The following is a 144,179-nucleotide window of genomic DNA, read 5'->3' as shown; positions in this document are numbered from 1 at the left end:
CACAAACACACTCACACTCAGATACACACGCACACACACACTCATAAACACGCACACACACACTCAGATACACAGACACACACGCACACTCAGATACACAGAGGCACACACACTTAGATACACAGATACACATGCACACTCACACATTCACTCACACTCAGATACACAGACCACACATACTCAGATACGCACACACACACTCAGATACACAGACACACACGTACGCTAAGATACACAGACACATACTCAGATACACAGACACACACGCACACTCAAACACTCACTCACACTCACACACTCACTCACACTCAGATATACAGACACACACACTTAGATACGACACTCACTCACTCACTCAGATACACAGACACACACACACTCAAATACACACACACACTCAGATACATAGACACACGCTCACACACTCACACACACTCAGATACACACGCACACTCAGATACACAGACACACACACACTCACACGCACACTCACACTCAGATACACAGACACACACACACTCAGATACACACTCACATACTCACTCACACTCAGATACACAGACACACACACACTCAGATACACAGACCACACACACTAAGATACACACGCACACACACACACTCAGATACACAGACACACACACGTACACTAAGATACACAGACACACACACTCAGATACACAGACATACACACGCACACTCACGCACACTCAGATACACAGACACACACACTCAAATACACACACTCACGCATACTCAGATACACAGACACACTCACACTCAGATACACAGGCACAAAACACACTGACATCACGGCTCTGAATTCACGGTCGGTATGACTGCGCACTCTGAAATTGACCGGTGGTTTGGGATTTCCCCGTGCATGTCCCCCTGCGCTGAGTCTTGAACTTGTCATCTGTCCACTTTAGGAATTCTGTATTGGCTTGGCCGCCCATTTCACCCCCGCCCCCCCATTGAAATCCACGTGCTGGCGGGAGGCCTGTACATTGTCACGGCTGGTGCATGGCATCGGGGGAGCGGGAATGGGAACATTCTACTCGTTTTGAGCCAAGCTTATGATACAACCCATAAAAAGCATCCTGCGAGTTTTTGCTTCTTATCCAGAGGCCCGAACTATCTGCTGAAGTGCGATAAAGTATTCATCATTTCTTTAATATCTGTGCACTTGGGTTAAACTGTGTAAATCAAAATAACCTCCGTTTACTGAACTAGGTAAAACTTCAGGTTCATCTGATCCGTCTTTTATGTTCAAAATCAGTTGTTTTTTTTCCAAAGGTCAGCAATTTTAAAGTAGAACCCTGACCTCAAATCGTTGATGGAAACGAGTGCGAACCGAATGAAATACTAAAGCAATAGTCTGCGCAGTGCAGCGGGAGCAGTACAACCACAACACGGTCAGACACTGCCAGGGACTTCTGCAAGCCTAAAGCTGCCCCATCGGAGATTTCTGCATTTCCTGATTGGCTAACAGTCAGGATAGTGAAAGGAGCAACACGGGTGATCGCAGGTCCGCTCACACAACACGGTGCCCTCCGGGGCCCCGACACTGGGCACGGTGCCCCCCCGGGCCCCTACACTGGGCCGCTACACTAGGCAGAAATCTGCAGCGTCTCAAAGCAACTTTTGAAAGGGGACTTTGCGGGAGGTGAATGTGGGTTGTGCTCGGATGTCAGTGGTGAACCCGTTAGTTGTGCCGTTGACCACGGATTCAGGGCCTGGTGCATTTACTGCGCCCCGATATCAGGTGTCTCAGCATAGGATGTGGTTTGCAGGTTCTCAGTCCTGCCAGCCCAAACCTTGGAAGCTGCCGGTACATTCCGTAACCTCAGGCTGATAATGATTCCAATGTTTCCTTTACGTGAAGAATCATCTGACAAGTTCACAGAAGGAGCTGATTGATGAGAAGACTCGAGTCTCCACACGCACAGCGCCGTCAATCCACATCGCGGCACGATGCGTTGGTACAGGCACTCATTCCGCGGGCGCTATGGGAGGATTGTGGTCCCGCTATACAATATGTCAAGAGAATGGACTCTCCAGACATGGTTAATGTTGCAACAGAAACAGATTAATGACAGTACGGCAATAATGCAGAGAGCAACCTAACTCAAACTCCTTCACCACCACACTTAAAATAAAAGGCATAAAATTAAATCTTAACCATATAATTAAATCGGGAGAGTTTGATGATCTCATTTGAAAGGAGGAGAGCATGTCAAGGGATCTCAGAGTCTCAGAGAATCGTGACCATATTCAAGAAAGGTGACAAGTCCGATTGCGGTAACTACAGAGGAATCTCCCTGCTGTCTGCCACAGGGAAAGTCATCGCAAGAATCCTCCTCAACCGCCTTCTCCCTGTGGCTGAAGAGCTCCTCCCAGAGTCGCAATGTGGATTCCGCCCACTATGGGGCATAATGGACATGATCTTCACCATGTGGCAAATCCAAGAGAAATGCAGGGAACAACACCAACCCCTGTACATGGCCTTCTTTGACCTCACAAAAGCCTTCGACACTGTCAACTGCGATGGATTATGGAGCGTCCTCCTCCGTTTTGGATGCCCTCAAAAGTTTATCACCATCCTCCGTCTGCTCTATGATGACATGCAAACTGTGATCCTGACCCAAGAGATCCACCACAGACCCAATCCAAGTCCGGACCGGGATCAAGCAAGGCTGTGTCAACGCACCAATGCTCTTCGCGATCTTCCTCGCTGCAATGCCCCATCTCACCCTCAGCAAGCTCCCCACTGGAGTGGAACTAAACTACAGAACAAACGGGAAACTGTTCAACCTCCGCCGCCTTCAGACCAGATCCAAGGTCGTCCCATCCTCCGTCATTGAATTACAGTAGACAGATGATGCCTGCGTCTGCGCACACTCGGAGGCCGAACTCCAAGCCATAGTCAACACCTTCACCGAAGCGTACGAGAACATGGGCCTTACCCTAAATATTCGTAAGACAAAGGTCCTCTACCAACCTTCCCCCGCCACATAGCACTGCCCCCCGGTTACCAAAATCCATGACAAGGCCTTGGACAACGTGGACCATTTTCCATACCTTGGGAGCCTACTGTCAACAAAGGCAGACATCGACGATGAGGTCCAACACTGCCTCCAGTGTGCCAGTGCAGCCTTCAGTCGCCTGAGGAATTGAGTGTTTGAAGACCAGGACCTCAAACCTCGCACCAAGCTCATGGTCTACAGAGACATGGACTATGTACAGCAGGCACCTTAAAGCACTGGAGAAGTACCACCAACGCTGCCTCCGCAAGCTCCTATAAATCCATTGGCAGGATAGCTGCACCAATGTCAATGTTCTCGATCAAACCAACATCCCCAGCATCAAAGCACTGACCACGCTCAATCAGCTCCGATGGACGGACCACATCATCCATATGCCCGACACGAGACTCCCAAAACAAGCACTCTACTCCGAGCTCTGACACAGCAAGCGAGCCCCAGGTGGGCAGAGGAAAGGTTTCAAGGACACCCTCAAAGCAGCTTTGAAAAAATGTAACATCCCCACTGGCACCTGGGAATCCCTGGCCTAAGACCGCACAAAGTGGAGGAAAAGCATCCGGGAAGGCGTTGAACACCTTGGGTCACATCGCCGAGAGCGTGCGAAAGCCAAGCGTCGACAGCGCAAGGAGCGCACAGCAAAACAAGCACCTCACCCACCCGTTCCTTCAACCAGCGACTGCCACACCTGTGACAGAGACTGCGGTCCTGCAGTGGACTCTTCAGTCACCTGAGAACTCATTTTGAGTGTGGAAGCAAGTCATCCTCGACTCCGAGGGACTGAATAAGAAGAACCCATGCTGTATCTGCCCTGGGAGTGTTTGATGGGACAGTGTAGAGGGAGCTTTACTCTGTATCTAACCCGTGCTGTACCTGCCCTGCGAGTGTTTGATGGGACAGTGTAGAGGGAGCTTTACTCTGTATCTAACCTGTGCTGTACCTACCCTGGGAGTGTTTGATGGGGCAGTGTACAGGGAGCTTTACTCTGTATCTAACCCGTGCTGTACCTGCCCTGGGAGTGTATGATGTGGCAGTGTAGAGGGAGCTTTACTCTGTATCTAACCCCGTGCTGTACCTGCCCTGGGAGTGTTTGATGGGACAGTGTAGAGGGAGCTTTACTCTATGTCTAATCCCGATGTTGTACCTGCCCTGGGAGTGTTTGATGGGACAGTGTAGACGGAGCTATACTCTGTATCTAACCCCGTGCTGTACCTGCCCTGGGAGTGTTTGATGGGGCAGTGTAGAGGGAGCTTTAGTCTGTATCTAACCCATGCTGTATCTGCCCTGGGAGTGTATGGTTGGACAGTGTAGCGGGAGCTTTACTCTGTATCTAACCCCATGCTGTACTTACCCTGGGAATGTTTGAAAGTTACTATTAAATCTGCTTCCACCATCCTTTCAAGCAGCGCATTTCAATGCATCGGAGGGGCAGTACTGGGGGAGTGCTGCACTGTCGGAGGGGCAGTGCTGAGGGTATGCTGTACTGTTGGAAGGGCAGTACTGAGGGATCGCCGCTCTGTCGGAGGGGCAGTACTGAGGGAACGCCGCAATGTCAGAGGGGCAGTAGTGAGGGAGTGCTGCAGTGTCGGACTAGCAGTACTGAGGGAGCACCGCACTGTCGGAGGGGCAGTACTGAGGGAGTGCTGCAATGTCGGAGGAGCGGTACTGAGGGTGTGCTGCACTGTCAGAGTGCCAGTAGTGGGGGATCGCCGTACTGTCAGATGGGCGGTACTGAGGGAGCGTTGCACTGTCAGAAGGGCAGTACAGAGGGAGCACTGCACTGGCGGAGGGGCAGTACTGAGGGTGTGCTGCACTGTTGGCAGGGCAGTACTGAGGGAGAGCCGCTCTGTCGGAGGGACATTACTGAGGGAGTGCTGCACTGTCGGAGGGGCAGTACTGAGGGAGCGCCGCACTGTCGGAGGAGCAGTACTGAGGGAGTGCTGCACTGTCGGAGGTGCCGTCATTCTGATAAGGCTTTAAACTGAGGCTGAAGGGGCTGGAACATGAAGGGAAGGAAGTTATGCTACAATTATCTGAAACTTTGATTTGACCCCAGTTGGATGCTGTGTTTAGTTCTGGACAGTGCATACAGTTCATTCAGAGACTCGGGTCCTGAACTTAAGGAAAGGTAACTTCGATGGTATGAGACGTGAATTGGCTAGAATAGACTGGCGAATGATACTTAAAGAGATTGGCAATGGCAAACATTTAAAGATTACATGGATGAACATCAACAATTGTACATCCCTGTCTGGAGAAAAAATAAAACGGGGAAGGTGGCTCAACCGTGGCTAACAAGGGAAATCAAGGATAGTGTTAAATCCAAGGAAGAGGCATATAAATTAGCCAGAAAGAGCAGCAAATCTGAGGACTTGGATAATTTTATAATACAGCAGAGGAGGACAAAGGGTTTAATTAGGAGGGGTGAAATAGAGTAGGAGGGGGAAAATAGAGTATGAGAGGAAGCTTGCTGGGAACATAAAAACTGACTGCAAAAGCTTCTATAGTGAAGAGAAAAAGATTAGTGAAGGTCCCTTGCAGTCAGATTCAGGTGAATTTATAATGGGGAACAAAGAAATGGCGGACTAGTTGAACAAATACTTTGGTTCTGTCTTCACGAAGGAAGACACAAATAACCTTCCGGAAATACTAGGGGACCGAGGGTCTAGTGAAAAGGAGGAACTGAAGGATATCCTTATTAGGAGAGAAATTGTGTTAGGGACATTGATGGGATTGAAGGCCAATAAATCTCCGGGGCCTGATAGTCTGCATCCCAGGGTACTTAAGGAAGTAGCCCTAGAAATAGTGGATGCATTGGTGATCATTTTCCAACAGTCCATCGACTCTGGGTCGGTTCCTATGGACTGGAGGGTAGCTAATGTAACACCACTTTTTAAGAAAGGAGGGAGAGAAAAAATGGGTAATTATAGACCAGTTAGCCTGACATCAGTCGTGGGGAAAATGTTGGAATCAATTATTAAAGATGAAATAGCAGCATATTTGGAAAGCAGTGACAGGATTGGTCCAAGTCAGCATGGATTTATGAAGGGGAAATCCTGCTTGACAAATCTTCTAGAATTTTTTGAGGATGTAACTGGTAGCGTGGACAAGGGAGAACCAGTGGATGTGATGTATTTGGACTTTCAAAAGGCTTTTGACAAGGTCGCACACAAGAGATTAGTGTGCAAAATTAAAGCTCATGATATTGGGGGTAATGTATTGACGTAGATAGAGAACTGGTTGACAGACAGGAAGCAGAGAGTCAGGATAAATGGATCTTTTTCAGAATGTCAGGCAGTGACTAGTGGGGTACCACAGGGCTCACTGCTGGGAACCCAGCAATTTACAATGTACATTAATGATTTGGATGAGGGAATTGAGTGTAATATCTCCAAGTTTGCAGATGCCACTAAGCTGGGTGGTAGTGTGAGCTGTGAGGAGGATGCTAAAAGGCTGCAGGGTGACTTGGATAGGTTAGGTGAGTGGGCAAATGCGTGGCAGATGCAGTATAATGTGGATAAGTGTGAGGTTATCCACTTTGGTGGCAAAAACACGAAGACAGAATACTATCTGAATGGCAGCAGATTAGGAAAAGGGGAGGTGCAACGAGACCTGGGTGTCTTACTGCAGTTGTACAGGGCCTTCGTGAGGCTTCACCTGGAATATTGTGTTCAATTTTGGTCTCCTAATCTGAGGAAGGACGTTCTTGCTATTGAGGGAGTGCAGCGAAGGTTCACCAGACTGATTCCCAGGATGGCAGGACATATGAGGAGAGGCTGGATCAACTGGGCCTTTATATACTTGAGTTTAGAAGGATAAGAGGGGATCTCATAGAAACGTATAAAATTCTGACGGGACTGGACAGGTTACTTGCAGGAAGAATGTTCCTGATGTTGGGGAAGTCCAGAACCAGGGAATACAGTCTAAGGATAAGAGTTGCCATTTAGGACTGAGACGAGGAGAAACTTCCTCACTCAGAGAGTTGTTAACCTGTGGAATTCCCTAGCATAGAGAGTTGTTGATGCCAGTTCATTGGATCTATTCAAGAGGAAGTTAGATATGGCCCTTATGGCTAAAGGGATCAAGGGATATGGAGAGAAAGCAGGAAAGGGGTACTGAGGGAATGATCAGCCATGATCTTATTGAATGGTGGTGCAGGCTCGAAGGGCCGAATGGCCTACTCCAGCACCTATTTTCTATGTTTCTATGTTTCTAATACACTGCCCTCGCTGGGATTTTTTAAAGCTTATTCATTCATGGGATGTGGGCATTGCTGGCAACGCACTTGAGAAGGTGGTGGTGAGCCACCTTCTTGAACTGTTGCAGTCCGTATGGTGAAGGTGACTTTGTTGCAGCAGTTTGGTACAACGGAGTGTCTCGCTGGGCTATTTCAGAGCAGATGAGAGTCACCGACATTGCTGTGGATCCGGAGTCACATATAGGCCAGGCCGGGTAAGTGCGGCAGATTTCCTTCCCGACAGGACATTAGTGAACTAGATGGGTTTTTACGACAGTCTGGTAGTTTCATGCTCTCCATTACTGGCTGTAGCTTTTATATTGTGAATATAAATGATCCCACAGCAATATTCATCAAATCCACGGCACACCTCCCTCCAGTCCGCGAACCCGCCGTTCACCACTACTTCCTGTTCCCTATCCATTAGCCAATGTTGTATCCTTGCTGCTGCTGCCCCTTTTATCCCATGGACTTCAGTTTTGCTAACTCGCTGAATATCTGGTACTTTATCAAATGCCTTTTGGAAGTTCATATACACAGCATCGACTGCCTGATCCACCCTCTCTGTTACCTCATCAAAAAACTCAATTACGTTAGTAAAATTCAAGGGCTGAAGCAGAGCAGTGGAGTTCTCCCCGATTTCCTGGTGCCAATATTTATCCCTCAACCAACATCACTAAAACAGATTATTGGGTCATTATCGCATTGCTGTTTGTGGGAGCTTGCTGTGCACAAATTGGCTGCTGCGTTTCTGCCATCACAACAATGACTGCAGTTCACAGAGTGCTTTATTGGTTGTAAACCACGTTAGGACATCCTGAGGTGGTGAAAGGCGCTATATAAATGCAAGTTGATTGATTCCCTATCCTTTAGCCCCTATTATCTTCTTTCAACTTTTAATGGTGATCGATATTGGTACACTCTGAGATTGAGTACTGTGTACAATGAGCAATTGTGACCTTAGCTCCTTTAATAAGACTCCAGAGTGCAGGTACCTCGTGGGTGGCCTGCTTCTCTACCATGCTCCCAAAGGATGCTGGGATCTCTTTGGAATTCAAAATGTGGGCCTTCTGGTGGTCAGGTGTCATACAGGTTACAAGGGGTTAAATACATAATATCACTCCCTCGTAAAGTTAACAGTACACTTATTTACAGGGTGAGATGATCTGGGGCTTTTCGCTCCCTTGTCGATCGTCTCGGTACAAATGCAGGTGTGGGTGAGTTGGTCAGTTCTTCACTGGGCTGCTGGGCAGCCGGCCTTGCCGAGCTGCTGGGGATGGTGAGTTCGGCTTCATGGTCAATCGTGATGTCAGTTACCACGTGTGTATGGAGGGTCGAAGTTGGTGGTGTCTTCTTCGGGTTGTTCGTAGCTGTTGGTGAACCGCAATTTGATTTGGTCCCAATGTTTTCTGTACGTTTGTCCATTGGCTAATTTGACCTGAAACACCCTACTTTGGCTATGACCGTGCCAGTGAGCCATTTGGGACCATGTCCATAATTGAGTGCAAACACAGGATCATTGACCTCAATATCGCATGGCAAATTTGCGCGGTCATGGTATATACTTTGTTGATGCCGCCTGCTCTCCACGTGATCATGGAGATCAGGGTGGACAAGAGAGAGCCTTGTTTTTAGTGCCCTTTTCATGAGCAGCTCGGCTGGGGAACCCCGGTGAGTGAATGGGGTCTGGTGCAGTAGCTGAGCAGCACTCGGGACAGCCAGGTCTGCAGGGAGCCTTCCGACACGCGTTTCAAGCTTTGCTTGATGGTCTGAAATGCCCGTTCTGCCTGGCCGTTGGATGCGGGCTTGAACGGGGCAGATGGGATGTGTTTGATCCCGTTGCTGGTCATGAATTCCTTGAATTTAGCACTTGGGAAGCACGGCCCATTGTCGCTGACTAGGACATCAGGCAAGCCGTGCGTGGCAAACATGGCTCGTAGGCTTTCAATGGTGGCCATGGACGTGCTTGCAGACATTATCGCACATTCAATCCATTTTGAGTAAGCGCCTACGACAACCAAAAACATTTTGTCTAGAAATGAGCCCGCATAGTCCACGTGGATCCTCGCCCACGGTTTGGAGGGCCATGACCACAAACGTAGCGGTGCCTCTCTGGGTGTATTGCTCAGCTGAAAGCAAGTGTTGCACTGGTGCCCGCATGACTCTAAATCTGAGCCGATGCCAAGCCACGACACATGGGATCTGGCTATGGCTTTCATCATTACAATGCCTGGGTGGGTACTGTGCAGTTCACATATGAATGTGTCTCTGCTTTCCGTGGGCAAGACCACGTGATTGCCCCACAATAGACAGTCTGCCTGCAGGGACAACTCGTCTTTGCGTCTGTGGAACGGCTTAATCGCCTCCTGCATCTCCGCTGGGACACCGGACCAGCTCCTATGGAGGACACAGTTTTTTTACCAAGTAAAGGATCCTGGCTGGTCCAGTTCCTGATTTGGTGGGGCGTAACGATGGATTTCTCGTTCTCGAATGCCTCCATGACTATGAGCAAGTCCGCTGGCTGTGCCATTTCCACCTCGGTGGTGGGCAGTGGCAGCCAACTGAGAGCATCTGTGCAGTTCTCTGTGCCCGATCTGCGGTGGATTACAGAGTTGTATGATGACAGCGTGAGCGCCCATCTTTGGATGCAGGCAGAGGCATTGGTGTTTGTAAAGTCCTGTCCCTGCAGTACAAACGCACACGAGGCACATGCTGAAGTCAAGGTCACTCAGGACCTGCACCTTTATTACACAGCTCTCAAATGCCACACTTGCCTGAGACCTGTCCTTATATACCTGTCTGGGACCGGTATCCAGTGTCTCCTGCAATGCACCCCTGGTGGTAAGGTAAGCTTGTGGTTACAGGTCATCTCTAATTACAGTCATGTATAGCATGGTAAGATACAGTTATGTACAGTAGTGTGAGATACATGACATCACCCTCCCCCAAGGTCTTATTGTCTTTATAGGTTCAGTCTCTCGGGTGGTCTACGCTCTCGTGTGGAGCGTCTTAGTTGTGGTTCAGTTGTTTGCCTTGGTGCCTGTTTTTCTTTCGGTGTGATTGCTGGTATCTTGCCTGGGCTGTCTGTTTTGTTCAGTATGATTGTTGTTGACTTGCCTGGGCTGTCTGTTGGGATTGCCCTTTCCTCAGGTTGTTCCCTCTGTCTGTCCACCAGGTGTGGTGTGAGTTCCACATCGTAGTCTGCTTCTGGTTCAGCAGTGTTGTTGATAAATCTACTTTTGACTTGGTCTACATGCCTCTGGTAGGTTTGGCTATTGTCCATTTATATCACCAGTAGCCTGTTTACTTCCTTGCCTGTTACTGTCCCTGCAAGCCATTTGGGACCCCTGCCATAGTTTAGCACAAACACTTTGTCCCCTATCTCATTCCACCTCCCCCTCGAATTTCGGTCATGGTACTCAGTTAGCTTATGGCGCTTTGCCTCAATGATTTCATGCATGTCTGGGAGGATTAATGAGATCCTTGTCTTTAAACTCCGTTTCATCAATAGTTGTGCGGGGGGAACTCCAGTCAATGAATGCGGACGAGATCTTTATGCCAGCAGCAGTCGCGACAGGCAGCCCTGCAGCGTGGGACCTTGGATTTTGAGCATGCCTTGTTTAATGATCTGCACTGCTCGCTCCGCCTGGCCGTTGGAGGCCGGCTTGAACGGTGCTGTCTTAATGTGATTTATGCTGTGGTCACTCATAAAATCTTGGAATTCTGCGCTGGTGAAGCATGGACCATTATCACTGACCAATATGTCAGGAATGCCGTGCGTTGTGAACATGGTTCCAAGGCTCTCCACAGTGGTGGAGGTGGTGCTCGAGTTTAAAATGGTGCATTCGATCCACTTTGAAAATGCATCTACAACTATGAGGAACATTTTGCCCATGAATGGGCCCGCATCGTCTACGTGCACCCGCGACCACGGTTTGGTGGGCCAGGGGCTCAGGGGGGCCTCCCTGGGGGCATTACTGAGTTGGGCACAAATGGTGCACCATCGGACGCAGAGCTCCAAGTCTGCGTCAATGCCAGGCCACCAGACGTGGGATCTGTCTATGGCCTTCATAAGAACGATCCCCGGGTGCTCGCGGTGGAGCTCCCGGACAAATGCCTTTCTGGCTCGCAGAGGCATAACTACTCGGCTGCCCCACATCAGGCAGTCTGCTTGTAGTGACAGCTCATGCATGCGCCTATGGAAAGGTTTGATCTCCTCGGGGCAGGCATCGCGAGCCTCTGCCCAGTCACCAGTTAAGACACATCTTTTTACTAGGGATAACATGGGGTCGCTGGTCGTCCAGGCTCTGATTTGACAAGCTGTCATGGGCGAATCTGTCGACTCAAAGGCATTGATTGCCATGACTATCTCACAGTCCTGTTCGTCAGACCCTTCCATGGTCGCCAGGGGTAGCTTGCTAAGCGCGTCTGTGCCTGGTCTGTGCCTTATGGTGTAATCGTAAGAGGCCAGCATGAGTGCCCATCGTTGAATGCGCGCTGAGGCGTTGGTGTTTATTGCCTTGCTCTCAGATAGTAGGGACGTGAGGGGCTTGTGGTCGGTTTTTAACGCAAACTTGGCCCCAAAAAGGTATTGGTGCATCTTTTTGACACCGTACACGCACGGGAGCGCCTCCTTCTCCACCATTCCGTACCCGCGCTCCGCCCGCGAAAGTGACCTGGAGGCATAAGCTATGCATTGTAATTTACCCGCACTATTGACATGTTGTAAAACGCACCCGACCCCGTATGCTGATGCATCACATGTAAGAACTAGCTTTTTACCTGGATCAAAGAAAGCCAAAACACTGTTGGAACATAGAATGTTGCGTGCCTTATTGAAGGCGCGTTCCTGGGCGTCCCCCCAAAACCAATCGCACCCCTTTCTGAGTAGCACGTGGAGAGGCTCCAGCAGCATGCTTAAGTTCTGCATAAAGTTCCCAAAGTAATTGAGTAGCCTGAGAAAGGCGCGCAGTTCTGAGACATTCCGGAGCCTGGGTGCCAGGCGAATTGCTTCGATTTTGGACTCTGTTAGGCGGATTCCATCAGCAGCAATCCTTCTGCCATCCTCGTCACCACTGTAAAGTCCTGTCCCTGCAGTACAAACTCATACGAGGCACATGCTGAAGTCAAGGTCACTCAGGACCTGCACCTTTATTACACAGCTCTCAAATGCCACACTTGCCTGAGACCTGTCCTTATATACCTGTCTGGGACCCGTATCCAGTGTCTCCTGCAAGTGCACCCCTGGTGGGAAGGTAAGCTAGTGGTTACAGGTCATCTCTAGTTACAGTCATGTATAGCATGGTAAGATACAGTTATGTGCAGTAGTGTGAGATACATGACAGTGTTAATCCCTTTGCTCTCAGAGAACAGCTATATGAGCGGCTTGTGGTCAGTTTCAAGCACAAACTTGAAGCCAAACAAGTATTTGTGCATGTATCATAAACGCATGCCAGAGCCTCTTTTTCAATCATGCTGTAGGCCCTTTCGGCCTTGGACAAACTCCTGGGCCCATAAGCGACCGGTTGCAAAATCCCCGATTTGTTAGCCTGTTGTAACACACACCCAACCCAGTATGACGACGCAACGCAAGCTAGCACTAATCGTTTACAAGGGTTAAACAGAACAAGCAGTTTGTTTCAACACAACAGATTTCTGGCTTTCTTAAAGGCAGCCTCTTGTGAATTCCCCCATACCCAATCGTCTCCCTTGCGCAGTAGCGCATGTAGGGGTTCTAGCAGGGTGCTTAACCCAGGTAGGAAATTACCAACATAGTTGAGGAGTCCCAGGAACGACTGCAGCTCCATCACGTTCTGTGGTCTCGGCGAGTTCTTGATGGCCTCCGTCTTGACGTCGATGGGTCTGATGCCGTCTTACGCAATTCTTCTTCGACGTCCTGCACCAGGAAAACACACTTCGGGCATTTCAACCTGAGTACCTCGCGATCCAACCAACTAAGAACCTCTTCCAGATTTTTCAAGTGCTCAATGGTGTCCCGACCTGTAACCAGTATGTTGTCCTGGAAAACCACGGTGCAAGGAACCGACTTTAGCAGGCTCTCCATGTTCCACTGGAAGATAGCTGCGGCGACTGAATCTCGAATAGGCATCTGTTATAGATGAACAGATCTTTGTGCATTTTGATGCAGGTGAGGCCTTTCGAAGACTCCTCCAGCTCCTGCATCATGTAGGCCGAGGTCAGGACCAGCCAGGGTCGCAAATAGGTTGTCTGCCTTGGGTAGCGGTACTGGTCCTGCAGCGAAAAACGGTTAATCGTGACTTTATAGTCCCCCACAAATTCCAACCATGCCGTCCTCTTTAAGTATCGGGACAATCGGACTAGCCCAGTCGTTGAATTCCACTGACACGATGATGCCTTCTCACTGCAGCCTGTCCAGCTCAATTTCAACTTTTTCACACATTATGTACGGTACCGCCCGAGCCTTGTGGTGGATGAGTCGCGTACCGGGAACCAAATGGATCTGCACTTCCACCACCGAGGAGCTCCAATGCCTGGCTCAAACAACGATGGGAACTTGCTCAGAACCTGGGCACATGAGGCGTCGTTGACGGACGAAAGCGCTCGGCTGTCATCCCAGTTCCAGTGAATTTTCCCAGCCAGCTTCTGCCAAACAACGTGGGGCCATCCCCTGGCACAATCCACAGTGGGAGTTTGTGAACTGCTCTGTCATAGGAGACTTTGACTTCTGCACTGCCAATTACAGGGATTAGTTTCTTGGTGTAAGTCCTTAGTTTGGTGTGAATGGGGCTGAGCTTGGGCCTGTGTGCCTTTTTGCCCCACAGCCTGTCGAAGGCCTTTTTACTCATTAGGACTGACTTGCACCCGTGTCCAGTTCCATAGATACTGGAATACCGTTCAGTTCAACTTTCAACATTATTGTTGGACATTTCGTAATGAATGTGTGTACCCCGTATACTTCTGCCTCCTCGGTACGAGTCTCCAATTCAGCCTGGTCCACAGTGGATCGATCGTCCTCTGCAATGTGGTGGTTTGCAGGGTTTGCAGCTCGCCTGCACATTCGCTGGAGGTGTCCCATTGTTCTGCAACCGTTGCACGCATAGTGCTTGAAGCGGCATTGATGGGGCCGATGATCACCTCCACAACACCAACAAGGTGTTAACTGCCTCACATTAACAACTGATGGCGGACTCTGGGTCAACTGAGGTCGGGCGGCAGCAGCAACCGGCGTGTACGTTCTGCCATGTACATTTCTGCTCGAGACCAATGTTACTTTATGCACAGTACTGGCCGAAACTTTTTTATTCTGCGAAATCTATTTGGTGTTGTCGCTGGTGGACATAAATGCCTGGGCTATCGTTATGGCTTTACTTAGATTTGGAGTTTCTACAGTCAACAGTTTGCGAAGGATCGTCTCATGTCCAATGCCCAGTACAAAAAAGTCTCTGAGCATTTGTTCCAGGAATCCCTCAAGCTCACAATGTCCTGTGAGGCGCCTTAGTTCGGCAACATAGCCGGCCACTTCCTGGCCCTCCAATCGTTGATACATGTAGAACCGATATCTCACCATCAAAATGCTTTCCTTAGGATTTAGGTGCTCCCGGACCAGCGTACACAATTCTTCGTAGGATTTCTCTGTTGATTTTGCCGGAGCCAGGAGATTCTTCATGAGGCCATAGGTTGTTGCCCCACAGACAGTTGGGAGGATCGCCCTTCGTTTGGTAGCATTCTCGTCCCCTTCCAGCTCGTTGGCCATGAAGCATTGGTCGAATCTCTCTATGAAGGCCTCCCAATCGTCCCCTTCTGAGAACTTCTCCATGATACCGACTGTTCTTTGCATTTTTGCGCGGTTGTTCATTACCTCGTCGCCAATTGGTACGCTCATAATAAAGGATGAAACTGAGTACTGTGTACAATGAGCAAGTGTGACCTTAGCTCCTTTAATAAGACTACAGAGTGCAGGTACCTCGTTGGTGGCCTGCTTTTATACCGTACTCCTAAGGGATGCTGGAATCCCTTGGGACTCCAACAGGTGAGCCCTCTCGTGGTCAGGTGTCATACAGGTTACAAGGAATTAAATACGTAACAGATATTATCCCTACAGCCTTCGTAAATTAAACTTTTCTACCTGTCACAGTTATAAGAAATAGGAGCAGGAGTCGGCCATTCGGCCCCTTGAGCCTGCTCCACCATTCAATGAGATCATGGCTGATCTTCGACCTCAACTCCACTTTCCCGCACTATCCCCATATCCCTTAGTTTCCTCAGTTCCCAAAAATCTATCGATCTCTGTCTTGAATATACTCAATGACTGAGCATCCACAGCCCTCTGTGGCAGAGAATTCCAAAGATTCATCTCCCTCTGAGTGAAGAAATTTCTCTTCATCTCAGTCCTAAATGGCCGACCCCTTATCCTGAGACTGTGACCCCTGGTTCTAGACTCCCCAGCCAGGGAAAACATTTCTTAGCATTAACCCTGTCAAACCCTTTTAAGAATTTTATATGTTTCCATTAGATCTCACCTCATTCTTCTAAACTCTAGGGAATATAGGCCTAGTCTACTCAATCTCTCCTCATAAGGCAATCCCCCCATCCCAGGAACCAGCCCAGTGAACCTTCGTTGCACTCCCTCCAAGGCAAGTGGGTCTTTCCTTAGGTAAGGAGACCAGAACTGTACACAGTACTCCAGGTGTGGTCTCACCAACGCCCTGTATAATTGTAGTAAGACTTCTTTGCTCTTGTACTCTAATCCCTTTGTAACAAAAGCTAACATACCATTTGCATTCGTAATTGCTTGCTGTACCTGCATGCTAACTTTCTGTGATTGTACAAGGACATCCAGGTCCCTCTGAATGCAAACATTTCCCAATCTCTCACCATTCAAAAAATATTCTGCTTATTTTTATTTCCTACCTCACACTTCCCCACATTATACTCCATCTGCCATGTTCTTGCCCACTCAGTCAACCTGTCTATATCTCTCTGCAGCCTCTTTGCGTCCTCCTCACAGCTTACTTTCCCACCTAACTTTGTATCATCAGAAAACTTGGATATGTTACACTCAGTCCCATCATCTAAGTCACTAGTATAGATTGTAAATAGCTGGGGCTCCAGCACTGATCCCTGCAGTACACCCTGTCAACCTGAAAAAGTCATGTTTATTAAAAAGGGAGATAGAACATGTCCAGATAGACCAATCAGTTAACATCGGTGATAGGAAAAATAATGGAACACCTTCTAAAGGAGAAAATAGAAGAACATCTAGAAACCAAAAATATAATAATGAATAGTTAGCATGGATTTCAAAAGGGAAAGTCCTCCTTGAGCAACCTCATTGAGTTTTTTGAAGAGGTAACAGAGAGAGTAGACAAGGGTAATGCAGTAGATGTAATATATCTAGATTTTCAAAAGGCCTTCGATAAGGTACCCCATAATAGACTGATGAACAAGGTCAGAGAATGCAGAGTCAGGGGACAAGATGCAGAATGGATCGTTAGCTGGCTTCAAGACAGAAAGCAGGGAGTAGGGGTAAAGGGTAGCTATTCACAATGGCAGAAGGTGGGCAGTGGTGTTCCACAAGGATCAGTGTTGGGACCACCGTTAGTCACAATTTATATTAACGATTTAGACTTTGGAATCAAAAACACAATTTCTAAATTTGCGGATGACACCAAATTGGGGAGATAGTCAATACTGAGGAGGACTGCAACAAATTACAGGGGTACATGAATAAACTTGCAGAATGGGCATATAATTGGCAAATGATGTTCAACACAGATAAATGTGAGGTATTACATTTAGGAAGGAAGAATAGGGAGGTCACTCATTACTTGGAGGGTGCGAGTCTGGGTGGGTTAGAGGAACAAAGGGATCTAGGAGACAAATACACAAATCCCTAAAGGTGGCGACACAGGTTAGCAAGGCCACAAAAAGCAAACCAAGCACTAGGGTTTATTTCTAGAGGGATAGAATTAAAAAGTAGGGAAGTTATGTTACCTAGTTAGATCAACCTTACAGTACTGCGTACATTCTGGTCGCCATGTTATAAAAAGAGTATAGAGGCACTGGAGAGGATGCAGAGAAGATTTACAAGGATGATACCAGAAATGCGAGGGTATACATATCAGGAAAGGATGAACAAGTTGGGTCTCTTCCCTCTTGAAAAGAGAAGGCTGAGGGGTGACCTAATAGAGGTCTTTAAAATTATGAAAGGTTTTGATAGAGTGGATACAGAGAGAATGTGTCCACTTGTGGGGAAGAGCATAACTAGAGGCCTTCAATATAAGATCATCACCAAGGAATCCAATGGGGAATTCAGGAGAAACTTCTTTACCCAGAGAATGGCGAGAATGTGGAACTCGCTGCCACAGGGAGTGGTTGAGGTGAATAGTATCAATGCATTTAAGGGGAGGTTAGACAAGCATATGAGGGAGAAGGGAATAGAGGGTTATACTGATAGATTTAGATGAGGAAAGACGGGAGGAGGCTCGAGTGGAGCATAAACGCCAGCATGGACTGGTTAGGCCGAATGGCCTGTTTCTGTGTCGTATATCCGGTGTAATCCTGTGTATTCCTACTCTCTGTTTTCTGTCCATTAACCAATCTCAATCCATGCTAATAAATTGCCCCCAATTCCATGAGCCCTAATTTTGTGTAATTACCTCTTGCGTTGCACCTTATTGAATGCTTTTTGAAAATCCAAATCCAAATTGTAAACTTATAAAAACTGGTAAAGCGGTTTGATGGGTAACTACTGATAGGTGTGGTGCTGGGCAACAAAGATTGGGAAGGTTCAAAGTTTAATTCGCTGCGCTGCACATTGCTGGGGATCTGTAATCGGAGTCTTGTCAGCGAGAAGTGCAACCAGACAGAGAGTGCTGAGCCGGTCTATCCTCAGTACCCTTCGGCTGTAAAGAGGGAACAGGAATGAGCTAGGATTTCCCCCCTGAGCACTGTCCAGTGACCCCTCCGGCCAAGTGTCTGTAGGCTGACAACAGGATCTGCCTCCCTGGTTGAATAGCCCCCTGCCCAGAGTGACACACAGCGACTGGTGTCAGTCACAATCGGCGCTTCCCGGGAGAGAATTATGCAACAAAACATTCGACCAAGCTGAGTAATTCCTTGAAACTATAACACAACCTCGGTGCTCAGGTAATCTAAACCACAATCACTGCTGATGATGTCATTGCGTTACACCCTTACAATGCTCTGCTGATCCGCAGTTATTGTACGTTCTATATAAATGTATAATCAGCACCAGTGCTCCCGCAGTAAGGCGAGCCCCATGGAAGGATGTCTGTCGCAGGGTGGATTTAACAACAGAACGTTCCCCGGGGTAACTCGCGGGGTCTCAGCAGAACAGGCGGCTTACAACCCTGCTCAACAGATTGCCGGCTCCATCCGATGGGAAACTCCAGCCCTGTGGATGCAGAATGTGTCAGTCAGTCTGTCTCTCTGCAAACGATTCATGACCAATATGTTGTAAAACTCCAGTGTTGGGCCATTTTAACTGCAGTCGAACACAGACCCCAGCAGAGACGCTCAAATAAATGGTTCACGTGTCCTCATTCTCCCTAAACCTCCAGACCCACCGACCCACCTTCTCCCCAAACCCCACCAATGACCTTCTCTCCAAACCCCCAGACCCACCGACCCACCTTCTCCCAAACCCCAAGCCCCACCAACCCACCTTCGCCCCAAACCCCCAACCCCACCTACTCCCCCAACCCCCAATCCCACCTACCCACCTTCACCCAAAACCCCCAACACCACCTACCCACTTTCTCCCAAACCCCCAGCCTCACCTTCTCCCCAAACCCCCAACCCCACCTACTCCCCAAACCCCCAGCCCCACCCACCCACCTTCTCCCCAAACCCCCAATCCCACCTTCTCCCCAAACACCCAGCCCCACCTACCCACCTTCACCCCAAACCCCCAACCCCACCTACTCCCCAAACCCCCCAACCCCACCTATCCACCTTCTTCCCAAACCCCTAGCCCCACCCACCCACCCACCTTCTCCCCATATCCCCAACCCCACCTACCCACCTTCTTCCCATATCCCCCAACCCCACTCACCCACCTTCTCCCCATATTCCCAACCCCACCTTCTCCTCAAACCCCCAATCCCACCTACCCACTTTCCCCCTAAAGCCCCAACCCCACCTACCCACCTTCTCCTCAAACCCCTAGCCCCACCCACCCACCTTCTCCCCATATCCCCCAACCCCATCTACCCACTGTAACGAGATACTGTACAGCACCCTCTAGCTAGGAGGTATAGGGAGCTATATTGAGAGAGAAGGTCTGTGAAGGAATGAAGGAACGCCATTTTAAAGCTCCACATAGCTATCTGAGATCTCCCAAATAAAGAGAGTTAAGTTGAACTAAGAGTGTTCAAGAGACTATAAAATACATGGAGCTAGACTTTCCATTATTTTTGCATGCATACTACCCACTTTACGACCATTTTAACGCTGAAATGAGGTATAACGCCCAGATATCGTCCATTTAGCCACAAATTGGAAACTAACACCCATTTCTCGGTCATCTATCGGCAAGCGTTACTTTCGGCATGTACTTTACACCGATAAAAAATTATACCGCCCGCTCACCTTTTTTAGGCGGAAAGAGCAGAATGGGTGAACCCAACGCGCATAATATCACCCATTGAGATTCAATAATACCGACTGCCCACTTTTTTTTGTCGTAAAGATCACATTTGCCGAAACTAACGCCCAAAATATCGCCTATCGTTACTTTCGACACCTCGCACACATCTCGGCCACAATATTGCTCGCCGAAAAAAATGTTGTGAAAAAGTTGAACTGACCGGAACTAATCACAGCGGTGTGGACACCATTTTGAAAAATCGCAGGTTGCTTCATTTAAAAGGCTGCCTCAACTTCGGGGGAGTTTGGATATACTCTGGAGTTCTTTTAAGGTGATGTGACCATCTGAACAAATATCTTATCTGTGGACGATTGGAATTTACTTTAGGTGTCTTATTGGGGATATTTATTGCTTGTGAACAATCGGTGTAATACTGATAGTTATTGGAATGGGGCCAGCCATTGTCTTGATGACAACGCAGATGCTGCAGAGTAGAGATGGCAGAAGATATATTCAACAGCATTATGTGCCCAATCTAAGACGTGCCAGACTGATGAGGAGGACGAGACCATACACCCCCTGCACTTACAGAGAGAAGTGGTCTTACCTCAACTTATCCGAGCACACCTGCCTTCAGAGACTGCGCTTCCACAAAGAGGTTATCAGTGAGATGTGCCAGCTCATCAGGGGAGATCTGCAGCCTGCCAGCACCATCAGGACTGCACTGTCCGCCGAGGTCAGGGTAACCGCGGCACTTTCGGCCTTTCAGGCTTCCACTGGCGACATTTGTGCTATATTTCAGCATACCACACAATGCTGCATTTGACAGATCACTGAAGCCCTGTACGCACGTAAGATGGACTTTATCAGCTTCCCTATGACCACGGAGGCTCAGACTGAGAGGGCTCTAGGATTCTACCGAATTGCTAATTTCCCCAAGGTGCAGGGAGCAATAGACGGTACGCACATCGCCATGCGGGCATCTTTCCAGGATGCAGAGATTTTTTGGATTCAAAAAGGATTTCACTCCCTGAAGGTGCAACTCTTTGTCGACCGCAGCCAGATAATTATGGCAGTGAATGTCAAATTTCCAGGCAGCATCCATGATGCTCACATCCTGCATGAGAGCACTGTATCTGACATATTTATCAGTCAGCCACAAGGTCAATGCTGGATGATTGGTGATAAAGGATATGGCCGAGCCACCTGGCTGATGACTCCCTGCGTGACACCCATACTGAGGCCGAGAGGGGATACAATGAGAGCCGCAGAGCCACACGCAATGTGGTCCAGAAAACCATTGGTGTGCTTAAGCAGCGCTTTAAATGCCTGGAGCACTCAGGAGGGGAGCTACAATACAACCCTAATCATGTAGCTCAATTCCTGGTTGTGTGCTCCATGCTGCACAACTTGGCTATCGGGGGGGGACAAGAATTGCCAGAAGGGACTAATGGTCCACCTCATGAGAGAGAGAGAGAGGAAGAGGACGCTAACCTCGGCCCAGACAATCAGGCTGATGCTGAAACCATGCCCCCGCCCCCCCCTCCAGACCGCAGGAAAGGACCCATGGTAGCTACATAGCTGCAAGACTCTTACATCAGCAGCTCATAAATGAGCACTTTGCCTGAAAGAACGTTGCTGTTATTGACAAAGCTGACACATTCCTGTGTGTGCAGCTCAGACATCAATGGTGGGCATCACCTTGGTGCCAGTTAAAGTTTAAGTTGATTCAAGTTAAGTTTAATTATACCCTTTCATGTTAAGGAATCACCAGTGTGTAACGGTGCAGTTATCTGAGCCAATGCGCAACAAGGTTATGTTAAATAAAAAACATTTAATCCAACCATGTGTGTGTAATCATAAGTATAACTGTCAAAAACACCCCACCCCACCCAACACATTTATAACATTGACATCAATCAAATGGTCAACATTTCCAGCAACACAGAACACAATGCAAACCAACAAGGTGGCCCCCCACCCCGTATCCCAGACCTTACAACAAATTTGATACACCCAGATGGAAATATTACAAAGCCATCACCTGCGGACATGCACCTCACTTTCCCCCCTTCTTCTCCCCACCTCTATCCCTTCCCCTCCTGACTCCACACTGCCTGGCTGAGGCGCTCCTCAGGTGGTGCCTCATTGGGGGGGATGAAGGCAGAGCCGGTGGTTGCACGGATACGGGAGAGGACAGTCCCGAGATGGGAACCTTCTCTGAGCCAGAAGCAAGATGTTCCTCCTGGCTCGCATGTGTCGTTGGCATTGGGGATGCGGCACCTTGGGGTGCAGTGCCGCGCTCTGGGACCACTGGGAGGCCTCTGGCATCAGTGTTCCTGGCTATCGCCTCCAGGGCCTCCGCCATCCGCGGAACGTACTCAATCATGGTGTCGGATATGCTGGCCAGCTGTCAGGATATGCTCCCCAATGTCTGGAGGATCTGCTGACCTATATTAGACTTATCACCGAGACATCCCAATCTTTGCAATTATGTTAGAAACTGAAGAGCGAAATCGGATGTATGAAGAGACAGAATGGGAAGACTGGAGGACAGAGAGTGGGTCCAAGGGGTAAACAAACCTGGCAATTGGACAATAGCACAACAAGGAGGCACCATGCTAGAATCGTAGAATCATAGAACAGTACAGCATAGGAGGCCATTCGGCCCATCGAGTCTGTGCCCTCTCTTTTGAAGAGCAACCCAGTTATTCCCACTCCCCTCTCTTTCCCCATTATCCTGCAAATTTGTCTCCTTCAGGAACTTATCCAACTCCCTTTTGAAGGCTACTATTGAATGTAAATCCACTGCTCTCTCAGGCCGTGTGTTCCAGATCCTAACACTGCGTTGTGTAAAAGTTTTCCCTCATCTCGCCTCTGGTTCTTTTGCCAATCACCTTAAATCTGTGTCCTCTGGTTCTCAACCCTTCCACCACTGGAAAAGGTTTCTCTTTATTCACTCTATCTGAACCCTTTATTTATTCAATCGAAACTCTTCATGATTTTGGACACCGCTATCGAATCTCCTCTTAGCCTTCTCTGCTCTGAGGAGATAGTATGGAGTGCGCACATAAAGAATATCTCTGCGTGTCGCCGATCACTCAGGAACATTTGCAGCAACCCGCACAGCAGCCCATGCCTTTGGACCTCGGCTAATTTAGCCGCGGGACAGCAGAGCGCAGAACTGCAATTCCGCACCGAGAACGATTCGATTGGTGAGACGGCGGGGTGGTGCTGTTACTGAGCCTTGAAGGTACGCCGCACGCTGCTCCCTCTAATGGCCCCGGCCTGCTGATGGTCTTGCAGGGAGCACGGCAGAGAGCAGCGCGTGCTGCCGAGGGAGGGCGACAGCTGACTGCAGTGCGGGCATGTACAGCAGGAGCGGCGAGGTCGGGGCGAAGGAGCAGCAAGAGTTCGTAGAGGGATGTGATCGGGGCCCAGGAGATGCGTGAGTTCGGAGCCCAGGAGAGGCGAAGGCCCAGGGGCAGCACAGGCCAGCCCACACTGCGGTATGTGTGGGCACTAGGTCCGTGCAGCAGAGCGGGTCTCCAGTCGTCTTGGTTAACCCTTGCCACTGGACCAAGACGTGGCTCTGTCAAGCCCGTGTGGTGGCTGGTGTGCAGCGGCCACCACACGTTAAAAAAATCCACGCACAGGCATCTTCCACCCTTCAACATGCAGTTCGGGATCCGGAATATCTGCAACACCTGTGAACTCGTCCGTTCTCGGCGTGGAAGCAAGTCATCCTCGTTTCGAGGGACTGCCTCTGGTGCTGACGATGAAGGTACAATGCGGATACAACCAGCGGGGAGTGGGAAGGATTCCTGAATTTCCCAGCTTCCTACAGCGGAGAATTGGTGGTCTTCGGCAGGGCCCTGGGATCCTCACACAGCTGTGCACATGCTGAGAGCATTTCCACAGACACATGCTTCACATTCCACAGGAGGAGCCTCCCACGCCAGTTGGCAGTGGGAGTTATCCCAGGAATGTGCTGTGCCAGACTGCGCACCGACAGTCGGGGCCGACACTGCTGGGGCAACCCAGTCTAAGTCTGACTCGCTCACGAGGAAACACCTTAGTGTGTGCAAATCAACAGTGACCTCGGTCTTACTCATGTCGCAGCGTTTCTATTCAGGTGCCGGTAAAATAACTGCGGGGGCATTACACAGCCTGCGGCCCAGAGATTCGGGCATGCAACAGACGGAGAAAAGAAAGCGACCGACAGGCAAGACAGAGGATGAGAGGGAGCACAGGATGGACTTATGTTGTCTGGAAAGCTCAGCCCCAACATGTGTCCCGTGCTGACAACTCGCACTGGGGGGGGGGGGGGGGGTTGCAGGACCTGTTACAGCCCCGCCCTGCCTGCACCGTCCAATGGGAGCCCAACCGCACTTCCCAAACTCCGACAGCACGGAAGGCCATTCAGCCCATCGCGTCTGCACCGACCGACCAAGAGCTACCCAGCATAATCCCACTTTCCAGCTCTCGGTCCGTGGCCCTGTAGGTTACAGCACTTCAAATGCGCATCCAGATACTTCCTAAATGCTATGAGAGTTCCTGCCTCTGCCTCTGCCACCCTCTCAGGCAGTGAGTCCCAGGCCCCCAGCCTCTGGGTCACTGCCCCCAATCGGGGCGCGGGGGAATTTCACCCACTCGGTTTTGTCTTTTTTTCTCACGCTCAGGCAGTTGTCGGGCTCGGAAACTTTGCTAAAAGAAAAACAGGTTCAATTTGAAAATAAAAATTCCCCACAGTGGGTTTTAAAAATGTGAGTCAGAGAAACCGAGAAACAACAGAGAAGAGAAAACAAAACCTTCGCAGTGAAGTTTCTGCATTGGACCAGGGACCCACCACTGCCGGTAATGTGAGCTCAAACCTCTAAACGCTGCAAACAGGCGCCGCACCAGCAACAACTCCTCTATAGGGGGCAGTCCCGATCAACGGGGTAACATCTTAACATGCAGCGGTATCAGAAGCACTGCTTCACACAGGGCAGTATAAACCTGAGCAGATACATATCTGGATTAAATCTGGCACTTTTGGTGTCTATCTGTTTCAGTACCACGCTCGGGAGTGAATGTACTCACTGAGGCCACGGGCACAGACCCATGTGGTACTCAGAAGGTCGTGGGTTCAAGTCCCACTCCAGAGATTGAGCACAAAAATCCAGGCTAACACTCCAGTGCAGTACTGAGGGAGTGCCGCACTGTCGGAGGGACAGTACTGAGAGAGTGCCGCACTGTCAGAGGGGCAGTACTGAGGGAGTGCCGCACTGTCGGAGGGGCACTGCTGAGGGAGTGCTGCACTGTTGGAGTGTCAGTACTGAGGGAGCGCTGCACTGTCGAAGGGTCAGTGCTGAGGGAGCGCGCACTGTCGGAGAGGCGGTACTGAGGGAGTGCTGTACTGTCAAAGGGGTGATACTGAGGGAGCGCCGCACTGTCGGAGGGGCAGTACTGAGGGAGCCTGCACTGTCGGAGGGGCAGTACTGAGGGAGTACCGCACTGTCGGAGGTGCCGTCATTCAGATGAGACGTTAAACCGAGGCCCCGTCTGCCCTCTCAGGTGGATGTAAAAGATCCCACAGAACTATTACGAAGAAGAGCAGGAGGAGTTATCCCCGGTGTCCTGGGGCCAATTTGTATCCCTCAAGCAACATAACAGAAACAGATTATCTGGGTAATTATCACATTGCTGTTTGTGGGAGCTTGCTGTGCGCAAATTGGCTGCCATATTTCCCACATTACAACAGTGACTACACTCCAAAAAAGTATTTACTGGCTGTAAAGTGCTTTGGGACGTCTGGTGGTCGTGAAAGGCGCTATATAAATGCAAGTCTTTCTTTTTTGAAACGTTCACCCCCAAAAAGCTGTTGAGGCTCGGGGGGGGGAGGCAATTGAACATTTCAAAACTAAGATTGATCGATGTTTGTGGGATATGGTTGTTAAGGGTTACAGAACCCAGGTGGGTAGATGGCGTTAAGATACAGATCAGCCTTGATCTGATTGGATGCTGGAACAGGTTCGAGGGGCCGAATGGCCTCCTCCTGTCCCTCTGAAGGGCCAACTTAAGAAACGTTAGGTGGTTGTTTCCCGAACATATCTTCACAGCCGTGTTAACACTTATTCTTGTTATTTATAGATTTGTACACCCATAGCGTCATCACTTTGAGGCTCAGAAGGCCGGACTTTCCTTCTCAGGGTCATCCTGCTTGACCCTTGCCCATCCAGCGCCCTTCCCCCAACACGCCTGCATGTGACAGTAAGCAGGAGTAAGGCTTGATCCGACACTGTCCTCCCCCTCCACCCAATCTCTCCAAACCTCTGAGCATCTGTGGGCCACATCCTGCCACACACACAGCTTCCCCGCCACCAGCAGATTCTGCCCCGACTCTGTGTCCTCTGTCTCTGGTTCTCTCTCCCACCTACTCCCCTCTCCTGCCTTGGGAACGGGGCTGGGAGTTTGGAGAGTGGGACACAGCATCAGGCCCTAGGGGAAAACAGAGCTGAGCACCACAGAGAGAGGTGGGGAGAGGGGGAGTGAGAGTGGGAGAGAGAGAGGGAGGGGGGAGAGAGAGAGAGAGAGAGGGGGAGAGAGAGAGGGAGGGGGGGCGAGAGAGGGAGGGGGGCGAGAGAGGGAGGGGGGCGAGAGAGGGAGAGGGGGAGAGAGAGGGAGGGGGGAGAGAGAGAGAGAGTGGGAGGGAGAGGGGGAGAGAGGGAGAGAGGGGAGAGGGGAGGGAGAGAGAGAGGGGGAGAGAGAGATAGAGGGAGGGGGAGGGAGAGAGAGGGGGAGAGAGAAGGAAGGGGGAAAGGTAGAGAGAGAGGAGGAGATAGGGGAGAGGGGGAGGGAGAGAGAGGGGGAGAGAGAGGGAGAGAGGGGGAGAGAGAGGGAGAGAGAAGGAGGGGGGACAGGTAGAGAGAGAGGAGGGGAGAGGGGGAGAGAGAGAGAGAGGGAGAGAGAGGGGGAGAGAGAGGGAAAGGGGGAGAGAGGAGAGAGGAAGAGAGAGGGAGGGGGAAAGGGAGGAGGAGGGAGAGAGAGAGGGAGGGAGTGTGGGAGAGAGAGGGAGGGAGAGAGAGTGGGAGAGAGGGGTGAGAGAGAGCGGGAGAGAGGGAGAGGAGGAGAGAGAGGGAGAGGGTGAGAGAGAGGGGGGACAGAGAGGGAGGGGCGAGAGAGAGGGAGGAGAGGGAGGGGGAGAGAGAGAGAGAGGGAGAGAGGGGAGAGAGAGAGGGGGAAGAGAGAGTGGGAGAGAGAGGGAGAGGGCAAGGGAGAGAGAGTGGATGAGAGGGGGGAGAGAGAGGAAAGAGAAAGAGGGAGAGAGAGGGGGGAGAGAGGGCGAGAGGGGGAGAAGGAGAGAGGGAGTAGGCGAGAGGGAGGGGGAGAGGGGTAGAGAGAGGGGAGAGGGTGAAAGGGGGAGAGGGAGAGAGAGGGGGAGAGGGGAAGAGGGAGGGAGAGAGGGGGAGGAGGAGAGAGGGAGGAAGGCAGAGAGAGGGAGAGAGAGTGGGAGAGAGGGGGAGAGGGAGAGGGAGAGGGAGAGAGAGAGGGAGAGAGTGGGTGAGAGGGGGAGAGAAGGGGAGAGAGAGGGGGAGAGGGGGGAGAGAAGGAGAGAGGGGGAGGGGAGAGAGGGGGAGAGGGAGAGAGCGGGAGAAGGGGAGAAAGAGAGTGAGAGAGAGGAGGAGGGGGAGAGGGCGAGAGAGGGAGAGAGAGAGTGGGAGAGAGCGGGAGAAAGAGGGGGAGAGAGTGGAAGAGAGAAGGGGAGAGAGAGGGGGGGAGAGAGGGTGGAGAGGGAGAGAGGGGGGAGAGGGACAGAGAGGGAAGAGGGGGAGAGAATGGGGGAGAGGGGTAGAGAGAGCTGGAGAGAGGGAGAGGGAGAGATCGAGGGGGAAAGAGAGGGGAGAGGGAGGGAGGGCGAAAGGAGGAGAGGGAGAGAGAGTGAGGGTGGAGAGAGGGAGAGAGGGGGTGGGGGCAGGGGGAGAGAGAGAGAGGGGAATTGTGGAATGCCCGCTCTTTTCTATCGCTCCACCTTTCACAGCACCTTTAAACCCTGCTCGAAGCCCCCCTCTATGGCCAAACATTCAGTCCCTCCCCCTCCCCCTCCCCCCGCCCCACTGACTCTCAGCCCCTGCTCCCGTTCTGTGTGGGTCATCACGCAGTATTACACAGTATTTACAACAAAGGAACAGGTCATTTGACCCATCAGATCCGTGCTCAACTATCTGCCCTTCACCGCTCCCGGTGGTGGCGAGTTCCACGTTCTCACCACTCCCAAGTATCTCCTGAATCCCCGTTTGCATTTATTAGCGACTATCTGACATTTATGGCACCGAGTTCTGGCCTCGCCCACAAGTGCAAATGTTGTGTTTCCTTTACAAGTGTCAGCTGTCAGCCATGGCACAGTGGGTAGCACTCCTGCCTCTGAGTCAGAGGTTGTGGTTCAAGTCCCATTCCAGGAACTTGAGCACAAAAATCTAGGCTGACACTCCAGTTCAGTGCTGAATGAGTGCTGCACTGTTGGAGAGGCAGTACTGAGGGAGTGCTGCGCTGTCGGAGGGGCAGTACTGAGGGAGCACTGCACTATCGGAGGGGCAGTGCTGAGGGAGAGCTTCACTGTTAGAGGGGCAGGACTGAGGGAGCGCTGCACTGTCAGAGGGGCAGCATTGAGGGAGTGCTGCACTATCGGAGGGGCAGTACTGAGGGAGCACTGCACTATCGGAGGGGCAGTACTGAGGGAGCACTGCACTATCGGAGGGGCAGTACTGAGGGAGCACTGCACTATCGGAGGAGCAGTACTGAGGGAGCGCTGCACTGTTAGAGGGGCAGGACTGAGGGAGCGCTGCACTGTCAGAGGGGCAAGACTGAGGGAGTGCTGCACTGTAAGAGGGGCAGGACTGAAGGAGCGCCGTACTGTCGGAGGGGCAGGACTGAGGGAGCGCCGCACTATCGGAGGGGCAGTACTGAGGGAGCGCCGCACTGTCGGATGGGCAGGACTGAGGGAGTGCCGCACTGTCGGAGGGGCAGTACTGAGGAAGCGCCGCACTGTCGGAGGGGCAGTACTGAGGGAGCACTGCACTGTCGGAAGGGCAGTACTGAGGGAGCATCTGCGCTCCATTTCATTGCCGGGCGGTGGGCCAGTGGAAGCCCACCATGAGCCTTCACAGCGACGCTCCCCTTTAATGGAAGGGAAGGGCCTGTGGAACGCGTCAGCGCCACGTGGATAGGCCGCGTAGCGTTCCGGGGTGAGCGCACTTCGCGCCTTGGAGCCCGCCCTGAGAGGAAATAGAGCGTGCAACTTTATGCTTTACTTCCTGTGAGCAGCGCTGAGCACAGTTTTGCTTCCGGGGTGGGACCCCTGCTCCGGGCGCCGAATGTCCGGCTCGGAAAGGTTACCGCCTCCAGCCATTCTCCACTTCACAGTCAACAAGCTACCCTCTGGAGTAGAACTAAACTACAGAACCAGTGGGAAGCTGTTCAACCTTCGCCATCTCCAGGCCAGGTCCAAGACCACCCCAACCTCTGTCATCGAGCTACAGTACGCGGACGACGCCTGCGTCTGCGCACATACAGAGGCTGCACTCCAAAACATAATTGACGTGTTTACTGAGGCGTACGAAAGCATGGGCCTTACGCTAAGCTGTCCTCGCCGCATAGCACTGCCCCCCCCCCCCAGTCATCAAGATCCATGGCACGGCCCTGGACAACGTGGACCATTTCCCATACCTCGGGAGTCTCCTACCAACAAGAGCAGACATTGATGACAAGGTCCAACACCGTCTCCAGTGCGCCAGTGCAGCCTTCGGCCGCCTGAGGAAGTTCGAAGACCAGGCCCTTAAATTTGCCACCAAGCTCATGGTAGTAATACCCGCCCTCCTGTATGGCTCAGAGACATGGACCATGTACAGTAAACACCTCAAGTCGCTGGAGAAATACCACCAACGCTGTCTCCGCAAGATCCTGCAAATCCCCTGGGACGACATACGCACCAACGTCAGTGTTCTCGATCAGACCAACATCTCCAGCATCGAAACACTGACACATATCTACACACACACCCACACACACACACATCTACACACACATCCACACACACACCCACCGACACACACACCCACACACTCATCCACACACGCACCCACACACACATCTAAACACACATCCACACACATACACCCACGCACACACCCTCACACACATCCACACACATCCACACATGCTCCCACACACACCCACACAACAGCAAGAGTGCAATCTACATCCACTAAATAAACACTAAACATTAACAAAAGTTAGGCACTTTCCCTCTGCTTGTCCTGGTGTTTCCTATCTCTGTAACCTCCTCCCCCCTACACCCCTCCCTATCTCTGTACCCTCCTCCCCCTACACACCTCCCTACCTCTGTAACCCCCTCCAGCCCCTACACCCCTCTCTATCTCTGTAACCCCCTCCATCCCTCTCTCCACCCCTCCCTCCCCTCCCCCTCCAGCCGCTCCCTCTGACGCGGTGCTTGGGTTGCGGTCTAACCTGAAACCAGTTTCGGTTTCACTCGAGCTCGGAGATACAGGATGAACAAACACCAACACTCTGGCCTTGATTGGTGGAGCGACGGTTAGTTTCATGTTTCAGCTTCAGTCCCTGCTGAAGGAATGCGGCACCCGAGAGTGGGACCCTAGGGGGAGTGGGGCCCTGGGGGGGAGTGGTGGGCCCTGGAGGGAGTGGGACCCTGGGGGGGAGTGGGACCCTGGGGGGGGGAGTGGGGCCCTGGGGGGGGAGTGGGGCCCTGGGGGGAGTGGGGGGCCATGGGGGGAGTGGGGCCCTGGAGGGAGTGGGACCCTGGGGGGGAGTGGGGCCCTGGGGGGGGGAGTGGGGCCCTGGGGGGGGAGTGGGGCCGTGGGGGGACATGGGGGGAGTGGGGCCCTGGGGGGAATGGGGGGGCCCTGGGGGGAGTAGGGGGCCCTGGGAAGGGGAGTGGGACCCTGGAGGGAGTGGGACCCTGGGGGGAGTGGGACCCTGGGGTGGAGTGGCGCCCTGGGGGGGAGTGGTGCCCTGGGGGGAGTGGGGCCTGGGGGGAGTGGGACCCTGGGGTGGAGTGGCGCCCTGGGGGGGAGTGGTGCCCTGGGGGGAGTTGGGAGCACTGGGAGGAGTATGACCCTGGGGGGAATGGGACCCCCGATGAGGGGCTTTGTGCCCACCCGCTCAGGCAGCGCATTCCAGATCCTAACCACTCGCTACGTAAACAAGTTTTTCCTCATGTCGCCTTTGGTTCTTCTGCCAATCGCCTTAAATCTGTGTCCTCTGGTTCTCGACCCTTCCACCAATGGGAACAGTTTCTCTCTATCTACTCTGTCCAGACCCCTCATGATTTTGAACACCTCGATCAAATCTCCTCTCAACCTTCTCTGCTCCAAGGAGAACAACTCCAGCTTTTCCAGTCTATCCATGTAACTGAAGTCCCTCATCCCTGGAACCATTCTCGTAAATCTTTTCTGCACCGTCTCCAAGGCCATCACATCCTTCCTAAAGTGCGGTGCCCAGAATTGGACACAATACTCCAGTTGAGGCTGAACCAGTATTTTATAAAGGTTCATCATAACTCCCTTGCTTTTGTACTCTGTGCCTCTATTTACAAAGCCCAGGATCCCGGATGCTTTAACCGCTTTCTCAACCTGCCCTGCCACCTTCAGCGATTTGTGCACACATACCCCCAGGTCTCTCTGTTCATGCATCCCCTTTAGGATTGTACCCTTTACTTTATATTGCCTCTCCTCGTTCTTCTGACCAAAATGTATCACTTCACACTTTTCTGCATTAAATTACATCTGCCACGTGTCCGCCCATTCCATCAGCCTGTCTATGTCCTCTTGAAGTTTATCACTATTCTCCTCGCTGATCAATACTTCCAAGTTTTGTGTCATCTGCAAATTTTGAAATTGTGCCCTGTACACTCAAGTCCAGGTCATTAATATATATCAAGAAAAGCCGTGGTCCCAGTACCGAGCCCTGGAGGCACCACTGTGTGGCTGTTAATTTTGTCCCGGATTATTGATTCTAAATGCTTCCCCAGTACCGAGGTTAAACTGACTGGCCTGTAGTTGTTGGGTTTATCTGGACACCATTTTTTGAACCATGGTGTAACATTTGCAATTCTCCAGCCCTCTGGCACCAATCCCGTATCGAAGGAGGATTGGAAGATTTGGGCCAGTACCTCTGCAATTTCCACCTTTACTTCCCTCAGCATCCTGGGATGCATCCCACCCGGTCCTGTGACTTATCTACTTTAAGTACAGTCAGCCTTTCTAGTATCTCGTCTTTATCAATTCTTATCCCATCCAGTATCTCTTCTACCTGCTCTTTCACTATGTCTATGGCAGCATCTTCTTCCTTGGTGAAGACAGATGCAACGTACTCATTTAGTACCTCAGCCGTACCCCCTGCCTCTCAGCCGTGCCCCCTGCCTCTCAGCCATACCCCCTGCCTCTCAGCCATATCCCCTGCCTCTAAGCCGTACCCCCTGCCTCTCAGCCATACCCCTGCCTCTCAGCCGTACCCCCTGCCTCTCAGCCGTGCCCCCTGCCTCTCAGCCATACCCCCTGCCTCTCAGCCATACCCCTGCCTCTCAGCCGTACCCCCTGCCTCTCAGCCGTGCCCCCTGCCTCTCAGCCGTACCCCCTGCCTCTCAGCCGTACCCCCTGCCTCTCAGCTGTACCCCCTGCCTCTCAGCTGTACCCCCTGCCTCTCAGCCGTACCCCCTGCCTCTCAGCTGTACCCCCTGCCTCTCAGCCATACCCCCTGCCTCTCAGCCATATCCCCTGCCTCTAAGCCGTACCCCCTGCCTCTCAGCCATACCCCTGCCTCTCAGCCGTACCCCCTGCCTCTCAGCCGTACCCCCTGCCTCTCAGCCGTACCCCCTGCCTCTCAGCCGTACCCCCTGCCTCTCAGCTGTACCCCCTGCCTCTCAGCTGTACCCCCTGCCTCTCAGCCGTACCCCCTGCCTCTCAGCCGTACCCCCTGCCTCTCAGCTGTACCCCCTGCCTCTCAGCTGTACCCCCTGCCGCTCAGCCTCTCCGTCGGTTATGTCAGATCACACACGAAGTGAGTTTTCAGGGCTGGTGGTTAATTAGCAGCGGTCTGATACCGCAAGCTTGCAGTCAGTAAAGGTTATCATGATTCTGGCTTTCACTAGCGGAGAGATGGGTCGGTGTGTACCCAGCAGCTAGGTAATTTACAGGAAGACAAGCGGGTGTGTGCTGCTGTGGTCAGATCAGAACACTGTGAACGTTGTGGTATTATCTGAGACACAATGTTCACACTGCACTTCTGAAGACCCTTCATTTGCTTTGCAAAAGGAGCTGGGTCTTGAGGTTTGACTCGGTCTCATGAGATATTGTTAAATTGGTGCCTCCCTGCCCCCCAGAGGGAGCAACACTAACTGTGCATCCTTCCATGAATGTGCATTCTTCCCCAGCAAGGCCACCGCTCCGCTGTGCAGCAATGCTCTCCCCACCACTCCTGAACGCATTGACCGTGTTCGGTTTCCACGGCTGGTCACTCCCTCCAATCCTCCACCTAACAGCAGCTTGCATTTACACAGTCCCCAGAGATTCACAGAGGTGTAATCGGGCAAGAAACAACATTCAGACTGTCATGTATTCAACCAGCATTGTAACCCATGTATAATCTGACCTAAGTTGTATACTGTGAGAACAATGACCACTAGGTGGGAGACACTCCTAACCTGGACCTTCAGGTACAAAAGGGGAAGCTCCACCCACCTTCATCACTTGAGTGCTAAGGAATAAAGGACAGGTCACAGACTGACCTTCTCTCAAGCATGGGCCTCGTGTGCATTTATACTGTATAGTAAGGACATATCACAGACAGAGAAGGTGAGATTAGCAAGGGCCGACCAAACGCTCGGTCAAAGAGAAAGAAGAAAAAAGACTTTAATGACCACCGGTGTCTCAAAGCACTTTACAGCCAATGACGTACTGTTATAATGTGGGGAACGTGGCAGCCAATTTGCGCACAGCAAGCACCCACAAACAGCAATGTGATAATGACCAGATACAGCCATCACAGCCTCAAACGACACGAGTTTTTGGCTCCATTCCTGCTCCTGAAATCCATTGCAGATATTACTGTGTAGTGAGCGAGGTGCTGCTCGTGATCTTCCCCCTGTACTGCCCTTCTGACAGTGCGATGCTCCCTCAGTACTGCCCCTCTGACAGTGCGATGCTCCCTCAGTACTGCCCCTCCGACAGCGCAGCGCTCCCTCAGTACTGCCCCTCTGACAGTGCGGCGCTCCCTCAGTACTGCCCCTCCGACAGCGCAGCGCTCCCTCAGTACTGTGCCTCCGACAGTGCAGCACTCCCTCAGTACTGCCCCTCCGACAGTGCAGCGCTCCCTCAGTACTGCCCCTCCGACAGTGCAGCACTCCCTCAGTACTGCCCCTCCGACAGTGCAGCGCTCCCTCGGTACTGCCCCTCCAACAGTGCAGCGCTTCCTCAGTACTGCCCCTCCGACAGTGCAGCGCTTCCTCAGTATTACACTGGAGGTGGGTTTTAAAGGAGGTGAGAGAGACAGAAGGTCCCCATCTTGTTCACCTTCCATGGAGACCGAGCAACCCCCATCACAGCCTTAAATGACACGAGTTTTTGGCTCCATTCCTGCTCCCGAAATCCATTGCGGATATTACTGTGTAGTGAGCGAGGTGCTGCTCGTGATCTTCCCCCAGTCTGTGGCCCCCTGCCCTGCAATTCAGGGGGAAATGTTTAATATTCCACTGGGTACTTTAAATATTCTATCTTCACAATCTTAATAAATCATCGAAGCAACAGAGGAAGGAAGCGGGTCACTTGCCGCTGGCTTTCTAACCGGGATAACCTGAGGATGGAGCAGGCACGGGCGGCTCAACACTCCCCCACCCTCCGCCCCGGGCATTGCCCACTGGCAGGCAGCGCAAGCATCTGCACCGCAGTGATAGGAATACAGGGCGGGGGGCACAGCACAGGGGTAGGGTCAGGGGCAGGGGGCAGGTGTGGGGGCAGGGGGCAGGCACAGGGAGCAGTGGCGGGGCAGGGGGCAGCGGTGGGGGCAGGGGCAGGGGCAGGGGGCAGGGACAGGAGGCAGGGTGCACACAGCACAGGGGCAGGGGGCAGAGGGCAGGGGGCACAGCACGGGGGCAGGGGGCAGGCACAGGGTCAGACACAGGGGGCAGGGGCAGGCACAGGGCACAGACGTCAGGCACACGGTGCAGGAGGCAGGGTGCAAGGTGCAGGGGACAGGAGTCAGACACAGGGTCAGACACACGGTGCAAGGGGCAGAGGGCAGGGGTCAGACACAGGGGTCAGGGTGCAAGGGGCATGGGGTAGGGTGCAGGGGGCAGGGTGCAAGGGGCAGGGTGCAAGGGGAAGGGGGCATGGTGCAAGGGGACAGGTGGCAAGGGGCAGGGTGCAAGGGGCAGGTTGCAAGGGGTAGGGTGCAGGGTGCAAGGGGCAGGGTGCAAGGGGCAAGGCAAGAGGCAGTTTGCAAGGGGCAAGGGGCAGGATGCAAGGGGCAGGGGGCAGGGGTCATGGGGCAGAGTGCAGGGTGCAAGGGGCAGGGGGCAAGGGACAGGGTGCAGGAGGCAGGGGCATCAGCAATGACTAACTTGCTCAGATGTGTAAACTCACTTTTCAATCAGAATCTCCCAGACTCACCAAGAGCTCACACTGAGGGGCCGCAGTGTGTGTTTACACTGATCTGACTCAGTGGGCAGCACCTTCACCTCTGAGTCAAAAGGTTGTGGGTTCAAGTCCCATTCCAGGAACTTGAGCACAAAAAACTAGGCTGACACTCCCAGTGCAGTACTGAGGGAGCGTCGCACTGTCAAAGGGGCTGTACTGAGGGAGTGCCGCACTGTCGGAGGGACAGTAATGAAGGAGCGTTGCACTGTCGGAGGGGCAGTACTGAGAGAGCGTTGCACTGTCGGAGGGGCAGTACCAAGGAAGTGCTGCACTGTTGGAGGGGCAGTACTGAGGCAGCGCTGCACTGTCGGGGGGCAGTACTGAGGGAGTGCAGCACTGTCGGAGGGGCAGTTCTGAGGGAGCACTGCACTGTCAGAGTGGCAGTACTGAGGGAGTGCCACACTGTCGGAGGGGTAGTACTGAGGGAGTGCCACGCTGTCGAAGGAGCAGTACTGAGGGAGCGCTGCACGGTCGGAGGGGCAGTACTGAGGAAGAGCTGCATTGTCAGAGGGGCAGGACTGAGGGAGCGTCACACTGTCGGAGAGGCAGTACTGCGGGAGTGCCGCACTGTCGGAGGGGCAGTACTGAGGGAGCACTGCACTGTCGGATGGGCAGTACTGAGGGAGCGTTGCACTGTCGGAGGCTCAGTACCGAGGGAGCATTGCACAGTCAGAGGGGCACTACTGAGGAAGTGCTACACTGTCGGAGGGGCAGTACTGAGGGAGTGCTGCACTGTCAGAGGGGCACTACTGAGGGAGTGCCGCACTGTCGGAGGGGCGGTACTGAGGGAGTGCTGCACTATCGGAGGGGCGGTACTGAGGGAGTGCTGCACTGTCGGAGGGGCAGTACTGAGGGAGTGCTGCACTGTCGGAGGGGCAGTACTGAGGGAGTGCTGCACTGTCGAAGGGGCAGTACTGAGGGAGGACCGCACTGTCAGAGGTGCCGTCTTTCGGATAAGAAGTTAAACTGAGGCCACGCCTGCTCCCTTTAGTGGACGTAAAAGATCCTAAGCCACTATTTCGAAGAATCCTGTGCCACTATATTGAAGAAGAGCAGGGGAATTATCCCAGTGTTCAGGCCAATATTTATCCCTCAATCAACATAACAAAAAAACAGATTATCTGGTCATATTCACTTTGCTGCTTGTGGGAGCTTGTTGCGTGCAAATTGGCTGCCGTGTTTCCTACATTACAGTGACTACACTCCAAAAGTACTTAGAACATAAGAACATAAGAAATAGGAGTCGGCCATATGGCCACTCGAGCGTGCTCCGCCATTTAATATGATCATGGCTGATCTGCTCATGGACTCAGTTCCACTTCCCCGCCCACTCCCCATAACCCTTTGTCCCCTTATCATTTAAAAAACTGTCTATTTCTGCCTTAAATTTATTGGCTGTGAAGCGCTTTGAGACGTCTGTTGGTTGTGAAACATGCTAGAAAAATCCAAGTCTTTCTTTCTCTTTCTATTTCTCTTTCGTTTTCTATATTTTTTTCCCTCTCTTTCTCTGTCTCTTTCTCTCTTTCTCTTTCTCTGTCTCGTTCACCCATTTCTCTCTCTCTATTTCTCTCTTTCCATATAAACTTGGTTTCCACCTCACTTCTGATGAACTAAATGCAGCAGTGTTTAGGTACAAAATAACAGTGACTGCTATTGAAGCACTTTGGGATGTTCTGAGGATGTGCAAGGTGCTATATGAATGCAAGTTCTCTCTTTATTTCCTGGCGATGCTCCCACCCCTCGAACCCTTCGGTTCTTCTCTTTAATTCTGTGCCACCCGAGTACTCTGTATCTAATCCGTGCAGTACCTGCCCTGGGAGTGTTTGATGGGACAGTTTAGAGGGAGCTTTACTCTGTATCTAACCCGTGCTGTACCTGCCCTGGGAGAGTTTGATGGGACATTGTAGAGGGAGCTTTACTCTGTATCTAACCCGTGCAGTACCTGCCCTGGGAGTGTTTGATGGGACAGTGGCCAGGAAAACTTGCGTAAAGTAAGGTCCTGCAAACAGCAACGTGATAATGACCAGGTAATCTGTTTCATGGATGTTGATTGAGGGATAAATATTGGCCCCAGGACACCGGGGGAACTCCACTGCTCTTCTTCTAGTAGTGCCATGGGATCTTTTACATCCACCTGAGAGCAGGCGGGGCCTCGGTTTTATATCCTATTCAAAATACGGCACATCCGACAGTGCAGCACTCCCTCAGCACTGCCCCTCCGACAGTGCAGCGCTCCCTCAGTACTGCCCTTCCGACAGTGCGGCGCTCCCTCAGTCCTACCCCTCTGACAATGCCGTGCTCCCTCAGTACTGCCCCTCCAATGGTTCGGCCCTCCCTCAGTACTGCATCTCCAACAGTGCAGCACTCCTTCAGTACTGCCCCTCCGACAGTGCGGCGCTCCCTCAGTCCTGCCCTTCTGACAATGCCATGCTCCCTCAGTACTGCATCTCCAACAGTGCAGCGCTCCCTCAGTACTGCCCCTCCAATGGTGCAGTGCTCCCCCAGTACTACCTCTCCAACAGTGCAGCACTCCCTCAGTACAGCCCCTCCGACAGTGCGGTGCTCCCTCAGTACTGCCCCTCCGACAGTGTAGCACTCCCTCAGTACTATCCCCCGACAGTGCAGCGCTCCCTCAGTACTACCCCTCCAACGTTGCAGCGCTCCCTCAGTACTGCCCCTCCAACGTTGCAGCACTCCCTCAGTACTGTCCCTCCATCAGTGCAGCACTCCGTCAGTACTGCCCCTCCAACAGTGTGGCACTCTCTCAGTACTACCCCTCCAACAGTGCAGCACTCCCTCAGTACGGCCCCTCCGATAGTGCGGTGCTCCCTCAGTACTGCCCCTCCGACAGTGCAGCGCTCCCTCAGTACTGCACTGGGAGTGTCAGCCTGGATTTTGTGCTCAAGTCTCTGGAGTGGGACCTGAATCACAACCTTCTGACTCACAGCTTACACCTGCCTCGACACTGACACTGGGGCTGGGAGCTGAGGTTAAGTCTGGTTTTAGTTAATAATTTATTTACAAGACCACAGCTTTGCGGTTTTCACAGAAAAAAATGGACAGAATTGCAGAATACGATTGCTACAATACTGGAATCCCAGGCCGTGCTCATTGACCATAAACCCTGCTAGTAAAACCAGTGGTAAATAAATACAGAGAATGTTGGAAATCGCAGCGGGTCAGGCAGCATCTGTGGAGAAAGAAGCAGAGTTAATGTTTCAAGTCGACGATTCTTTGTCAGAACTGCCGAATATTTGAAAAGTATTGAAAGGGGGTGGTGAAGAAAGAACAGAGGGAAGGTCTGTGATAGGGTGGAAGGCAGGAGAGATTCGAGAGGCAAAAGGGATGATGGGCCTATTTGAAATGGTAATGATAGAGGTTAGAAAAAGGTTAATCTGGATAGGGCGTGAATGGCGGGATAATGACCAGCTGCCTTTATAGACACAGAGAAAATAAACACAAGATCAAGTGGGGTGGGGGAGGAGGGGTGGGAGCCAAAGATGGGCAGCGGTTACGTTCTGAAATTTTTGAACTCGATGTTGAGTCCAGAAGGCTGTAAAGTGCCTAAACCAAAGATGAGGTGCTGTTCCTCGAACTTGCGTTGAGCTTCATTGGAACAGTGTAGGGGGCCAAGGACGGCGATATCAGAGTGGGAATGGAGCAGGAAATTAAAGTGGCAGGCGACCGGAAGCTCGGGGTCACACTTACGGACTGAACGGAGGTGTTCCACAAAGTGGTCACCCAATGTACACTTGGTCTCCCCAATGTAGAGGAGACGGCATCGTGAGCAGCGAATACAGGATACTAAATTGAAAGAAGTACAAGTAAATCGCTGTTTCACCTGGAAGGAGTGTTTGGGGCCCTGGACAGTGGGAAAGGAGGAGGTAAAAGGGCAGGTGTTGCATCTCCTGCACTTGTACGGGAAGGTGCCGTGGGAAGGGGAGGGGGTGCTGGGGGTGACTGCGGAATGAACCAGGGTGTCGTGGAGGGAGCGGTCCCTTCGGAATGCTGAGACGGGAGGGGAGGAGAAGATGTGATTGGTGGTGGGATCAGGCTGGAGGTGGTGGAAATGGCAGAGGATGATCTGTTGAACGTGGAGGCTGGTGGGGTGAACGGTGAGGACAAGGGGAACCCTGTCGTGGTTCTGGGAGGGAGGGGATGGGATGAGAGCAGAGGTGCGGGATATGAAACGAACACGATCGAGGGCCATGTTAACCACGGCGGAGGGGAATCCTCAGTCGAGGAAAAAGGAAGACGTGCCAGAGGCACGAGTGTGAAAGGTGGCGTCGTCAGAGCAGATGCGACGGAGATGGAGAAACTGGGAGAATGGAATGGAGTCCTTACAGGATGAGGGGTGGGAGGAAGTGTAGTCCAGGTAGCTGTGGGAGTCAGTGGGCTTATAGTGGATACTGGTCGAAAGCCTATCCCCAGAGATGGAGACGGAGAAGTCAAGGAAGGGAAGGGAAGAGTCAGAGATCAACTGTGTGAAGGTGAGGGAAGGGTGGAAATTGGAAGCAAAGTGAATGAAATTTTCTAGTTCAAGTGAGAGCAGGAAACGGCACCGATACAGTCATCAACGTACCGGAAAAAGAGGTGAGGGAGGGGACCCGAGTCGGACTGGAACAATGAACGTTCCACATATCCCACGAAAAGGCAGGCATAGCTCGGACCCATGCGGGTTCCCATAGCAACACCTTTAATTTGGAGGAAGTGAGTGGAGTTAAAGGAGAAGTTGTTCAATGTGAGAACAAGTTCAGCCAGGCGGAGGAGGGTGATGGATGGGGACGGGTTGGGCCTCTGCTCGAGGAAGAAGTGGAGCGCCCTCAGGCCATCCTGGAGGGGGATGGAAGTGTAGAGAGATTGGATGTCCATGGTGAAAAGGAGACGGTTGGGGCCAGGAAACTGGAAACTGTTAAAGTGACGGAGGGCATCGGAGGAGTCGTGGATATAGGTGGGAAGAGACTGGACAAGGGGAGAAAAAATAGATTTGAGATAGGAAGAAATAAGTTCTTGGGGCAAGAACAGGCTGAAATGATGGGTCTACCGGGGCAGTCCCGTTTGTGGATCTTGAGAAGGAGGTAGAGGCGGGCTGTGCGGGGTTGGGGAACTATGAGGTTGGTGGCTGTGGAGGGAAGATCTCCAGAGGAGATGAGGTCAGTGACGGCCTGGGGAATAATGGCTTGATGTTCGGTGATGGGGTCATGGTCCAGGGGGAGGTAGGAGGAGGTGTCAGAGTTGCAAGGTAGGTCGGTTCGCCAAACAACAACAGCGCCACCCTGGTCAGCGGTACCTGGACCCCTCCCTCTGGCCTCTTACCCTCTCTAGATCTTTTCATTGCAAACTGCCCACGGGACATCGCCGTCTCAATTTCTCTGCTCCCCTCACTCAGTCCAACCTCCCTCCCTCTGAACTTGCAGCACTCCGCTCGCTCACATCCAATCCCAACCTTGTCATTAAACCTGCTGACCAGGGTGGCGCTGTTGTTGTTTGGCGAACCAACCTCTACCTTGCAGAGACTGATCGCCAATTCCTCCTCCTTTCAGATTCCAGCATCCGCAGTATTTTGCTTTTGTATCAGTGGTGAATAGGGTTGGTGAACTGCAGGCACAAACAGACACATGGGAATATGATGTTGTGGCGATAACAGAGACCTGGCTTAAAAAAGGGCAGGTTTGGGTACTAAATATTCCTGGATATAAGGTGTTCAGGAAAGATAGGGAAGGAAAGACGGGAGGTGGGGTGGCAGTACTAATTAAGGAGAATGTTACAGTGCTAGAGAGGGAGGATGTCCTGGAAGGGTCAAGGACAGAATCTATTTGGTTGGAGTTGAGAAACAATAAAGATGCCATTACATCATTAGGTGTATTCTATAGACCACCAACTAATGCAAAGGATATGGGGAGCAAACGTGCAGGAAATTACAGAGAGGTGCAAGAACTATCAAGTAGTGATAAGGGGGGACTTCAACTAACCTAATATCGACTGGGATAGTAATAGTGTAAAGGGCAGAGGGGGAAGAATTTCTGAATTTTTGTTCAGGACAAGTTTCTTGTTCAGTACGTTTCCTGCCCAATGAGGAAGGAGGCATTGCTGGATCTGGTTCTGGGGAATGAGGTGGGTCAAGTGGAACACGTGTGAGTAGAGGAACATTTAGGGAACAGTGATCATAGTATCATAAAGTTTAGATTGGCTATGGAAAAGGACAAGGAGCAATCCAGAGTAAAAATACTCAATTGGACGAAAGCCTATGTCAGTGGGTTGAGAACGGTTCCGGCTCAGGGAAACTGGAATCAAAGATTGGCAGGCAAAACTAATCAAACAATGGGCTGCGTTTAAAGAGGAGATGGTTTGGGTACAGTCGAGGTACATTCCCCCGAGGGGGAAAGGTCGGGCAACCAAAGCCAGAGCTCCCTGGATGACGAAAGAGATAGAGAGTAAGATGGAGCAGAGAAAGAGGGAATATGACAGATGTCTGAGAATACAAGTGAGAATCCGGCTGAATGTAGAAATTGCAGAGGGGAAGTGAAAAAGAAAATAAGATGGGCAAAGAGAGAGTATGAGAATAGATTGTCAGCTAATATAAAAGGGAATCCCAAAGTCTTCTATTGGCACATAAATAGTAAACAGGGAGTAAGGGGAGGGGTGGGGCCGATTAGGGACCAAAATGGACCTACGCATTGAGGCAGAGGGTATGGCTGAGGTACTAAATGAGTACGTTGCACCTGTCTTCAGCAAGGAAGAGGATGCTGCCACAGACATAGTGAGAGAGGAGGTAGTTATACTGGATGAGATAGGAATTGATGAGGAGGAGGTAATAGAAAGGCTGGCTGTACTTAAAGTAGATAAGTCACCAGGACCAGATGGAATGCATTCCAGGATGCTGAGGGAAGTGAAGGTACTGGATATAATCTTCCAATCCTCTTTAAAAACGGGGGTGGTGTCAGAGGGCTGGAGAATTGCAAATGTTACACCCTGGTTCAAAAAAGGGTGCCCGGATAAACCCAGCAACTACAGGCCGGGCAGTTTAACCTTGGTAGTGGGGAAGCTTTAAGAAACAATAATGCACGAGTCTGGGTTAATTAAGAAAAGCCAGCACGGATTTGTTAAAGGCAAATCGTGTTTAACCAAGTTGATCGAGTTTTTTGATGAGATAACAGAGAGGGTTATAAGAACATAAGAAATAGGAGCAGGAGTCGGCCATTCAGCCCCTCGAGCCTGCTCCACCATTCAATATGATCATGGACTCAGCTCCACTTCCCTGCCCGCTTCCCATAACCCTTGACTCCCTTATCGCTCAACAATCTGTCTATTGCCACCTTAAATATAGTCAATGACCCAGCCTCCACAGCTCTCTGGGGCACAGAATTCCACAAATTTACAACCTTCAGAGAGAAGAAATTCCTCCTTATCGCCATCCTAAGTGGGCGACCCCTTATTCTGAAACTATGTCCCCTAGTTCTAGATTCCCCCACGAGGGGAAACATCCTCTCTGCATCTACCCTGACGAGGGTAATGCGGTTGATGTGGTGTACATGGATTTCCAAAACACGTTCGAAAAAGTACCATATAATCGGCTTGCAGCAAAGTTGAAGCCCATGGAATAAAAGGGACAGTGGCAGCATGGATACGGAATTGGCTCAGTGACAGGAAACAGAGAGTAGTGGTGGACGGTTGTTTCTCGGACTGGAGAAAGGTATACAGTGGTGTTCCCCAGGGGTTGGTACTGGGACCATGGCTTTTCTTGATCTACATTAATGACCTGGACTTGAGTGTACAAGGCACAATTTCAAAATTTGCAGATGACACAAAACTTGGAAATATAGTGAACAGTGAGGGGGATAGTGATAGACTTCAGAAAGACATAGGCAGGCTGGTGGGATGGGCGGACACGTGGCAGATGTAATTTATTGCAGAAAAGTGTGAAGTGATACATTTTGGTCGGAAGAACGAGGAGAGGCAATATAAACTAAAGGGTACAATCCTAAAGGGGGTGCATGAACAGAGAGACCTGGGGGTATGTGTGCACAAATCGCTGAAGGTGGCAGGGCAGGTTGAGAAAGCGGTTAAAGCATCCGGGATCCTGGGCTTCATAAATAGAGGCACTGAGTACAAAAGCAAGGAAGTTATGATGAACCTGTATAAACACTGGTTCAGCCTCAACTGGAGTATTGTGTCCAATACTGGGCACCGCACTTGTGGAAGGATGGAAAGGCCTTGGAGAGGGAGCAGAAAAGGTTTACCAGAATGGTTCCAGGGATGAGGGACTTCAGTTCCGTGGAGAGACTGGAGAAGCTGGGGTTATTCTCCTTGGATCACGGAGCGCCGACACCGGGGAGCTCCAACACCGGGGAGCACGGAGCTCCGACACTGGGGAGCACGGAGCGCTGACAACGGGGAGCAGGGAGCTCCGACACTGGGGAGCATGGAGCTCCGACACTGGGGATCACGGAGCTCCGACACTGGGGAGCACGGAGTGCAGACACCGGGGAGCACGGAGTGCAGACACTGGGGAGCAGAGAGCTCTGACACTGGGGAGCACGGAGCTCCGACACTGGGGAGCAGAGAGCTCCGACATTGGGGAGCACGGAGCTCCGACACTGGGGAGCAGGGAGCTCCGACACTGGGGAGCACGGAGTGCAGACACTGGGGAGCAGGGAGCTCCGACACTGGGGAGCACGGAGTGCAGACACTGGGGAGCACGGAGCTCCGACACTGGGAAGCACGGAGCTCCGACACTGGGAAGCACGGAGCTCCGACACTGGGGAGCACGGAGCTCCGACACCGGGGAGCATGGAGCTCCGACACTGGGGAGCAGGGAGCTCCGACACCGGGGAGCAGGGAGCGCAGACACTGGGGAGCATGGAGCTCCGACACTGGGGAGCAGGGAGCTCCGACACTGGGGAGCATGTAGCGCAGACACATAGAAATTAGGTACAGGAACAGGCCATTTGGCCCTTCGAGCCTGCACCGCCATTCAATAAGATCATGGCTGATCATTCAACCTCAGTACCCCTTTCCTGCTTTCTCTTCATACCCCTTGATCCTTTGGCCATAAGGGCCATATCTAACTCCCTTTTGAATATGTATAATGAACTGGCCTCAACAACTTTCTGCGGTAGAGAATTCCACAGGTTCACAATTCTCTGAGTGAAGAAGTTTCTCCTCATCTCGGTCCTAAATGGCTTACCCCGTACTCTTAGATTGTGACCCCTAGTTCTGGAACTCCCCAGCAACGGGAACATTCTTCCTGCCTCTAACCTGTCCAATCCTATCAAAATTTTATATGTTTCTTTGAGATACCCTCTCATTCTTCTAAACTGCAGTGGATACAAGCCCAGTTGATCCAGTCTCTCCTCATATGTCAGTCCTGCCATTGCGGGAATCAGTCTGGTGAACCTTCACTGAACTCCCTCAATAGCAAGAACGTCCTTCCTCAGATTAGGAGACCAAAACTGAACACAATATTCCGGGTGAGGCCTCACCAAGGCCCTGTACAACTGCAGTAAGACCTCGCTGCTCCTATACTCAAATCCTTTCACTATGAAGGCCAACATGCCATTTGCCTTCTTCACCACCTGCTGTACCTGTATGCCAACTTTCAATGACTGATGTACCATGACACCTAGGTCTCGTTGCACCTCCCCTTTTACTAATCTTTCACCATTCAGATAATATTCTGCCTTCCTGTTTTTACCACCAAAGTGGATAACCTCACATTTATCTACATTATACTGCATCTGCCATGTATTTGCCCATGCACCTAACCTGTCCAAGTCACCCTGCAGCGTCTTAGCATCCTCCTCACAGCTCACACTGCCACCCAGCTTAGTGTTATCTGCAAACTTGGAGATATTACGTTCAATTCCTTTGTCTAAATCATTGATGTAAATTGTAAATAGCTGGAGTCCCAGCACTGAACCCTGCGGCACCCCATTGGTCACTGCCTGCCATTCTGAAAAGGACCCGTTTATTCTGACTCTCTACTTCCTGTCTGCCAACCAGTTCTCTATCCTCGTCAATACATTACCCCCAATACCATGTGCTTTAATTTTGCATACTAATCTCTTGTGTGGGATCTTGTCAAAAGCCTTTTGAAAGTCCAAATACACCACATCCACTAGTTCTCCCTTGTCCACTCTACTAGTTACATCCTCAAAAAATTCTAGAAGATTTGTCAAGCATGATTTCCCTTTCATAAATCCATGCTGACTTGGACCAATCCTGTCACTGATTTCCAAATGCGCTGCTATTTCATCTTTAATAATTGAAACCAACATTTTCCCCACCACCGATGTCAGGCTAACCGGTCTATAATTCCCAATTTTCTCTCTCCTTTTTTAAAAAGTGGTGTTGCATTACCTACCTCCAGTCCAAAGGAACTGATCCAGAGTCAATAGAATGTTGGAAAATGATCAACAATGCATCCACTATTTCTCGGGCCACTTCCTTAAATACTCTGGGATGCAGCCTATCAGGCCCTGGGGATTTATCGGCCTTCAATCCAATCAATTTCCCTAACACAATGCACCCATTTTATTTCCCTCTGTCTCCCTGCATAGGTTCCCATCCCCCTGCCATATTAGTTTAACCCCTCCCCAACAGCACTAGCAAACACTCCCCCTAGGACATTGGTTCCGGCCCTGCCCAGGTGCAGACCGTCCGGTTTGTACTGGTCCCACCTTCCCCAGAACCGATTCCAATGTCCCAGGACCCAGGGAGCACGGAGCTCTGACACCGGGGAGCACCTGACACTGGGGAGCACGGAGCGCCGACACCGGGGAGCAGGGAGCGCCGACACGTGGAGCGTTCAATCCACAGCGGAAACCCTTTCCTCTCTCTCTAGCCTGGGTTGGCAAAGCAGTTGGTTGAAGTTGGCTTTGGGTATGGTCGGTTGATAATCGTGCCCTTGTTTCTCGGTTATATCAGTTGCAACCTCAGTGCATGAATGCTCAGTGTCCCAGTGCCCATTGGGTTAAACGCTTCGGTTGGAGGAATATTACACACTGCCTCGGCTATGAATGACTCTGCTCTGCATTCACCGTGTGCCTCGGGCGGGGGGAATTTGGTCTTTGATGGGGGCGCAAAGTGGATGATCGCGAATCAGCTGCCCGTTACACACCTCGCTAGATTTTCGCTGAAGTCACGGGAAGCTCAGGCCGAGGGTAAACAGGCATCCGAATCGTTGTCGCCGCCAAGGATCAAATTCACCCCTGCTCCCCGGAAACAAGCTTTGCCCAGGGACCGGTTTCCCCCAATGTACCTCAGTTAGGGGGTCTTACTCCTGCAGCCAAGGCTCTGCACCAACTCCAGGGCTCTGACTGAAAGTGGCAACATCTTCAACAAAAGAACATTGGACGCAACTTGATTTCCTTAAAACTTTCCCACCAGTTAAGTACAGGAACATTAGCAACGCCATCGCGGGAGCCTCATCATCACAAGGCCCCCAACTTCCTCCTCGGGGCAACTCGGGCTGGGCAATAAATGCCAGCCTTGCCAGCAACGCCCACAGCCCGAGAACCAGTGAACAATTCTTGATGAAAGGACAAGAGAAAGAAAGGACTTGTTCTCGAAGGTGCAATCTGCTGAAGGAAATCATGATGAACGATGTGACACCATTGAGAGGCGACTCTTCCATTCGTGTGGAATACACTCAGTGCGGGGCTTCCCAGGTCCACAGTGTCCCGGTGTTGCTGGGCGGAGGGGCGGGTTTGTGTTGTTGGGAGAGCTGGAACTGAGTCAAACAGGTCGGAGCAGCGGGGAGGGATTCAGTCCGGCCGAAATTCGGCGTCTCAGACCCGTTAATGCCCATTAATTCCTAAAAATCGAGTGGCCGCCGCTTTGGGGTCAACAGGCCGACCCGACTGAAATTCAGGTCGGGGATTTTTCAGCCTGGCTCTCATCCCGAGTGGTTGCACTGCCAATGTTGAGCAATAAAATATACCCATCGACTTTCACCTGAATGGGTGGATCCCTGCCGCGTGGTGCCCCCGACAGGATTCTCTGCCGGTGCACCATCTCCGCACCGTGTGGTCGGGCAGTGCAGCCGCCCACTGTTGATTGGCCGGCAAAATACTGCTCCCGGGTTTGGCCAGGCCGCCAATGGGCAGCCTGGCACTCCCCGCACGGGTGCCAAGCCGCTGGCCCGGGTGAAAGCCTCCCCTGTGACCCAGTGGCCAAAGTTAAAAAATGAACGCATCTCTCCCCTTTAACGGAGGGAAGAGCGCGTGATGTCACCACGACTCCACCGCGACACACTCGCGCTGTGACGTCACCACGGCTGCACCGCTGAGTAACAGTGGCGGAGACCCCATCGACCCAATTTCAGCCCCTCAGCCTGGCTTTGAATCTAAGGCCCGCCCCCATTATAATCCATTTCCTGTAGGACTTTGAAAATAGATCCACTCACCGCACCAGGAGTTCTAGTGGTGAGCACCACTCCAAAACTCATCGCTGCCCAGCTTTCTGGTCAACCTGAATTTCGGTCCCAGTGTCTCAGCGATAGAATGGGGGAAAGTCAACCAGGTATCCTGACTCTGATCACTATCCAGAGAGAGTCTGAATGTGTGAGTGTGCGTGTGTGTGTGAGAGAGTGTGTGTCTGTGTCTGTGTATGAGTGTGTGTGTGTGTGAGCGTGTGTGTATGAGTGTGTGTGTGTGGGTGTATGAGTGTGTCTGTGTGTGAGTGTGTGTATGAGGGTGTGTGTGTGTGTGTGTGAGTGTGTATGAGGGTGTGTGTATGAGTGTGAGAGTGTGTGTGAGTGTGTGTGTGTATGAGGGTGTGTGTGTGTGAGTGTGTGTATGAGGATGTGTGTGTGTGTATGAGTGTGTGTGAGTGTGTGTGTGTGTGTATGAGGGTGTGTGTGTGTGTGTGTGTGTATGAGTGTGAGTGTGTGTATGAGGGTGTGTGTGTGTGAGTGTGTGTATGAGTGTGAGTGTGTGTTTGAGTTTGTGTGTGTGTGTGAGTGTGTGTATGAGGGTGTGTGTGTGTGATTGTGTGTTTGAGTGTGTGAGTGTGTGTGAGTGTGTGTAACGGACTAAACTGCCCTGTGAAGTAGCCTCGCAAGATTATGCGTTCCGGGGATGGGCAATAAATGCCGGCCTTGCCAGCGGCGCCCACATTCCGAGTGAATGCAGAAAAATATATATTGACGAAATGTCACAGAATGAACAAGAACTAGCTGACACAATCTTTTAATGTAGAAAATGCATTTCTTTACAATAAAGGTGAGATTGATTTATATCAAAATATTCATCATGATCTGCACATTTCTTCACTTGTGACACCATACATGCACAGGATGAAGATTAATAACACCATTCCTTCACCATAAAATGGAGTTTAAGCAGCACATCACACAGCGTCAAACTGCAATACATTCACTGACTAAGGAGGCAATCAGCAGCATTTTTATCCCTAACAGTCTAACAACTTCAATTTCTGCAAAGTACAAAATTAAAGCAACAGCTTGTATTTATATAGCGCCTTTAATGTAGTTAGATGTCCCAAGGTGCTTCACAGGAGCGTTATAAAACAACATTTGACACCGAGCCACATCAGGAGATATTAGGGCAGGTAGGTCGGTTTTAAGGAGCGTCTTAAAGGAGAAGAGAGAGGCGGAGAGGTTTGGGGATGGAGTTCCAGAGCTTGGGGCCCAGGCATCTGAAGGCATGGCCACCAATGATGGAGCAATGGGAATCGGGGGATGCTCAGGAGGTAGGAATTGGAGGAACGCGGAGATCTGGGGCGGGGGGGCAACGTTCCCGTTCAGATTGCCGTACGGGCCGTGGGTTTTGCCATTAGAACGCCGATGATCCGATGTGCTCCCGCGCAGCTTAAAGCGAATATTGGTCGAGGGGCTGGCGGAGATTACAGAGAGAGGGAGAGACAAGGCCATGGAGGGATTTGAAAACATGGCTGAGAATTTTAAAATGGAAATTGTAGAAATACATCTGCAAGAGGAAACCTTGCTGATGATTCCCGACAAAGGGTCTGACTCAGAATGTCACTGTCCTTTCTCCTTCACAGGGGCCACATCTCCGGGGCATCAGTCTTTCTCTTCAGCTCAGATATTATTGTAACTGTGCAGGGCCGCAGCTGAGGGTCGGAGGTCGAGGGTCGGATTTGGGGGGGCATGGCTTGGGTTTCAGATGTCGGGGGTCAGATGTTGGGGTTCGGAGGTCAGGGGTCGGATGTTGGGGTTTGGAGGTCGGATGCTGGGGGCCGGGATTGGATGTTGGGGTTCGGGTCGGATATTGGGGTTTGGGGTCGGATGTTGGGGTTCGGAGGTCGTGGGGTCATATATTGGGGTCCGGAGGCCGGGGGCGGCTGATGGGGGTCGGGATCGGATGTTGGGGTTTGGAGGTTGGATGTTGGGGTTCGGGGGTCGGATGTTGGGGGTCAGGGCTTGGATGTTGGGGTTGGGGTTCACAGTGTTTCAAGTAAACGTTCCGAGCCCTTCACAGAGGCGGCAAGGAGTTGGGTGAGCCAAGATCTTGTGTGAAATGCTGTCATGTCACGAAGAAGCCGGAGGGACTGAGAGCTCGAGGGTGAGAGACCGGGCTTGGCGGGTTACAAGGTGGGGTGACTGTAGAACGTGCAAACAGCTCCTGTTTGAAACAGACTGTCAGACAGGAGCGTTGGACCAGGCCCACCTGGTCCGCAGTGTCCTGCCCGACCCACACGTGCCAAGCACTTCCTGTGAGACACTGAAGCATTTTCATGCCAAAAGTTTTACAAATCGAGAAAACAAGAGTAACATTTTCAGGCAGAAACAAACTTTCTAAACCACTCTCCATTTCTTCTAGTTTTTAAATACGTTAAAAATATTTTTTTTTCAGCAATCAGCGCATTCACATTTCAGAATCGACTTTACATTCAGGATTTTTATTTATCAAAACATCTAAAATTATTGTAAAAAATAAACTGTACAGTTCAAGTGTGCATTTTTCTCAATTCAATTTCCTCGCCCAGCTCTGACGTCAGAGGGGTTAATGAGCGCCAACGACTTTCTGTGGGTCGTGATGCCGCTAACGATTCTCGGTGAATTCGGCGGGCGTGTAGCGCCAGCAGTAACCCGTAGCGCCACCCCACCGCGCCGGTAATTACATCATCACCGTGTGCAACGACCCGTCTTCGTCCCGGAGCGAAAATTGGGGCCGCTCGCTGCCGGGCAATGATGGCGACAGTTTCACGGGGCGCGTACATGGCGCGCACCGCTCGCGGGGCGCGTACATGGCGGCCCGCCGATCGCGGCGCGATAGTTAAAGGGGAGGCGGCGGGCGAATAAACAGAAACCCGCCATGTCGGTGCCCATTGCCCCCTTGAACGCGGGGTCCATGCTGGGTAGGGACACGCACAGTCTGCAGCTCAGCCCTCCTCTCAATGAAGAGAAGCGCCCCTTCTACGCGTCAGCGTTACATGCCCAGTGCATCCTGCTGCACCCCGCTCCCTCTGCTCCCGCCCACTTAGCACCCCACAGAGCTCGTGGAGCAAGTTATTTTGCGCTACACTGCCTCTCGGGGGCGGTAACCCCAATATCGCATGTGGGGCAGGAACACCCGGCTCGCAGCCATTACCGCCCGAAAACAGGGCCCGACACAATTTCCCCCACTTAAACTCTCACTGGGTTACAGTCCCACACACACTGACTCTCACTGGGGTACAGTCCCACACATACTGACTCTCACTGGGGTACAGTCCCACACACACTGACTCTCACTCGGGTACAGTACCACAGTAACTGACTCTCTAACCTGTGTTGTACCTGCCCTGGGAGTGTTTGATGGGACAGTGTAGAGGGAGCTTTACTCTGTATCTAACCCATGCTGTACCTACCCTGGGAGTGTTAGATGGGACAGTGTAGCGGGAGCTTTACTCTGTATCTAACCCTGTGCTATACCTGCCCTGGGAGTGTTTGATGGGACAGTGTAGAGGGAGTTTTACTCTGTATCTAACCCCGTGCTGTACCTGCCCTGGGAGTGTTTGATGGGACAGTGTAGAGGGAGTTTTACTCTGTATCTAACCCCGTGCTGTACCTGCCCTGGGAGTGTTTGATGGGACAGTGTAGAGGGAGCTTTACTCTGTATCTAACCCGTGCTGTACCTGCCCTGGGAGTGTTTGATGGGACAGTGTAGAGGTGTTAAAATCACGGACCATACTGGAGCCTGAGGCTGTGCTCCGAGTGAACGATGGTTCAATGTGTGGAAACATCACTGAAATTCACTGGATCAGTAGGCTTGAAGAGAGAGCAAATGTTGTTCGAACAGCCTGTTATAGAATCATAAATTAGCACAGTGAAACACAAAAATTAACAGACTCCCAACATTGTTTGAAACAAAGACTCGCGACTTAATCTCACCAAGTTGTGTTTGGAGTTGTGTGCTGAAAGCTTTTCTCCCAATGACTTTCCTTCAGGGGAATGGAGTCTGGTCTGGGGCCCGTTGGCTGCATTCACACCCACAGCAAATATGGAAAGTGGCAGTGTCATCACTGCAGTGAGAGTGAGCTGTACGGTGTGTCACAGTGAGAGTGAGCTGTACAGTGTGTCACAGTGAGAGTGAGCCATACAGTGTGTCACAGTGAGAGTGAGCTGTATGGTGTGTCACAGTGAGAGTGAGCCATACAGTGTGTCACAGTGAGAGTGAGCTATACAGTGTGTCACAGTGAGAGTGCCATACAGTGTGTCACAGTGAGAGTGAGCCATACAGTGTGTCACAGTGAGAGTGAGCTGTACGGTGTGTCACAGTGAGAGTGAGCCATACAGTGTGTCACAGTGAGAGTGTGCCATACAGTGTGTCACAGTGAGAGAGTGCCATACAGTGTGTCACAGTGAGAGTGAGCCATACAGTGTGTCACAGTGAGAGTGAGCTATACAGTGTGTCACAGTGAGAGTGTGCCATACAGTGTGTCACAGTGAGAGTGAGCCATACAGTGTGTCACAGTGAGAGTGAGCTATACGGTGTGTCACAAAGAGTGAGCCATACAGTGTGTCACAGTGAGAGTGAGCTGTACGGTGTGTCACAGTGAGAATGTGCCATACAGTGTGTCACAGTGAGAGTGAGCCATACATTGTGTCACAGTGAGAGTGAGCTGTACGGTGTGTCACAGTGAGAGTGAGCTGTACGGTGTGTCACAGTGAGAGTGAGCTGTACGGTGTGTCACAGTGAGAGTGAGCTGTACGGTGTGTCACAGTGAGAGTGAGCCATACAGTCTGTCACAGTGAGAGTGAGCTGCTGTGATGGTGAGTCATATGGTGTGTGTCAGTGCAGTGAAGGTGAGCTGTACCGTGTGTGTTGGTGCACTGAGAGTGAGCCGTACGGTGTGAGTGAAGGTGTGTCGCAGCGATAGAGGCGATATGTCCAACACCAGCCGTTGGCCCAGCCTGTTACCTGAAGCCTACCTGGATGAGCTTGTGGACTGCGGAGTGGTCTGGCTGGGAGTGAAATTACATTGGGCATAAATGAATCAGGAAACTGAACAGTCATTCCAAGTGTACTGCAACGTTGTGGAACATTGTGGGGTGGGGACGAAACACGGGCCAGAGTTTGCGGCAGTGGTTGATGAGCAATAGTTGGCGAGATCGCTGCACTGAGCAGCTCGCAGCTTTAACATTCTCTCAAAATGTCATAAATATCTGTATTTTGTTCGGTTGTTATTTCCCGTTCTGTGCTATTGTCCGAGCAGAAACGACAATAGTTTGAGTCGGGGGTGAGTATTGGGAGAAGGTGCTGGCCCTTCTCATGGGGAATAGGTGGTGGTGCTCTCGGTGTCGGTGGCGATGGAGCCTCGCTTGGCGGGGCCAGTTGGCTTGATGTTGGCGTATCTCATCAGCCGCTCACTGCTCATGCAACCCATCTCCTTCATCAGCTTCAGCAGGTCGGTGCGGAACTTCACTCCAATGAAGGCATAGAGGAACGGGTTCAGGCAACAGCGGACGTAGGCGAGGCTCTTGGTGATGTCCAGAGCAATGTTCATGCGCTTGCTGAGCTCACAGTCGGTCATGGTGCTGTTCACATCGTTGATGGTGTCTATGAGCATGACACTGTTGTAAGGCAACTGGAACAGGAGGAAGACCAGCACCACGGCAATGATCACCTTGATGGCTTTGTGCTTCTCAAAGTTGCGTGCCAGGAGCAGGGTCTTAATGATGACACAATAGCAGAAGAGCATGACTGCCAAAGGGACGAAGAAGCCCAAGGCTAACTGCGCACTGGCAGTGTATATGAGCGTGTCGTTTGTGAGGCGCATCTTGCACTGCAGGATGTTGTCACTCTTGGTCTGTTGACTGAAGTGGAGCTCGGGGGTGGCCAGGAGGATGGACACCAGCCAGACGCACATCGACACGATCTTACTGCAGTACACAGCCTTGGTTCGGTGGCGGTGAGCCGAGGCGGCCAGGACAATGGAGATGTAGCGGTCGATGCTGATGCACATGAGAAGCAGCATGCCACTGAAGAAGCTGACCCGGTACAGTCCGTACACCACCTTGCACATGATCTGTCCGAAGACCCAATGCTGGACCACATTGACGGCCCAGAAGGGCAGGGTGATGAGAAAGAACAGGTCCGCGATGGCCAGGTTCAGCAGGTAAACATCGGTCATGGTGCGCAGGCGGTGGAAGTAAATGTAGGTGATCACCACCAGCCCATTCCCCACGACACCCAGCACGCAGATCACTGAGTAAATGGCAGGTAGGAAGGACTTGCGGAAAGATCTGACATCCTCCTTTTGACACTGCTGAACGAATTGATTATAGTCCATCACATCTGACGACGTCTCCTCCGACAAGTAATCATAATCATAAGTGCTGGTCGGGAACTCTGTCGATGCCGTTACTGGAATCTCGGTGCACAAGCAGAGCTGAAAGAGAGAATGGATTCGGTTCAGGACCGCACACCCATCACAGCTGACCATGTAACCCGTACCCCAGTGAGAGTCAGTGTGTGTGGGACCCGTACCCTAGTGAGAGTCAGTGTGTGTGGGACCCGTACCCCAGTGAGAGTCATTGTGTGTGGGACCAGTACCCGACAGAGTCAGTGTGTGTGGGACCCGTATTCCACTGAGAGCCAGTGTGTGTGGGACCCGTACCCCAGTGAGAGTCAGTGTGTACGGGACCCGTACCCCAGTGAGAGTCAGTGTTTGTGGAACCGGTACCCCAGTGAGGGTCAGTGTGTGTGGGACTGTACCCCAGTGAGAGTCAGTGTGTGTGGAACTGTACCCCAGTGAGAGTCAGTGTTTGTGGAACTGTACCCCAGTGAGGGTCAGTGTGTGTGGGACCCGTACCCCAGTGAGAGTCAGTGTGTGTGGAACTGTACCCCAGTGAGAGTCAGTGTGTGTGGGACTGTACCCCAGTGAGAGTCAGTGTGTGTGGAACTGTACCCCAGTGAGAGTCAGTGTTTGTGGAACTGTACCCCAGTGAGGGTCAGTGTGTGTGGGACCCGTACCCCAGTGAGAGTCAGTGTGTGTGGAACTGTACCCCAGTGAGAGTCAGTGTGTGTGGGACTGTACCCCAGTGAGAGTCAGTGTGTGTGGGACCCGTACCCCAGTGAGAGTCAGTGTGTGTGGAGCTGTACCCCAGTGAGAGTCAGTGTGTGTGGAACTGTACCCCAGTGAGAGTCAGTGTGTGTGGAACTATACCCCAGTGAGAGTCAGTGTGTGTGGGACTGGTACCCCAGTGAGAGTCAGTTTGTGTGGGACCGGTACCCCAGTGAGAGTCAGTGTTTTCGGGGGGTGGAAAATAGTCAAATCTGATTGTCTTTTGAAATGGGAAAATCTTCAGAGAGAAGCCAAGACAATTATAGAATAACCCCCATCTCAACCTCTCCCCAGGGCCGGATTAACCCATAGGCTGGAGCCTTAGGTTCTAATGTTTATATCATTCACCCTAAGTCTTTGTCACAAAGTTGGTTGAGGAACATCATATATAACTGCATTATTATATCTTCAGAGGTGCAAAATATTGTATTCTGATGGCTCAAAGCATGTATAAAATTCCGTGACAATTTTGAAACAGGTATAAATATCAAAAAAACGTCACCCAGAATTATGTACGCTGTCCACAGGATCAACACATCAATAATATCCGTTCTGATCATTTTCAATGCTGACGCAAGGATAAAGTATTTTCAATTAAGTCAAAGTCAAATGTGAAAAGTATTTACTAATTCCCTCATAGATACCCCTCGATATCCCTCATACATACCCCGAGATATCCCCCATAGATACCCTGAGATATCCCCCATAGATATCTTTAGATATCCCTCATAGATACCCCTCGATATCCCTCATAGATACCCCTAGATATCACTCATAGATACTCCTAGATATCCCCCATAGATATCTCTAGATATCCCTCATAGATACCCCTCGATATTCCTCATAGATACCCCTCGATATCCTTCGTAGAAAGCCCTCGATATCCCCCATAGATACCCCGAGATATCACTCATAGATACACCTTGATATCCCCCATAGATACCCCGAGATATCCCTCATAGATACCCCTCAATATCTCTCATAGATGCCCCTCGATATCCCTCATAGATATGCCTCGATATAACTCATAGAATCCCCGAGATATCCCCCATAGATACCCCGAGATACCACTCATAGATACACCTCGATATCCCCCATAGATATCCCTAGATATCCCTCATAGATACGCCTCGATATCTCTCATAGATACCCCTCGACATCCCCCATAGACACTCCGAGATATCCCCTATGGATACCCCTCAATATCCCTCATAGATACCCCGAGATATCCCCCTTGGATACCCCTCGATATCCCTCATGCATACCCCTAGATATCCCCCATAAATACCCTGAGATATCCCTCATAGATACCCCTCGATATCCTCCATAGATACCCCGAGATATCCCCCATAGATACCCCTCAATATCCCACATAGATACCCCTCGATATCCCTCATAGGTACCCCTCGATATCCCCCGTAGATACCCCAAGGTATCCCTCATAGATACCCCCAAGATATCCCTCATAGATACCCCTCGATATTCCCCATAGATAAACCTCGATGTCCCTCATAGATACCTCTTGATATACCCTATATATACCCCTCAATATCCCACATAGATACCCCTCGATATCCCTCACAGATACCCCTCGATATCCTTCATAGATACCCCTCGATATCCCCTATAGATACCCCTCAATATCCCACATAGATAACCCTAGATATCACTCATAGATATTCCTCGATATCCCCATAGATACCCCTCGATATCCCTCATAGATACTCCTCGATATCCCTCATAGATACCCCTCGATATCCCCTATAGATACCCCTCAATATCCCACATAGATACCCCTCGATTTCCCTCATAGATACCTCAGGATATCCCCCATAGATACCCCAAGATATCCCTCATAGATACCCCTCGATATCCCTCATAGATACCCCTCGATATCTCCTATAGATACCCCTCAATATCCCACATAGATACCCCTAGATATCACTCATAGATACTCCTAGATATCTCCCATAGATACCCTGAGATATCCCCCCTAGATATCTCTATATATCCCTCATAGATACCCCTCGATATTCCTCAAGAATACACCTTGATATCCTTCGTAGATAGCCCTCGATATCCCCCATAGATACCCCTAGATATCATAGAAACATAGAAAATAGGTGCACAAGTAGGCCATTCAGCCCTTCTAGCCTGCACCGCCATTCAATGAGTTCATGGCTGAACATGCAACTTCAGTACCCACTTCCTGCTTTCTCGCCATACCCCTTGATCCCCCGAGTAGTAAGGACTTCATCTAACTCCCTTTTGAATATATTTAGTGAATTGGCCTCAACTACTTTCTGTGGTAGATAATTCCACAGGTTCACCACTCTCTGGGTGAAGAAGTTTCTCCTCATCTCGGTCCTAAATGGCTTACCCCTTATCCTTAGACTGTGACCCCTGAGACTTCCCCAACATTGGGAACATTCTTCCTGCATCTAACCTGTCTAAACCCGTCAGAATTTTAAACGTTTCTATGAGGTCCCCTCTCATTCTTCTGAATTCCAGTGAATACAAGCCCAGTTGATCCAGTCTTTCTTGATTGGTCAGTCCCACCATCCCGGGAATCAGTCTGGTGAATATTCGCTGCACTCCCTCAATAGCAAGAATGTCCTTCCTCAAGTTAGGAGACCAAAAGTGTACACAATACTCCAGGTGTGGCCTCACCAAGGCCCTGTACAACTGTAGCAACACCTCCCTGCCCCTGTACTCAAATCCCCTCGCTATGAAGGCCAACATGCCATTTGCTTTCTTAACCGCCTGCTGTACCTGCATGCCAACCTTCAATGACTGATGTACCATGACACCCAGGTCTCGTTGCACCTCCCCTTTTCCTAATCTGTCACCATTCAGATAATAGTCTGTCTCTCTGTTTTTACCACCAAAGTGGATAACCTCACATTTATCCACATTATACTTCATCTGCCATGCATTTGCCCACTCACCTAACCTATCCAAGTCACTCTGCAGCCTCATAGCATCCTCCTCGCAGCTCACACTGCCACCCAACTTAGTGTCATCCGCAAATTTGGAGATACTACATTTAATCCCCTCGTCTAAATCATTAATGTACAATGTAAACAGCTGGGGCCCCAGCACAGAACCTTACGGTACCCCACTAGTCACTGCCTGCCATTCTGAAAAGTACCCATTTACTCCTACTCTTTGCTTCCAGTCTGACAACCAGTTCTCAATCCACGTCAGCACACTACCCCCAATCCCATGTGCTTTAACTTTGCACATTAATCTCTTGTGCGGGACCTTGTCGAAAGCCTTCTGAAAGTCCAAATATACCACATCAACTAGTTCTCCCTTGTCCACTTTACTGGAAACATCCTCAAAAAATTCCAGAAGATTTGTCAAGCATGATTTCCCTTTCATAAATCCATGCTGACTTGGACCTATCATGTCACCATTTTCCAAATGCACTGCTATGACATCCTTAATAATTGATTCCATCATTTTACCCACTACTGAGGTCAGGCTGACCGGTCTATAATTCCCTGTTTTCTCTCTCCCTCCTTTTTTAAAAAGTGGGGTTACATTGACTACCCTCCACTCGATAGGAACTGATCCAGAGTCAATGGAATGTTGGAAAATGACTGTCAATGCATCCGCTATTTCCAAGGCCACCTCCTTAAGTACTCTGGGATGCAGTCCATCAGGCCCTGGGGATTTATCGGCCTTCAATCCCATCAATTTTCCCAACACAATTCCCCGACTAATAAAGATTTCCCTCAGTTCCTCCTCCTTACTAGACCCTCTGACCCCTTTTATATCCGGAAGGTTGTCGGTGTCCTCCTTAGTGAATACCGAACCAAAGTACTTGTTCAATTGGTCTGCCATTTCTTTGTTCCCCGTTATGACTTCCCCTGATTCTGACTGCAGGGGACCTACGTTTGTCTTTACCAACCTTTTTCTCTTTACATACCTATAGAAACTTTTGCAATCCGCCTTAATGTTCCCTGCAAGCTTCTTCTCGTACTCCATTTTCCCTGCCCTAATCAAACCCTTTGATCTCTTCCGCTGAGTTCTAAATTTCTCCCAGTCCCCGGGTTCGCTGCTATTTCTGGCCAATTTGTATGCCACTTCCTTGGCTTTAATACTATCCCTGATTTTCCTTGATAGCCACGGTTGAGCCACCTTCCCTTTTTAATTTTTACGCCAGACAGGAATGTACAATTGTTGTAGTTCATCCATGCTGTCTCTAAATGTCTGCCATTGCCCATCCACAGTCAACCCCTTAAGTATCATTCACCAATCTATCCTAGCCAATTCACGCCTCATACCTTCAAAGTTACCCTTCTTTAAGTTCTGGACCATGGTCTCTGAATTAACTGTTTCATTCTCCATCCTAATGCAGAATTCCACCATATTATGATCACTCTTCCCCAAGGGGCCTCGCACAATGAGATTGCTAATTAATCCTCTCTCATTACACAACACCCAGTCTAAGATGGCCTCCCCCCTAGTTGGTTCCTCGACATATTGGTCTAGAAAACCATCCCTTATGCACTCCAGAAAATCCTCCTCCATCGTATTGCTTCCAGTTTGGCTCGCCCAATCTATGTGCATATTAAAGTCATCCATTATAACTGCTGCACCTTTATTGCATGCACCCCTAATTTCCTGTTTGATACCCTCCCCAACATCACTACTACTGTTTGGAGGTCTGTACACAACTCCCACTAACGTTTTTTGCCCTTTGGTGTTCTGCAGCTCTACCCATATAGATTCCACATCATCCAAGCTAATGTCCTTCCTAACTATTGCATTAATCTCCTCTTTCACCAGCAATGCTATCCCACCTCCTTTTCCTTTTATTCTATCCTTCCTGAATGTTGAATACCCCTGGATGTTGAGTTCCCAGCCCTGATCATCCTGGAGCCACGTCTCCGTAATCCCAATCACATCATATTTGTTAACATCTATTTGCACAGTTAATTCATCCACTTTATTGCGGATACTCCTTGCATTAAGACACAAAGCCTTCAGGCTTGTTTTTTTAACACCCTTTGTCCTTTTAGAATTTTGCTGTACAGTGGCCCTTTTTGTTCTTTGCCTTGGGTTTCTCTGCCCTCCACTTTTTCTCATCTCCTTTCTGTCTTTTGCTTTTGCCTCCTTTTTGTCTCCCTCTGTCTCCCTGCATTGGTTCCCATCCCCCTGCCATATTAGTTTAACTCCTCCCCAACAGCACTAGCAAACACTCCCCCTAGGACATTGGTTCCGGTCCTGCCCAGGTGCAGACCATCCGGTTTGTACTGGTCCCACCTCCCCCAGAACCGGTTCCAATGCCCCAGGAATATGAATCCCTCCCTGCTGCACCACTGCTCAAGCCACGTATTCATCTGCGCTATCCTGCGATTCCTACTCTGACTAGCACGTGGCACTAGTAGCAATCCCGAGATTACTACTTTTGAGGTCCTACTTTTTAATTTAGCTCCTAGCTCCTTAAATTCGTTTCGTAGGACCTCATCCCTTTTTTTACCTATGTCGTTGGTACCAATGTGCACCACGACAACTGGCTTTTCAGAATGTCCTGCACCCATACTCATAGATACCACTCAATATCTCTCATAGATGCCCCTCGATATCCCTCATAGATATACCTCATAGACTCCCCGAGATATCCCTCATAGATATCCCTAGATATCCCCCATAGATACCCCGAGATATCCCTCGTAGATACCCCTCGAAATCCCTCATAGATGCCCCGAGATATCCCTCATATAAACCCCGAGATAGCGCCCTCAGGTACCCAGAGATATCCCTCATAGATACCTCTAGATGTCCCTCATAGATACCCCAAAATATCCCTCATAGATACCCCAAGATATCCCCCATAGATACCCCGAGATATCCCTCATAGATACCCCTCGATATCCCTCATAGATACGCCTCGATATCCCTCATAGAAACCCCGAGATATCCCTCATAGATATCCCTAGATATCCCTCATAGATACCCCGAGATATCCCTCATAGATACCCCTCGATATCCATCATAGATACCCCTAGATATCCCCCATAGATACCCCTCGATATCCCCCATAGATACATCGAGATATCCCCCATAGATACACCGAGATATCCCCCATAGATACTCTGAGATATCCCTCAGAGATACCCCGAGATATCTCCCATAGATACCCCAAGATATCCCCCATAGATACCCTTAGATATCCCCCGTAGACACCCCGAGATATCACTCATAGATACCCCTCGATATCCCCCATAGATTCCCCGAGATATCCTTGATAGATACCTCTCGATATCCTCCATAGATACCCCTCGATATCCCTCATAGATACCCCTCGATATCCCCCATAGATATCCTGAGATATCCTACTAGAAACTACGAGGACAAAAACAGGAATATTCCAAATTAAGTCTGAAAGTCTATTTTAGAATGTTGCATGTGTTTTTTGGGGGAGAAAAGCTTTGAGAAGCACTTGTGACTCATAGCTGCTCTCTTTTTCCTGTATTATGTTATTCTGACTTGTGTTCTCAAGTCAAGTCCTTTTTGAGACAAGATAGACATCTCAATACTGTTTTCTTTGGGAAAACTGATTCACTAAAATACTTCCTAGCCTGGCATTGTCGATGTGAAATGTTGCCGTTGATGTAACGATGTCAGGACGAGGCTTTGGCGTCCGCTCGTTTTATTAACTGGTCAGGATTGGTCCTCATAACGTCATCAGAACGACAACATTATTTACTATCAGGCTATTCAGGTATGTGTGCCAAACAAACCATTTTTAATAGTTTTTTTAATGTCATTAAATTTTGATGATATTATTCATGACTTTACCACAGCGAAGGCCAGGAAGAAACCAGTCTTTGCTTGAAGAGCCTTATTCAGAGAATTTTTGGTTTGATATCGCAGTTTAAGTGCGGAGGAAACCCACTCCGATCCTCTCCTCCCCTTCCCTCCCATCCCATCCCCATTCCTCCCCCTCCTCTCCTCATCCCCTCCCCCATTCCTCCCCCTCCCCCCCCCCCCCCACCAACCCCCCCACCCCCGCCGCAGCCTGTGCTGGAATGTATGAAGCTCTCTCGATCTACACCACATCCTGCCTCACTCAACAATTAACACTGTGCACAATGTTCAATAACTAACCTGAAACTCTCCAAGCACTGCATTCACTGTCCGCCCAGCCTCAGCCCGCAGTGCAGCAAATCAGGAAATCTGGATTGGCTTTCTGTTTTCATCCTGCAGCATGTGAGGCCCATCGTGCCTTTGCTGGTCTTTGCTCGAGCAATCCCATTCTGATCCTCCCCCTCCCCATAGCTCCCTGTCTTCCTCCACCTCAAACCTTTACCCAATTTTACCTTCAAAGATGCCAGGCTCTCGGCCTGAGCCCGAATCTGTAGCAAAGGCTTCCCTACTCCAATAACCCTGTGTAAACTCTCCCCTCACTCTCTTAGTAACAATTCCCTCCATCAAAAACCTCCAGTAAACCTCCTCGCCTTCCCTGCTCCAGTGCAAACAGTCCCAGTATCTGACGTCTCTCCTCATAAGTCTACTCCTTTTTGAAGTTGCTATGTATGCAATAAAGGTTCAAACTGAGTACTGTTTAACTGAACAAGGTACAACCTTGGCTCTGCTTTATTTAGGCCCAAAGTGCCTGACTGTCAAAATAGCTGGCCTTGTATACCAGAGCAGGACCATGTGCGTGCTGCTCAGTGGCCTCCAACAGTGACGCCATCTGGTGGCTACAAACAGCATGTACATACAAAACAATACCCCCCCCCTGAGATCTTATCACAGTCTTTCACAGGTTGAGACGGTCCAGTGCTTTGCGCTTCCGGGTTGACCATCTCAGTTCGATTCCAGCCTTGGGTGAGTGTGCGGGTCTGTTGTGGCTGATGGCTGGATGACTGACTTGTTGGGGGTGGCAGTGGCCATGTCAGGAATTGCAAGTCCATTTTTATTGAACAGGTCCGTGATGGAAATTCCGGGTTCACTGATGACCCTCGAGTCCACTAAAGGCTGCTGGTAGGTTGGTTGGTCATCGACGGTTTCTTCGTCCGACTGCTCACGCTCGTCTGTGTGCCTCAGCTTTGTTTGATCCATGTGTTTCCTGCAAGTTTGCCTATTCTTGAGCTTAATGACAAATACTCTGTTGCCCTCGTTGGCCATGACCGTACCAGCGATCCATTTGGGACCCGGACCATAATTCAACACATATACAGGATCATTAACAGAAATCTCGCGTGACACAGTTGTGTGATCATGGTATCCTTGTTGACTTTGTCTTCTGTATTCAACATGATTATTTAAATCCGGGTGTACCAGAGATAGCTTGGTCTTAAGACCTCTTTTTGTCATGAGTTCAGCAGGCGAGACCCCTGTGAGTGTGTGGGGTCTTGTCTTGTAACTCAGCAGTATGCAGGACAAGTGGGTCTGCAGTGACCCTTGGTTTACTATCCTCATGCTTTGCTTGATAATTTGTACTGCACGTTAAGCTTGCCCATTGGATGCAGGCTTGAACTGTGCTGACCTTACATGGTTTATGCCATTAAATTTCACAAACTCCTGAAACTCCTGGCTGGTGAAGCACGACCCTTTGTTGCTCACCACTATGTCAGCCAGACCATGTGTCGCGAACATGACATTGAGATTCTCTATGGTTGCCGTGGACATACAGGATGACATGATTATGCATTCTATCCACTTCGAATAAGCATTCTCCACCACTAAAAACATCTTGCCCAGGAAGGGACCTGCAAAATCTACATGGATCCTAGACCAAGGTTTGGATGGCCACGACCACAGACTCAACAGCAATTCCGCTGGTGCTTTGCTGAGCTGCATGTATGTGTTGCACTGATGCATGCATGCTTCCAGCTCCGAATCAATTCCTGGCCACCATACATGGGACCTGGCAATGGCCTTTATCATCACTATACCAGGATGTGTGCTGTGTAACTCACGCACGAACTTCTCTCCCCCTTTCTTGGGCATTACAATGCGATTGCCCCACAATATGCAATCTGCTTGAATAGACAGTTCGTCCTTGCGACGAATGTACGGTTTGGCCTCCTCGCACATTTGCTTAGGTATGGCAGACCAATCCCCTTTGAGGATGCAACTCTTTACCACCGATAAAATTGGGTCCTGGCTGGTCCGGGTCTTAACTTGTTGAGCCGTGACAGGGATTCCTTCACTTTCAAAAGCATCCATGATTAACATTAGATCCGCCGGTTGTGGCGTCTCCACCTCTGGTGTGGGCAACGGCAACCGGCTCAAAGCATCGGCAAATTTCTCTGTGCCAGGTCTGTGGCGAATGACATAATCATAGGCAGATAATGTTAGCGCCCACCTTTGGAAGCGGGATGAAGCATTGATATTGATACCTTTGCTCTTGGAAAACAATGAAATGAGCGGCTTGTGATCGGTCTCTAATTCGAACCTCAGACCGAACAGGTATTGATGCATCTTTTTAACACCGTACACACACGCTAAAGCTTCTTTTTCTACCATGCTGTAGGCTCGTTCCGCTTTAGACAAACTTTTGGATGCATACACGACAGGTTGAAGTTTCCCCGGCTCATTGGCTTGTTGGAGTACACAACCAATTCCATATGACGATGCATCACAGGCCGAAACTAAATGTTTACATGGGTCATAATGTACCAGCAGCTTGTTCGAACAAAGCAGATTGGTAGCTTTCTCAAAAGCGCTGTCTTGCAATGCGCCCCACACCCAGTTGTTGCCTTTTCTCAATAGCATGTGCAGTGGTTCAAGTAAGGTGCTCAATTTAGGTAGGAAGTTAACGAAGTAATTGAGTAGACCCAGGAACGAACGCAGCTCCGTCACATTCTGCGGCTTGGGTGCATTCATGATGGCCTTGGTTTTCACGTCAGTAGGTCTGATGCCATCAGCGGTGATTTTTCTCCCGAGGAATTCGACCTCCGGTGCCATGAAGACTCACTTCGAGCATTTCAGTCTGAGTCTCACTCTATCCAAACGCAGTAGAACCTCTTCCAGGTTGTTCAGATGTTCCTTGGAGTCACGACCGGTGATCAGGATGTCATCTTGGAACACGGCGATTCTGGGAACGGACTTCAGTAGACTTTCCATATTCCTCTGGAATATTGCTGCAGCCGAGCGAATTCTGAAAGGGCACCTGTGGTAAATAAACAGTCCTTTATGCGTGTTAATGCATGTGAGTCTCTTCGACATTTCGACCAACTCCTGCGTCATATAGGCCGACATCAAGTCCAGTTTTGTGAACAACTTCCCTCCGGCTAGCGTCGCAAACAAGTCATCAGCCTTTGGTAACAGGTATTGATCTTGTTTCGAAACTCTGTTGATTGTAGCCTTGTAGTCTCCATAGATTCTGACTGTGCCATCATTTTTCAGCACAGGAACAATGGGGCTGGCCCATTCATTAAATTCGACCGGTGATATGATCCCTTCACGCTGGAGTCTGTCCAGTTCGATTTCGACCTTCTCCCTCATCATATACGGCACTGCCCGAGCTTTATGATGGACGGATCTTGTATCTGTGTCCACGTGGATCTGCACCTTGGCTCCCGTGAAGTTGCTGATACCCGATTCGAATAGTGAGGGGAACTTGCTCAATACTTGGGCACATGTATCTTCCTCCGATGACAATGCCTTTACGTCGTTCCAGTCGCAAATGGTTTTCTCTAACCAGCCCCTGCCGAGCAGCGTTGGGCCATTGCCTGGAACAATCCACAGCGGTAACTCATGAACCGCACCGTTGTAAGACACATTAATTTGTGTACTGCCAATCACCTTTATCAGTTCTTTGGTGTACATGCGCAGCTTGGCATTAACAGGGCTCAGCCTGGGCCTCACAGTCTTAGTGTACCACAGTTTATAAAATGCCCTCTCGTTCATGATCGATTGACTCGTCCCTGTGCCCAGCTCCATCGATACCGGTATCCTGTTAAACTTCACATTAATCATAATTGGTTTACTCTTGGTTATGAAGGAATACAATCCATACAGTTCCTCCTCTAGCATCCCGGAGTGCTTATCCGGATCTGCGCTAGTCTGACTCTCATCCTCCACGTGGTGTGTCGCAGCTCGCTTGCTCATCTGTGGGCACTTGCGCTGGAGATGCCCCACTCTCAGCTTTTGCAACTATATTGCTTAAATCGACACTGTTGGTGCCGATGATTTCCCCCACAACGCCAACACGGAGAAGTCGGATACATTCCCGCTGGTGGACTTTGGGCAGCCACAGGTTTCGCGAACACAGCCGGATAGGCCCTGCCATGTGTCGCTCTGCCGAACGCCGAATCAATCGCATTTACAGTACTTGCCGAGGTTCGGTTCTTCACCGCTATTTTCTTTGGTCTCCTGTCCGCCATCATACATGATTGCGTGATCTGGATGGCCCTTTTTAAATCCAACTCCTGCACCGCCAGGAGTTTGCGCAGGATCACCTTGTGGTCGATACCGATAACAAAGAAGTCCCGCAGCCTGTCTGCCAACACCATCCCGAACTTGTACGGTCCCGCTAGACGTCTCAGGTCGGCAACGAATTCCGCCGCGATCTGGCCCTCTGATCGAACGTGTGTATAAAACCTGTATCTCGAGATGATGATGCCGTTGTCTGGCTTGAGGTGCTCCCGTATCAATGTACACTGCTCTTCGTACGTTTTCTATGTTGGATCACTGGGCATGAGTAGATTCTTTATCAGACCGTAGATCTTTGAACCGCACACAGTGAGGAACACGGCCCAGTGCTGATCTGCATCGTCGACTCCCTTCAGTTTGTTGGCCACGAAGTACTGGTTCAAACGGCTCACAAAGTCTGTCCAATTTTCTCCCTCAACGAATCGCTCTAAAAATCCAAACGTGCTCATTTTGCAAACAAAGGTTCTTGTATTCTCGTCGCCAAATGTTATGTATGCAATAAAGGTTCAAACTGTTTAACTAAGCAAGGTACAACCTTGGCTCTGTTTTATTTAGCCCAAAGTGCCTGACTCTCAAAATGACTGGCCTTTTATACCAGAGCAGCACCAAGTGTGGCTGCTCAGTGGCCTCCAAAAATGACACCATCTGGTGGCTACAAACAGCATGTACATACCTGACAGTAGTATATGTTTATGATTTAGACTTAAATGTAGGGGGCATGATAAAGAAATTTGCAGATGATACAAAAATTGGCCGTGAGGTTCACAGTGAGGAGGAAAGCTGTAGACTGCAGGAAGATATCGATGAACGGATATCTTGGACAGAAAAGTGGAAAATGGAATTCAACCCGGAAAAGTGTGAGGTAATGCATTTGGGGAGGGGCAACAAGGCAAGGGAATATACAATAAATGGGAGGATACTGAGGTGTGGAGGACCAGAGGGAACTTGGAGTGCAGGACCACAGATTGTTAAAGTTAGCAGGCCAGGTTGATAAGGTGGTTAAGAAGGCATACAGAATGCATTCCTTTATTAGCCGAGGCAGAGAATACAAGAGCAGGGAGGCTATGCTTGAACTGTATAGAGCACTGGTTAGGCCACAGCTAGAGTACTGCGTGCAGTTCTGGTCACCGCATTACAGGAAGGATGTGATTACACTAGCAAGCGTGCAGAGGAGATTTAGGATGATGTTGCCTGGATTGGAGAATCTTAGCTATGAGGAAAGATTGGATCGGCTGGGGTTTTTTATTTGGAACAGAGGAGGCTGAGGGGAGACCTAATTGAAGTGTATAAAATTATGAGGGGTCTAGATAGAGTGGATGGGAAGGACCTATTTCCCTGAGCAGAGGGGTAAATAACCAGGGGACATAGATTTAAAGTAATTGGTGGAAGGATTAGAGGGGAGATGAGGAAACATTTCTTCACCCAGAGGGTGGTGGGGGTCTGGAACTCACGGCCTGAAAGGGTGGTAGAGGCAGAAACCCTCACCACATTTAAAAGATACATGGATATGCCATAACCTACAAACTTATGGACCAAGAGCTGGAAAGTAGGATTAGGCTGGATAGTTGTTTGTCGGCCGGCGCGGACACGATGGGCCGAATGGCCTCCTTCTGTGTCATAATTTTCTATGAATCTATAATTCTATAACTAGAGTTGCCCATCCCTGGGGAGTCTGCCCCGAACGCTCTCTGTGGCTGTAATGCCCTTTCTATAGTGAGGCACTCCAACTGTGGCCGAATCAGTGTCACGTGCTAATTTATCGCTCCTTCTTTACCTTGTACATAATGCTCCTAATTATAAGACAACTGTCCCATCAAACACTCCCAGGGCAGATACAGCACGGGGTTAGATACAGAATAAAGCTCCCTCTACACTGTCCCATCAAACACTCCCAGGGCAGGTACAGCACGGGTTAGATACAGAGTAAAGCTCCCTCTACACTGTCCCATTAAACACTCCCAGGGCAGGTACAGCACGGGGTTAAATACAGAGTAAAGCTCCCTCTACACTGTCCCATTAAACACTCCTAGGGCAGGTACAGCACGGGTTAGATACATAGTAAAGCTCCCTCTACACTGTCCCATCAAACACTCCCAGGGCAGATACAGCACGGGGTTAGATACAGAGTAAAGCTCTCTCTACACTGTTGCAGTATGGACACGCTCACTGGGGTCAGTCAGTATCTCAGTGCGTGGACCCGCTCACCTGTCACTGTACACACAACGACAGAAACTGGCGACTTACCTGAGACAGCAGGCCCAGACTGAGGAGGGTGTCATGAAGAGCACCTGCCGAGAGAGAGAGAGACAGAGAAATTGGTTAATAGACAGTCAGACCTTCTTCACTAAGCTGATAAAATGGCCCATGCACCTGTGACCTGGGATTGGCTGGCAGCAGTGCAGCCCCTCCCCTTTGAGTCTCTGGGACAATATGAAATGATCAAGGGCTTTTGGTCAGAAACAGATTTGTCCCAATTACATATGACAATATCTCACTGTGATTTGCCCAGCTGTCTGCCTGTGATGTGCAGCCTCCTGCTCCACCTTGGCCCCTGTCTGAGCTGGGCTCCTGTCTGGGTTGGGCCCCTGTCTGGGCCTCTGTCTGGGCTGGGCCCATGTCTGGGCCGGGCCCCTGTCTGGGCTAGGCCCCTGTCTGAGCCGGCTCCTGTCTGGGCCTTTGTCTGGACCGGGCCCCTGTCTGGGCTACGCCCCTATCTGGGCTAGGCCCCTGTCTGGGCCCCTGCTTGGTGTGGGCTTCCCAACTATGAAGGACGCATGCCTGGACCCTTCGGCACTTGACCTCCCGCCCCGTCCGGTTATACAACCTAATAAACAAATGTGTGCAAAGACAATGGGCAAAACTGTGTCAGCTGAAGGTCAATGTGGGCAGGCATGAGGTCACCCACTTTGGTCCCCAGAAAGATCGATCAGAGCATTTTCTCAATGGCGAGACCCTGGAAACTGTGGGGGAGCCGAGAGATTTAGGGGTCTAAGTGCAGGAATCACAACGTTCGTGGCCAGGTACAAAAATAATCAAAAAGGCTGATGGAATGTTGGCCTTCATCGCGAGGGAGCGGAAATATAAAGGGCAGGAAGTGATGTCGCAGTTATAGGAAGCTCTGGTCAGACCCCACCCGGAGTAACTGTGCCCCTCAGGGAGGGTATATCGGCCTCGGAGGGGGGCAGCCCAGATTCACTGGAATGATACCGGGGCTAAAAGGGTTAAACCCCGAGGACAGGTTACACAGACTGGGCTGGTATTCCCTTGAGTTTAGACGATTATTGAGTGATTTAATTGATGATATAGATGATTAAAGGAGTTGATAGGGTAGAAAGAGAGAAACTGTTTCCTCTGGTGGGGGAGTCCAGAACAAGAGGTCAGAACCTTAAAATTAGAGCCAGGCCATTCAGGGTGATGTCAGGAAGCGTTTCTTCACACACAGGGTGGTGGGAACCTGGAACTCTCTCCCCCAAAAAGTTGTTGAGGCCGGGGGGCAATTGACGATTTGAAAGCTGAGATTGACTGATTGTTGTTAGGTGAGGGTATCGAGGGTTATGGAAACAAAAGGCAGGTGGATGGTAGTTGAGATACAGACCAGCCGTAATCACTTTGTCCCTATCCCCGCCCTGGGGGTGCTTTACTTGTACTGGACCTCGGCTACCACTTGGTGCTAAAAGTGAAAATGTTCCCTTGCCTAGACCACAAGTGAATCAAACATTAGAAGAGAGATGTGCAGGTGTCTGAGCCGAGATCAGCTTCACGGGCAGGTGCTTCCTGTTTGGCTGCTTATCTGATCCACCATGAATGAACAGACTGTTCAGGGCCACAAAAAGAAGTGTCAAAGTGTGTGGACTGATCATCTGACAGCATCCTCCATGCACAAGTGGCAGGTTACAGAGAGGAGAGATAACTATCAGTGGTGAGGCACAAAGCTCTCTAGTCCCTCTTCATGAATTTAATGCTGATTTGGATCAGAAGGTTGCATTTTACAAACCTTATTGTCTGATTACCAATGCACCATTCCCCTGCAATGTCTGACAGCTGTGATTCCCCATCACAAGACAAGTAAAAGTTTAAGACACTTTTTCATAAAGAAAGACTTGCATTTCTATAGTGCCTTTCATGACCACTGGACACCTCAAAGTGCTTTACAGCCAATGAAGTACTTTTGGAGTATTGTCACTGTTGTAATGTGGGAAATGCAGCAGCCAATATGTGCACAGCAAGCTCCCACACACAGCAATGTGATAATGACCAGATAATCTGTTTTTTTTAGGTGTTGGGTCCTTCATTAGAACATTGAGTAACTGCGGAGAAATGGTTCCCAGTGGCGGGAGGATCGGTGACCAGACACAGATTTAAGGTGATTGGCTAAAGGAGCAGAGGCAACACGAGGAAACAATTCTTTACACAGCAAGTTGTTGTGATCGGGAACACGCTGCCTGAAAGGGCGGTGGGAGCAGATTCAATAGTAACATTCAAACGGGAATTGGATAAATACTTGTAGGGGAAAACTGTGCCGGGCTGTGAGGGAATGAGCAGGGGGAGTGGGACTGATTGGATCGCTCTGTCACAGATCCGGCACAGCTACGATGGGCCGAATGACCTCCTCATTCTATCAAATCGCATTTTCTGTCACTCATACTGAGATAGTCTTAAACAAGTCATGGTCTTGTTATTAAGATTTGTTAAACTGTTTTGATAATCGTTCTACAAGAAGCCAGCCGCTGTGTGACCGGGCAGAGTTATTGTGAGTGAGGGGAACCACACAGTAACCAGTCTGTGTGATCGGCAGCTGGGAACAAGCAGCAACTTCACTAAACTCCCAGTGCAGCATTTTCCACAGGCTCCCCCAGCGAAGGTTTAAACTGGAGCTTTTGTAAAGGGAAAGTCGGCAACATACTGAGACCATGAGGGATATAGAATGTCTCAAAATAACACGTGCACTTGATTGTTACAGACTACGTCAGGACAAAGTCCCACTGACAGCAAACTCCGAATTGCTTTACTGGGTAAAATAAGATTAAAGCGCAGAAGAGAGAGAAGGAGGATCGCCAGGGAGAGAGGCTACCATTGGGAATCTCGCTCGATCGACGGCCGTAACTTCAGCGGAGGATCGGGAGGAGCCCTGAGGTAACTCTCCGTGAGACAGAGACTGAGAAAGAGGCAGAGAAAGAACTTGCATTTATATAGCGCATGTCACATCTGCAGGCCGTCCCAAGGCACTTTACAGCCAATGAGGTACTTTTGGAGTGTAGTCACTGTTGGAATGTAGGAAATGTGGCAGCCAATTTGCACATAGTAAGCTCCCACAAACAGCAATTAAATAAATGGCAACATAATCTGTTTTAGTGATGCTGATTAAGGGATAACTATTTGGCCAGGATACCGGGCAGAACTCCCTTGCTCTTCTTCGAAATAGTGCTGTGGGATCTTTTACATCCACCTTAGAGAGCAGACGGGGGCCTCGGTTTAATGTCTCATCTGAAAGATAGCAGCTCCGACAGTGCGGCGCTCCCTCAGTACCGCCCCTCCGACAGTGCGGCGCTCCCTCATTATTGCCCCTCCGACAGTGCGGCACTCCCTCAGTACTGTCCCTCCGACAGTGCGGGGCTCCCTCAGTACTGCAAGTTAGGACACGGGCAGAGAGCACAGCGGGTGATGGGTGAGCGGGACTCAGTGCAAGTTAGGACATGGGGCAGCGAGCACAATGGGTGATGGGTGAGTGGGACTCGGTGCAAGTTAGGACATGGGGCAGCGGGCACAGTGGGTGATGGGTGAGTGGGACTCGGTGCAAGTTAGGACATGGGGCAGCGGGCACAGTGGGTGATGGGTGAGTGGGACTCGGTGCAAGTTAGGACATGGGGCAGCGGGCACAGTGGGTGATGGGTGAGTGGGACTCGGTGCAAGTTAGGACATGGGGCAGCGAGCACAGGGGGTGATGGATGAGCGGGACATGGTGCGAGTTAGGACACGGGGCAGCGAGCACAGGGGGTGATGGGTGAGCGGGACTTGGTGTGAGTTAGGACACGGGCAGCAGAGTTTGGATGAGCTGAAGTTTAGGGAGGATGGAAGATGGGAGGCCGGGCAGGATGATGGGTGGTTGAGTCTGGAGGTAACAAAAGCATGGTTGAGGGTTTAGCAGCAGAGGAGCTGAGGCAGGGTGGAGACGGGCTATGTTACAGAGGTGGGAATAGTTGGTCTTGGTGATGGAGCGAAGATATGGTCGGTAGCTCAGCTCAGGGTCAAATGGGACACCGAGGTTGTGAGCGATGTGGTTCAGCCTCAGACAATGACCAGCGAGAGGGATCGAGGCACTGGCAAAGGAACAGAGTTTGTGGCGGTAAATGAAGACAATGGCTTCAGTCATCCCAATATTTAACTGGAGAAAATTATAACTCTTCCAGGAATACATGTCAGACAAGCCCTTTTAGATGCAACTCCTGCCCTTTTACCTCCTCCCTTCCTACTGTCCAGGGCCCCAAATACTCCTTCCAGGTGAAACAGCGATTTACTTGTACTTCTTGCAATTTAGTATACTGTATTCGCTGTTCACGGTGTGGTCTCCTCTACATTGGGGAGACCAAGCGTAGATTGGGTGACCGCTTAGCGGAACACCTCCGTTCAGTCCGTAAGTGTGACCCTGAGCTTCCGGTCGCCTGTCACTTTAATTCTTCACCCACTCCCACTCTGACCTCTCCGTCCTTGGCCTCCTACACTGTTCCAATGAAGCTCAACGTAAGCTCGAGGAACAGCACCTCATCTTTCATTTAGGCACTTTACAGCCTTCTGGACTCAACATCGAGTTCAACAATTTCAAACCAGAACCTCGGCCCAGATTTTTTCAGGGAGCAGGTGCGGGTAATGATTCCCATTCACACCACCTCGAGTCCCATCTTTTGCTTCTTGTCCCGTTACCATCCCCCTTCGCCTTGCCCCATCAAATTGTGCCCAAGGTTGCAGAGAAGTGGAGAAGGGAGAGGAGAGATAGTTTACCACAGTCCCAGAGGATGTCATCTGTAACTTTGATTCGGGCTGCTTCTGTCTCAATGATGTGCCGGGGCAGAAATCTGATTGCAGGGATTCCAACGTGGAGTTGTAGCAAAGACGGATCTGGCAGGCTCAAGGCCTTTGCAGGAAAGGGAGGTTGGAGATGGAGTGGCAGGTCAGAGAAGTCAAGGGTGGTTATTTGAAAAGGGTATTGACGGCAGATTTGAAAGGGAGGGGGACAGTACCTGAAGAGACAGAACCGTTATCAATGTCGGCTAACATGGGGGCCTGGAAGGGAAGTTGGGTGGTCAGCAGTTTACTGGGAATGGAGTCAAGAGAGCCGACAGTAGGCCATATGGACAAATGAGCTCAGCGAGGGCATGAGGGGAGACAGGAGAGAAACTGGAGAAAGATACGAGTTCAGGGCAAGTCAGGGGGGAACCTCAGGGGCAGTTTGGCCCGTTGGGTGAGGGGAAGGAAGGGAAGAGGCAGAGGCAGCTGAGCGGGTGGTCTCAATCTTAGAGACAAAGAAGTCCATGAGCTTCTCATACTTATTGTTGGAAGTGCGGGTGGAGGAGACAGGGGGGGTGGCGTGTAAGGAGATAGTTGGTAGTGGAGAAGAGAAGGTGAGGGTTATCTAGAAACTAACAACTCGAAAATCACACGGACATTGTTGAGGTTAGAGATGGAGCATGAGCTGGAGCTGAAGCTGGAGGGGCTGTGGTAGCAGAATGAGAGAGCCATGTTATTATTCACAGTTACCGTTGTGTGTCCGGGACTCTCCCATTTGAAGATTTATAAGAATTGATGAGATAAACATCATGAAATTTGACTGAGACACAAGCCACGCTCTCACTTTTCATCAGACACATGTCATTACCCAGTGAAAATCAGGTCTCAGATCAGGTATAACCACAGAGTATAATGATTCACCATGCCTGTTTCCTGCACAGACATGCAAACTGCCCCACCACAAACTCAAATGTCATTACTGGCTCAGTCCATCCAGGGGACAGGACCAAGGGTTTGGGGGATGCAGCCTAGATAGTTGCACAACAATAAGGAGACAACAGCTCCCCATTCACACTCAGGGTTAGAATAGTACACTGTCCCTTTCACACACAGTGCTAGAATAGTGCACTGTCCCATGCACACTCAGTGCTAGAATAGTGCACAGTCCCATTCACACTCATTGCTAGAATAGTGCACAGTCCCATTCACACTCAGTGCTAAAATAGTGCACCGTCCCATTCACACAGTGCTAGAATAATGCACTGTCCCATTCACACTCAGGGTTAGAATAGTGCACTGTCGCATTCACACTCAGTGCTAGAATAGTGCACAGTTCCATTCACACTCAGTGCTAGAATAGTGCACTGTCCCATTCACACTCAGTGCTAGAATAGTGCACAGTCCCATTCACACTCATTGCTAGAATAGTGCACAGTCCCATTCACACTCAGTGCTAGAATAGTGCACTGTCCCATTCACACCAAGAGCTAGAATAGTGCACTGACCCATTCACACTCAGGGTTAGAATAGTGCACTGTCCCATTCACACTCAGTGCTAGAATAGTGCACAGTCCCATTCACACTCAGTGCTAGAATAGTGCACTGTCCCATTCACACTCAGGGTTAGAATACTGCACTGCCCCATTCACACTCAGTGCTAGAATAGTGCCCTGTCCCATTCACACTCAGTGCTAGAATATTGCACAGTCCCATTCACACCCGTTGCGAGAATAGTGATCAGTCCCATTCACATTCAGTGCTAGAATAGTGATCAGTCCCATTCACATTCGGTGATAGAATAGTGCACTGTCCAATTCACACGTAGTGCTCGAATAGTGCACAGGCCCATTCACACTCAGTGCTAGAATAGTGCACTGTCCCATTCACTCAGTGCCAGAATAATGCACAGTCCCATTCACACTCAGTGCTAGAATAGAGCACGGTCCCAATCACACTCAGTGCCAGAATAATGATCAGTCCCATTCACACTCAGTGCTAGAATAGTGCACAGCCCATTCACACTCAGTGCTAGAATAGTGATCAGTCCCATTCACACTCATTGCTTGAATATTGCACAGTCTCATTCACACTCAGTGCTAGAATAGTGCACTGTCCCATTCACACTCGGTGCAAGAATAGTGCACAGTTCCATTCACACTCAGTGCTAGAATAGTGCACTGTCCCATTCACACTCAGTGCTAGAATAGTGAACAGTCTCATTCACACTCAGTGCTAGAATAGTGCACAGTCTAATTCACACTCAGTGCTAGAATAATGCACTGTCCCATTCACACTCAGTGCTGGAATAGTGCACTGTCCCATTCACACTTTGTGCTAGAATAGTGCACAGTCCGATTCACGCTCAGTGCTAGAATAGTGCACAGTCCGATTCACACTCAGTGCTGGAATAGTGCACTGTCCCATTCACACTCTGTGCTAGAATAGTGCACTGTCCCATTCACACTCGGTGCTAGAATAGTGTACAGTCCCATTCACACTCAGTGCTAGAATAGTGCACTGTCCCATTCACACTCAGTGCTGGAATAGTGCACTGTCCCATTCACACTTTGTGCTAGAATAGTGCACAGTCCGATTCACACTCAGTGCTAGAATAGTGCACAGTCCGATTCACACTCAGTACTAGAATAGTGCACAGTCCCATTCACACTCAGTGCTAGAATAGTGCACTGTCCCATTCACACCCAGTGCTAGAATAGAGCACTGTCGCATTCACATTCAGTGCTAGAATAGTGCACTGTCCTATTCACACTCAGTGCTAGAATAATGCACTGTCCCATTCACACTCAGTGCTGGAATAGTGCACTGTCCCATTCACACTTTGTGCTAGAATAGTGCACAGTCCGATTCACACTCAGTGCTAGAATAGTGCACTGTCCCATTCACACTCAGTGCTGGAATAGTGCACTGTCCCATTCACACTTTGTGCTAGAATAGTGCACAGTCCGATTCACACTCAGTGCTAGAATAGTGCACAGTCCGATTCACACTCAGTACTAGAATAGTGCACAGTCCCATTCACACTCAGTGCTAGAATAGTGCACTGTCCCATTCACACCCAGTGCTAGAATAGAGCACTGTCGCATTCACATTCAGTGCTAGAATAGTGCACTGTCCTATTCGCACTCAGTGATAGAATAGTGCACTGTCCCATTCACACTCAGTGCTAGAATAGTGCACAGTCTCATTCACACTCAGTGCTAGAATAGTTCACTGTCCCATTCACACACAGTGCTAGAATAGTGATCATTCCCATTCACACTCAGTGCTAGAATAGTGCACAGTCCCATTCACACTCAATGCTAGAATAGTGCACAGTCCCATTCACACTCAGTGCTACAATTGTGCACTGTCCCATTCAGTCAGTGCTAGAATAGTGATCAGTCCCATTCACACTCAGTGCTAGAATAGTGCACAGCCCATTCACACTGAGTGCCAGAATAGTGATCAGTCCCATTCACACTCAGTGCTCGAATATTGCACTGTCCCATTCACACTTAGTGCTAGAATAGTGCAGTCTCATTCACACCCAGTGCTAGAATAGTGCACTGTCCCATTCACACTCAGTGCTAGAATGGTGCACAGTCTCATTCACAGTGCTAGAATAGTGCCCTGTCCCATTCACACTCAGTGCTAGAATAGTGATCAGTCCCATTCACACTCAGTGCTAGAATATTGCACGGTCCCATTCACACTTAGTGCTAGAATAGTGCCCTGCCTCATTCACACTCAGTGCTAGATTAGTGCACAGTCTCATTCACACTCAGTGCTAGAATAGTGCCCTGTCCCATTCACACTCAGTGCTAGAATAGTGCACTGTCCCATTCATACTCAGTGCTAGAATAGTGCACAGTCCCATTCACACTCAATGCTAGAATAGTGCACAGTCCCATTCACACTCAGTGCTACAATTGTGCACTGTCCCATTCAGTCAGTGCTAGAATAGTGATCAGTCCCATTCACACGCAGTGCCACAATAGTGCACAGTCCCATTCACACTCAGTGCTAGAAGAGTGCACTGTCCTATTCACACTTAGTGCTACAATAGTGCACAGTCCCATTCACACTCAGTGCTAGAATAGTGCACTGTCCCATTCACACTCAGTGCTAGAATAGTGCACAGTCCCATTCACACTCAGTGCTAGAATAGTGCACTGTCCCATTCACCCAGTGCTAGAATAGTGCACAGTCCCTATTCACACTCAGTGCTAGAATAGTGCACTGTCCCATTCACAACAAGTGCTAAAATAGTGTACAGTCCCATTCACACTCAGTGCCAGAATAGTGATCAGTCCCATTCACACTCAGTGCTAGAATAGTGCAGAGCCCAGTCACACTCAGTGCTAGAATAGGGCACAGTCTCATTCACACTCAGTGCTAGAATAGTGCACAGTTCCATTCACACTCAGTGCTAGAATAGTGCACTGTCCCATTCACACTCAGTGCTAGAATAGTGCACAGTCCCATTCACACTCATTGCTAGAATAGTGCACAGTCCCATTCACACTCAGTGCTAGAATAGTGCACTGTCCCATTCAAACCAAGAGCTAGAATAGTGCACTGACCCATTCACACTCAGGGTTAGAATAGTGCACTGTCCCATTCACACTCAGTGCTAGAATAGTGCACAGTCCCATTCACACTCAGTGCTAGAATAGTGCACTGTCCCATTCACACTCAGGGTTAGAATACTGCACTGCCCCATTCACACTCAGTGCTAGAATAATGCCCTGTCCCATTCACACTCAGTGCTAGAATATTGCACAGTCCCATTCACACCCGTTGCGAGAATAGTGATCAGTCCCATTCACATTCAGTGCTAGAATAGTGATCAGTCCCATTCACACTCGGTGATAGAATAGTGCACTGTCCAATTCACACGTAGTGCTCGAATAGTGCACAGGCCCATTCACACTCAGTGCTAGAATAGTGCCCTGTCCCATTCACACTCAGTGCTAGAATAGTGCACTGTCCCATTCATACTCAGTGCTAGAATAGTGCACAGTCCCATTCACACGCAGTGCCACAATAGTGCACAGTCCCATTCACACTCAGTGCTAGAAGAGTGCACTGTCCTATTCACACTTAGTGCTACAATAGTGCACAGTCCCATTCACACTCAGTGCTAGAATAGTGCACTGTCCCATTCACACTCAGTGCTAGAATAGTGCACAGTCCCATTCACACTCAGTGCTAGAATAGTGCACTGTCCCATTCACCCAGTGCTAGAATAGTGCACAGTCCCATTCACACTCAGTGCTAGAATAGTGCACAGTCCCTATTCACACTCAGTGCTAGAATAGTGCACTGTCCCATTCACAACAAGTGCTAAAATAGTGTACAGTCCCATTCACACTCAGTGCCAGAATAGTGATCAGTCCCATTCACACTCAGTGCTAGAATAGTGCAGAGCCCAGTCACACTCAGTGCTAGAATAGGGCACAGTCTCATTCACACTCAGTGCTAGAATAGTGCACAGTTCCATTCACACTCAGTGCTAGAATAGTGCACTGTCCCATTCACACTCAGTGCTAGAATAGTGCACAGTCCCATTCACACTCATTGCTAGAATAGTGCACAGTCCCATTCACACTCAGTGCTAGAATAGTGCACTGTCCCATTCACACCAAGAGCTAGAATAGTGCACTGACCCATTCACACTCAGGGTTAGAATAGTGCACTGTCCCATTCACACTCAGTGCTAGAATAGTGCACAGTCCCATTCACACTCAGTGCTAGAATAGTGCACTGTCCCATTCACACTCAGGGTTAGAATACTGCACTGCCCCATTCACACTCAGTGCTAGAATAGTGCCCTGTCCCATTCACACTCAGTGCTAGAATATTGCACAGTCCCATTCACACCCGTTGCGAGAATAGTGATCAGTCCCATTCACATTCAGTGCTAGAATAGTGATCAGTCCCATTCACACTCGGTGATAGAATAGTGCACTGTCCAATTCACACGTAGTGCTCGAATAGTGCACAGGCCCATTCACACTCAGTGCTAGAATAGTGCACTGTCCCATTCACTCAGTGCTAGAATAATGCACAGTCCCATTCACACTCAGTGCTAGAATAGAGCACGGTCCCAATCACACTCAGTGCCAGAATAATGATCAGTCCCATTCACACTCAGTGCTAGAATAGTGCACAGCCCATTCACACTCAGTGCTAGAATAGTGATCAGTCCCATTCACACTCATTGCTTGAATATTGCACAGTCTCATTCACACTCAGTGCTAGAATAGTGCACTGTCCCATTCACACTCGGTGCTAGAATAGTGCACAGTCCCATTCACACTCAGTGCTAGAATAGTGCACTGTCCCATTCACACTCAGTGCTAGAATAGTGAACAGTCTCATTCACACTCAGTGCTAGAATAGTGCACAGTCTAATTCACACTCAGTGCTAGAATAATGCACTGTCCCATTCACACTCAGTGCTGGAATAGTGCACAGTCCCATTCACACTCAGTGCTAGAATAGTGCACTGTCCCATTCACACCCAGTGCTAGAATAGAGCACTGTCGCATTCACATTCAGTGCTAGAATAGTGCACTGTCCTATTCACACTCAGTGATAGAATAGTGCACTGTCCCATTCACACTCAGTGCTAGAATAGTGCACAGTCTCATTCACACTCAGTGCTAGAATAGTTCACTGTCCCATTCACACACAGTGCTAGAATAGTGATCAGTCCCATTCACACTCAGTGCTAGAATAGTGCACAGTCCCATTCACACTCAATGCTAGAATAGTGCACAGTCCCATTCACACTCAGTGCTACAATAGTGCACTGTCCCATTCAGTCAGTGCTAGAATAGTGATCAGTCCCATTCACACTCAGTGCTAGAATAGTGATCAGTCCCATTCACACTCAGTGCTAGAATAGTGCACAGTCCCATTCACACTCAATGCTAGAATAGTGCACAGCCCATTCACACTGAGTGCTAGAATAGTGATCAGACCCATTCACACTCAGTGCTCGAATATTGCACTGTCCCATTCACACTTAGTGCTAGAATAGTGCACAGTCTCATTCACACCCAATGCTAGAATAGTGCACTGTCCCATTCACACTCAGTGCTAGAATAGTGCACAGTCTCATTCACAGTGCTAGAATAGTGCCCTGTCCCATTCACACTCAGTGCTAGAATAGTGATCAGTCCCATTCACACTCAGTGCTAGAATAGTGCACAGTCCCATTCACACGCAGTGCCACAATAGTGCACAGTCCCATTCACACTCAGTGCTAGAAGAGTGCACTGTCCTATTCACACTTAGTGCTACAATAGTGCACAGTCCCATTCACACTCAGTGCTAGAATAGTGCACTGTCCCATTCACACTCAGTGCTAGAATAGTGCACTGTCCCATTCACACCCAGTGCTAAAATAGTGTACAGTCCCATTCACACTCAGTGCCAGAATAGTGATCAGTCCCATTCACACTCAGTGCTAGAATAGTGCAGAGCCCAGTCACACTCAGTGCTAGAATAGGGCACAGTCTCATTCACACTCAGTGCTAGAATAGTGCAGTGTCCCATTCACACTCAGTGCTAGAATAGTGATCAGTCCCATTCACACTCAGTGCTGGAATAGTACACATTCCCATTCACACTCTGTGCCAGAATAGTGATCAGTCCCATTCTCACTCTGTGCTAGAATAGTGCACAGTCCATTTAAACTCAGTGATCGAATAGTGCACTGTCCCATTCAAACTCAGTGCTAGAATAGTGCACAGTCCCATTCACACTCAGTGCTACAATAGTGCACTGTCCCATTCAGTCAGTGCTAGAATAGTGATCAGTCCCATTCACACTCAGTGCTAGAATAGTGCACAGTCCCATTCACACTCAATGCTAGAATAGTGCACAGTCCCATTCACACTCAGTGCTACAATAGTGCACTGTCCCATTCACACTCAGTGCTAGAATAGTGCACAGTCCCATTCACACTCAATGCTAGAATAGTGCACAGCCCATTCACACTGAGTGCTAGAATAGTGATCAGTCCCATTCACATTCAGTGCTCGAATATTGCACTGTCCCATTCACACTTAGTGCTAGAATAGTGCACAGTCTCATTCACACCCAGTGCTAGAATAGTGCACTGTCCCATTCACACTCAGTGCTAGAATAGTGCACAGTCTCATTCACAGTGCTAGAATAGTGCCCTGTCCCATTCACACTCAGTGCTGGAATAGTGATCAGTCCCATTCACACTCAGTGCTAGAATATTGCACGGTCCCATTCACACTTAGTGCTAGAATAGTGCCCTGCCTCATTCACACGCAGTGCCACAATAGTGCACAGTCCCATTCACACTCAGTGCTAGAAGAGTGCACTGTCCCATTCACACTTAGTGCTACAATAGTGCACAGTCCCATTCACACTCAGTGCTAGAATAGTGCACTGTCCCATTCACACTCAGTGCTAGAATAGTGCACTGTCCCATTCACACCCAGTGCTAAAATAGTGTACAGTCTCATTCACACTCAGTGCCAGAATAGTGATCAGTCCCATTCACACTCAGTGCCAGAATAGTGCAGAGCCCAGTCACACTCAGTGCTAGAATAGGGCACAGTCTCATTCACACTCAGTGCTAGAATAGTGCAGTGTCCCATTCACACTCAGTGCTAGAATAGTGATCAGTCCCATTCACACTCAGTGCTGGAATAGTACACATTCCCATTCACACTCTGTGCCAGAATAGTGATCAGTCCCATTCTCACTCTGTGCTAGAATAGTGCACAGTCCATTTAAACTCAGTGATAGAATAGTGCACTGTCCCATTCAAACTCAGTGCTAGAATAGTGCACTGTCCCATTTACACTCAGTGCTAGAATAGTGCATAGTCCCATTCACTCAGTGCTTGAATAATGCACAGTCCCATTCACACTCAGTGCTAAAATACTGCACTGTCCCATTCAAACTCAGTGCTAGAATAGTGCACTGTCCCATTCAAACCCAGTGCTAGAATAGAGCACTGTCGCATTCACATTCAGTGCTAGAATAGTGCACTGTCCTATGCACACTCAGTGATAGAATAGTGCACTGTCGCATTCACACTCAGTGCTAGAATAGTTCACTGTCCCATTCTCACTCAGTGCTAGAATAGTGCACAGTCCCATTCACACTTAGTGCTAGAATAGTGATCAGTCCCATTCACACTCAGTGCTAGAAGAGTGCACAGTCCCATTCACACTCAATGCTAGAATAGTGCACAGCCCATTCACACTCAGTGCTAGAATAGTGCACAGTCCCATTCACATTCAGTGCTCGAATATTGCACTGTCCCATTCACACTTAGTGCTAGAATAGTGCACAGTCTCATTCACACCCAGTGCTAGAATAGTGCACTGTCCCATTCACACTCAGTGCTAGAATAGTGCACAGTCTCATTCACAGTGCTAGAATAGTGCCCTGTCCCATTCACACTCAGTGCTAAAATAGTGATCAGTCCCATTCACACTCAGTGCTAGAATATTGCACGGTCCCATTCACACTTAGTGCTAGAATAGTGCCCTGCCTCATTCACACTCAGTGCTAGATTAGTGCACAGTCTCATTCACACTCAGTGCTAGAATAGTGCCCTGTCCCATTCACACTCAGTGCTAGAATAGTGCACTGTCCCATTCATACTCAGTGCTAGAATAGTGCACAGTCCCATTCACACGCAGTGCCACAATAGTGCACAGTCCCATTCACACTCAGTGCTAGAAGAGTGCACTGTCCCATTCACACTCAGTGCTAGAATAGTGCACAGTCCCATTCACACTCATTGCTAGAATAGTGCACAGTCCCATTCACACTCAGTGCTAGAATAGTGCACTGTCCCATTCACACCAAGAGCTAGAATAGTGCACTGACCCATTCACACTCAGGGTTAGAATAGTGCACTGTCCCATTCACACTCAGTGCTAGAATAGTGCACAGTCCCATTCACACTCAGTGCTAGAATAGTGCACTGTCCCATTCACACTCAGGGTTAGAATACTGCACTGCCCCATTCACACTCAGTGCTAGAATAGTGCCCTGTCCCATTCACACTCAGTGCTAGAATATTGCACAGTCCCATTCACACCCGTTGCGAGAATAGTGATCAGTCCCATTCACATTCAGTGCTAGAATAGTGATCAGTCCCATTCACACTCGGTGATAGAATAGTGCACTGTCCAATTCACACGTAGTGCTCGAATAGTGCACAGGCCCATTCACACTCAGTGCTAGAATAGTGCACTGTCCCATTCACTCAGTGCTAGAATAATGCACAGTCCCATTCACACTCAGTGCTAGAATAGAGCACGGTCCCAATCACACTCAGTGCCAGAATAATGATCAGTCCCATTCACACTCAGTGCTAGAATAGTGCACAGCCCATTCACACTCAGTGCTAGAATAGTGATCAGTCCCATTCACACTCATTGCTTGAATATTGCACAGTCTCATTCACACTCAGTGCTAGAATAGTGCACTGTCCCATTCACACTCGGTGCTAGAATAGTGCACAGTCCCATTCACACTCAGTGCTAGAATAGTGCACTGTCCCATTCACACTCAGTGCTAGAATAGTGAACAGTCTCATTCACACTCAGTGCTAGAATAGTGCACAGTCTAATTCACACTCAGTGCTAGAATAATGCACTGTCCCATTCACACTCAGTGCTGGAATAGTGCACTGTCCCATTCACACTTTGTGCTAGAATAGTGCACAGTCCGATTCACGCTCAGTGCTAGAATAGTGCACAGTCCGATTCACATTCAGTGCTAGAATAGTGCACTGTCCTATTCACACTCAGTGCTAGAATAGTGCACTGTCCCATTCACACTCGGTGCTAGAATAGTGTACAGTCCCATTCACACTCAGTGCTGGAATAGTGCACTGTCCCATTCACACTTTGTGCTAGAATAGTGCACAGTCCGATTCACACTCAGTGCTAGAATAGTGCACAGTCCGATTCACACTCAGTACTAGAATAGTGCACAGTCCCATTCACACTCAGTGCTAGAATAGTGCACTGTCCCATTCACACCCAGTGCTAGAATAGAGCACTGTCGCATTCACATTCAGTGCTAGAATAGTGCACTGTCCTATTCACACTCAGTGATAGAATAGTGCACTGTCCCATTCACACTCAGTGCTAGAATAGTGCACAGTCTCATTCACACTCAGTGCTAGAATAGTTCACTGTCCCATTCATACACAGTGCTAGAATAGTGATCAGTCCCATTCACACTCAGTGCTAGAATAGTGCACAGTCCCATTCACACTCAATGCTAGAATAGTGCACAGTCCCATTCACACTCAGTGCTACAATAGTGCACAGTCCCATTCAGTCAGTGCTAGAATAGTGATCAGTCCCATTCACACTCAGTGCTAGAATAGTGCACAGTCCCATTCACACTCAATGCTAGAATAGTGCACAGCCCATTCACACTGAGTGCTAGAATAGTGATCAGACCCATTCACACTCAGTGCTCGAATATTGCACTGTCCCATTCACACTTAGTGCTAGAATAGTGCACAGTCTCACTCACACCCAGTGCTAGAATAGTGCACTGTCCCATTCACACTCAGTGCTAGAATAGTGCACAGTCTCATTCACAGTGCTAGAATAGTGCCCTGTCCCATTCACACTCAGTGCTAGAATAGTGATCAGTCCCATTCACACTCAGTGCTAGATTAGTGCACAGTCTCATTCACACTCAGTGCTAGAATAGTGCCCTGTCCCATTCACACTCAGTGCTAGAATAGTGCACTGTCCCATTCATACTCAGTGCTAGAATAGTGCACAGTCCCATTCACACGCAGTGTCACAATAGTGCACAGTCCCATTCACACTCAGTGCTAGAAGAGTGCACTGTCCTATTCACACTTAGTGCTACAATAGTGCACAGTCCCATTCACACTCAGTGCTAGAATAGTGCACTGTCCCATTCACACCCAGTGCTAAAATAGTGTACAGTCCCATTCACACTCAGTGCCATAATAGTGATCAGTCCCATTCACACTCAGTGCTAGAATAGTGCAGAGCCCAGTCACACTCAGTGCTAGAATAGGGCACAGTCTCATTCACACTCAGTGCTAGAATAGTGCAGTGTCCCATTCACACTCAGTGCTAGAATAGTGATCAGTCCCATTCACACTCAGTGCTGGAATAGTACACATTCCCATTCACACTCTGTGCCAGAATAGTGATCAGTCCCATTCTCACTCTGTGCTAGAATAGTGCACAGTCCATTTAAACTCAGTGATAGAATAGTGCACTGTCCCATTCAAACTCAGTGCTAGAATAGTGCACAGTCCCATTCACACTCAGTGCTACAATAGTGCACTGTCCCATTCAGTCAGTGCTAGAATAGTGATCAGTCCCATTCACACTCAGTGCTACAATAGTGCACAGTCCCATTCACACTCAATGCTAGAATAGTGCACAGTCCCATTCACACTCAGTGCTACAATAGTGCACTGTCCCATTCACACTCAGTGCTAGAATAGTGATCAGTCCCATTCACATTCAGTGCTCGAATATTGCACTGTCCCATTCACACTTAGTGCTAGAATAGTGCACAGTCTCATTCACACCCAGTGCTAGAATAGTGCACTGTCCCATTCACACTCAGTGCTAGAATAGTGCACAGTCTCATTCACAGTGCTAGAATAGTGCCCTGTCCCATTCACACTCAGTGCTAGAATAGTGATCAGTCCCATTCACACTCAGTGCTAGAATATTGCACGGTCCCATTCACACTTAGTGCTAGAATAGTGCCCTGCCTCATTCACACGCAGTGCCACAATAGTGCACAGTCCCATTCACACTCAGTGCTAGAAGAGTGCACTGTCCCATTCACACTTAGTGCTACAATAGTGCACAGTCCCATTCACACTCAGTGCTAGAATAGTGCACTGTCCCATTCACACTCAGTGCTAGAATAGTGCACTGTCCCATTCACACCCAGTGCTAAAATAGTGTACAGTCTCATTCACACTCAGTGCCAGAATAGTGATCAGTCCCATTCACACTCAGTGCCAGAATAGTGCAGAGCCCATTCACACTCAGTGCTAGAATAGTGCACAGTCCCATTCACACTCAATGCTAGAATAGTGCACAGTCCCATTCACACTCAGTGCTACAATAGTGCACTGTCCCATTCACACTCAGTGCTAGAATAGTGCACAGTCCCATTCACACTCAATGCTAGAATAGTGCACAGCCCATTCACACTGAGTGCTAGAATAGTGATCAGTCCCATTCACATTCAGTGCTCGAATATTGCACTGTCCCATTCACACTTAGTGCTAGAATAGTGCACAGTCTCATTCACACCCAGTGCTAGAATAGTGCACTGTCCCATTCACACTCAGTGCTAGAATAGTGCACAGTCTCATTCACAGTGCTAGAATAGTGCCCTGTCCCATTCACACTCAGTGCTAGAATAGTGATCAGTCCCATTCACACTCAGTGCTAGAATATTGCACGGTCCCATTCACACTTAGTGCTAGAATAGTGCCCTGCCTCATTCACACGCAGTGCCACAATAGTGCACAGTCCCATTCTCACTCAGTGCTAGAAGAGTGCACTGTCCCATTCACACTTAGTGCTACAATAGTGCACAGTCCCATTCACACTCAGTGCTAGAATAGTGCACTGTCCCATTCACACTCAGTGCTAGAATAGTGCACTGTCCCATTCACACCCAGTGCTAAAATAGTGTACAGTCTCATTCACACTCAGTGCCAGAATAGTGATCAGTCCCATTCACACTCAGTGCCAGAATAGTGCAGAGCCCAGTCACACTCAGTGCTAGAATAGGGCACAGTCTCATTCACACTCAGTGCTAGAATAGTGCAGTGTCCCATTCACACTCAATGCTAGAATAGTGATCAGTCCCATTCACACTCAGTGCTGGAATAGTACACATTCCCATTCACACTCTGTGCCAGAATAGTGATCAGTCCCATTCTCACTCTGTGCTAGAATAGTGCACAGTCCATTTAAACTCAGTGATAGAATAGTGCACTGTCCCATTCAAACTCAGTGCTAGAATAGTGCACTGTCCCATTTACACTCAGTGCTAGAATAGTGCATAGTCCCATTCACTCAGTGCTTGAATAATGCACAGTCCCATTCACACTCAGTGCTAAAATACTGCACTGTCCCATTCAAACTCAGTGCTAGAATAGTGCACTGTCCCATTCAAACCCAGTGCTAGAATAGAGCACTGTCGCATTCACATTCAGTGCTAGAATAGTGCACTGTCCTATGCACACTCAGTGATAGAATAGTGCACTGTCGCATTCACACTCAGTGCTAGAATAGTTCACTGTCCCATTCTCACTCAGTGCTAGAATAGTGCACAGTCCCATTCACACTTAGTGCTAGAATAGTGATCAGTCCCATTCACACTCAGTGCTAGAATAGTGCACAGTCCCATTCACACTCAATGCTAGAATAGTGCACAGCCCATTCACACTCAGTGCTAGAATAGTGCACAGTCCCATTCACATTCAGTGCTCGAATATTGCACTGTCCCATTCACACTTAGTGCTAGAATAGTGCACAGTCTCATTCATACCCAGTGCTAGAATAGTGCACTGTCCCATTCACACTCAGTGCTAGAATAGTGCACAGTCTCATTCACAGTGCTAGAATAGTGCCCTGTCCCATTCACACTCAGTGCTAAAATAGTGATCAGTCCCATTCACACTCAGTGCTAGAATATTGCACGGTCCCATTCACACTTAGTGCTAGAATAGTGCCCTGCCTCATTCACACTCAGTGCTAGATTAGTGCACAGTCTCATTCACACTCAGTGCTAGAATAGTGCCCTGTCCCATTCACACTCAGTGCTAGAATAGTGCACTGTCCCATTCATACTCAGTGCTAGAATAGTGCACAGTCCCATTCACACGCAGTGCCACAATAGTGCACAGTCCCATTCACACTCAGTGCTAGAAGAGTGCACTGTCCTATTCACACTTAGTGCTACAATAGTGCACAGTCCCATTCACACTCAGTGCTAGAATAGTGCACTGTCCCATTCACACTCAGTGCTAGAATAGTGCACTGTCCCATTCACACCCAGTGCTAAAATAGTGTACAGTCTCATTCACACTCAGTGCCAGAATAGTGATCAGTCCCATTCACACTCAGTGCTAGAATAGTGCAGAGCCCAGTCACACTCAGTGCTAGAATAGGGCACAGTCTCATTCACACTCAGTGCTAGAATAGTGCAGTGTCCCATTCACACTCAGTGCTAGAATAGTGATCAGTCCCATTCACACTCAGTGCTGGAATAGTACACATTCCCATTCACACTCTGTGCCAGAATAGTGATCAGTCCCATTCTCACTCTGTGCTAGAATAGTGCACTGTCCCATTCAAACTCAGTGCTAGAATAGTGCACTGTCCCATTTACACTCAGTGCTAGAATAGTGCATAGTCCCATTCACTCAGTGCTTGAATAATGCACAGTCCCATTCACACTCAGTGCTAAAATACTGCACTGTCCCATTCAAACTCAGTGCTAGAATACTGCACTGTCCCATTCAAACCCAGTGCTAGAATAGAGCACTGTCGCATTCACATTCAGTGCTAGAATAGTGCACTGTCCTATGCACACTCAGTGATAGAATAGTGCACTGTCGCATTCACACTCAGTGCTAGAATAGTTCACTGTCCCATTCTCACTCAGTGCTAGAATAGTGCACAGTCCCATTCACACTTAGTGCTAGGATAGTGCACTGTCCCATTCACACTCAGTGCTAGAATAGTGCACAGTCCCATTCACACTCAGTGCTAGAATAGTGCACTGTCCCATTCACACTCAGTGCTAGAATAGTGCACAGTCTCATTCACACTCAGTGCTAGAATAGTGCACAGCCCATTCACACTCAGTGCTAGAATAGTGATCAGTCCCATTCACACTCAGTGCTCGAATATTGCACTGTCCCATTCACACTCAGTGCTAGAATAGCGTACAGTCCCATTCACACTCAGTGCTGGAATAGTGCACACTCCCATTCACACTCAGTGCTAGAATAGTGCACAGTCCCATTCACACTCAGTGCTAGAATAGTACACAGTCCCCATTCACACTCAGTGCTATAATAGTGCACTTTTACATTCACACTCAGTGCTAGAATAGTGTACAGTCCCTTTCACACTCAGTGCCGGAATAGTGATCAGTCCCATTCACACTTAGTGCTATAATAGTGCAGAGCCCATTCACACTCAGTGCTAGAATAGTGATCAGTCCCATTCACACTCAGTGCTCGAATAGTGCACAGTCCTATTCACCCTCAGTGCTAGGATAGTGCACCGTCCCATTCACACTCAGTGCTAGATTAGTGCACAGTTCCATTCACACTCACTGCTAGAATAGTGCACAGTCTCATTCACACTCAGTGCTAGAATAGTGCACTGACCCATTCGCAGTTAGTGCTACAATAGTGCACAGTCCCATTCACACTCACTGCTAGAATAGTGCACAGTCCCATTCACACTCAGTGCTAGAATAGTGCACAGTCCCATTCACACGCAGTGCTAGAATAGTGCACTGTCCCATTCACTCAGTGCTAGAATAGTGCACAGTCCCCATTCACACTCAGTGCTAGAATTGTACACTGTCCCATTCACACTCAGTGCTGGAATAGTGTACAGCCCCATTCACACTCAGTGCCAGAATAGTGATCAGTCCCATTCAAACTCGGTGCTCGAATATTGCAAAGCCTATTCACACGCAGTGCTAGAATAGTGATCAGTCCCATTCACACTCAGTGCTCGAATAGTGCAGAGTCCTATTCACACTCAGTGCTAGGATAGCGCACCGTCCCATTCACACTCAGTGCTAGAATAGTGCACAGTCTCATTCACACTCAGTGCTAGAATAGTGATCAGTCCCATTCACACTCAGTGCTAGAATAGTGCACAGTCCCATTCACACTCAGTGCCAGAATAGTGATCAGTCCCATTCTCACTCAGTGCTAGAATAATGCACAGCCCATTAACACTCAGTGCTAGAATAGTGCACTGTCCCATTCACACTCAGTGCTAGAATAGTGCACTGTCCCATTCACACTCAGTGGTAGAATAGTGCACAGTCCCATTCACACTCAGTGCTAGAATAGTGCACTGTCCCATTCACACCCAGTGCTAGAATAGAGCACTGTCGCATTGACATTCAGTGATAGAATAGTGCACTGTCGCATTCACACTCAGTGCTAGAATAGTTCACTGATCCATTCACACTCAGTGCTAGAATAGTGCACAGTCCCATTCACACTCAGTGCTAGGATAGTACACTGTCCCATTCACACTCAGTGCTAGAATAGTGCACAGTCCTATTCACGCACAGTGCTAGAATAGTGCGCTGTCCCATTCACACTCAGTGCTAGAATAGTGCACAGTCCCATTTACACTCAGTGCTAGAATAGTGATCAGTCCCATTCACACTCAGTGCTCGAATATTGCACTGTACCATTCACACTTAGTGCTAGAATAGTGGACAGGCCCATTCACACTCAGCGCTAGAATAGTGCACAGTCTCATTCACACTCAGTGCTAGAATAGTGCACTGTCCCATTCACACTCAGTGCTAGAATAGTGCACAGTCTCATTCACAGTGCTAGAATAGTGCCCAGTCCCATTCACACTCAGTGCTAGAATAGTGCACTGTCCCATGCACAATCAGTGCTGGAATAGTGCACTGTCCCATTCACACTCAGTGCTAGAATAGTGCACAGCCCATTCACACTCAGTGCTAGAATAGTGCAGAGCCCATTCACACTCAGTGCTAGAATAGTGATCAGTCCCATTCACACTCAGTGCTCGAATAGTGCACAGTCCTATTCACACTCAGTGCTAGGATAGTGCATCGTCCCATTCACACTCAGTGCTAGAATAGTGCACAGTTCCATTCACACTCAGTGCTAGAATAGTGCACAGTCTCATTCACACTCAGTGCTAGAATAGTGCACTGTCCCATTCACTCAGTGCTAGAATAGTGATCAGCCCCATTCACACTCAGTGCTAGAATAGTTCAGAGTCCCATTCACACTCAGTGGCAGAATAGTGATCAGTCCCATTCTCACTCTGTGCTAGAATAATGCACAGTCCATTCACACTCAGTGCTAGAATAGTGCACTGTCCCATTCACAGTCAGTGCTAGAATACTGCACTGTCCCATTCACACTCAGTGGTAGAATAGTGCACAGTCCCATTCACACTCAGTGCTAGAATAGTGCACTGTCCCATTCACACCCAGTGCTCGAAAAGTGCACAGTCCCATTCACACTCAGTGCTAGAATAGTGCACTGTCCTATTCACACTCAGTGATAGAATAGTGCACTGTCACATTCACACTCAGTGCTAGAATAGTGCCCTGTCCCATTCACACTCAGTGCTGGAATAGTGCACAGTTCCATTCACACTCAGTGCTAGAATAGTGCTCAGTCTCATTCACACTCAGTGCTAGAATCGTGCACTGTCCCATTCACACTCAGGGCTAGAATAGTGATCAGTCCCATTCACACTCAGTGCTAGAATAGTGCACTGTCCCATTCACACTCAGTGCTAGAATAGTGCACTGTCCCATTTACACTCAGTGCTAGAATAGTGCACAGTCACATTCACTCAGTGCTAGAATAATGCACAGTCCCATTCACACTCAGCGCTAAAATAGTGCACTGTCCCATTCACACTCAGTGCTAGAATAGGGCACGGTCCCAATCACACAGTGCAAGAATAGTGATCAGTGCCATTCACACTCAGTGCTGGAATAGTGCGCAGTCTCATTCACACGTTGTGCTAGAATAGTGCACAGTCTGATTCACGCTCAGTGATAGAATAGTGCACAGTCCCATTCATACTCAGTGCTTGAATAGTGCACTGTCCCATTCACACTCAGTGCTAGAATAGTGCACTGTCCCATTCACACTCAGTGCTAGAATAGAGCACTGTCGCATTGACATTCAGTGATAGAATAGTGATCAGTCCCATTCACACTCAGTGCTCGAATATTGCACTGTACCATTCACACTTAGTGCTAGAATAGTGGACAGGCCCATTCACACTCAGTGCTAGAATAGTGCACTGTCCCATTCACACTCAGTGCTAGAATAGTGCACAGTCTCATTCACAGTGCTAGAATAGTGCCCTGTCCCATTCACACTCAGTGCTAGAATAGTGCACTGCCCATTCACACTCGGTGCTAGAATAGTGATCAGTCCCATTCACACTCAGTGCCCGAATATTGCACTGTCCCATTCACACTTAGTGCTAGAATAGTGCCCTGTCCCATTCACTCTCAGTGCTAGAATAGTGCACAGTCTCATTCACTCTCAGTGCTAGAATAGTGCACAGTCTCATTCACACTCAGTGCTAGAATAGTGCCCTGTCCCATTCACACTCAGTGCTAGAATAGTGCACTGTCCCATTCATACTCAGTGCTAGAATAGTGCACAGTCCCATTCACACTCAGTGCTAGAATAGTGCACTGTCCCATTCACACGCAGTGCCAGAATAGTGCACAGTCCCATTCACACTCAGTGCTAGAATAGTGCACATTCTCATTCACACTCAGTGCTAGAATAGTGCACTGTCCCATTCACACTCAGCGCTAAAATAGTGCACTGTCCCATTCACACTCAGTGCTAGAATAGGGCACGGTCCCAATCACACAGTGCAAGAATAGTGATCAGTGCCATTCACACTCAGTGCTGGAATAGTGCGCAGTCTCATTCACACGTTGTGCTAGAATAGTGCACAGTCTGATTCACGCTCAGTGATAGAATAGTGCACAGTCCCATTCATACTCAGTGCTTGAATAGTGCACTGTCCCATTCACACTCAGTGCTAGAATAGTGCACTGTCCCATTCACACCCAGTGCTAGAATAGAGCACTGTCGCATTGACATTCAGTGATAGAATAGTGCACTGTCGCATTCACACTCAGTGCTAGAATAGTTCACTGATCCATTCACACTCAGTGCTAGAATAGTGCACAGTCCCATTCACACTCAGTGCTAGGATAGTACACTGTCCCATTCACACTCAGTGCTACAATAGTGCACAGTCCCATTCACACTCACTGCTAGAATAGTGCACAGTCCCATTCACACTCAGTGCTAGAATAGTGCACAGTCCCATTCACACGCAGTGCTAGAATAGTGCACTGTCCCATTCACTCAGTGCTAGAATAGTGCACAGTCCCCATTCACACTCAGTGCTAGAATTGTACACTGTCCCATTCACACTCAGTGCTGGAATAGTGTACAGCCCCATTCACACTCAGTGCCAGAATAGTGATCAGTCCCATTCAAACTCAGTGCTCGAATATTGCAAAGCCTATTCACACGCAGTGCTAGAATAGTGATCAGTCCCATTCACACTCAGTGCTCGAATAGTGCAGAGTCCTATTCACACTCAGTGCTAGGATAGCGCACCGTCCCATTCACACTCAGTGCTAGAATAGTGCACAGTCTCATTCACACTCAGTGCTAGAATAGTGATCAGTCCCATTCACACTCAGTGCTAGAATAGTGCACAGTCCCATTCACACTCAGTGCCAGAATAGTGATCAGTCCCATTCTCACTCAGTGCTAGAATAATGCACAGCCCATTAACACTCAGTGCTAGAATAGTGCACTGTCCCATTCACACTCAGTGCTAGAATAGTGCACTGTCCCATTCACACTCAGTGGTAGAATAGTGCACAGTCCCATTCACACTCAGTGCTAGAATAGTGCACTGTCCCATTCACACCCAGTGCTCGAATAGTGCACAGTCCCATTCACACTCAGTGCTAGAATAGTGCACTGTCCCATTCACACTTTGTGCTAGAATAGTGCACAGTCCCATTCACACGCAGTGCCAGAATAGTGCACAGTCCCATTCACACTCAGTGCTAGAATGGTGCAGAGCCCATTGATACTCAGTGCTAGAATAGTGATCAGTCCCATTCACACTTAGTGCTCGAATAGTGTACAGTCCTATTCACACTCAGTGCTAGGATAGTGCACCATCCCAATCACACTCAGTGCTAGAATAGTGCACAGTCCCCATTCACACTCAGTGCTAGAATTGTGCACTGTCCCATTCACACTCAGTGCTGGAATAGTGTACAGCCCCATTCACACTCAGTGCCAGAATAGTGCACAGTTCCATTCACACTCAGTGCTAGAATAGTGCACAGTCTCATTCACACTCAGTGCTAGAATCGTGCACTGTCCAATTCACACTCAGGGATAGAATAGTGATCAGTCCCATTCACACTCAGTGCTAGAATAGTGCACAGTCCCATTCACACTCAGTGCCAGAATAGTGATCAGTCCCATTCTCACTCTGTGCTAGAATAGTGCACAGTCCATTCAAACTCAGTGATAGAATAGTGCACTGTCCCATTCACACTCAGTGCTAGAATAGTGCACTGTCCCATTTACACTCAGTGCTAGAATAGTGCACAGTGTCATTCACTCAGTGCTAGAATAATGCACAGTCCCATTCACACTCAGTGCTAAAATAGTGCACTGTCCCATTCACACTCAGTGCTAGAATAGGGCACGGTCCCAATCACACAGTGCCAGAATAGTGATCAGTGCCATTCACACTCAGTGCTAGAATAGTGCGCAGTCTCATTCACACGTTGTGCTAGAATAGTGCACAGTCCGATTCACGCTCAGTGATTGAATAGTGCACAGTCCCATTCACACTCAGTGCTAGAATAGTGCACTGTCCCATTCACACTCAGTGCTAGAATAGTGCACTGTCCCATTCACACCCAGTGCTAGAATAGAGCACTGTCGCATTGACATTCAGTGATAGAATAGTGCACTGTCGCATTCACACTCAGTGCTAGAATAGTTCACTGATCCATTCACACTCAGTGCTAGAATAGTGCACAGTCCCATTCACACTCAGTGCTAGGATAGTACACTGTCCCATTCACACTCAGTGCTAGAATAGTGCACAGTCCTATTCACGCACAGTGCTAGAATAGTGCGCTGTCCCATTCACACTCAGTGCTAGAATAGTGCACAGTCCCATTCACACTCAGTGCTAGAATAGTGATCAGTCCCATTCACTCAGTGCTAGAATAATGCACAGTCCTATTCACACTCAGTGCTAGGATAGTGCATCGTCCCATTCACACTCAGTGCTAGAATAGTGCACAGTCCCATTCACACTCAGTGCTAGAATAGTGATCAGTCCCATTCACACTCAGTGCTAGAATAGTGCACTGTCCCATTCACACCCAGTGCTAGAATAGTACACTGTCCCATTCACACTCAGTGCTAGAATAGTGCACAGTCCTATTCACGCACAGTGCTAGAATAGTGCGCTGTCCCATTCACACTCAGTGCTAGAATAGTGCACAGTCCCATTCACACTCAGTGCTAGAATAGTGATCAGTCCCATTCACACTCAGTGCTAGAATAGTGCACAGTCCCATTTACACTCAGTGCTAGAATAGTGATCAGTCCCATTCACACTCAGTGCTCGAATATTGCACTGTACCATTCACACTTAGTGCTAGAATAGTGGACAGGCCCATTCACACTCAGCGCTAGAATAGTGCACAGTCTCATTCACACTCAGTGCTAGAATAGTGCACTGTCCCATTCACACTCAGTGCTAGAATAGTGCACAGTCTCATTCACAGTGCTAGAATAGTGCCCAGTCCCATTCACACTCAGTGCTAGAATAGTGCACTGTCCCATGCACAATCAGTGCTGGAATAGTGCACTGTCCCATTCACACTCAGTGCTAGAATAGTGCACAGCCCATTCACACTCAGTGCTAGAATAGTGCAGAGCCCATTCACACTCAGTGCTAGAATAGTGATCAGTCCCATTCACACTCAGTGCTCGAATAGTGCACAGTCCTATTCACACTCAGTGCTAGGATAGTGCATCGTCCCATTCACACTCAGTGCTAGAATAGTGCACAGTTCCATTCACACTCAGTGCTAGAATAGTGCACAGTCTCATTCACACTCAGTGCTAGAATAGTGCACTGTCCCATTCACTCAGTGCTAGAATAGTGATCAGCCCCATTCACACTCAGTGCTAGAATAGTTCAGAGTCCCATTCACACTCAGTGGCAGAATAGTGATCAGTCCCATTCTCACTCTGTGCTAGAATAATGCACAGTCCATTCACACTCAGTGCTAGAATAGTGCACTGTCCCATTCACAGTCAGTGCTAGAATACTGCACTGTCCCATTCACACTCAGTGGTAGAATAGTGCACAGTCCCATTCACACTCAGTGCTAGAATAGTGCACTGTCCCATTCACACCCAGTGCTCGAAAAGTGCACAGTCCCATTCACACTCAGTGCTAGAATAGTGCACTGTCCTATTCACACTCAGTGATAGAATAGTGCACTGTCACATTCACACTCAGTGCTAGAATAGTGCCCTGTCCCATTCACACTCAGTGCTGGAATAGTGCACAGTTCCATTCACACTCAGTGCTAGAATAGTGCACAGTCTCATTCACACTCAGTGCTAGAATCGTGCACTGTCCCATTCACACTCAGGGCTAGAATAGTGATCAGTCCCATTCACACTCAGTGCTAGAATAGTGCACTGTCCCATTCACACTCAGTGCTAGAATAGTGCACTGTCCCATTTACACTCAGTGCTAGAATAGTGCACAGTCACATTCACTCAGTGCTAGAATAATGCACAGTCCCATTCACACTCAGCGCTAAAATAGTGCACTGTCCCATTCACACTCAGTGCTAGAATAGGGCACGGTCCCAATCACACAGTGCAAGAATAGTGATCAGTGCCATTCACACTCAGTGCTGGAATAGTGCGCAGTCTCATTCACACGTTGTGCTAGAATAGTGCACAGTCTGATTCACGCTCAGTGATAGAATAGTGCACAGTCCCATTCATACTCAGTGCTTGAATAGTGCACTGTCCCATTCACACTCAGTGCTAGAATAGTGCACTGTCCCATTCACACTCAGTGCTAGAATAGAGCACTGTCGCATTGACATTCAGTGATAGAATAGTGATCAGTCCCATTCACACTCAGTGCTCGAATATTGCACTGTACCATTCACACTTAGTGCTAGAATAGTGGACAGGCCCATTCACACTCAGTGCTAGAATAGTGCACTGTCCCATTCACACTCAGTGCTAGAATAGTGCACAGTCTCATTCACAGTGCTAGAATAGTGCCCTGTCCCATTCACACTCAGTGCTAGAATAGTGCACTGTCCCATACACACTCAGTGCTGGAATAGTGCACTGTCCCATTCACACCCAGTGCTAGAACAGTGCACAGCCCATTCACACTCGGTGCTAGAATAGTGATCAGTCCCATTCACACTCAGTGCCCGAATATTGCACTGTCCCATTCACACTTAGTGCTAGAATAGTGCACAGTCCCATTCACACTCAGTGCTAGAATAGTGCACTGTCTCATTCACACGCAGTGCCAGAATAGTGCACAGTCCCATTCACACTCAGTGCTAGAATAGTGCACATTCTCATTCACACTCAGTGCTAGAATAGTGCACTGTCCCATTCACACTCAGCGCTAAAATAGTGCACTGTCCCATTCACACTCAGTGCTAGAATAGGGCACGGTCCCAATCACACAGTGCAAGAATAGTGATCAGTGCCATTCACACTCAGTGCTGGAATAGTGCGCAGTCTCATTCACACGTTGTGCTAGAATAGTGCACAGTCTGATTCACGCTCAGTGATAGAATAGTGCACAGTCCCATTCATACTCAGTGCTTGAATAGTGCACTGTCCCATTCACACTCAGTGCTAGAATAGTGCACTGTCCCATTCACACCCAGTGCTAGAATAGAGCACTGTCGCATTGACATTCAGTGATAGAATAGTGCACTGTCGCATTCACACTCAGTGCTAGAATAGTTCACTGATCCATTCACACTCAGTGCTAGAATAGTGCACAGTCCCATTCACACTCAGTGCTAGGATAGTACACTGTCCCATTCACACTCAGTGCTAGAATAGTGCACAGTCCCATTCACACTCAGTGCTAGAATAGTGCACTGTCCCATTCAGTCAGTGCTAGAATAGTGATCAGTCCCATTCACACTCAGTGCTAGAATAGTGCACAGTCCCATTTACACTCAGTGCTAGAATAGTGATCAGTCCCATTCACACTCAGTGCTCGAATATTGCACTGTACCATTCACACTTAGTGCTAGAATAGTGGACAGGCCCATTCACACTCAGTGCTAGAATAGTGCACTGTCCCATTCACACTCAGTGCTAGAATAGTGCACAGTCTCATTCACAGTGCTAGAATAGTGCCCTGTCCCATTCACACTCAGTGCTAGAATAGTGCACTGTCCCATACACACTCAGTGCTGGAATAGTGCACTGTCCCATTCACACTCAGTGCTAGAATAGTGCACAGCCCATTCACACTCGGTGCTAGAATAGTGATCAGTCCCATTCACACTCAGTGCTCGAATATTGCACTGTCCCATTCACACTTAGTGCTAGAATAGTGCCCTGTCCCATTCACTCTCAGTGCTAGAATAGTGCACAGTCTCATTCACTCTCAGTGCTAGAATAGTGCACAGTCTCATTCACACTCAGTGCTAGAATAGTGCCCTGTCCCATTCACACTCAGTGCTAGAATAGTGCACTGTCCCATTCATACTCAGTGCTAGAATAGTGCACAGTCCCATTCACACTCAGTGCTGGAATAGTGCACTGTCCCATTCACACTTTGTGCTAGAATAGTGCACAGTCCCATTCACACGCAGTGCCAGAATAGTGCACAGTCCCATTCACACTCAGTGCTAGAATAGTGCACATTCTCATTCACACTCAGTGCTAGAATAGTGCACTGTCCCATTCACACTCAGTGCTAGAATAGTGCACAGTCCCATTCACACTCAGTGCTAGAATTGTGCACTGTCCCATTCACACTCAGTGCTGGAATAGTGTACAGCCCCATTCACACTCAGTGCCAGAATAGTGATCAGTCCCATTCACACTCAGTGCTCGAATAGTGCAAAGCCCATTCACACTCAGTGCTAGAATAGTGATCAGTCCCATTCACACTCAGTGCTCGAATAGTGCACAGTCCTATTCACACTCAGTGCTAGGATAGCGCACCGTCCCATTCACACTCAGTGCTAGAATAGTGATCAGTCCCATTCACACTCAGTGCTAGAATAGTGCACAGTCCCATTCACACTCAGTGTCAGAATAGTGATCAGTCCCATTCTCACTCAGTGCTAGAATAATGCACAGTTCATTAACACTCAGTGCTAGAATAGTGCACTGTCCCATTCACACTTTGTGCTAGAATAGTGCACAGTCCCATTCACACGCAGTGCCAGAATAGTGCACAGTCCCATTCACACTCAGTGCTAGAATACTGCACTGTCCCATTCGCACTTAGTGCTACAATAGTGCACTGTCCCATTCACACTCAGTGCTAGAATAGTGCACAGTCTCATTCACACTCAGTGCTAGAATAGTGAACTGTCCCATTCACACTCAGTGCTAGAATAGTGCACAGTCCCATTCACACACAGTGCTAGAATAGTGCGCTGTCCCATTCACACTCAGTGCTAGAATAATGCACAGTGCCATTCACACTCAGTGCTCGAATAGTGATCAGTCCCATTCAAACTCAGTGCTCGAATAGTGCAGAGCCCATTCACACTCAGTGCTAGAATAGTGTACAGCCCCATTCACACTCAGTGCCAGAATAGTGATCAGTCCCATTCACACTCAGTGCTCGAATAGTGCACAGTCCTATTCACACTCAGTGCTAGGATAGTGCATCATCCCATTCACACTCAGTGCTAGAATAGTGCACAGTTCCATTCACACTCAGTGCTAGAATAGTACACAGTCTCATTCACACTCAGTGCTAGAATAGTGCACTGTCCCATTCACACTCAGTGCTAGAATAGTGCACAGTCTCATTCACAGTGCTAGAATAGTGCCCTGTCCCATTCACACTCAGTGCTAGAATAGTGATCAGTCCCATTCACACTCAGTGCTAGAATATTGCACGGTCCCATTCACACTTAGTGCTAGAATAGTGCCCTGCCTCATTCACACTCAGTGCTAGATTAGTGCACAGTCTCATTCACACTCAGTGCTAGAATAGTGCCCTGTCCCATTCACACTCAGTGCTAGAATAGTGCACTGTCCCATTCATACTCAGTGCTAGAATAGTGCACAGTCCCATTCACACGCAGTGCCACAATAGTGCACAGTCCCATTCACACTCAGTGCTAGAATCGTGCACTGTCCCATTCACACTCAGGGCTAGAATAGTGATCAGTCCCATTCACACTCAGTGCTAGAATAGTGCACTGTCCCATTCACACTCAGTGCTAGAATAGTGCACTGTCCCATTTACACTCAGTGCTAGAATAGTGCACAGTCACATTCACTCAGTGCTAGAATAATGCACAGTCCCATTCACACTCAGCGCTAAAATAGTGCACTGTCCCATTGACACTCAGTGCTAGAATAGGGCACGGTCCCAATCACACAGTGCAAGAATAGTGATCAGTGCCATTCACACTCAGTGCTGGAATAGTGCGCAGTCTCATTCACACGTTGTGCTAGAATAGTGCACAGTCTGATTCACGCTCAGTGATAGAATAGTGCACAGTCCCATTCATACTCAGTGCTTGAATAGTGCACTGTCCCATTCACACTCAGTGCTAGAATAGTGCACTGTCCCATTCACACCCAGTGCTAGAATAGAGCACTGTCGCATTGACATTCAGTGATAGAATAGTGCACTGTCGCATTCACACTCAGTGCTAGAATAGTTCACTGATCCATTCACACTCAGTGCTAGAATAGTGCATAGTCCCATTCACACTCAGTGCTAGGATAGTACACTGTCCCATTCACACTCAGTGCTAGAATAGTGCACAGTCCCATTCACACTCAGTGCTAGAATAGTGCACTGTCCCATTCAGTCAGTGCTAGAATAGTGATCAGTCCCATTCACACTCAGTGCTAGAATAGTGCACAGTCCCATTTACACTCAGTGCTAGAATAGTGATCAGTCACATTCACACTCAGTGCTCGAATATTGCACTGTACCATTCACACTTAGTGCTAGAATAGTGGACAGGCCCATTCACACTCAGTGCTAGAATAGTGCACTGTCCCATTCACACTCAGTGCTAGAATAGTGCACAGTCTCATTCACAGTGCTAGAATAGTGCCCTGTCCCATTCACACTCAGTGCTAGAATAGTGCACTGTCCCATACACACTCAGTGCTGGAATAGTGCACTGTCCCATTCACACTCAGTGCTAGAATAGTGCACAGCCCATTCACACTCGGTGCTAGAATAGTGATCAGTCCCATTCACACTCAGTGCTCGAATATTGCACTGTCCCATTCACACTTAGTGCTAGAATAGTGCCCTGTCCCATTCACTCTCAGTGCTAGAATAGTGCACAGTCTCATTCACTCTCAGTGCTAGAATAGTGCACAGTCTCATTCACACTCAGTGCTAGAATAGTGCCCTGTCCCATTCACACTCAGTGCTAGAATAGTGCACTGTCCCATTCATACTCAGTGCTAGAATAGTGCACAGTCCCATTCACACTCAGTGCTAGAATAGTGCATAGTCCCATTCACACTCAGTGCTGGAATAGTGCACTGTCCCATTCACACTTTGTGCTAGAATAGTGCACAGTCCCATTCACACGCAGTGCCAGAATAGTGCACAGTCCCATTCACACTCAGTGCTAGAATAGTGCACATTCTCATTCACACTCAGTGCTAGAATAGTGCACTGTCCCATTCACACTCAGTGCTAGAATAGTGCACAGTCCCATTCACACTCAGTGCTAGAATTGTGCACTGTCCCATTCACACTCAGTGCTGGAATAGTGTACAGCCCCATTCACACTCAGTGCCAGAATAGTGATCAGTCCCATTCAAACTCAGTGCTCGAATAGTGCAAAGCCCATTCACACTCAGTGCTAGAATAGTGATCAGTCCCATTCACACTCAGTGCTCGAATAGTGCACAGTCCTATTCACACTCAGTGCTAGGATAGCGCACCGTCCCATTCACACTCAGTGCTAGAATAGTGATCAGTCCCATTCACACTCAGTGCTAGAATAGTGCACAGTCCCATTCACACTCAGTGTCAGAATAGTGATCAGTCCCATTCTCACTCAGTGCTAGAATAATGCACAGCCCATTAACACTCAGTGCTAGAATAGTGCACTGTCCCATTCACACTTTGTGCTAGAATAGTGCACAGTCCCATTCACACGCAGTGCCAGAATAGTGCACAGTCCCATTCACAGTCAGTGCTAGAATAGTGCACTGTCCCATTCGCACTTAGTGCTACAATAGTGCACTGTCCCATTCACACTCAGTGCTAGAATAGTGCACAGTCTCATTCACACTCAGTGCTAGAATAGTGCACTGTCCCATTCACACTCAGTGCTAGAATAGTGCACAGTCCCATTCACACACAGTGCTAGAATAGTGCGCTGTCCCATTCACACTCAGTGCTAGAATAATGCACAGTGCCATTCACACTCAGTGCTCAAATAGTGATCAGTCCCATTCAAACTCAGTGCTCGAATAGTGCAGAGCCCATTCACACTCAGTGCTAGAATAGTGTACAGCCCCATTCACACTCAGTGCCAGAATAGTGATCAGTCCCATTCACACTCAGTGCTAGAATAGTGCAGAACCCATTCACACTCAGTGCTAGAATAGTGATCAGTCCCATTCACACTCAGTGCTCGAATAGTGCACAGTCCTATTCACACTCAGTGCTAGGATAGTGCATCATCCCATTCATACTCAGTGCTAGAATAGTGCACAGTTCCATTCACACTCAGTGCTAGAATAGTACACAGTCTCATTCACACTCAGTGCTAGAATAGTGCACTGTCCCATTCACACTCAGTGCTAGAATAGTGCAGTCTCATTCACAGTGCTAGAATAGTGCCCTGTCCCATTCACACTCAGTGCTAGAATAGTGATCAGTCCCATTCACACTCAGTGCTAGAATATTGCACGGTCCCATTCACACTCAGTGCTAGAATAGTGATCAGTCCCATTCACACTCAGTGCTGGAATAGTGCACATTCCCATTCACACTCTGTGATAGAATAGTGCACTGTCCCATTCAAACTCAGTGCTAGAATAGTGCACTGTCCCATTTACACTCAGTGCTAGAATAGTGCATAGTCCCATTCACACTCAGTGCTAGAATAGTGCACTGTCCCATTCACACTCAGTGCTAAAATACTGCACTGTCCCATTCAAACTCAGTGCTAGAATAGTGCACTGTCCCATTCAAACCCAGTGCTAGAATAGAGCACTGTCGCATTCACATTCAGTGCTAGAATAGTGCACTGTCCTATGCACACTCAGTGATAGAATAGTGCACTGTCGCATTCACACTCAGTGCTAGAATAGTTCACCGTCCCATTCTCACTCAGTGCTAGAATAGTGCACAGTCCCATTCACACTTAGTGCTAGGATAGTGCACTGTCCCATTCACACTCAGTGCTAGAATAGTGCACTGTCCCATTCACACTCAGTGCTAGAATAGTGCACTGTCCCATTCACACTCAGTGCTAGAATAGTGCACAGTCTCATTCACACTCAGTGCTAGAATAGTGCACAGCCCATTCACACTCAGTGCTAGAATAGTGATCAGTCCCATTCACACTCAGTGCTCGAATATTGCACTGTCCCATTCACACTCAGTGCTAGAATAGCGTACAGTCCCATTCATACTCAGTGCTGGAATAGTGCACACTCCCATTCACACTCAGTGCTAGAATAGTACACAGTCCCCATTCACACTCCAGTGCTATAATAGTGCACTTTTACATTCACACTCAGTGCTAGAATAGTGTACAGTCCCTTTCACACTCAGTGCCGGAATAGTGATCAGTCCCATTCACACTTAGTGCTATAATAGTGCAGAGCCCATTCACACTCAGTGCTAGAATAGTGATCAGTCCCATTCACACTCAGTGCTCGAATAGTGCACAGTCCTATTCACCCTCAGTGCTAGGATAGTGCACCGTCCCATTCACACTCAGTGCTAGAATAGTGCACAGTTCCATTCACACTCAGTGCTAGAATAGTGCACATTCTCATTCACACTCAGTGCTAGAATAGTGCACTGACCCATTCGCAGTTAGTGCTACAATAGTGCACAGTCCCATTCACACTCACTGCTAGAATAGTGCACAGTCCCATTCACACTCAGTGCTAGAATAGTGCACTGTCCCATTCACACTCAGTGCTAGAATAGTGCACAGTCCCATTCACACGCAGTGCTAGAATAGTGCACTGTCCCATTCACTCAGTGCTAGAATAGTGCACAGTCCGCATTCACACTCAGTGCTAGAATTGTACACTGTCCCATTCACACTCAGTGCTGGAATAGTGTACAGCCCCATTCACACTCAGTGCCAGAATAGTGATCAGTCCCATTCAAACTCAGTGCTCGAATAGTGCAAAGCCTATTCACACGCAGTGCTAGAATAGTGATCAGTCCCATTCACACTCAGTGCTCGAATAGTGCAGAGTCCTATTCACACTCAGTGCTAGGATAGCGCACCGTCCCATTCACACTCAGTGCTAGAATAGTGCACAGTCTCATTCACACTCAGTGCTAGAATAGTGATCAGTCCCATTCACACTCAGTGCTAGAATAGTGCACAGTCCCATTCACACTCAGTGCCAGAATAGTGATCAGTCCCATTCTCACTCAGTGCTAGAATAATGCACAGCCCATTAACACTCAGTGCTAGAATAGTGCACTGTCCCATTCACACTCAGTGCTAGAATAGTGCACTGTCCCATTCACACTCAGTGGTAGAATAGTGCACAGTCCCATTCACACTCAGTGCTAGAATAGTGCACTGTCCCATTCACACCCAGTGCTCGAATAGTGCACAGTCCCATTCACACTCAGTGCTAGAATAGTGCACTGTCCCATTCACACTTTGTGCTAGAATAGTGCACAGTCCCATTCACACGCAGTGCCAGAATAGTGCATAGTCCCATTCACACTCAGTGCTAGAATAGTGCAGAGCCCATTGATACTCAGTGCTAGAATAGTGATCAGTCCCATTCACACTTAGTGCTCGAATAGTGTACAGTCCTATTCACACTCAGTGCTAGGATAATGCACCATCCCAATCACACTCAGTGCTAGAATAGTGCACAGTCCCCATTCACACTCAGTGCTAGAATTGTGCACTGTCCCATTCACACTCAGTGCTGGAATAGTGTACAGCCCCATTCACACTCAGTGCCAGAATAGTGCACAGTTCCATTCACACTCAGTGCTAGAATAGTGCACAGTCTCATTCACACTCAGTGCTAGAATCGTGCACTGTCCCATTCACACTCAGGGCTAGAATAGTGATCAGTCCCATTCACACTCAGTGCTAGAATAGTGCACAGTCCCATTCACACTCAGTGCCAGAATAGTGATCAGTCCCATTCTCACTCTGTGCTAGAATAGTGCACAGTCCATTCAAACTCAGTGATAGAATAGTGCACTGTCCCATTCACACTCAGTGCTAGAATAGTGCACTGTCCCATTTACACTCAGTGCTAGAATAGTGCACAGTGTCATTCACTCAGTGCTAGAATAATGCACAGTCCCATTCACACTCAGTGCTAAAATAGTGCACTGTCCCATTCACACTCAGTGCTAGAATAGGGCACGGTCCCAATCACACAGTGCCAGAATAGTGATCAGTGCCATTCACACTCAGTGCTAGAATAGTGCGCAGTCTCATTCACACGTTGTGCTAGAATAGTGCACAGTCCGATTCACGCTCAGTGATTGAATAGTGCACAGTCCCATTCACACTCAGTGCTAGAATAGTGCACTGTCCCATTCACACTCAGTGCTAGAATAGTGCACTGTCCCATTCACACCCAGTGCTAGAATAGAGCACTGTCGCATTGACATTCAGTGATAGAATAGTGCACTGTCCCATTCACACTCAGTGCTAGAATAGTGCACTGTCCCATTCACACTCAGTGCTAGAATAGTGCACTGTCCCATTCACACCCAGTGCTAGAATAGAGCACTGTCGCATTGACATTCAGTGATAGAATAGTGCACTGTCGCATTCACACTCAGTGCTAGAATAGTTCACTGATCCATTCACACTCAGTGCTAGAATAGTGCGCTGTCCCATTCACACTCAGTGCTAGAATAGTGCACAGTCCCATTCACACTCAGTGCTAGAATAGTGATCAGTCCCATTCACACTCAGTGCTAGAATAGTGGACAGGCCCATTCACACTCAGCGCTAGAATAGTGCACAGTCTCATTCACACTCAGTGCTAGAATAGTGCACTGTCCCATTCACACTCAGTGCTAGAATAGTGCACAGTCTCATTCACAGTGCTAGAATAGTGCCCTGTCCCATTCACACTCAGTGCTAGAATAGTGCACTGTCCCATGCACAATCAGTGCTGGAATAGTGCACTGTTCCATTCACACTCAGTGCTAGAATAGTGCACAGCCCATTCACACTCAGTGCTAGAATAGTGCAGAGCCCATTCACACTCAGTGCTAGAATAGTGATCAGTCCCATTCACACTCAGTGCTCGAATAGTGCACAGTCCCATTCACACTCAGTGCTAGAATAGTGATCAGCCCCATTCACACTCAGTACTAGAATAGTTCAGAGTCCCATTCACACTCAGTGGCAGAATAGTGATCAGTCCCATTCTCACTCTGTGCTAGAATAATGCACAGTCCATTCACACTCAGTGCTAGAATAGTGCACTGTCCCATTCACAGTCAGTGCTAGAATACTGCACTGTCCCATTCACACTCAGTGGTAGAATAGTGCACAGTCCCATTCACACTCAGTGCTAGAATAGTGCACTGTCCCATTCACACCCAGTGTTCGAAAAGTGCACAGTCCCATTCACACTCAGTGCTAGAATAGTGCACTGTCCTATTCACACTCAGTGATAGAATAGTGCACAGTCTCATTCACACTCAGTGCTAGAATCGTGCACTGTCCCATTCACACTCAGTGCTAGAATAGTGCCCTGTCCCATTCACACTCAGTGCTGGAATAGTGCACAGTTCCATTCACACTCAGTGCTAGAATAGTGCACAGTCTCATTCACACTCAGTGCTAGAATCGTGCACTGTCCCATTCACACTCAGGGCTAGAATAGTGATCAGTCCCATTCACACTCAGTGCTAGAATAGTGCACTGTCCCATTCACACTCAGTGCTAGAATAGTGCACTGTCCCATTTACACTCAGTGCTAGAATAGTGCACAGTCACATTCACTCAGTGCTAGAATAATGCACAGTCCCATTCACACTCAGTGCTAAAATAGTGCACTGTCCCATTCACACGTTGTGCTAGAATAGTGCACAGTCCGATTCACGCTCAGTGATAGAATAGTGCACAGTCCCATTCATACTCAGTGCTTGAATAGTGCACTGTCCCATTCACACTCAGTGCTAGAATAGTGCACTGTCCCATTCACACCCAGTGCTAGAATAGAGCACTATCGCATTGACATTCAGTGATAGAATAGTGCACTGTCGCATTCACACTCAGTGCTAGAATAGTTCACTGATCCATTCACACTCAGTGCTAGAATAGTGCACAGTCCCATTCACACTCAGTGCTAGGATAGTACACTGTCCCATTCACACTCAGTGCTAGAATAGTGCACAGTCCCATTCACACTCAGTGCTAGAATAGTGCACTGTCCCATTCAGTCAGTGCTAGAATAGTGATCAGTCCCATTCACACTCAGTGCTAGAATAGTGCACAGTCCCATTTACACTCAGTGCTAGAATAGTGATCAGTCCCATTCACACTCAGTGCTCGAATATTGCACTGTACCATTCACACTTAGTGCTAGAATAGTGGACAGGCCCATTCACGCTCAGTGCTAGAATAGTGCACTGTCCCATTCACACTCAGTGCTAGAATAGTGCACAGTCTCATTCACAGTGCTAGAATAGTGCCCTGTCCCATTCACACTCAGTGCTAGAATAGTGCACTGTCCCATGCACACTCAGTGCTGGAATAGTGCACTGTCCCATTCACACTCAGTGCTAGAATAGTGCACAGCCCATTCACACTCAGTGCTAGAATAGTGATCAGTCCCATTCACACTCAGTGCTCGAATATTGCACTGTCCCATTCACACTTAGTGCTAGAATAGTGCCCTGTCCCATTCACTCTCAGTGCTAGAATAGTGCACAGTCTCATTCACACTCAGTGCTAGAATAGTGCCCTGTCCCATTCACACTCAGTGCTAGAATAGTGCACTGTCCCATTCATACTCAGTGCTAGAATAGTGCACAGTCCCATTCACACTCAGTGCTAGAATAGTGCATAGTCCCATTCACACTCAGTGCTGGAATAGTGCACTGTCCCATTCACACTTTGTGCTAGAATAGTGCACAGTCCCATTCACACGCAGTGCCAGAATAGTGCACAGTCCCATTCACACTCAGTGCTAGAATAGTGCACATTCTCATTCACACTCAGTGCTAGAATAGTGCACTGTCCCATTCACACTCAGTGCTAGAATAGTGCACAGTCCCATTCACACTCAGTGCTAGAATTGTGCACTGTCCCATTCACACTCAGTGCTGGAAATTTGTACAGCCCCATTCACACTCAGTGCCAGAATAGTGATCAGTCCCATTCAAACTCAGTGCTCGAATAGTGCAAAGCCCATTCACACTCAGTGCTAGAATAGTGATCAGTCCCATTCACACTCAGTGCTCGAATAGTGCACAGTCCTATTCACACTCAGTGCTAGGATAGCGCACCGTCCCATTCACACTCAGTGCTAGAATAGTGATCAGTCCCATTCACACTCAGTGCTAGAATAGTGCACAGTCCCATTCACACTCAGTGTCAGAATAGTGATCAGTCCCATTCTCACTCAGTGCTAGAATAATGCACAGCCCATTAACACTCAGTGCTAGAATAGTGCACTGTCCCATTCACACTTTGTGCTAGAATAGTGCACAGTCCCATTCACACGCAGTGCCAGAATAGTGCACAGTCCCATTCACACTCAGTGCTAGAATAGTGCACTGTCCCATTCGCACTTAGTGCTACAATAGTGCACTGTCCCATTCACACTCAGTGCTAGAATAGTGCACAGTCTCATTCACACTCAGTGCTAGAATAGTGCACTGTCCCATTCACACTCAGTGCTAGAATAGTGCACAGTCCCATTCACACACAGTGCTAGAATAGTGCGCTTTCCCATTCACACTCAGTGCTAGAATAGTGCAGAACCCATTCACACTCAGTGCTAGAATAGTGATCAGTCCCATTCACACTCAGTGCTCGAATAGTGCACAGTCCTATTCACACTCAGTGCTGGGATAGTGCATCACCCCATTCACACTCAGTGCTAGAATAGTGCACAGTTCCATTCACACTCAGTGCTAGAATAGTACACAGTCTCATTCACACTCAGTGCTAGAATAGTGCACTGTCCCATTCACACTCAGTGCTAGAATAGTGATCAGCCCCATTCACACTCAGTGCTAGAATAGTTCACAGTCCCATTCACACTCAGTGCCAGAATAGTGATCAGTCCCATTCTCACTCTGTGCTAGAATAATGCACAGCCCATTCACACTCAGTGCTAGAATAGTGCACTGTCCCATTCACACTCAGTGCTAGAATAGTACACTGTCCCATTCACACTCAGTGGTAGAATAGTGCACAGTCCCATTCACACTCAGTGCTAGAATAGTGCACTGTCCCATTCACACCCAGTGCTCGAATAGTGCACAGTCCCATTCACACTCAGTGCTAGAATAGTGCACTGTCCCATTCACACTCAGTGCTAGAATAGTGCACAGTCCCATTCACACTCAGTGCTAGAATAGTGCACTGTCCGATTCACTCAGTGCTAGAATAGTGCACAGTCCCATTCACACTCAGTACTAGAATAGTGCACAGTGCCCATTCACACTCAGTGCTGGAATAGTGTACAGCCCCATTCACACTCAGTGCCAGAATAGTGATCAATCCCATTCAAACTCAGTGCTCGAATAGTGCATCGTCCCATTCACACTCAGTGCTAGGATAGCGCACCGTCCCATTCACACTCAGTGCTAGAATAGTGCACAGTTCCATTCACACTCAGTGCTATAATAGTGCACAGTCCCATTCACACTCAGTGCCAGAATAGTGATCAGTCCCATTCTCACTCAGTGCTAGAATAATGCACAGTCCTATTCACACTCAGTGCTAGGATAGTGCATCGTCCCATTCACACTCAGTGCTAGAATAGTGCACAGTTCCATTCACACTCAGTGCTAGAATAGTGCACAGTCTCATTCACACTCAGTGCTAGAATAGTGCACTGTCCCATTCACACTCAGTGCTAGAATAGTGATCAGCCCCATTCACACTCAGTGCTAGAATAGTTCAGAGTCCCATTCACACTCAGTGCCAGAATAGTGATCAGTCCCATTCTCACTCAGTGCTAGAATAATGCACAGCCCATTAACACTCAGTGCTAGAATAGTGCACTGTCCCATTCACACTCAGTGCTAGAATAGTGCACTGTCCCATTCACACTCAGTGCTAGAATAGTGCACAGTCCCATTCACACTCAGTGCTAGAATAGTGCACTGTCCCATTCACACCCAGTGCTCGAATAGTGCACAGTCCCATTCACACTCAGTGCTAGAATAGTGCACTGTCCCATTCACACTTTGTGCTAGAATAGTGCATAGTCCCATTCACACGCAGTGCCAGAATAGTGCACAGTCCCATTCACACTCAGTGCTAGAATAGTGCACTGTCCCATTCGCACTTAGTGCTACAATAGTGCACAGTCCCATTCACACTCAGTGCTAGAATAGTGCACAGTCTCATTCACACTCAGTGCTAGAATAGTGCACTGTCCCATTCACACTCAGTGCTAGAATAGTGCACAGTCCCATTCACACACAGTGCTAGAATAGTGCGCTGTCCCATTCACACTCAGTGCTCGAATAGTGATCAGTCCCATTCAAACTCAGTGCTCGAATAGTGCAGAGCCCATTCACACTCAGTGCTAGAATAGTGTACAGCCCCATTCACACTCAGTGCCAGAATAGTGATCAGTCCCATTCACACTCAGTGCTAGAATAGTGCAGAACCCATTCACACTCAGTGCTAGAATAGTGATCAGTCCCATTCACACTCAGTGCTCGAATAGTGCACAGTCCTATTCACACTCAGTGCTAGGATAGTGCATCATCCCATTCACACTCAGTGCTAGAATAGTGCACAGTTCCATTCACACTCAGTGCTAGAATAGTACACAGTCTCATTCACACTCAGTGCTAGAATAGTGCACTGTCCCATTCACACTCAGTGCTAGAATAGTGCACAGTCTCATTCACAGTGCTAGAATAGTGCCCTGTCCCATTCACACTCAGTGCTAGAATAGTGATCAGTCCCATTCACACTCAGTGCTAGAATATTGCACGGTCCCATTCACACTTAGTGCTAGAATAGTGCCCTGCCTCATTCACACTCAGTGCTAGATTAGTGCACAGTCTCATTCACACTCAGTGCTAGAATAGTGCCCTGTCCCATTCACACTCAGTGCTAGAATAGTGCACTGTCCCATTCATACTCAGTGCTAGAATAGTGCACAGTCCCATTCACACGCAGTGCCACAATAGTGCACAGTCCCATTCACACTCAGTGCTAGAATAGTGCACTGTCCCATTCACACCCAGTGCTAAAATAGTGTGCAGTCCCATTCACACTCAGTGCCAGAATAGTGATCAGTCCCATTCACACTCAGTGCTAGAAAAGTGCAGAGCCCAGTCACACTCAGTGCTAGAATAGGGCACAGTCTCATTCACACTCAGTGCTAGAATAGTGCAGTGTCCCATTCACACTCAGTGCTAGAATAGTGATCAGTCCCATTCACACTCAGTGCTGGAATAGTGCACATTCCCATTCACACTCTGTGCCAGAATAGTGATCAGTCCCATTCTCACTCTGTGCTAGAATAGTGCACAGTCCATTTAAACTCAGTGATAGAATAGTGCACTGTCCCATTCAAACTCAGTGCTAGAATAGTGCACTGTCCCATTTACACTCAGTGCTAGAATAGTGCATAGTCCCATTCACTCAGTGCTTGAATAATGCACAGTCCCATTCACACTCAGTGCTAAAATACTGCACTGTCCCATTCAAACTCAGTGCTAGAATAGTGCACTGTCCCATTCAAACCCAGTGCTAGAATAGAGCACTGTCGCATTCACATTCAGTGCTAGAATAGTGCACTGTCCTATGCACACTCAGTGATAGAATAGTGCACTGTCGCATTCACACTCAGTGCTAGAATAGTTCACTGTCCCATTTTCACTCAGTGCTAGAATAGTGCACAGTCCCATTCACACTTAGTGCTAGGATAGTGCACTGTCCCATTCACACTCAGTGCTAGAATAGTGCACTGTCCCATTCACACTCAGTGCTAGAATAGTGCACTGTCCCATTCACACTCAGTGCTAGAATAGTGCACAGTCTCATTCACACTCAGTGCTAGAATAGTGCACAGCCCATTCACACTCAGTGCTAGAATAGTGATCAGTCCCATTCACACTCAGTGCTCGAATATTGCACTGTCCCATTCACACTCAGTGCTAGAATAGCGTACAGTCCCATTCATACTCAGTGCTGGAATAGTGCACACTCCCATTCACACTCAGTGCTAGAATAGTACACAGTCCCCATTCACACTCCAGTGCTATAATAGTGCACTTTTACATTCACACTCAGTGCTAGAATAGTGTACAGTCCCTTTCACACTCAGTGCCGGAATAGTGATCAGTCCCATTCACACTTAGTGCTATAATAGTGCAGAGCCCATTCACACTCAGTGCTAGAATAGTGATCAGTCCCATTCACACTCAGTGCTCGAATAGTGCACAGTCCTATTCACCCTCAGTGCTAGGATAGTGCACCGTCCCATTCACACTCAGTGCTAGAATAGTGCACAGTTCCATTCACACTCAGTGCTAGAATAGTGCACAGTCTCATTCACACTCAGTGCTAGAATAGTGCACTGACCCATTCGCAGTTAGTGCTACAATAGTGCACAGTCCCATTCACACTCACTGCTAGAATAGTGCACAGTCCCATTCACACTCAGTGCTAGAATAGTGCACTGTCCCATTCACACTCAGTGCTAGAATAGTGCACAGTCCCATTCACACGCAGTGCTAGAATAGTGCACTGTCCCATTCACTCAGTGCTAGAATAGTGCACAGTCCCCATTCACACTCAGTGCTAGAATTGTACACTGTCCCATTCACACTCAGTGCTGGAATAGTGTACAGCCCCATTCACACTCAGTGCCAGAATAGTGATCAGTCCCATTCAAACTCAGTGCTCGAATAGTGCAAAGCCTATTCACACGCAGTGCTAGAATAGTGATCAGTCCCATTCACGCTCAGTGCTCGAATAGTGCAGAGTCCTATTCACACTCAGTGCTAGGATAGCGCACCGTCCCATTCACACTCAGTGCTAGAATAGTGCACAGTCTCATTCACACTCAGTGCTAGAATAGTGATCAGTCCCATTCACACTCAGTGCTAGAATAGTGCACAGTCCCATTCACACTCAGTGCCAGAATAGTGATCAGTCCCATTCTCACTCAGTGCTAGAATAATGCACAGCCCATTAACACTCAGTGCTAGAATAGTGCACTGTCCCATTCACACTCAGTGCTAGAATAGTGCACTGTCCCATTCACACTCAGTGGTAGAATAGTGCACAGTCCCATTCACACTCAGTGCTAGAATAGTGCACTGTCCCATTCACACCCAGTGCTCGAATAGTGCACAGTCCCATTCACACTCAGTGCTAGAATAGTGCACTGTCCCATTCACACTTTGTGCTAGAATAGTGCACAGTCCCATTCACACGCAGTGCCAGAATAGTGCATAGTCCCATTCACACTCAGTGCTAGAATAGTGCAGAGCCCATTGATACTCAGTGCTAGAATAGTGATCAGTCCCATTCACACTTAGTGCTCGAATAGTGTACAGTCCTATTCACACTCAGTGCTAGGATAGTGCACCATCCCAATCACACTCAGTGCTAGAATAGTGCACAGTCCCCATTCACACTCAGTGCTAGAATTGTGCACTGTCCCATTCACACTCAGTGCTGGAATAGTGTACAGCCCCATTCACACTCAGTGCCAGAATAGTGCACTGTCCCATTCAAACCCAGTGCTAGAATAGAGCACTGTCGCATTCACATTCAGTGCTAGAATAGTGCACTGTCCTATGCACACTCAGTGATAGAATAGTGCACTGTCGCATTCACACTCAGTGCTAGAATAGTTCACTGTCCCATTTTCACTCAGTGCTAGAATAGTGCACAGTCCCATTCACACTTAGTGCTAGGATAGTGCACTGTCCCATTCACACTCAGTGCTAGAATAGTGCACTGTCCCATTCACACTCAGTGCTAGAATAGTGCACTGTCCCATTCACACTCAGTGCTAGAATAGTGCACAGTCTCATTCACACTCAGTGCTAGAATAGTGCACAGCCCATTCACACTCAGTGCTAGAATAGTGATCAGTCCCATTCACACTCAGTGCTCGAATATTGCACTGTCCCATTCACACTCAGTGCTAGAATAGCGTACAGTCCCATTCATACTCAGTGCTGGAATAGTGCACACTCCCATTCACACTCAGTGCTAGAATAGTACACAGTCCCCATTCACACTCCAGTGCTATAATAGTGCACTTTTACATTCACACTCAGTGCTAGAATAGTGTACAGTCCCTTTCACACTCAGTGCCGGAATAGTGATCAGTCCCATTCACACTTAGTGCTATAATAGTGCAGAGCCCATTCACACTCAGTGCTAGAATAGTGATCAGTCCCATTCACACTCAGTGCTCGAATAGTGCACAGTCCTATTCACCCTCAGTGCTAGGATAGTGCACCGTCCCATTCACACTCAGTGCTAGAATAGTGCACAGTTCCATTCACACTCAGTGCTAGAATAGTGCACAGTCTCATTCACACTCAGTGCTAGAATAGTGCACTGACCCATTCGCAGTTAGTGCTACAATAGTGCACAGTCCCATTCACACTCACTGCTAGAATAGTGCACAGTCCCATTCACACTCAGTGCTAGAATAGTGCACTGTCCCATTCACACTCAGTGCTAGAATAGTGCACAGTCCCATTCACACGCAGTGCTAGAATAGTGCACTGTCCCATTCACTCAGTGCTAGAATAGTGCACAGTCCCCATTCACACTCAGTGCTAGAATTGTACACTGTCCCATTCACACTCAGTGCTGGAATAGTGTACAGCCCCATTCACACTCAGTGCCAGAATAGTGATCAGTCCCATTCAAACTCAGTGCTCGAATAGTGCAAAGCCTATTCACACGCAGTGCTAGAATAGTGATCAGTCCCATTCACGCTCAGTGCTCGAATAGTGCAGAGTCCTATTCACACTCAGTGCTAGGATAGCGCACCGTCCCATTCACACTCAGTGCTAGAATAGTGCACAGTCTCATTCACACTCAGTGCTAGAATAGTGATCAGTCCCATTCACACTCAGTGCTAGAATAGTGCACAGTCCCATTCACACTCAGTGCCAGAATAGTGATCAGTCCCATTCTCACTCAGTGCTAGAATAATGCACAGCCCATTAACACTCAGTGCTAGAATAGTGCACTGTCCCATTCACACTCAGTGCTAGAATAGTGCACTGTCCCATTCACACTCAGTGGTAGAATAGTGCACAGTCCCATTCACACTCAGTGCTAGAATAGTGCACTGTCCCATTCACACCCAGTGCTCGAATAGTGCACAGTCCCATTCACACTCAGTGCTAGAATAGTGCACTGTCCCATTCACACTTTGTGCTAGAATAGTGCACAGTCCCATTCACACGCAGTGCCAGAATAGTGCATAGTCCCATTCACACTCAGTGCTAGAATAGTGCAGAGCCCATTGATACTCAGTGCTAGAATAGTGATCAGTCCCATTCACACTTAGTGCTCGAATAGTGTACAGTCCTATTCACACTCAGTGCTAGGATAGTGCACCATCCCAATCACACTCAGTGCTAGAATAGTGCACAGTCCCCATTCACACTCAGTGCTAGAATTGTGCACTGTCCCATTCACACTCAGTGCTGGAATAGTGTACAGCCCCATTCACACTCAGTGCCAGAATAGTGCACAGTTCCATTCACACTCAGTGCTAGAATAGTGCACAGTCTCATTCACACTCAGTGCTAGAATTGTGCACTGTCCCATTCACACTCAGGGCTAGAATAGTGATCAGTCCCATTCACACTCAGTGCTAGAATAGTGCACAGTCCCATTCACACTCAGTGCCAGAATAGTGATCAGTCCCATTCTCACTCTGTGCTAGAATAGTGCACAGTCCATTCAAACTCAGTGATAGAATAGTGCACTGTCCCATTCACACTCAGTGCTAGAATAGTGCACTGTCCCATTTACACTCAGTGCTAGAATAGTGCACAGTGTCATTCACTCAGTGCTAGAATAATGCACAGTCCCATTCACACTCAGTGCTAAAATAGTGCACTGTCCCATTCACACTCAGTGCTAGAATAGGGCACGGTCCCAATCACACAGTGCCAGAATAGTGATCAGTGCCATTCACACTCAGTGCTAGAATAGTGCGCAGTCTCATTCACACGTTGTGCTAGAATAGTGCACAGTCCGATTCACGCTCAGTGATTGAATAGTGCACAGTCCCATTCACACTCAGTGCTAGAATAGTGCACTGTCCCATTCACACTCAGTGCTAGAATAGTGCACTGTCCCATTCACACCCAGTGCTAGAATAGAGCACTGTCGCATTGACATTCAGTGATAGAATAGTGCACTGTCGCATTCACACTCAGTGCTAGAATAGTTCACTGATCCATTCACACTCAGTGCTAGAATAGTGCGCTGTCCCATTCACACTCAGTGCTAGAATAGTGCACAGTCCCATTCACACTCAGTGCTAGAATAGTGATCAGTCCCATTCACACTCAGTGCTCGAATATTGCACTGTACCATTCACACTTAGTGCTAGAATAGTGGACAGGCCCATTCACACTCAGCGCTAGAATAGTGCACAGTCTCATTCACACTCAGTGCTAGAATAGTGCACTGTCCCATTCACACTCAGTGCTAGAATAGTGCACAGTCTCATTCACAGTGCTAGAATAGTGCCCTGTCCCATTCACACTCAGTGCTAGAATAGTGCACTGTCCCATGCACAATCAGTGCTGGAATAGTGCACTGTTCCATTCACACTCAGTGCTAGAATAGTGCACAGCCCATTCACACTCAGTGCTAGAATAGTGCAGAGCCCATTCACACTCAGTGCTAGAATAGTGATCAGTCCCATTCACACTCAGTGCTCGAATAGTGCACAGTCCGATTCACACTCAGTGCTAGGATAGTGCATCGTCCCATTCACACTCAGTGCTAGAATAGTGCACAGTTCCATTCACACTCAGTGCTAGAATAGTGCACAGTCTCATTCACACTCAGTGCTAGAATAGTGCACTGTCCCATTCACACAGTGCTAGAATAGTGATCAGCCCCATTCACACTCAGTGCTAGAATAGTTCAGAGTCCCATTCACACTCAGTGGCAGAATAGTGATCAGTCCCATTCTCACTCTGTGCTAGAATAATGCACAGTCCATTCACACTCAGTGCTAGAATAGTGCACTGTCCCATTCACAGTCAGTGCTAGAATACTGCACTGTCCCATTCACACTCAGTGGTAGAATAGTGCACAGTCCCATTCACACTCAGTGCTAGAATAGTGCACTGTCCCATTCACACCCAGTGTTCGAAAAGTGCACAGTCCCATTCACACTCAGTGCTAGAATAGTGCACTGTCCTATTCACACTCAGTGATAGAATAGTGCACAGTCTCATTCACACTCAGTGCTAGAATCGTGCACTGTCCCATTCACACTCAGTGCTAGAATAGTGCCCTGTCCCATTCACACTCAGTGCTGGAATAGTGCACAGTTCCATTCACACTCAGTGCTAGAATAGTGCACAGTCTCATTCACACTCAGTGCTAGAATCGTGCACTGTCCCATTCACACTCAGGGCTAGAATAGTGATCAGTCCCATTCACACTCAGTGCTAGAATAGTGCACTGTCCCATTCACACTCAGTGCTAGAATAGTGCACTGTCCCATTTACACTCAGTGCTAGAATAGTGCACAGTCACATTCACTCAGTGCTAGAATAATGCACAGTCCCATTCACACTCAGTGCTAAAATAGTGCACTGTCCCATTCACACTCAGTGCTAGAATAGGGCACGGTCCCAATCACACAGTGCAAGAATAGTGATCAGTGCCATTCACACTCAGTGCTAGAATAGTGCGCAGTCTCATTCACACGTTGTGCTAGAATAGTGCACAGTCCGATTCACGCTCAGTGATAGAATAGTGCACAGTCCCATTCATACTCAGTGCTTGAATAGTGCACTGTCCCATTCACACTCAGTGCTAGAATAGTGCACTGTCCCATTCACACCCAGTGCTAGAATAGAGCACTATCGCATTGACATTCAGTGATAGAATAGTGCACTGTCGCATTCACACTCAGTGCTAGAATAGTTCACTGATCCATTCACACTCAGTGCTAGAATAGTGCACAGTCCCATTCACACTCAGTGCTAGGATAGTACACTGTCCCATTCACACTCAGTGCTAGAATAGTGCACAGTCCCATTCACACTCAGTGCTAGAATAGTGCACTGTCCCATTCAGTCAGTGCTAGAATAGTGATCAGTCCCATTCACACTCAGTGCTAGAATAGTGCACAGTCCCATTTACACTCAGTGCTAGAATAGTGATCAGTCCCATTAACACTCAGTGCTCGAATATTGCACTGTACCATTCACACTTAGTGCTAGAATAGTGGACAGGCCCATTCACGCTCAGTGCTAGAATAGTGCACTGTCCCATTCACACTCAGTGCTAGAATAGTGCACAGTCTCATTCACAGTGCTAGAATAGTGCCCTGTCCCATTCACACTCAGTGCTAGAATAGTGCACTGTCCCATGCACACTCAGTGCTGGAATAGTGCACTGTCCCATTCACACTCAGTGCTAGAATAGTGCACAGCCCATTCACACTCAGTGCTAGAATAGTGATCAGTCCCATTCACACTCAGTGCTCGAATATTGCACTGTCCCATTCACACTTAGTGCTAGAATAGTGCCCTGTCCCATTCACTCTCAGTGCTAGAATAGTGCACAGTCTCATTCACACTCAGTGCTAGAATAGTGCCCTGTCCCATTCACACTCAGTGCTAGAATAGTGCACTGTCCCATTCATACTCAGTGCTAGAATAGTGCACAGTCCCATTCACACTCAGTGCTAGAATAGTGCATAGTCCCATTCACACTCAGTGCTGGAATAGTGCACTGTCCCATTCACACTTTGTGCTAGAATAGTGCACAGTCCCATTCACACGCAGTGCCAGAATAGTGCACAGTCCCATTCACACTCAGTGCTAGAATAGTGCACATTCTCATTCACACTCAGTGCTAGAATAGTGCACTGTCCCATTCACACTCAGTGCTAGAATAGTGCACAGTCCCATTCACACTCAGTGCTAGAATTGTGCACTGTCCCATTCACACTCAGTGCTGGAAATTTGTACAGCCCCATTCACACTCAGTGCCAGAATAGTGATCAGTCCCATTCAAACTCAGTGCTCGAATAGTGCAAAGCCCATTCACACTCAGTGCTAGAATAGTGATCAGTCCCATTCACACTCAGTGCTCGAATAGTGCACAGTCCTATTCACACTCAGTGCTAGGATAGCGCACCGTCCCATTCACACTCAGTGCTAGAATAGTGATCAGTCCCATTCACACTCAGTGCTAGAATAGTGCACAGTCCCATTCACACTCAGTGTCAGAATAGTGATCAGTCCCATTCTCACTCAGTGCTAGAATAATGCACAGCCCATTAACACTCAGTGCTAGAATAGTGCACTGTCCCATTCACACTTTGTGCTAGAATAGTGCACAGTCCCATTCACACGCAGTGCCAGAATAGTGCACAGTCCCATTCACACTCAGTGCTAGAATAGTGCACTGTCCCATTCGCACTTAGTGCTACAATAGTGCACTGTCCCATTCACACTCAGTGCTAGAATAGTGCACAGTCTCATTCACACTCAGTGCTAGAATAGTGCACTGTCCCATTCACACTCAGTGCTAGAATAGTGCACAGTCCCATTCACACACAGTGCTAGAATAGTGCGCTTTCCCATTCACACTCAGTGCTAGAATAATGCACAGTGCCATTCACACAGTGCTAGAATAGTGATCAGTCCCATTCAAACTCAGTGCTCGAATAGTGCAGAGCCCATTCACACTCAGTGCTAGAATAGTGTACAGCCCCATTCACACTCAGTGCCAGAATAGTGATCAGTCCCATTCACACTCAGTGCTAGAATAGTGCAGAACCCATTCACACTCAGTGCTAGAATAGTGATCAGTCCCATTCACACTCAGTGCTCGAATAGTGCACAGTCCTATTCACACTCAGTGCTGGGATAGTGCATCACCCCATTCACACTCAGTGCTAGAATAGTGCACAGTTCCATTCACACTCAGTGCTAGAATAGTACACAGTCTCATTCACACTCAGTGCTAGAATAGTGCACTGTCCCATTCACACTCAGTGCTAGAATAGTGATCAGCCCCATTCACACTCAGTGCTAGAATAGTTCACAGTCCCATTCACACTCAGTGCCAGAATAGTGATCAGTCCCATTCAAACTCAGTGCTAGAATAGTGCACTGTCCCATTCAAACCCAGTGCTAGAATAGAGCACTGTCGCATTCACATTCAGTGCTAGAATAGTGCACTGTCCTATGCACACTCAGTGATAGAATAGTGCACTGTCGCATTCACACTCAGTGCTAGAATAGTGCACTGTCCCATTCACACCCAGTGCTCGAATAGTGCACAGTCCCATTCACACTCAGTGCTAGAATAGTGCACTGTCCCATTCACACTCAGTGCTCGAATAGTGCACAGTCCCATTCACACTCAGTGCTAGAATAGTGCACTGTCCCATTCACACTCAGTGCTAGAATAGTGATCAGCCCCATTCACACTCAGTGCTAGAATAGTTCACAGTCCCATTCACACTCAGTGCCAGAATAGTGATCAGTCCCATTCAAACTCAGTGCTAGAATAGTGCACTGTCCCATTCAAACCCAGTGCTAGAATAGAGCACTGTCGCATTCACATTCAGTGCTAGAATAGTGCACTGTCCTATGCACACTCAGTGATAGAATAGTGATCAGCCCCATTCACACTCAGTGCTAGAATAGTTCAGAGTCCCATTCACACTCAGTGGCAGAATAGTGATCAGTCCCATTCTCACTCTGTGCTAGAATAATGCACAGTCCATTCACACTCAGTGCTAGAATAGTGCACTGTCCCATTCACAGTCAGTGCTAGAATACTGCACTGTCCCATTCACACTCAGTGGTAGAATAGTGCACAGTCCCATTCACACTCAGTGCTAGAATAGTGCACTGTCCCATTCACACCCAGTGTTCGAAAAGTGCACAGTCCCATTCACACTCAGTGCTAGAATAGTGCACTGTCCTATTCACACTCAGTGATAGAATAGTGCACAGTCTCATTCACACTCAGTGCTAGAATCGTGCACTGTCCCATTCACACTCAGTGCTAGAATAGTGCCCTGTCCCATTCACACTCAGTGCTGGAATAGTGCACAGTTCCATTCACACTCAGTGCTAGAATAGTGCACAGTCTCATTCACACTCAGTGCTAGAATCGTGCACTGTCCCATTCACACTCAGGGCTAGAATAGTGATCAGTCCCATTCACACTCAGTGCTAGAATAGTGCACTGTCCCATTCACACTCAGTGCTAGAATAGTGCACTGTCCCATTTACACTCAGTGCTAGAATAGTGCACAGTCACATTCACTCAGTGCTAGAATAATGCACAGTCCCATTCACACTCAGTGCTAAAATAGTGCACTGTCCCATTCACACTCAGTGCTAGAATAGGGCACGGTCCCAATCACACAGTGCAAGAATAGTGATCAGTGCCATTCACACTCAGTGCTAGAATAGTGCGCAGTCTCATTCACACGTTGTGCTAGAATAGTGCACAGTCCGATTCACGCTCAGTGATAGAATAGTGCACAGTCCCATTCATACTCAGTGCTTGAATAGTGCACTGTCCCATTCACACTCAGTGCTAGAATAGTGCACTGTCCCATTCACACCCAGTGCTAGAATAGAGCACTATCGCATTGACATTCAGTGATAGAATAGTGCACTGTCGCATTCACACTCAGTGCTAGAATAGTTCACTGATCCATTCACACTCAGTGCTAGAATAGTGCACAGTCCCATTCACACTCAGTGCTAGGATAGTACACTGTCCCATTCACACTCAGTGCTAGAATAGTGCACAGTCCCATTCACACTCAGTGCTAGAATAGTGCACTGTCCCATTCAGTCAGTGCTAGAATAGTGATCAGTCCCATTCACACTCAGTGCTAGAATAGTGCACAGTCCCATTTACACTCAGTGCTAGAATAGTGATCAGTCCCATTCACACTCAGTGCTCGAATATTGCACTGTACCATTCACACTTAGTGCTAGAATAGTGGACAGGCCCATTCACGCTCAGTGCTAGAATAGTGCACTGTCCCATTCACACTCAGTGCTAGAATAGTGCACAGTCTCATTCACAGTGCTAGAATAGTGCCCTGTCCCATTCACACTCAGTGCTAGAATAGTGCACTGTCCCATGCACACTCAGTGCTGGAATAGTGCACTGTCCCATTCACACTCAGTGCTAGAATAGTGCACAGCCCATTCACACTCAGTGCTAGAATAGTGATCAGTCCCATTCACACTCAGTGCTCGAATATTGCACTGTCCCATTCACACTTAGTGCTAGAATAGTGCCCTGTCCCATTCACTCTCAGTGCTAGAATAGTGCACAGTCTCATTCACACTCAGTGCTAGAATAGTGCCCTGTCCCATTCACACTCAGTGCTAGAATAGTGCACTGTCCCATTCATACTCAGTGCTAGAATAGTGCACAGTCCCATTCACACTCAGTGCTAGAATAGTGCATAGTCCCATTCACACTCAGTGCTGGAATAGTGCACTGTCCCATTCACACTTTGTGCTAGAATAGTGCACAGTCCCATTCACACGCAGTGCCAGAATAGTGCACAGTCCCATTCACACTCAGTGCTAGAATAGTGCACATTCTCATTCACACTCAGTGCTAGAATAGTGCACTGTCCCATTCACACTCAGTGCTAGAATAGTGTACAGTCCCATTCACACTCAGTGCTAGAATTGTGCACTGTCCCATTCACACTCAGTGCTGGAAATTTGTACAGCCCCATTCACACTCAGTGCCAGAATAGTGATCAGTCCCATTCAAACTCAGTGCTCGAATAGTGCAAAGCCCATTCACACTCAGTGCTAGAATAGTGATCAGTCCCATTCACACTCAGTGCTCGAATAGTGCACAGTCCTATTCACACTCAGTGCTAGGATAGCGCACCGTCCCATTCACACTCAGTGCTAGAATAGTGATCAGTCCCATTCACACTCAGTGCTAGAATAGTGCACAGTCCCATTCACACTCAGTGTCAGAATAGTGATCAGTCCCATTCTCACTCAGTGCTAGAATAATGCACAGCCCATTAACACTCAGTGCTAGAATAGTGCACTGTCCCATTCACACTTTGTGCTAGAATAGTGCACAGTCCCATTCACACGCAGTGCCAGAATAGTGCACAGTCCCATTCACACTCAGTGCTAGAATAGTGCACTGTCCCATTCGCACTTAGTGCTACAATAGTGCACTGTCCCATTCACACTCAGTGCTAGAATAGTGCACAGTCTCATTCACACTCAGTGCTAGAATAGTGCACTGTCCCATTCACACTCAGTGCTAGAATAGTGCACAGTCCCATTCACACACAGTGCTAGAATAGTGCGCTTTCCCATTCACACTCAGTGCTAGAATAATGCACAGTGCCATTCACACAGTGCTAGAATAGTGATCAGTCCCATTCAAACTCAGTGCTCGAATAGTGCAGAGCCCATTCACACTCAGTGCTAGAATAGTGTACAGCCCCATTCACACTCAGTGCCAGAATAGTGATCAGTCCCATTCACACTCAGTGCTAGAATAGTGCAGAACCCATTCACACTCAGTGCTAGAATAGTGATCAGTCCCATTCACACTCAGTGCTCGAATAGTGCACAGTCCTATTCACACTCAGTGCTAGGATAGTGCATCATCCCATTCACACTCAGTGCTAGAATAGTGCACAGTTCCATTCACACTCAGTGCTAGAATAGTACACAGTCTCATTCACACTCAGTGCTAGAATAGTGCACTGTCCCATTCACACTCAGTGCTAGAATAGTGATCAGCCCCATTCACACTCAGTGCTAGAATAGTTCACAGTCCCATTCACACTCAGTGCCAGAATAGTGATCAGTCCCATTCAAACTCAGTGCTAGAATAGTGCACTGTCCCATTCAAACCCAGTGCTAGAATAGAGCACTGTCGCATTCACATTCAGTGCTAGAATAGTGCACTGTCCTATGCACACTCAGTGATAGAATAGTGCACTGTCGCATTCACACTCAGTGCTAGAATAGTGCACTGTCCCATTCACACCCAGTGCTCGAATAGTGCACAGTCCCATTCACACTCAGTGCTAGAATAGTGCACTGTCCCATTCACACTCAGTGCTCGAATAGTGCACAGTCCCATTCACACTCAGTGCTAGAATAGTGCACTGTCCCATTCACACTCAGTGCTAGAATAGTGATCAGCCCCATTCACACTCAGTGCTAGAATAGTTCACAGTCCCATTCACACTCAGTGCCAGAATAGTGATCAGTCCCATTCAAACTCAGTGCTAGAATAGTGCACTGTCCCATTCAAACCCAGTGCTAGAATAGAGCACTGTCGCATTCACATTCAGTGCTAGAATAGTGCACTGTCCTATGCACACTCAGTGATAGAATAGTGCACTGTCGCATTCACACTCAGTGCTAGAATAGTGCACTGTCCCATTCACACCCAGTGCTCGAATAGTGCACAGTCCCATTCACACTCAGTGCTAGAATAGTGCACTGTCCCATTCACACTCAGTGCTCGAATAGTGCACAGTCCCATTCACACTCAGTGCTAGAATAGTGCACTGTCCCATTCACACTCAGTGCTAGAATAGTGCACAGTCCCATTCACACTCAGTGCTAGAATAGTGCACTGTCCGATTCACTCAGTGCTAGAATAGTGCACAGTCCCATTCACACTCAGTACTAGAATAGTGCACAGTCCCCATTCACACTCAGTGCTGGAATAGTGTACAGCCCCATTCACACTCAGTGCCAGAATAGTGATCAATCCCATTCAAACTCAGTGCTCGAATAGTGCATCGTCCCATTCACACTCAGTGCTAGGATAGCGCACCGTCCCATTCACACTCAGTGCTAGAATAGTGCACAGTTCCATTCACACTCAGTGCTATAATAGTGCACAGTCCCATTCACACTCAGTGCCAGAATAGTGATCAGTCCCATTCTCACTCAGTGCTAGAATAATGCACAGTCCTATTCACACTCAGTGCTAGGATAGTGCATCGTCCCATTCACACTCAGTGCTAGAATAGTGCACAGTTCCATTCACACTCAGTGCTAGAATAGTGCACAGTCTCATTCACACTCAGTGCTAGAATAGTGCACTGTCCCATTCACACTCAGTGCTAGAATAGTGATCAGCCCCATTCACACTCAGTGCTAGAATAGTTCAGAGTCCCATTCACACTCAGTGCCAGAATAGTGATCAGTCCCATTCTCACTCAGTGCTAGAATAATGCACAGCCCATTAACACTCAGTGCTAGAATAGTGCACTGTCCCATTCACACTCAGTGCTAGAATAGTGCACTGTCCCATTCACACTCAGTGCTAGAATAGTGCACAGTCCCATTCACACTCAGTGCTAGAATAGTGCACTGTCCCATTCACACCCAGTGCTCGAATAGTGCACAGTCCCATTCACACTCAGTGCTAGAATAGTGCACTGTCCCATTCACACTTTGTGCTAGAATAGTGCATAGTCCCATTCACACGCAGTGCCAGAATAGTGCACAGTCCCATTCACACTCAGTGCTAGAATAGTGCACTGTCCCATTCGCACTTAGTGCTACAATAGTGCACAGTCCCATTCACACTCAGTGCTAGAATAGTGCACAGTCTCATTCACACTCAGTGCTAGAATAGTGCACTGTCCCATTCACACTCAGTGCTAGAATAGTGCACAGTCCCATTCACACACAGTGCTAGAATAGTGCGCTGTCCCATTCACACTCAGTGCTCGAATAGTGATCAGTCCCATTCAAACTCAGTGCTCGAATAGTGCAGAGCCCATTCACACTCAGTGCTAGAATAGTGTACAGCCCCATTCACACTCAGTGCCAGAATAGTGATCAGTCCCATTCACACTCAGTGCTAGAATAGTGCAGAACCCATTCACACTCAGTGCTAGAATAGTGATCAGTCCCATTCACACTCAGTGCTCGAATAGTGCACAGTCCTATTCACACTCAGTGCTAGGATAGTGCATCATCCCATTCACACGCAGTGCTAGAATAGTGCACAGTTCCATTCACACTCAGTGCTAGAATAGTACACAGTCTCATTCACACTCAGTGCTAGAATAGTGCACTGTCCCATTCACACTCAGTGCTAGAATAGTGCACAGTCTCATTCACAGTGCTAGAATAGTGCCCTGTCCCATTCACACTCAGTGCTAGAATAGTGATCAGTCCCATTCACACTCAGTGCTAGAATATTGCACGGTCCCATTCACACTTAGTGCTAGAATAGTGCCCTGCCTCATTCACACTCAGTGCTAGATTAGTGCACAGTCTCATTCACACTCAGTGCTAGAATAGTGCCCTGTCCCATTCACACTCAGTGCTAGAATAGTGCACTGTCCCATTCATACTCAGTGCTAGAATAGTGCACAGTCCCATTCACACGCAGTGCCACAATAGTGCACAGTCCCATTCACACTCAGTGCTAGAATAGTGCACTGTCCCATTCACACCCAGTGCTAAAATAGTGTGCAGTCCCATTCACACTCAGTGCCAGAATAGTGATCAGTCCCATTCACACTCAGTGCTAGAAAAGTGCAGAGCCCAGTCACACTCAGTGCTAGAATAGGGCACAGTCTCATTCACACTCAGTGCTAGAATAGTGCAGTGTCCCATTCACACTCAGTGCTAGAATAGTGATCAGTCCCATTCACACTCAGTGCTGGAATAGTGCACATTCCCATTCACACTCTGTGCCAGAATAGTGATCAGTCCCATTCTCACTCTGTGCTAGAATAGTGCACAGTCCATTTAAACTCAGTGATAGAATAGTGCACTGTCCCATTCAAACTCAGTGCTAGAATAGTGCACTGTCCCATTTACACTCAGTGCTAGAATAGTGCATAGTCCCATTCACTCAGTGCTTGAATAATGCACAGTCCCATTCACACTCAGTGCTAAAATACTGCACTGTCCCATTCAAACTCAGTGCTAGAATAGTGCACTGTCCCATTCAAACCCAGTGCTAGAATAGAGCACTGTCGCATTCACATTCAGTGCTAGAATAGTGCACTGTCCTATGCACACTCAGTGATAGAATAGTGATCAGTCCCATTCACACTCAGTGCTCGAATATTGCACTGTCCCATTCACACTCAGTGCTAGAATAGCGTACAGTCCCATTCATACTCAGTGCTGGAATAGTGCACACTCCCATTCACACTCAGTGCTAGAATAGTTCACTGTCCCATTCTCACTCAGTGCTAGAATAGTGCACAGTCCCATTCACACTTAGTGCTAGGATAGTGCACTGTCCCATTCACACTCAGTGCTAGAATAGTGCACTGTCCCATTCACACTCAGTGCTAGAATAGTGCACTGTCCCATTCACACTCAGTGCTAGAATAGTGCACAGTCTCATTCACACTCAGTGCTAGAATAGTGCACAGCCCATTCACACTCAGTGCTAGAATAGTGATCAGTCCCATTCACACTCAGTGCTCGAATATTGCACTGTCCCATTCACACTCAGTGCTAGAATAGCGTACAGTCCCATTCATACTCAGTGCTGGAATAGTGCACACTCCCATTCACACTCAGTGCTAGAATAGTACACAGTCCCCATTCACACTCCAGTGCTATAATAGTGCACTTTTACATTCACACTCAGTGCTAGAATAGTGTACAGTCCCTTTCACACTCAGTGCCGGAATAGTGATCAGTCCCATTCACACTTAGTGCTATAATAGTGCAGAGCCCATTCACACTCAGTGCTAGAATAGTGATCAGTCCCATTCACACTCAGTGCTCGAATAGTGCACAGTCCTATTCACCCTCAGTGCTAGGATAGTGCACCGTCCCATTCACACTCAGTGCTAGAATAGTGCACAGTTCCATTCACACTCAGTGCTAGAATAGTGCACAGTCTCATTCACACTCAGTGCTAGAATAGTGCACTGACCCATTCGCAGTTAGTGCTACAATAGTGCACAGTCCCATTCACACTCACTGCTAGAATAGTGCACAGTCCCATTCACACTCAGTGCTAGAATAGTGCACTGTCCCATTCACACTCAGTGCTAGAATAGTGCACAGTCCCATTCACACGCAGTGCTAGAATAGTGCACTGTCCCATTCACTCAGTGCTAGAATAGTGCACAGTCCCCATTCACACTCAGTGCTAGAATTGTACACTGTCCCATTCACACTCAGTGCTGGAATAGTGTACAGCCCCATTCACACTCAGTGCCAGAATAGTGATCAGTCCCATTCAAACTCAGTGCTCGAATAGTGCAAAGCCTATTCACACGCAGTGCTAGAATAGTGATCAGTCCCATTCACACTCAGTGCTCGAATAGTGCAGAGTCCTATTCACACTCAGTGCTAGGATAGCGCACCGTCCCATTCACACTCAGTGCTAGAATAGTGCACAGTCTCATTCACACTCAGTGCTAGAATAGTGATCAGTCCCATTCACACTCAGTGCTAGAATAGTGCACAGTCCCATTCACACTCAGTGCCAGAATAGTGATCAGTCCCATTCTCACTCAGTGCTAGAATAATGCACAGCCCATTAACACTCAGTGCTAGAATAGTGCACTGTCCCATTCACACTCAGTGCTAGAATAGTGCACTGTCCCATTCACACTCAGTGGTAGAATAGTGCACAGTCCCATTCACACTCAGTGCTAGAATAGTGCACTGTCCCATTCACACCCAGTGCTCGAATAGTGCACAGTCCCATTCACACTCAGTGCTAGAATAGTGCACTGTCCCATTCACACTTTGTGCTAGAATAGTGCACAGTCCCATTCACACGCAGTGCCAGAATAGTGCATAGTCCCATTCACACTCAGTGCTAGAATAGTGCAGAGCCCATTGATACTCAGTGCTAGAATAGTGATCAGTCCCATTCACACTTAGTGCTCGAATAGTGTACAGTCCTATTCACACTCAGTGCTAGGATAGTGCACCATCCCAATCACACTCAGTGCTAGAATAGTGCACAGTCCCCATTCACACTCAGTGCTAGAATTGTGCACTGTCCCATTCACACTCAGTGCTGGAATAGTGTACAGCCCCATTCACACTCAGTGCCAGAATAGTGCACAGTTCCATTCACACTCAGTGCTAGAATAGTGCACAGTCTCATTCACACTCAGTGCTAGAATCGTGCACTGTCCCATTCACACTCAGGGCTAGAATAGTGATCAGTCCCATTCACACTCAGTGCTAGAATAGTGCACAGTCCCATTCACACTCAGTGCCAGAATAGTGATCAGTCCCATTCTCACTCTGTGCTAGAATAGTGCACAGTCCATTCAAACTCAGTGATAGAATAGTGCACTGTCCCATTCACACTCAGTGCTAGAATAGTGCACTGTCCCATTTACACTCAGTGCTAGAATAGTGCACAGTGGCATTCACTCAGTGCTAGAATAATGCACAGTCCCATTCACACTCAGTGCTAAAATAGTGCACTGTCCCATTCACACTCAGTGCTAGAATAGGGCACGGTCCCAATCACACAGTGCCAGAATAGTGATCAGTGCCATTCACACTCAGTGCTAGAATAGTGCGCAGTCTCATTCACACGTTGTGCTAGAATAGTGCACAGTCCGATTCACGCTCAGTGATTGAATAGTGCACAGTCCCATTCACACTCAGTGCTAGAATAGTGCACTGTCCCATTCACACTCAGTGCTAGAATAGTGCACTGTCCCATTCACACCCAGTGCTAGAATAGAGCACTGTCGCATTGACATTCAGTGATAGAATAGTGCACTGTCGCATTCACACTCAGTGCTAGAATAGTTCACTGATCCATTCACACTCAGTGCTAGAATAGTGCGCTGTCCCATTCACACTCAGTGCTAGAATAGTGCACAGTCCCATTCACACTCAGTGCTAGAATAGTGATCAGTCCCATTCACACTCAGTGCTAGAATAGTGTACAGTCCCATTTACACTCAGTGCTAGAATAGTGATCAGTCCCATTCACACTCAGTGCTCGAATATTGCACTGTACCATTCACACTTAGTGCTAGAATAGTGGACAGGCCCATTCACACTCAGCGCTAGAATAGTGCACAGTCTCATTCACACTCAGTGCTAGAATAGTGCACTGTCCCATTCACACTCAGTGCTAGAATAGTGCACAGTCTCATTCACAGTGCTAGAATAGTGCCCTGTCCCATTCACACTCAGTGCTAGAATAGTGCACTGTCCCATGCACAATCAGTGCTGGAATAGTGCACTGTTCCATTCACACTCAGTGCTAGAATAGTGCACAGCCCATTCACACTCAGTGCTAGAATAGTGCAGAGCCCATTCACACTCAGTGCTAGAATAGTGATCAGTCCCATTCACACTCAGTGCTCGAATAGTGCACAGTCCGATTCACACTCAGTGCTAGGATAGTGCATCGTCCCATTCACACTCAGTGCTAGAATAGTGCACAGTTCCATTCACACTCAGTGCTAGAATAGTGCACAGTCTCATTCACACTCAGTGCTAGAATAGTGCACTGTCCCATTCACACTCAGTGCTAGAATAGTGATCAGCCCCATTCACACTCAGTGCTAGAATAGTTCAGAGTCCCATTCACACTCAGTGGCAGAATAGTGATCAGTCCCATTCTCACTCTGTGCTAGAATAATGCACAGTCCATTCACACTCAGTGCTAGAATAGTGCACTGTCCCATTCACAGTCAGTGCTAGAATACTGCACTGTCCCATTCACACTCAGTGGTAGAATAGTGCACAGTCCCATTCACACTCAGTGCTAGAATAGTGCACTGTCCCATTCACACCCAGTGTTCGAAAAGTGCACAGTCCCATTCACACTCAGTGCTAGAATAGTGCACTGTCCTATTCACACTCAGTGATAGAATAGTGCACAGTCTCATTCACACTCAGTGCTAGAATCGTGCACTGTCCCATTCACACTCAGTGCTAGAATAGTGCCCTGTCCCATTCACACTCAGTGCTGGAATAGTGCACAGTTCCATTCACACTCAGTGCTAGAATAGTGCACAGTCTCATTCACACTCAGTGCTAGAATCGTGCACTGTCCCATTCACACTCAGGGCTAGAATAGTGATCAGTCCCATTCACACTCAGTGCTAGAATAGTGCACTGTCCCATTCACACTCAGTGCTAGAATAGTGCACTGTCCCATTTACACTCAGTGCTAGAATAGTGCACAGTCACATTCACTCAGTGCTAGAATAATGCACAGTCCCATTCACACTCAGTGCTAAAATAGTGCACTGTCCCATTCACACTCAGTGCTAGAATAGGGCACGGTCCCAATCACACAGTGCAAGAATAGTGATCAGTGCCATTCACACTCAGTGCTAGAATAGTGCGCAGTCTCATTCACACGTTGTGCTAGAATAGTGCACAGTCCGATTCACGCTCAGTGATAGAATAGTGCACAGTCCCATTCATACTCAGTGCTTGAATAGTGCACTGTCCCATTCACACTCAGTGCTAGAATAGTGCACTGTCCCATTCACACCCAGTGCTAGAATAGAGCACTATCGCATTGACATTCAGTGATAGAATAGTGCACTGTCGCATTCACACTCAGTGCTAGAATAGTTCACTGATCCATTCACACTCAGTGCTAGAATAGTGCACAGTCCCATTCACACTCAGTGCTAGGATAGTACACTGTCCCATTCACACTCAGTGCTAGAATAGTACACAGTCCCATTCACACTCAGTGCTAGAATAGTGCACTGTCCCATTCAGTCAGTGCTAGAATAGTGATCAGTCCCATTCACACTCAGTGCTAGAATAGTGCACAGTCCCATTTACACTCAGTGCTAGAATAGTGATCAGTCCCATTCACACTCAGTGCTCGAATATTGCACTGTACCATTCACACTTAGTGCTAGAATAGTGGACAGGCCCATTCACGCTCAGTGCTAGAATAGTGCACTGTCCCATTCACACTCAGTGCTAGAATAGTGCACAGTCTCATTCACAGTGCTAGAATAGTGCCCTGTCCCATTCACACTCAGTGCTAGAATAGTGCACTGTCCCATGCACACTCAGTGCTGGAATAGTGCACTGTCCCATTCACACTCAGTGCTAGAATAGTGCACAGCCCATTCACACTCAGTGCTAGAATAGTGATCAGTCCCATTCACACTCAGTGCTCGAATATTGCACTGTCCCATTCACACTTAGTGCTAGAATAGTGCCCTGTCCCATTCACTCTCAGTGCTAGAATAGTGCACAGTCTCATTCACACTCAGTGCTAGAATAGTGCCCTGTCCCATTCACACTCAGTGCTAGAATAGTGCACTGTCCCATTCATACTCAGTGCTAGAATAGTGCACAGTCCCATTCACACTCAGTGCTAGAATAGTGCATAGTCCCATTCACACTCAGTGCTGGAATAGTGCACTGTCCCATTCACACTTTGTGCTAGAATAGTGCACAGTCCCATTCACACGCAGTGCCAGAATAGTGCACAGTCCCATTCACACTCAGTGCTAGAATAGTGCACCTTCTCATTCACACTCAGTGCTAGAATAGTGCACTGTCCCATTCACACTCAGTGCTAGAATAGTGCACAGTCCCATTCACACTCAGTGCTAGAATTGTGCACTGTCCCATTCACACTCAGTGCTGGAAATTTGTACAGCCCCATTCACACTCAGTGCCAGAATAGTGATCAGTCCCATTCAAACTCAGTGCTCGAATAGTGCAAAGCCCATTCACACTCAGTGCTAGAATAGTGATCAGTCCCATTCACACTCAGTGCTCGAATAGTGCACAGTCCTATTCACACTCAGTGCTAGGATAGCGCACCGTCCCATTCACACTCAGTGCTAGAATAGTGATCAGTCCCATTCACACTCAGTGCTAGAATAGTGCACAGTCCCATTCACACTCAGTGTCAGAATAGTGATCAGTCCCATTCTCACTCAGTGCTAGAATAATGCACAGCCCATTAACACTCAGTGCTAGAATAGTGCACTGTCCCATTCACACTTTGTGCTAGAATAGTGCACAGTCCCATTCACACGCAGTGCCAGAATAGTGCACAGTCCCATTCACACTCAGTGCTAGAATAGTGCACTGTCCCATTCGCACTTAGTGCTACAATAGTGCACTGTCCCATTCACACTCAGTGCTAGAATAGTGCACAGTCTCATTCACACTCAGTGCTAGAATAGTGCACTGTCCCATTCACACTCAGTGCTAGAATAGTGCACAGTCCCATTCACACACAGTGCTAGAATAGTGCGCTTTCCCATTCACACTCAGTGCTAGAATAATGCACAGTGCCATTCACACAGTGCTAGAATAGTGATCAGTCCCATTCAAACTCAGTGCTCGAATAGTGCAGAGCCCATTCACACTCAGTGCTAGAATAGTGTACAGCCCCATTCACACTCAGTGCCAGAATAGTGATCAGTCCCATTCACACTCAGTGCTAGAATAGTGCAGAACCCATTCACACTCAGTGCTAGAATAGTGATCAGTCCCATTCACACTCAGTGCTCGAATAGTGCACAGTCCTATTCACACTCAGTGCTAGGATAGTGCATCATCCCATTCACACTCAGTGCTAGAATAGTGCACAGTTCCATTCACACTCAGTGCTAGAATAGTACACAGTCTCATTCACACTCAGTGCTAGAATAGTGCACTGTCCCATTCACACTCAGTGCTAGAATAGTGATCAGCCCCATTCACACTCAGTGCTAGAATAGTTCACAGTCCCATTCACACTCAGTGCCAGAATAGTGATCAGTCCCATTCTCACTCTGTGCTAGAATAATGCACAGCCCATTCACACTCAGTGCTAGAATAGTGCACTGTCCCATTCACACTCAGTGCTAGAATAGTACACTGTCCCATTCACACTCAGTGGTAGAATAGTGCACAGTCCCATTCACACTCAGTGCTAGAATAGTGCACTGTCCCATTCACACCCAGTGCTCGAATAGTGCACAGTCCCATTCACACTCAGTGCTAGAATAGTGCACTGTCCCATTCACACTCAGTGCTAGAATAGTGCACAGTCCCATTCACACTCAGTGCTAGAATAGTGCACTGTCCGATTCACTCAGTGCTAGAATAGTGCACAGTCCCATTCACACTCAGTACTAGAATAGTGCACAGTCCCCATTCACACTCAGTGCTGGAATAGTGTACAGCCCCATTCACACTCAGTGCCAGAATAGTGATCAGTCCCATTCAAACTCAGTGCTCGAATAGTGCATCGTCCCATTCACACTCAGTGCTAGGATAGCGCACCATCCCATTCACACTCAGTGCTAGAATAGTGCACAGTTCCATTCACACTCAGTGCTAGGATAGTGCATCGTCCCATTCACACTCAGTGCTAGAATAGTGCACAGTTCCATTCACACTCAGTGCTAGAATAGTGCACAGTCTCATTCACACTCAGTGCTAGAATAGTGCACTGTCCCATTCACACTCAGTGCCAGAATAGTGATCAGCCCCATTCACACTCAGTGCTAGAATAGTTCAGAGTCGCATTCACACTCAGTGCCAGAATAGTGATCAGTCCCATTCTCACTCAGTGCTAGAATAATGCACAGCCCATTAACACTCAGTGCTAGAATAGTGCACTGTCCCATTCACACTCAGTGCTAGAATAGTGCACTGTCCCATTCACACTCAGTGCTAGAATAGTGCACAGTCCCATTCACACTCAGTGCTAGAATAGTGCACTGTCCCATTCACACCCAGTGCTTGAATAGTGCACAGTCCCATTCACACTCAGTGCTAGAATAGTGCACTGTCCCATTCACACTTTGTGCTAGAATAGTGCATAGTCCCATTCACACGCAGTGCCAGAATAGTGCACAGTCCCATTCACACTCAGTGCTAGAATAGTGCACTGTCCCATTCGCACTTAGTGCTACAATAGTGCACAGTCCCATTCACACTCAGTGCTAGAATAGTGCACAGTCTCATTCACACTCAGTGCTAGAATAGTGCACTGTCCCATTCACACTCAGTGCTAGAATAGTGCACAGTCCCATTCACACACAGTGCTAGAATAGTGCGCTGTCCCATTCACACTCAGTGCTAGAATAGTGCACAGTCCCATTCACACACAGTGCTAGAATAGTGATCAGTCCCATTCAAACTCAGTGCTCGAATAGTGCAGAGCCCATTCACACTCAGTGCTAGAATAGTGTACAGCCGCATTCACACTCAGTGCTAGAATAGTGATCAGTCCCATTCACACTCAGTGCTAGAATAGTGCAGAGCCCATTCACACAGTGCTAGAATAGTGATCAGTCCCATTCACACTCAGTGCTTGAATAGTGCACAGTCCTATTCACACTCAGTGCTAGAATAGTGCACTGTCCCATTCACACTCAGTGCTAGAATAGTGCACAGTCCCATTCACACTCAGTGCTAGAATAGTGCACTGTCCCATTCACACCCAGTGCTCGAATAGTGCACAGTCCCATTCACACTCAGTGCTAGAATAGTGCACTGTCCCATTCACACTTTGTGCTAGAATAGTGCATAGTCCCATTCACACGCAGTGCCAGAATAGTGCACAGTCCCATTCACACTCAGTGCTAGAATAGTGCACTGTCCCATTCGCACTTAGTGCTACAATAGTGCCCTGTCCCATTCACACTCAGTGCTAGAATAGTGCACAGTCTCATTCACACTCAGTGCTAGAATAGTGCACTGTCCCATTCACACTCAGTGCTAGAATAGTGCACAGTCCCATTCACACACAGTGCTAGAATAGTGCGCTGTCCCATTCACACTCAGTGCTAGAATAGTGCACTGTCCCATTCACACTCAGTGCTAGAATAGTGATCAGCCCCATTCACACTCAGTGCTAGAATAGTGCACAGTCCCATTCACACTCAGTGCTAGAATAGTGCACTGTCCCATTCACACCCAGTGCTCGAATAGTGCACAGTCCCATTCACACTCAGTGCTAGAATAGTGCACTGTCCTATTCACACTCAGTGATAGAATAGTGCACTGTCACATTCACACTCAGTGCTAGAATAGTGCCCGGTCCCATTCACACTCAGTGCTAGAATAGTGCACTGTCCCATTCACACTCACTGCTGGAATAGTGCACAGTCTCATTCACACTCACTGCTGGAATAGTGCACAGTCTCATTCACACTCAGTGCTAGAATAGTGCACTGTCCCATTCACTCAGTGCTAGAATAGTGATCAATCCCATTCACACTCAGTGCTAGAATAGTGCACAGTCCCCATTCACAGTGCTAGAATAGTTCACATCTAGCTCGTGGACCTGGTCTGAGCAGACGCCTCACAGGAGCCCCCACGTGGTTGAGGAAAGCTCTGCGGTGGTAACTTGAGACGTGATCATGTGCTGTGAAAATATCGTGAATATTATTGTTTTGCACACTTTGTGAGCTTCTGTATGAAGCGCAGTTTTAAACATTTCCCCCCGGATACTCTGTGCTGTGAAGTTCTCACTGCAAAGGGAATATAAACGAGGAGAGGACGGATCGGCTGCGGTATATATCCCACCAGCTTGTATCGGCCCCAATCTGCGCCACACTGACTGTAGCTGGCAGAGTATCCGGAGTGCTCTGTGGGCGATCACCAATAATGTCTGCACTCTCCGTCCATCCCACTCCCTGACACCTTGCAAGCGACACACTCAACCTTTCCTGACACACTTTGAAAAAAAATGTGTCAAGAAATAAAGGATCTGTCCTGAACTATAAAAGGCTGGAGCTAGAATATCTGCAGTCTCCTAATTGACCTCTGCATGAATTCAAGTTTTCAGTTAACAGCAGGTCAATGTTGATGGCGAAGCGGCACCTACACTTTACATGGTATAATGTTCCTGACCTAAATCAGTGCTTCAGGTAATCCTCGCACTGTCCCGGGAGATTGATGGCATGTATAAAGAACCCAGTGAGTGTGTTATAAAATATAGTCATGATATTTTGTCTATTGTCACACAGCACACATTGTATTCCTCATTGTACGCCTGCTGCATGTGGTGCAGTCGGTGAATATTGTATTCCTCCATTACAACAGCACTTCAAAAGAGTCTCATTGCCTAGGACGAGATTCAAAAGTCCTTCATTAGCTGCAAAGCGCTTTGAGACGTTCGGTGGTCGTGAAAGGCACTATATAAATGCAAGTCTTTCTTCTGTATAAAATGAATTCAACGTAAGTTTAGACAGCGCAGTTGTTGAACACTATCGCGGCAAGTTTGCAAAGCTGCAGGCTGCGAGCGCATTTAAACATCGCGGTCACATTGCTAGCGATTTTCAATCCAATCTTCTCTCACACAGCCAGGGAAGGTTACTTAAAATATTGGAAATATTTCAGTTAGAGTACATATTTTATAATTACATGCAACAGTCAGTGTACATGCCTTATTAAACAGTCGCTGCATATCCTACACCAGTCAGTGAATATAATGTGACTGCCAGTGACAGTCTCTGTCCGATATAGAATACAATGAGTGTACATCACATCAGTGTGTACCACGGGACTAGAATCGGGTTACATTATATACAACAGTTAATATATAAAGTATCTGTCACACAATCCGAGTTCCGGATACATGTCCTGTTTTTCTGGCTCCTGCCATGAGTCTCAGCCAATGGGACACATCAGTAACGGGCAAGGGATGGCGGCCTTTACAAAGATTATTTCTTTTAAGAGTGGAAATGTCATTATTTGTAATATTACCCGATCTGCCGTGATGTTAAATTCTGAACGTCGCCAGCAAGTGTCATCTCCAGTCGGGTGAGGAGTAACTGGACCATGACAAGCAAATCTCATTCAATCCCCATTTTAACGTCATATATTTTGTCCCTGCTTTATTTAATATTTGATATTATTATCTAGCTATATAATCTATGTTTTATTAAAATCATATCTGCACACATTTGCTGTCAATTAATCCTAGTATTAGTTTCTATGTCCACATTTATAATGGAAAATTCCTATGTAGCGATGTCACGCTGTCATTATACCCTCCCACAAATGGTGGCACTGTAACGATTACTAAATCACATCTAACCCACCTTATGTGCTACTGCTGTCCACATACTGTGCCCCAGGATGTTTAACAATTTTCTAAATGAGAATTGTGAGACATCTGTTAACATTCAGAGGAATTAGAATTTTACTCACGTCTGAATCCGGTCATCATTGCCTCAGTAATGGCTGCACAACCTCAGTGAATTCTCCAGGCACCTGTTTCACGCAGAGGAACGAGCAGCTCTGTGTCTTGAATGTGACCCAGTGAAATCCTGAGATCTCCTGGAATCTAACAATCTCTGACTTTCTTCCTGTGCGGGTGTCCCTTGTCACTCTTTAAGCCTGTAGCTTTGAATGCGCGATTCTCGCAGACTTTGTGCGTGCGGTTCTCTCGGAGTCTCAGCCTCTCTGATTATTCTTGGGGTCTATAAGCTGTTTCACCACATGACTGATCTGCTCATTTCTGTCACTCCCTGGCACGCTGCCTGTCAGCTAATCAACTGGGGCCGGGCTGGAGAGGAAGGCGGTATATGGTACATTCAGGGACTTCCCTATCAACTGCTAAAATACTCGACATCATTTGCAAAGTTTATAAGGGATGAAAACACTGGGCACGCGGGACTGTCTGAACTTCCCAGGTCTGAGTGACAGAGTTTCTGGTCATATCACAGGACTGGGGGCTTTATTGAATGTCATAGCTTGACCACAGAGACACAGAGGGATTTTTACACTGATTCAAACATCACTTTTGGTTTGCAGATTAAAAATGTGTCTACAATAACCACTGAAACTGCAATCAGTCTCCGGTTGGCACAACTCAATAACTGTCACCTTTGGGCCTTCCCACATTCCTGTGACCAGCAATTTTTGGCATGATTTTTGTGTCTTCCACTGTGAAGACCGAATCAAAATAATTGTTTAAGGTCTCAGCCATTTCCACATTTCCCATTATTAAATCCCCCTTCTCATCTTCTAAGGGACCAACATTTACTTTAGTCACTCTCTTCCGTTTTATGTATCGGTAAAAGCTTTTACTATCTGTTTTTATGTTTTGCGCAAGTTTACTTTCGTAATCTATCTTTCCTTTCTTTATTGCTTTCTTAGTCATTCTTTGCTGTCGTTTAAAATTTTCCCAATCTTCTAGTTTTCCACTAACCTTGGCCACCTTATACGCATTGGTTTTTAATTTGATACTCTCCTTTATTTCCTTGGTTATCCACGGCTGGTTATCCCTTCTCTTACCGCCCTTCTTTTTCACTGGACTATATTTTTGTTGAGCACTGTGAAAGAGCTCCTTAAAAGTCCTCCACTGTTCCTCAATTGTGCCACCGTTTAGTCTGTGTTCCCAGTCTACTTTAGCTAACTCTGCCCTCATCCCACTGTAGTCCTCTTTGTTTAAGCATAGTACGCTCATTTGAGACACTACTTCCTCACCCACAATCTGTATTACAAATTCAACCATACTGTGATCACTCATTCCGAGAGGATCTTTTACTAGGAGATTGTTTATTATTCCTGTCTCATTACACAGGACCAGATCTAAGATAGCTTGCTCCGTTGTAGGTTCTGTAACATACTGTTCAAAGAAACAATCCCGTATGCACTCTATGAATTCCTCCTCCAGGCTACCCCGTGCGATTTGATTTGACCAATCGATATGTAGATTAAAATCCCCCATGATTACTGCCGTTCCTTTTTCACATGCCTCTATTATTCCCTTGATTATTGTCCGCCCCACCATGAAGTTATTATTTGGGGGCCTATAAACTACGCCCACCAGTGACTTTTTCCCCTTACTATCTCTAATCTCCACCCACAATGATTCAACATTTTGTTCATTAGAGCCAATATCATCTCTCACAACTGCCCTGCTATCATTCTTTATTAACAGAGCTACCCCACCTCCTTTCCCTTCTTGTCTATCCTTCCGAATTGTCAGATCCCCCTGTATGTTTAATTCCCAGTCTTGGCCACCCTGCAACCACGTTTCTGTAATGGCCACCAAATCATACCCATTTGTAATGATTTATGTCGTCAACTCATTTACTTTATTTCGAATGCTGCGTGCGTTTAGGTAGAGTGTTTTAAGACTAGTTTTTAAACCATGATTTTTAGTTTTGACCCCTCCTGCAGCCCCTTTATATTCATACATATTGCCCCTTCCTATCACCTTGTGGTTTACACTTACCCCAGTGCTACTCTGCTCTGTTGCCTCCTGCCTTTTGAATTCTTTCTTGGGGTCCTGTTCATCTGAGCTCTCACCCACTCTAACTAGCTCAGAGCCCTCTCCTGGGTTCCGAATACTCCTCGCATTGAGGCACCAAGCTTTCAGGCTTGCCTTTTTATTACACTTTGACCCTTTAGAATGTTGCTGTACATTGGCCCTTTTTGTTTTTTGCCTTGTGTTTCTCTGCCCTCCACTTTTACTCATCTCCTTTCTGTCTTTTGCTTCTGTCTCCATTTTTTTCCCTCTCTCTCCCTGCATTGGTTCCCATCCCCCTGCCATATTAGTTTAACTCCTCCCCAACAGCACTAGCAAACACTCCTCCGAGGACATTGGTTCCGGTCCTGCCCAGGTGCAGACCGTCTGGTTTGTACTGGTCCCACCTCCCCCAGAACCGGTTCCAATGCCCCAGGAATTTGAATCCCTCCCTGCTGCACCACTACTCAAGCCACGTATTCATCTGCCCCAAACCCTCGATTCCTACTCTGACTAGCACGTGGCACTGGTAGCAATCCCGAGATTACTACTTTTGAGATCCTACTTTTTAATTTAGCTCCTAGCTCCTTAAATTCATCTCGTAGGACCTCATCCCTTTTTTTACCTATGTCGTTGGTACCAATGTGCACCATGACAACTGGCTGTTCTCCCTCCCTTTTCAGAATGTCCTGCACCCGCTCCGAGACATCCTTGACCCTTGCACCAGGGAGGCAACATACCAGAAACGCCTATCAATTCCCTTTACAATTGAATCCCCTATCACTATCACTCTCCCGCTCTTTTTCCTGCCCTCCTGTGCAACAGAGCCAGCCACGGTGCCATGAACTTGGCTGCTGCTGCCCTCCCCTGATGAGTCATCTCCCTCAACCGTACTCAAAGCGGTGTATCTGTTTTGCAGGAGGATGACCGCAGGGGACCCCTGCACTACCTTCCTTGCACTGCTCTTCCTGCTGGTCTTCCATTCCCTATTTGGCTGTGGACCCTTCATCTGCGGTAAGAAAAACTCGCTACACGTGCTACCCATGTCATTCTTAGCATCGTGGATGCTCCAGAGTGAATCCACCCTCAGCTCCAAATCCGCAACGCGGTCCGTCAGGAGCTGGAGGCGGATACACTTCCTGCACACGTAGTACAGGAGGAGCATATCACGTGACCGAGCTCTCCTGCCATGACTTAACCCCTAGATTAACTTAAATTGGCGAATGTTAACAGGTTACTTACTGATATAAAAAAGAAAATCTACTCACCAATCACCAACCAATCACTTTCCCCTTTGGCTGTGATGTCACCTTTTGTTTTCTTCCTACTTCTTTTTTGCTGTTTCTCCCGGCTGGAGCTGTACAAGCTGAGCCTTTATAGGCCTCTCCACGCACCCCGGACTCGCGCTGCTCGAACTGCCGCTCCTCCTCCGACGTTGGGCCTCTTATAGGCCTCTCCACGCACCCCGGACTCGCACTGCTCGAACTGCCGCTCCTCCTCCGACGTTGGGCCTTTACAGGCCTCTCCACGCACCCCGGACTCGCGCTGCTCGAACTGCCGCTCCTCCTCCGACGTTGGGCCTTTATAGGCCTCTTCACGCACCCCGGACTCGCGCTACTCGGGATATATGGGTTATTTTCCGGTTGGCAAACAGTAACTAGTGGTTGCCGCAGGGATCGATGCTGGGGCCTCAACTATTTACAATTTATATTAATTACTTGGATGAAGGGACTGAGTGTATTGTAGCCAAGTTTGCTGATGATACAAAGATGGGTGGGAAAGCAAGTTGTGAGGAGGACACAAAAAATCTGCAAAGGGATATAGACAGGGTAAGTGAGTGGGCTAAAAGTTGGCAGATGGAGTATAATGTGGCAAATTGTGAGGTTATCCACTTTGGCAGAAAAAATAAAAAAGCAAATTATAATTTCAATGGAGAAAAATTGTAAAGTGCTGCAGTACAGAGGGACCTGGGAGTCCTTGTGCATGAAACACAAAAAGTTAGTATGCAGGTACAGCAAGTAATCAGGAAGGCAAATGGAATGTTGGCCTTTATTGCAAGAGGAATAGAGTATAAAAGCAGAGAAGTCCTGCTACAACTGTACAGGGTATTGGTGAGGTCACACCTAGGGTACAGCGTACAGTTTTGGTCTCCGTATTTACCCTATGTATATTTGCTCGTGGCTCAGGTAGTAATCCCGAGATTATTACCTTTGAGGTTCTGCTTTTTAATTTGGCCCCGAGCTGCTCATAATCTCTCAGCAGACCCTCTTTGTTTGCCCTCTCTATGTCGTTGGTACCCACATGGACCACGACAAGTGGATTTTCCCCCTCCCACTCCAAGTTCCTCTCCAGACCAGAGGAGATGTCCTTAACCCTGGCACCGGGCAGGCAACACAGCCTTTGGGACTCACGCTCTCGGCTGCAGAGAACAGTGTCTATCCCCCTAATAATACTGTCCCCTACCACTACTGTTATGTATGTAACCCTTGGTAACCTGTATCACACCACCACCAGAGGGCCTACCTGTTGGCGTCCCAAGGGATCCCAGCATCCCTTGGTAGCACTGTACATAAGCAAGCCACTCACGCGGTACCTGCACTCTGTAGTCTCATTAAAGCAGCTAAGGTCACACTTACTCATTGCTCACAGTACTCAGTTTCATCCTTTATTATGAGCGTATCAATTGACAAGGAGATAACGAACAACCGCGCGAAAATGCA

The 144,179-nt window shown here is 48.5% G+C and overlaps 1 protein-coding gene across 1 annotated transcript; it reads right to left on the bottom strand.

Moving 5' to 3' along the window:
- Positions 1 to 50,365: 50,365 nt before the first annotated feature.
- On the bottom strand, positions 50,366 to 139,640 carry ccr7 (chemokine (C-C motif) receptor 7). The gene is made up of 3 exons (XM_070864624.1): positions 139,413 to 139,640; positions 68,758 to 68,801; positions 50,366 to 54,438 (listed from the first exon to the last, which is right to left on the bottom strand). The coding sequence occupies exons 1-3, from the start codon at positions 139,429 to 139,431 to the stop codon at positions 53,317 to 53,319; spliced, it is 1,185 nt and encodes a 394-aa protein (XP_070720725.1). The 5' UTR covers positions 139,432 to 139,640; the 3' UTR covers positions 50,366 to 53,316.
- Positions 139,641 to 144,179: the final 4,539 nt, after the last annotated feature.

This window comes from Pristiophorus japonicus, chromosome 21 (assembly GCF_044704955.1).
Source record: "Pristiophorus japonicus isolate sPriJap1 chromosome 21, sPriJap1.hap1, whole genome shotgun sequence".
Lineage (NCBI taxonomy): Eukaryota > Metazoa > Chordata > Chondrichthyes > Pristiophoridae > Pristiophorus > Pristiophorus japonicus.
This window is presented reverse-complemented; position numbering and strand designations above follow the sequence as displayed.

What these genes read in the sequence shown, in the direction of transcription:
- ccr7 (XM_070864624.1), bottom strand. An exon ending in GTCTGGGCCTGCTGTCTCAG is followed by an intron (nt 54,439 to 68,757) that starts GTAAGTCGCCAG and finishes TCTCTCTTTCAG; the next exon opens with CTCTGCTTGTGCACCGAGAT.